At 38.6% G+C, this 142,773-nt stretch overlaps 11 protein-coding genes, 1 non-coding gene and 1 pseudogene across 52 annotated transcripts; 7 read left to right on the top strand and 6 right to left on the bottom strand.

Annotated features, from left to right (window-relative positions):
* The first annotated feature begins 998 nt into the window (after positions 1-998).
* On the top strand, positions 999-6,450 carry LOC114577811 (uncharacterized; annotated as a pseudogene).
* A 1,879-nt stretch (positions 6,451-8,329) lies between these two features.
* Positions 8,330-9,833, top strand: LOC107999974 (phosphatidylinositol-glycan biosynthesis class X protein-like). The gene is made up of 4 exons (XM_017060050.3): positions 8,330-8,538; positions 8,936-9,062; positions 9,201-9,509; positions 9,592-9,833. The coding sequence occupies exons 1-4, from the start codon at positions 8,411-8,413 to the stop codon at positions 9,742-9,744; spliced, it is 717 nt and encodes a 238-aa protein (XP_016915539.1). The 5' UTR covers positions 8,330-8,410; the 3' UTR covers positions 9,745-9,833.
* LOC108000017 (putative inorganic phosphate cotransporter) lies at positions 9,620-17,715 on the bottom strand. Of its 3 annotated transcripts, none has more exons than XM_017060140.3 (8): positions 16,150-17,715; positions 15,565-15,865; positions 12,766-12,899; positions 11,864-12,164; positions 11,405-11,643; positions 11,188-11,337; positions 10,621-10,998; positions 9,620-10,339 (listed from the first exon to the last, which is right to left on the bottom strand). In XM_017060140.3, the coding sequence occupies exons 2-8, from the start codon at positions 15,641-15,643 to the stop codon at positions 10,139-10,141; spliced, it is 1,482 nt and encodes a 493-aa protein (XP_016915629.2). In that variant the 5' UTR covers positions 15,644-15,865; positions 16,150-17,715; the 3' UTR covers positions 9,620-10,138. The 3 variants fall into 3 exon arrangements, with proteins under 3 accessions (XP_016915629.2, XP_016915628.2, XP_061935024.1); XM_017060139.3 differs by having other exon boundaries at positions 16,121-17,715; XM_062079040.1 differs by having other exon boundaries at positions 16,102-17,715.
* Positions 17,716-18,297: 582 nt separating this feature from the next.
* LOC108000018 (putative inorganic phosphate cotransporter) lies at positions 18,298-26,508 on the bottom strand. Its single transcript, XM_017060141.3, has 7 exons — positions 26,273-26,508; positions 24,899-25,032; positions 21,953-22,253; positions 20,230-20,486; positions 19,928-20,077; positions 18,751-19,125; positions 18,298-18,667 (listed from the first exon to the last, which is right to left on the bottom strand). The coding sequence occupies exons 1-7, from the start codon at positions 26,325-26,327 to the stop codon at positions 18,503-18,505; spliced, it is 1,437 nt and encodes a 478-aa protein (XP_016915630.1). The 5' UTR covers positions 26,328-26,508; the 3' UTR covers positions 18,298-18,502.
* Positions 26,509-26,784: 276 nt separating this feature from the next.
* On the bottom strand, positions 26,785-33,164 carry LOC107999928 (structural maintenance of chromosomes protein 4). 2 transcript variants are annotated; one of them, XM_062079037.1, is made up of 9 exons: positions 32,987-33,164; positions 32,480-32,768; positions 32,210-32,401; positions 31,941-32,117; positions 31,549-31,841; positions 31,199-31,478; positions 30,516-31,112; positions 28,060-30,185; positions 26,785-27,330 (listed from the first exon to the last, which is right to left on the bottom strand). In XM_062079037.1, the coding sequence occupies exons 2-9, from the start codon at positions 32,699-32,701 to the stop codon at positions 27,207-27,209; spliced, it is 4,011 nt and encodes a 1,336-aa protein (XP_061935021.1). In that variant the 5' UTR covers positions 32,702-32,768; positions 32,987-33,164; the 3' UTR covers positions 26,785-27,206. The 2 variants fall into 2 exon arrangements, with proteins under 2 accessions (XP_061935021.1, XP_061935022.1); XM_062079038.1 differs by having other exon boundaries at positions 32,480-32,759; positions 32,987-33,155.
* Positions 33,165-34,267: 1,103 nt separating this feature from the next.
* Positions 34,268-34,339, top strand: Trnaw-cca (transfer RNA tryptophan (anticodon CCA)). The gene has a single exon. It is a non-coding gene; the product is annotated as a tRNA-Trp (tRNA).
* Positions 34,286-38,770, top strand: LOC107999951 (THO complex subunit 5 homolog). Its single transcript, XM_017060022.3, has 11 exons — positions 34,286-34,842; positions 34,904-35,041; positions 35,125-35,339; positions 35,435-35,510; positions 35,579-35,764; positions 35,879-36,011; positions 36,100-36,339; positions 36,410-36,512; positions 36,589-36,790; positions 36,898-37,195; positions 37,283-38,770. Exons 1-11 carry the CDS (start codon positions 34,720-34,722, stop codon positions 37,597-37,599), a joined length of 2,031 nt encoding a protein of 676 aa, XP_016915511.1. The 5' UTR covers positions 34,286-34,719; the 3' UTR covers positions 37,600-38,770.
* LOC114577817 (dynein regulatory complex subunit 2) lies at positions 37,911-40,030 on the bottom strand. Its single transcript, XM_028667759.2, has 6 exons — positions 39,616-40,030; positions 39,274-39,526; positions 38,968-39,185; positions 38,506-38,898; positions 38,304-38,441; positions 37,911-38,214 (listed from the first exon to the last, which is right to left on the bottom strand). The coding sequence occupies exons 1-6, from the start codon at positions 39,754-39,756 to the stop codon at positions 38,023-38,025; spliced, it is 1,335 nt and encodes a 444-aa protein (XP_028523560.1). The 5' UTR covers positions 39,757-40,030; the 3' UTR covers positions 37,911-38,022.
* A 929-nt stretch (positions 40,031-40,959) lies between these two features.
* Positions 40,960-48,830, top strand: LOC108000009 (VPS35 endosomal protein-sorting factor-like). 2 transcript variants are annotated; one of them, XM_062079057.1, is made up of 19 exons: positions 40,966-41,120; positions 41,229-41,412; positions 41,493-41,580; positions 41,814-42,026; positions 42,108-42,267; positions 42,337-42,545; positions 42,624-42,754; positions 43,331-43,507; positions 43,592-43,936; positions 44,020-44,120; positions 44,209-44,390; positions 44,451-44,594; positions 44,663-44,826; positions 45,253-45,415; positions 45,503-45,695; positions 45,771-45,910; positions 46,010-46,171; positions 46,257-46,523; positions 46,605-48,830. In XM_062079057.1, exons 2-19 carry the CDS (start codon positions 41,396-41,398, stop codon positions 46,689-46,691), a joined length of 2,943 nt encoding a protein of 980 aa, XP_061935041.1. In that variant the 5' UTR covers positions 40,966-41,120; positions 41,229-41,395; the 3' UTR covers positions 46,692-48,830. The 2 variants fall into 2 exon arrangements, with proteins under 2 accessions (XP_016915618.1, XP_061935041.1); XM_017060129.3 differs by having other exon boundaries at positions 40,960-41,412.
* On the bottom strand, positions 46,785-52,902 carry LOC108000010 (4-aminobutyrate aminotransferase, mitochondrial). The gene is made up of 10 exons (XM_017060130.3): positions 52,761-52,902; positions 50,537-50,664; positions 50,059-50,226; positions 49,830-49,916; positions 48,595-48,790; positions 48,327-48,499; positions 48,041-48,181; positions 47,774-47,931; positions 47,413-47,681; positions 46,785-47,320 (listed from the first exon to the last, which is right to left on the bottom strand). The coding sequence occupies exons 1-10, from the start codon at positions 52,825-52,827 to the stop codon at positions 47,202-47,204; spliced, it is 1,506 nt and encodes a 501-aa protein (XP_016915619.2). The 5' UTR covers positions 52,828-52,902; the 3' UTR covers positions 46,785-47,201.
* LOC108000011 (uncharacterized) lies at positions 50,190-63,048 on the top strand. Of its 3 annotated transcripts, none has more exons than XM_062079076.1 (9): positions 50,190-50,280; positions 59,453-59,518; positions 59,668-59,800; positions 60,035-60,165; positions 60,675-60,784; positions 61,205-61,350; positions 61,579-61,777; positions 62,207-62,323; positions 62,499-63,048. In XM_062079076.1, exons 2-9 carry the CDS (start codon positions 59,459-59,461, stop codon positions 62,614-62,616), a joined length of 1,014 nt encoding a protein of 337 aa, XP_061935060.1. In that variant the 5' UTR covers positions 50,190-50,280; positions 59,453-59,458; the 3' UTR covers positions 62,617-63,048. The 3 variants fall into 3 exon arrangements, with proteins under 3 accessions (XP_061935060.1, XP_061935061.1, XP_016915620.1); XM_062079077.1 differs by lacking the exon at positions 50,190-50,280 and adding an exon at positions 53,415-53,717; XM_017060131.2 differs by lacking the exon at positions 50,190-50,280 and adding an exon at positions 54,637-54,980.
* A 529-nt stretch (positions 63,049-63,577) lies between these two features.
* Positions 63,578-87,097, bottom strand: LOC107999982 (regulator of G-protein signaling 11). Of its 21 annotated transcripts, none has more exons than XM_017060072.3 (17): positions 86,955-87,097; positions 83,827-84,044; positions 82,034-82,130; positions 81,896-81,946; positions 77,987-78,093; positions 76,416-76,532; positions 76,255-76,326; positions 75,474-75,668; positions 74,525-74,700; positions 74,320-74,393; positions 73,785-73,914; positions 73,457-73,678; positions 73,088-73,357; positions 72,433-72,489; positions 70,713-71,056; positions 69,844-70,480; positions 63,578-69,565 (listed from the first exon to the last, which is right to left on the bottom strand). In XM_017060072.3, exons 2-17 carry the CDS (start codon positions 83,893-83,895, stop codon positions 69,505-69,507), a joined length of 2,679 nt encoding a protein of 892 aa, XP_016915561.1. In that variant the 5' UTR covers positions 83,896-84,044; positions 86,955-87,097; the 3' UTR covers positions 63,578-69,504. The 21 variants fall into 21 exon arrangements, with proteins under 21 accessions (XP_016915561.1, XP_061935051.1, XP_016915559.1 ...); XM_062079067.1 differs by having other exon boundaries at positions 75,474-75,672; positions 76,253-76,326; XM_017060070.3 differs by having other exon boundaries at positions 77,987-78,096.
* Positions 87,098-89,298: 2,201 nt separating this feature from the next.
* On the top strand, positions 89,299-110,460 carry LOC107999927 (serine/threonine-protein kinase pakA). Of its 15 annotated transcripts, none has more exons than XM_062079043.1 (13): positions 92,080-92,208; positions 92,596-92,652; positions 95,566-95,724; positions 95,796-96,319; positions 97,043-97,221; positions 98,175-98,263; positions 102,168-103,792; positions 106,283-106,475; positions 106,934-107,263; positions 107,536-107,671; positions 108,121-108,349; positions 108,484-108,596; positions 108,669-110,460. In XM_062079043.1, the coding sequence occupies exons 4-13, from the start codon at positions 96,168-96,170 to the stop codon at positions 108,860-108,862; spliced, it is 3,240 nt and encodes a 1,079-aa protein (XP_061935027.1). In that variant the 5' UTR covers positions 92,080-92,208; positions 92,596-92,652; positions 95,566-95,724; positions 95,796-96,167; the 3' UTR covers positions 108,863-110,460. The 15 variants fall into 15 exon arrangements, with proteins under 15 accessions (XP_061935035.1, XP_061935028.1, XP_061935027.1 ...); XM_062079049.1 differs by having other exon boundaries at positions 96,063-96,319; XM_062079050.1 differs by having other exon boundaries at positions 95,569-95,724; positions 96,063-96,319.
* Positions 110,461-142,773: the final 32,313 nt, after the last annotated feature.

A 142,773-nucleotide genomic window follows, 5' to 3' on the forward strand; every position in this document is an offset into this window, starting at 1 on the left:
TTTAATCCATCTAATTCGTTTCCAATTTTCTCACTCGTATACGTTTAATTTTTTTTTATTGCAATTTTCAGCAGGATATCCATCGTTTCGTCTCCATAAATGATTGAATTTTTTTTAATATCTATAATTTCACAATTCCCAAATATCATTCGATTCGAATTTTTTATAAAATGCGATACCAAATATCACGACTCGTTAAGATACGATTAATTAGAATAGTTTCTAATTATAATAAAATAAAAATTAAAGTTTCGATATAAATATAACAAATATCGACGCAACGATATCTATGCGTGAAAATTAGAAGATTAAAACTGAAGATTATAATTAAAAAGTAATGTCTGTCAAAAGCTTATGATATTTGCAATAAAAGTTGAAAATACAAGAGCGTTTACGTAGCGTTTGATCGCGTATTTAGATATCTTGGAAAGGCTGGAACGTTCGGTTCAAGCTCATTCGTATTATTCCGATGGCGTATCACCGCTGGTTCGATCCACTGACGACACGATATGCCGACGTAGTAGTATATCCAATAATAGATCAGCCGTTTATCGTTTCGTTCGTATATCTATCCAACGATTAAAACTCGATCGATCTTATTTTCGATAATTACGATCGTTACGAGCCAATGCAAATTTCAAGGTAATCGACCTTTCTTCACCTTTCTCGCCTCTTACGTTTTTGAAAAAGCCATCCATCGTATCTTATTTCCTTTTCTTATTGCACGTCGAACGTTGAAACAGAAAATTAACAAGATAAGCTTGCCGCATATATACATTATTACACGAATACGACATTAAGACGTAACGAGTTGATGCATCGCATTCGATAACGCTTTAAAAGCGAATCGTTCGAATCGTTGGAAGGCGATTTGAAAGCGAGGAGAAACGTAATTGTTTTTCGATTAATCGAGAAACAATTTAAAAATATTATTTATATTTATATTTATATTTACACTCGTGAAGCGATTAATAACGGAACCTACAATTCTGATCGACATGGCAATCGAATATAGGAACGTGCGAACAGTCAGAAATATCCGTCTTTGCCTGTCTATTAATATATCCGCCGTGCACTGAAATCACTCGTCTCTTGTGACATGTAGGTTCGTAGGAAATGCAAATAGAGTTTCTAGGACAAATTTTTTATTTTTTCCTCCGATAAGCTATAAAGGGAAATGGTCTCGCTCGAAACGTCCAGTTAACCGGAAAAATAATAAACACGGTTTCAAGGATGAACGAAAAATAAGCGTTTTCTTCGCACTACCTACGTTTTTTCCATATGTGTATCCAATCAACCGAATCGAGAATATCTTTAATCAACCATTGCATTCTTATTTTTTAAAATTACATTAACAATCGATCAAGGAAATAACAAGATATTTCTTATTTATCTTCTCTTTATCGAAATAAACAACGATAAAAAGATTGAAGAAAAGAAAAAAGAAACTATTTCGCAAAATTTCTTCTTAAAAATTTCTGTTAAATCTAAATTAAATTTCTAATCGATAAGAAGAATCGTTCGGGTAACTCGCATCGAAAGGACAATGATAATTCTTCTTAATCGAATATCGAATCGTGGCGACTCGCGAAACTCGTACAGATACGAGATCTCAGTCATCGAGCACTTATTTCGAAATCGTAACGTAGCATTCACACGGACAATCCGCGTACTATCCACCATTGTTTCGGATCAATTAGGAAGTATACTACACGGATACGTAGACAGTATCGGAATTCGAAATGTACGGAAATAAATCGGTTGCGCAACACGCTTGGTAAATTAAGATTGTGACGCGGGCGGATGCCATACCGATGTTTATTGCAAGACTTTTAAAACAACGCGCGTGCATATCGCGCGAAACGAAACGATGAATCCAAATATAAGAGGTCGTTGGAAAATCGATGCGAATCGCCGACTCTCAATAACGAGTTTATTATAATTTCTCCTCAAATTTGTCTTGATCCTGCGTATTCATTCCGCGTTAAGCATTACCTTTTTCTTTTTTGGAAAAGAATCAGGTAAAAAAAGGTCATCGATTGTACACCTAGCACGTACGATACAATATATTTATATTACTTATGAGATAAAAGCAGAGACGCCTATCGAGTATAAGTATATACTCGAAAAGACCGATAAGCCTCGATCATGCAGGCGATCTTGTACAATAAGCAGAGACAAGGAATATCATCGAGAAGAGTCGTTCGTTTCCTGCTTTTCTTTACTTTTCTCGAAAAATATCATTTAACATTTGCGTCCTCGTTAATTATAAAATATAAATATAAAGATCAGTCTCAATTTCTTTCAATCCGAAATTGAATTGATCGACGTTGAATCTCTCGATCGTTCTCGAGCATACGAAAATTATTCATCATATTTCTTTGTTTCGTTTGATTCATATTAGGATATGGTGCTGAAAGAAGAAGGGAGAAGTGAGTGAAGTTGGTCAGTTTAGTCAATTAGTCGGCACGGCGCGTAACGGTGGAGAGAAAATAGTGGGGGGAGTCCGACCAGTGGCGCGGTCGACAACGAGATACGACAACTATATCGGGCTCCGTCGTGGCTTGATCGGCCCACGAGGAAGACGATCCCCGCGCATCGCTCTCGCTGACTCGCAAGGAATTTTGTTATCGAGCCACGAACCACGGTACAAAGGGAGAGAGAAAGATCCCATAATCTCTGTTTTAAGGTAATCGTCCATCGAGGTGAGTGAGAAACAAATTATTTTCCATCGCGAAGTTGATTGTCGATGACGAACCGAATCGAGAATGGGGCTTCGACTCGAGACGAACAGCTTGGAGCAAAACGAGAGGAAGAGAGAGGGGGAGAGAGAAAGAGAGAGAGAGAAGGGAAGAGAATGCGATTCCTGGATCGTGGTATGCGGTATCGCGTTAAAGTCGGTCGTGCGCGAATGCGAGCGACAAACGGCGTGGAACGAGACGGCGAAGAAAGAGGCAGCGAGGTTTTTTAGTTGGAAGACGGGCACACGGCAGAGCGAGAGAGAGCGGGAGAGGCCGAATCTAGGGATTATTTCGGGATTGGCCAGAGATAAACCGGGCCAACGTCGACCGAACGAAGTAAAACCACGAGTGAACGGAGCCTTGAGGTTTGACTCATCTTTCTCAACTCGAAATTGGCTCCTTCCCAAAATTACGCACAACATCGTCGTAACGATGATCGAGTATTTCTATATTTCCGTTGTCTTCCCGATCTGCCTCTCCCTCTCTCACCCCTTTCTTCTTCTCTCTTCGCTCGTTCGAAAACCTTTCGCTCTTCGCATTTTCTTTTCTTTTTTTTTTTCAACGTATTCCAACCACGCGTATCCCAACCACGTGTACGGATCAATCGATCGATCGATTTTTTCGAAACGAGAAGTCGTTGCTCGAACTCAAGCGAATGAAAATTTTATCTTTCGACCGTTTCCTTTTTGATTCGAGTTCAAAGTTCTTTGCTTTCTCTCTTTCTCGACTGTCGCTAAAATATTCGAATTTATCTCGAAAATAAGAAAGCCTCTCGTACGATCGAAAGAAAATACATTAACCTCGTTGTACGATTTTTTTGACTATGGATATTTTTTTTTCTAACTCTTCTCTTACTTAAGTTACTATGTAACTGGTACGAGTTGGTAAATCTAAAAAAAAAAAAAAGAAAAGAAACGACTTCGTCGCAAGAAATTTGACGCAAGGTCAGGCCGAGAGGCGAAATAGCGAAAGAATGCAGGTTCATAATCGTAGAATGGAAGTTGTTCGCGCGATAAACGGGAAACAATTTGGCTGCGAGACAAGAGGAACACCGGTGTTGCATTACGTCTGGTACGAAAAGGATGAACGCCAACCAGTGCCGACCCACTTGTTCCGATAGGCCTTACAGCCAATGCTCTATTCAATGCGCTATTTCGAAATAATTTTTTATAAATAAAAGAACATCCACCCCACTCGGAAGAAAATAATACGGCACATCTTTCTTCATCTTTGTCGTTCTATTTTTTTTTTCTTTTTCTTTTCTTTTTTAATACGGCGCCCGATTCTTTTCACCGCGATAAAATTCATCGCGAAAACAATTTAATAAACGATATTTATCTCTTGCAATAAAATAGCTTATTTATAAAGATAGATAAATATATTTCATTCGCATTAGCATTCGCTTCGTGTTAACCAAAAAAAAAATAATAATAATAATAAATAAATAAATAAATTAAAATACGATCATTCCTTTTATTTATTGGTACTATTATTATATATATATATATATATCATAATATGATCAGGAAATTGATCATAATATCGTCATCGTTCCAGATGTCCGCGAAGCAGCTTTGATCGCTAAAATACATTCTAAGATATTTCGGAATAATATTTATTTTTTTTTTATTCGGCATTTTCGTTCCTTTTAAATCGTGATATTAAATTTACGTAATGTTAGATTATATTTCTTCTATTATTTATTAATTAAATTATTAACATTATTAAAATATATTCCTTTTGATAAATATATAAAGTATCTTGGATCGAGAGAAAATAATAAAAAATAATAAAATTTTCCTTCTTTTGCAATTATAAAATATATATCTTCTCGTAACTTTTGGAAAAGCAAAGTATATTTCGAATAATATTTGCAGATATTATCTTTTTATCCATATAAAACACGTTTATAACGAAAAAGAACGATTTCGAAGAAATGAATCGTAAAACGCGAAAGATTTTTAAATATACGTATCTGTGAAAAAATTTTACATTCTTATTCGAACGTTACACCGAACGATCGAGATAATGCGGCGATATCGCGGATTATGGCGCCAAATATGTGACAATGGCCGATGTTAGATGCCAAATATGTGATAGAACGATAGGTTAGGCGCCAAATATGCGAGGATACGTAAGTTGGAGCGCCAAATATGCGGACACGCGTAACACACGCGAAGAAAGGAAATCAATTTGCTTCGAATCGAATTAATTATTCCGAACAGAGGGACTTACTCTATATAAACTCTCTCTCTCTCTCTTTTTCTCTCTCTCCATGAACCTTTAGCATCGATTTAATGCGTAAATACATCGGAAGAAAAAAATTGTTACATAATAAACTGATTTATAAGTGATCAATTTGATTCCAGGTTCCGGCACATCATCACCTTCGTTCATTTCATTTTGGCATTTCTTGTCCCACCTTCGTCATCTTGTACTTCGATTCTTGCTTAACCACCTCTTTCCGTAACGTTCTAGGGCTAACAGTAGCTATTTTCGTTTCTTAGCGACAATATACGTGTAGCGGATATGTACATTCCGCTTAAAACTACTCTATCCAAACGTTATATATGTATATCTCATCATAAACGAATTTATAATTTATAATATAACAAAGGTATCTTTTATCGTTTCTTTCCACTCCTTGTATTGTCTCTTGCTTTATCTTTTAATTATTATTTTTATTTTTCTATGCTATTATTTATATGTTAATGTTATAAGATGGAATATATATATATATTTAGAATATATGTAATATCGATTCGTTTATTTGAAATTGCATTTTCTTATTAAAAAAAATTATAAAAATTATGAAAAAAAGAAAAAAAGAATTCATCATTCATATAGGAAAAGAAAAAAATCGAATTAAATATATAAAATGTACATATTTTATAAATCATTTGTTCGTTAGTTTATTTATAAATTAATTCTTTTTTTATTACAGAATACGCGTGATATTTTATGGAATTTTGTGTCACGTGTTTTCTGAAATTATTAACTGAGGAAAGAGTGTTTGTTACGCCATCTAGCATTCTGCGATCGAAATACGTAAGCAAAATTAACCCTTCAAGGACGACATCGCTTGATACGTTGCTAATCTCTATTATTCCGTCTAATACAATACAATTGACTTTAAAACCTAGTTGCATCGTTCTAAAACGCTAACAGCTATGAAAGAAATTTTCAAATTTGATTTCTTAAAACAAATCGTTACACGAAAAAACGCCTATCAAAGACTATGACAATTCCTAGATACTTACAATACGATATTTGCACAAAGCTACTTATTTTATCTATTTATATATTTTAAAAAATAGTAAAATGAGAATATCGATAACCATCTATGATTCTCACACATAAAATCTATATTATTCTCATGTTCTAACTTTACGTGCCATTCTTTTGAAATCGACTGACAATGGTTGGAGATCATTATATAAAAAACAATAAAATTACATTAATATTTATATAATCGAAAAAATACCGTTATTATAATTTAAGAGCAATTAATAATTATTAATTTTATTATCCTTGATATATTCGTAATATATAAGAAATGTAATATCATTTTCACAAATTGTAATGGAATCAATCCTTGTCGATGAATTAAAACGTAATTCTAACACACACACAATATAAAAAATTCACTAATTCGTCGTCATCGATCACTGAGAAATTTTAATAAATATATAAACTATGGATTATTATATTCATCGTCTTTCTCTTATCCAAATAATACCTGAGCACATGAATGAGATCCTGGCAACGAACACGTAAGAGATTAAACCTGAAAATCCTGAGCTAAAAAGTTATAAATTAACATAAATATCTAACGAGATAATAAACTTTTGTAAAATTTCAAATTTTTATGAATCTATATTATCTATTTTGTATCTTGTACATAAATCTTTATATTCATAAAAAGAATCATTAATTGATAATTGACTCAAAATTAAATATTAATAAAAATATTATCTCTATCAAAGAATATTTCCAAGATACAAAAAAAACTAATAGGTTTAAATATACTATTCGCATCATCTAATACAAATATTTGAAAATATTTTTCCAAGTTATAAAAATCCACTAGAAATACAATAACCTAACCTATTTTAAAAATTCATAATACGAATTAATGGTAATTCTAATGATCAATTAGACGAATAAATAAGAGAATAAATTATTTCTGAAAGAATTATTAATTATATCTAATAATATTCAATAAATAATTGAACAAACGTATATTAATGAAATATTACATAAAAAATAAAAGAATAATCGTTAAATAAATATTACGAGATAGATAATTCTTACACCTGAAGTAAGTGTTTAACCGTCTCGTTTCAACAACAAAATGACACGCGAGCGATTTCGATGTCGAATTCCAAATTGGAAGGAGAGGGGAGATACATGCTCGACGAAAAGTGTTGAACATGACACGAACATAAATCATTAATTTCCCGGAAAGGCTGTATTATAAGAAATGTTTTCACACTTTGGGGCTTCGAACGTAAAATCAAAACAAATACAGAAATAACAATACAACGAGTTGAACGTACGGATGACGCATTTAGAAAAGAAATATATATATAAGAATATGTGTGAAATGTATGTATATGTGAATTGATTGTATTATATATGTAAAAAGAAAAATGAAGGAAATTTATAGTAATTACATTTTTGTTAAAAAAAATAAAAAACTTGCCACATCTGCATGAAAATTGTCGAATTATCTCTTAATTGTCATAGTATGTAAGAATTGTAAACACTTTCAAAATCATCCTGCTTTCGAATCAAGCTTTTACAATCTGCACAAAAAGATGTTTTGAATTCTGAAACAATAATGATTAAATAACTGATATTGATTAAATAAAACTTAATAATCTATAATCAAGATCAATGACCGGTAATAAAATTCCGAATCGATATAAATTTTATATAATTACTCACTTTTGCCGGTAAAATGTAACTTGTCACGATTTTCAACAATGGATCACCATGCGCACCATGATGCGCACTGCATTTGTTTTATCGCTAAGTCTTAGCAATTTTTTGATTGGCTGAAAGATTACTATTATTTATTTCATGCAAAAATTAAAGTATAATATTTATATTTTAATCATAAATTTTTATATTTTAAAGTTTATACTGACTAAAAATATAATAAGAATAAATTATTATAATTAATTTAATTTAAAAATTATCCAGATTAAAAAATTAAAACGTAAAATTGAACATTTAAAAAAATCAAATTTAAAAAAAATTTGTCAACGTAATCTACAATATATTCAAAACATAAAAAAAATACACAAACGTATATATAAATATATAAACATTTAATAAATTATAAAATAAATTTTCTATAGATTAGTCGATGATAATTAAAATTGCAAACATAATGTAATGTATTCTTTTTCAATATTAAAATAATATATAAGTACTCATTAAATGTATAAATATATATACATATACTTGAATAAGTTGTACTCGAATATTATACATGCATATTGAAATTACGATTTCTAAAATTTGATATATAAATCTTAAAAATGAATATAAAAATATTCACGTAATATTCAAAAAATTGCATATCAGTGACATCTATCAATTTGTTATAAAAGTAAAATGTATTATCTTGAAATGCATCAATTATATATTATATTTAAAAAATGACATTAAATTGTGCCAAACGATATTTTATACAAATTATTTTATTTTACACACTAATTTTATTGGTAAATTGTGATGAATTAGAAGCTCGTATTTCGTTAAATATAGAAGGAACAGGATTTCATAGGTTATGTATATCAAAATACATACATACATATATATATATATTTATATATATACATATATAGTAAAAATGCCTATTATTCAAATTAATTAATTAAATAATCTATAACGATTATTAATGTGAGAATTTAAGAATATAATTAATTTTTGTATATAATATCTATTAATGTATTATTAAATTTATAATTTTCGTATCATATTTAAACGAAGAAATTTAAAAATTTTAATTGTTAATTATATTTATATAAATATATTTTATCATAAATGGAAATATATTTGATACATAAAATTTACATATTAATAGAAAGTATATATTTAGAAGATATAGATTTAAATAGCGATAATTTATAAAAATTTGTTAAATATTTTACTTTATTTTTAACAACAAATTTCATTTATAGATATTTAATTTATCAAATATATATCGATCAATTTATAGAGGATTGTTACATTACTCTTTATTTACAACTTCCATCTGCTTTATACGTTGATGTTAATGAATTAAATCATTTAAGAAGACTTGGAATTGTAAGTAGAATAATTTAAGATATTATTACAATATACATATGAAATTATTTATTCAATCCAAGTTTTATATCTTATATTATTATTTTTTAATAAGCAATATAAAATATTTTTTATATTTTTTATATTTGATCATTCCAGAGCACAGCATGCTGTAGTGGAGAAACCAATGTCGAATTATTCACTGAAAAAGCACAAATACAAAATATAAGTATTTGTTCACGTTTAACAAACATAGAAAGTACCTTAAAAGTTCCAGTACATCAACGTTATCGATATGCTAGTGTAAATGATAAATACATAAATATTAGCTTACCAGATCCAAAGTTGTTATTGGGCTGTAGAAAAAGACTCAAAGAATACAGAATTTCTAAAATTGATTTATGTTCTCCATGCGTAGATGTCGTACCTAAATGGAGAGAGATTCCATATGTGATGCTAAATAATAAAGTATGTAAGAATATCAAAATTATATATTATTTATATAACTTTATAAATAGAAATTTGTTGGAATTTTTAATTTTTTTTACAGGATATGGAAAATGAATGGACAATTCCGATTGGTGAAACAACTATGTTACCTTTGGTAACTTATACAACATTGTTATTAACAATATTATGTACAATATTCCTTATACATACAATTTGGAAATCTATGCCTAAACAACATCTTAAGAAAGAGTAACATACCTTAATTAAATACGTTAATGTATTATGATCATTTGTACTTTAATAGTAACAAATTTTTAATAAACTTGCATAAATACGTTCATACGTATTGTTCTTTAATTTAATAAATATAATATTAAATACAATATTAAATATAATATTAAATATAATATTTATATATAACATAAATATTTATATACAATGCACATTTAAAAATCATATGCATTTACAGATAAAATAATGATATATTTTTCCTATGTATTCACAAATAAAATAATGAAAATGATGATATTTTAATTGTTCGATCACAGCATTTATAATACATTTTATTAATAGTTATGATAAATATTTATACTGTCTAGCATCATGATAACACCATCACAATTCTTTTTCTATAAAAAGCCATCTTTTCAATATTCTTTGGTTTTTTGTACATTTCCATTCTCCACCGATGATTCATTCGTAGAATTCATAGCGATATCTTTCTGTTTTTCTACAGGATCATTCCATGCTTGAATTTTAGATGTACCAAACATGATAAAAATTAAATTTCCAACGAAATATATTATACTTGTTAAAAAGAATACATTTTTCCATTCTTCAACATTAGTCTGGAAATTTAAAAATAATAAAAATTAATACACTTTATATTTTCACATTTATTATTTCGAATAATTATATTATTCAATTCTAACGTATTATATTATTCGTCAATATCGAGATATAATTCGCGTAATGTGTTTCTTTTTTCATTTGTTGTATAAACAATATATATTATTCGAGAAATCAATATTGAAAACATATCGTTTTATCAAATTTTCATATAATTTAAATACACAAATAATAAGACGTAAATTTTTTTAGATAATAATAAATAATATATTACACATACCTTGTCATGAACGATAACACCGACGATTAATGGAGCCAAAATACTAAAAATATTCGCTACGGTATTTATGATACCCATCAATGGTCCAGCAAAATTTGGACTGAGATCCATATGATTGACGTTGTGTCCACAATAAATAGCAACATTGCTAGTAACAGCAATTACCAAAATTGCCACTGCTATTTCAGAGTGTTCTTTGTCAACATATCCAAGACCTATTAATGCGAGCGCTGGTACCCATTCACCGAACGTATTGCAAATCTTTCTCGATGCTTGAATAGTGAGGATATTTCGCTTGATAAGTAAATCCGAAATAAAGCTAACGGGAAAACTAAATACCCATGCTGAGAAGTATGGTAATGCGCTCATAAGACCATTCTAAAACACGATAAAAAATATACGAATTAATTCGAAGATTTATAATATAAATAATTTCGTAATCCTTAATTATTATCAATAAAGCGAAAGATGTATAATTTAATTAATAATTTAATTATATATAGAAACGAGCCACAACGATAAATTCAAATTAAAAATTATATATCGAACAATTTATCTTTTACTTACTTCTTTAATGTTAACCTTAAATACCGCTTGAAAATACGATGGGATTTTCGTTAAAAGCATCCAGAAACCCCAAGTGTGAGCAGATTGAGTAGCCATTAATGCCCACATTGGACGACTACTAAGTATTTTGAGCCAAGGAGTCGATAATTTCTGGAAAAATATATCATTAAATGTATATGCCATGATATATTTTTTGAATATAATTAAATATTCTTACTTCTTCCGTTTCTATCATGCCAAGACTACTCTCGATATATTGTTTCTCATCTTGAGGTATATTTGGATGTTCGGCCGGTGACTCGTAACCGATGAAGAAGAACAAAATACTGGAAACGATAGTTATGCTGCCCCAAACGTAAAAACAACTGGGCCATCCCCAAGGAGAAGCAGCCAATAGACCCGTACTGAGTAAACAAGTTACATTTCCGATCCAACCTCCGGCATACACGAATGTCGCTGTAAATTATTAAAATATACAATAAAATATAACCAAACAAAAATTGTTATTTTATTTTTTCATTCTCTTGCATTTTACCCAAAATGAAATAGATTCGATCCAATAAATGATTCAATATTAAAAATGATAAAAATTTTAAGAATTGTAAATATTTACTTATTTCCGAATTGAAAGATCAATAATAACAATAACAATCAAAATTCCATACTCAATACTCACAGATTCTTCCTCTTTCTTCCATGGGCGCCCATTTTGAGAGTAACGCGTGAAGACACGGAAGAACAGTGCCTTGAAATATACCGGCGATCACTCTAGTAACGCAAAACGCCTCCCATCCCGCGTTTTCGGCGAGCACGGGAATTAAAAGCGTTACGAAACCGCACGCGAATTGTGCCAGTGAGAAAAGTTTATGAGCTCCCCAACGTTGCGCCACCATGCTGCCAATGATTTGCGTGCACACGTATCCCCAAAAAAAGGAACTTTGAATCACATCCTTGATCTTTTCGTCCCATGAAAATTGCTTGAAACATAAAGAAATAATCCAAAGTTGAGAAAAATAACTTTTAAAGATAAAAGATAAAAATTTACTTTTCATCAATGGCAATCGTACAATTTATTTCGTTTAAAAATCTATTCATAATTGATAAAGCGATCGAGATGAAAAATAATAAATGTTGAGCTATTACAAATACTTTATTTACGAACTAGTTTTTTTATATCGGACAGTAGATTGAAATAAAATGTACGCATACATCTTCTAGTAGTACGAATACGTATAATGGAGAAAAGATCACTTTTCGATACCGTAAGCATCGTTTTTAAGAAGAAATTTATCGAACACAAAAATGAGCATCGCGTCAATCGCGTTCGTATGCATTTGCAAACATATTTTACATTAGAAGTAAGAAGAGATAGACTATTAAAAATAATCTTATCGATCGATGATGCATTTTAAGATCTTTTATTTATTTAAGATACGATAAAAAATGATGCATTTAAATAGATATATAGATCGAAAAAGACTGTTAAAACTATACATGATATATATTATACAACGATTCTGGAATAATTAACGAACGAACAACGAATACGAATGGTAAGCAGATGAGAAAATATCATACTGGAAAAGCAGGATTTGCAGTGGAAGCATTAGTCATAGCTTCTAGTGTCACCGATGTGGTCACCCTAATGGCATAGCAACAGAAGAAGCCCAAAGCCATCAAAATGCCCTGCGTGTGTCTACATCCATACGATGCTGTAAATTATAAATTAAAACGTTTATTAAGACAGATAAAATTAGATATTATAAAATTAGAAAATCTTTTATTCCCTTAGACGTTAAATATATATGTAAAAAGTAGAATATTGTGATATTTATAACGTTTTATCAAAAAACAAATGACACATATATTGCCACGATTAATCATCGTATATTCGCATTGAACCGAGGATGATTAAGATTAACAACAAACAAGATTACATATATATAAGATTTGTGAGTTAGAAGCATTCCTAAAATTGAAAAAAACTTTAATATCTTTCGAATTTTTCTTCTCGATTTTTTCACCGATTCCTTCGTAATCGATATCGATTAAATTACTTTAAACACTTTAGTCACAAGTTTAACGTTTAAAATAATCTACGTAATCTATTTTTGTGCATTCAGGCACGTTAAAGTATTCGTTCAAAAAAAAAAGTTTATGAAAATACGAATAAATGTTTTATTCAAATTTTATAATAAATATCAAAATAATACGAATAAAACTATAGCGATTACCATCATAGATTATTCTAATACGTGAAATAAGATACAAATAAATCGCGGGAAAAAATCATTCCAAGAAATTGATCTTAAAGCAGATATGTGACAAGAATCGATTTTTATTTTAGACACACGTCAACAAGTGAATTGAACGCATCGTTACTCGAATAATAAAAACTTAGGAAACGTGGAAAATGATAGGAATTTCTGCAGATCATTCGTGGAATTCCCCTTGTTACGAAAAAATTCTAAAAATTCGTGATATAATATTTACATAATTCTAATTTAATCTAATCCGTTTATTTATTACTCTTAGACTCAAACAATAATACGAAAAATCGAAGAAATAAATTTTTTTTCTCTCATTAATATTTTGTTAATAACGGTTAGTTAGATTAATCTTGTGAATAGTGTGAATTATACATTAAATACGCAATATCTACGTGTATATATATATATATATATATATATATATATATATATATGATACAAAGTTTCTTTATAAAAAATAAAAAAATAAAAAACAATGTTGTTCTATATAAGAACGTATTAAATAAAGATAATTATTATATAAATCACGATAAATATCTTTGAAATAACTTTATAAAAATTTAGAAAGTTATAGTCTCGAAGGATAAAATGTTGAAACTTTTAAAGATATTCGCTTGCACGTGCTTTTCACGCGGTCTATCACACGCGCGATTACACTTATTGAAATCACAACATTTCGATGTCGCAACACGATTCTTTTTTAAATTCTTTTCTATTTTTTTTTTTTTTTCCTATTTATTTCGTCCTCTCGTAAGAAATCGAAATAAAAAACAGAACACGTGAAAAATATTTATCTGAGAAAAAGATATTATCTGTCTTTTAACAACACTTTTTAATAAAATCTTTGATTGATCGAAATTGAACTTTATTTACGAATTTAGAGATTTCGAGATAGAAAGGCTTCATTCGAATTATACGTGTAGATATAAATATATATATATAGGTATTTGTTTGCATGTTAGATACAAAGTATCTTATACATATTACATTCTCCTCTTTCAAAATTATTTGTATTAATCAATAGACAATTAATATCGTATCTAAATGATACATATTGCATACATGTTTTAAATCGCGATTTATATCTGTCGATGTTCAGTCGGTAGCTTATTCGATAATGTTATCGTGCGATCGAATCGCAACCGTTTTAAAAATGATGATACGATTTACAAGCTTGAAAGCTAAACACTCGAAACGAGACGGCGTTGCATTATATATTTCTCGCGCAACGCCGGGATCTCGAACAATGCGGAGAGAATGCGGACGAGTATTCGTTCATTCCACATTTCTAGGACATCGCGAGAAATCTGACATTGACGAGCATGTTGCCGTCATGTCTTGGAATTCGTAACGATTCGTCACGTATTTATGCCACGCACGTTGCACAAAACACACTGTGTTCTTAAACGTCCTCGTAATTAAACCAACATTTAATATCGTCGGCCAGAATTTATAAATGATCGTGAAACGATATTGATTCTTGAATGAAATGACTCTCCTCTGGCTTTTATGCGTGCGAAAAAGTGTGAAAAAATAGTTTGTGCATCACGAAAATTATTCCATCCATCGAAACGAATATCCACGAGGCGAGGCGAATCCGACAGTTTCCATCCGGTTAATTGATAAAAAGAAATATAAAAAATATAAAAAAGAAAAAAAAATATATTTAAGAAATTATGATGAACGAATGTTTGATCTTGAAAGACGAATCGCACGAAAGGGATGCGAGGAAAATGCGTTGATGGATAAAATAATTGCGCGGGGGAGGAGCAGGAGAGGAAACACGTGAGAAACGCGATTTTATAAACGAGGGCAAACGTCACCGATCTTTGCACAAGCCGCGACAAATCAAATTTATATTCGATCGATAATCCTGATTTATCGCAACTCGATTTGATTTTCGACCGGTTTTATCTCTTGATCGATCTTATTATTATCTCGTCTTGTACTTGTATCTCTATCTACCTGTTGTCTACCAACGTGTTGTTTCCAATCGTATCCGAAAATTACATACAATCGTATTTTTTCGACTCGACAACTCGATCACGTATCACGTGATATTTATAAATGAAACGAACGGATAAGTAAAGAGAATAAAAAAATGTACCTTTAGGCTTAGATACCGGTGTCTGTATCCGTTCCGAGATGGAAACGATGGACACCCTTTTCGTCATACGCGAAGTCATGTTTATTAAACAACCGATATCCGAACGTGTACACAAGTTGTCAGGTAGAGTCGTCACAAAGTAACAAAGTAAATCGCAAAAAAGACACTACGATCCTTCGATCGATCGATCGTGGTTTTATAGTCCATCACCGAAAAGAGTTTCTCCCACTCTTATTTTTCAACTTGCACGTTCTGCATGCGTATACACAGACAATAGTATATTATCACGTTTCTCCCTTATCTAATTGAAAAATTTTATATATATATATATATATATATATATATATATATATATATATATATATGTATGTATATATAAAATATATATGTATATATATAGAGAGCGTAGATGTTTCAAAACATTATTACATTATTATAATAGCTAAAAAATATCTCAGAAAAAGGAATGAATGTTACAAGGAAGAACAATTTATAGAGAGATTTCATAGATTGATAGAATGATAAAACGGTATTGACAAAGCAAATGTTACGATACGAGAGCCAATATTCTTGATTACGCATTACGTTTGACTAAGCACTTTCCGCTACTTTTTACTTTTCGACGCGCGCAACAATATGTCGATATTTCGAATCAATTTTAATTATCCACGTGCGAATAACACGCGTTTCGATGATATCTATATATAATTCGAATTTTCGGAGGATCGATTTTTCTCAAACCGTTTCGTAATGTTTCACAAATCGGACTAAACCCCTCCCTATACTTGTTGACTCGTTACGAGTTTTATTCCATTTCGTTGCTATAATTATTATCTTACCAATAATTATTTATCGCGAACAAGTGCAATGAACCATCGAATGTAACCGTTCTTTCACGATATAAATACAATAAATGGAAACAATGTATTTATTCATCGGAATGAGGATATAATATAAAAAAAAAAAAATCGAGGTGTTAAAACGAACGACAAAATTTTGTATCGCGAATATATCTATTTATATGTATATAAAATATACGCATCTTTATTTTTTTAGAAGATATATGTACATCGATTCGAACGTATTAATATCAAGCGTAAAAATTCCAGAAATTCTCGCACATGTATCAAATTGTAAATATCATACACATTACTCTATACATACATGTATACGTATATAGAATAAAATTGTCGATACAATAACATGCGTGATATCCACCATCTGATCGAACGATGGATATTCCGAGATGGGTACACAGTACCTATATTAAATGATATTAAATGAAAATTGAACGAATCTAGTCGTTATGTAGTACACATATATGTGTATGCATATACATATACATACATACATATATATATATATATATGTATATATTTGTAGATTTATTTATTTATATGGGAAGAAGACACGAAAAATCGCAAGAACATCGCTGGAACATTAAATTGTAACGTTATAATCGCATTTGCACGTGTCGTTATAATGTCGATCGCATTAAGTTCACGTATCGATCGAAATGAACGATATTTTGAACGATATTGACAATTACGATAAAATCGATAAAAATCGATCGTATCTCGCTAATTATTTTCGATTTTTCAAATCCCGTGATGTAATAATTTTTGATTAAGAATTCGTATCGTACGATCAAATGTTACGTGTTATAACGAAAAAACTCGAAGGGTTGTGCATCTCATTAAAATGCGAAACAACGAAAAATTAGTTATTGTAGTATTCATCGTCGTTCAAACTCCCCTTTACGTTAAAAAACTTTCGAATCGAAATATTTTTTCATACATCGACAGTTGAATAATCAACGACAACATAAAGTCAAAATATTATTCTAATATCTATGAGTGCAACGAGTATCATATCGATATATTATAATCGTATATTACAATATCTATTTATGATACGTTCTTGTTTTTTTCTTCTGTCCCTATATTTATTCCTCACACATCGAACAGAAAATATAAGAAAATAGTCATTTTACGCACAAGTCATAATTTACAACGAACAATATTACGATACGTTGCGTAAAAGTTTATTTATAAATTTTATAAATTTTATAAATAAACTTTTTATTTTATCAATTGTAATATATTTATTATATATATTGTAAACATTTAACAATAAGAGATAAAAAGAATTCTTGTCGCAAATTTTTTTTAACAATCTATGTTAAATATTGCTTCGAATTATTCGATGTTATAAATATATTACGATAAATCTTTTAGAATTTAATCAATAATTAAAATCGAAAATGAAAAAATTTTCCTAATTCGAATATATAAATTAACGTTAAAAAAAAATTTTATCAGTGCAACGTATGATTTATCGTATGATTTAATGTTCATTGCGATATAATGTATATACGTATATATTATATAATTATTATTATAAATTAATATAAATTTTTAAATATAAGAATAAGTATATATATAGTATATAGTAAGTATATACTATATACTAATAATATAAGTATTTAATCTAGTAGAAGAAAAGATATTTTATCGATATATTTACATCGAATGCGATAAAAGGATATTTTTATAAATGTTATTGCAAAATGCATCATATAAATATTCATATAATATAATTTTTTATTATTGTTTCGTAAAAATATTAAATTAAATTAAAATTGATCATAAATTTCTCGTAAAATATCATCACTTCACAAATAATTCTACCAATTCTTCTTCAAACTTCTGATTTAGATTAAATATAAAATAGTTTCTTTATTTTTTTTTTTTTTTTTTTTTACTTCAATTTCACTAACTTACGCGATACCTATTACATATATATATATATTATTTTTGAGCAATGCGACTAGTTAACTTTTAAGTACGGAAATTTATTATCATATTGTACTTATCGTTGGTTATTCGATTAATTTGTTAATTTGTACATATACTCACATATATATATCTTTAAATATTCATACAACCGTTAATTCTTTGTCAGTTTGTTTTTGAAGATTCGCAGTTTTTGGATTGTTCCATGGTTGAATCTCAGTGCTGCCAAAAATGATAAAAATTAAATTTCCTAAAATATAAATTGCGGCGGACAAGTAAAACACCATGTTCCATTGGGTAACGTTTTTCTGTAAAAATATATTACCGTTATATTAATGTGATTATCTAATTTGTTAATAATTAAATAAAATCAATTCGATTAACAATATACCTTTTGCGTTACGATGAGGCCGCAAACCATTGGTGCGATTATCGCGACCACGGATGCGATACAATTGGTGATAGACATCATTCTACCGGCGAAATTCGGACTTAGATCGATATGATTAATTTGAAATCCGCATAGAGAGCCAGCGTTTAATCCTACAGCTATCACAAGAATAATTACAGCCACTTTGTGATCTTGCACCGACATCGCTGCAAGACAAATCAACGCTAATGCTGGTCCCCAGTGTGCGATCGTGTTGCAAAATTTTCTAATTACTCCTGCCGAGATACCCTTTTTTAAAGCGTAATCGGCCAACCAGCATACCGGAAAACTTAAGATCCACATCACTAAATAGGGAAGCGCCGATATCATACCATTCTGAAAGAAAAAAGAAATAAAAAGATGCATATATGTATGTAAAAAATATGTATAAAAAATCTGATATAATTTTCCTTTTTTTTTTTTTTCCTATATTATATTATCTATACCATTTATTCCACCAATCAAGTCGATTTCCATTTGAAATTTGATGCTGCATTACCCGATGTAGGTAACTTGCTCGATGTATAGAGAGTGCTCGTCAGATCAATTACGAGTAACATTATACGAGTATATATGAGTAATATAAATACAATTTACAAATACGATTAATCCTTATATATAGATATTAAGTATACGATAATGTCTTTAATACAAAAGTAATCCGATGTAACTGTATATTTTTCTATCAATAATTATCAAATTATGCGAAAGAAAAAAATTGAAGAAAAAATGGTGTCAAGTTTAATCATAATATAATTATTTTTTTTTTTTGAAATTTTAAATTGTTCAATTTTATAAAAAAAATTCATATATTTTTGTTTCAAATTAAATTTTTTTCCATTCTTCTATTTTTCTAACTGATATAATCTTTCTATTGTTCCAATTGATATAAAATATATGAAATATGATACATGGATAAGATAAGGTAACAAATACGACGAATAAAGCTATACATTCACTTTTTTTCATCTCGTTTTTTCGATAAAACTATATTCGTTACATTCTACTACTAAAAACAATTCGATAAAAAAAAAGTACTGAAATAATTTTCATATCATAAGAATATAATCTTTTCGATGGTCGAATGTTTAAATTTAATAAAATTAATAAAATTAATCAAAAATAAATTCTAACTTACATCTACCAAATTATATTCCAAAACATCATTCATATAAGTTGGTAATTCCGTGATAAGAGTCCAATAGCCCCAATTTTGTCCGCAATGCACAATTATTAGAGCCCACATCGGCACTGATGTGAAAATAGCTTTCCACGGTGTTCTCATCGCCTTTAATAATAAATCATAATCGAAATATAAAACGATAAATAATTATACACAAAGTATAAACATATATATTGTTATATTATATTATATTTTATAGACGATTTCTTTCTTTTTTTCGATTATTAAAACGAGAGATAAAAGAAATAAATTCTTACCGTTTCGTTGCTCGGTTTTTCTTTTTCCTCGCTACTTTTTAAACTGTTTTCGATATATCGCCTTTCTTTTTCCGATATTCGCGAATGCTTAGAAGGACTATCCGAACCAAATACGAAGAATATAACGCCCCAAATCACGGCCAAAGCGCCAAATACGTAAAAAATAGATGGCCAGCCAGCACTCGATGATGCTAACAGTCCAGAAATTGGAAAACAAATCACGGTACCGAATTGTGCACCGGCGTAAGCAAGTGTTCCTAAAATTAAAAAAAAATATTAAGCAATAATTGGATTATGATTCATGTGTACAATCGGCGAATGTTTTAGCGAAATTTGATGCGAATAAATTCTAATAAAAAAAATTGATTATTCATCAAAATAACGTATATTCTATGTATATCTTATTCTTCGTACAACCAATATTCCAATATACAAACATTCGACAAATTCATTCATATTTTTTATAATATGTAAATGAAAATGATATTTATTCAATATCGATATTGTCTTAAAAATTAAAAATTCGATTTTACAACGAATATTTCAATATCTGTTGGAAAAACTTTCGAATATAATTTAAAATTAATTATTTCTCGATTAGAAATACGAATACGGATAAACTAACTATAGATGATTACTTTACGTGCGAAAAATAAGGAAAAAAAATATGAAATAAAATTTTATCGCTTAAGCATTTGTTTCCAGGAAAATTTCGAAAGGGATATGCGTAAGCGACGGATTCTCGAGTTCGTTTTTTTTTTTTTTTTTGCTCGAAAATGAATAAGCCTCGAATGAAAAAATTGCATATTCCATATTTTCCATTAAATTTTTTCTCACGGTATCATCCACTATCCGATCGTATCATCAAAACACGTATGGATGTATATATCCTGTATCTTATATAAATACAAAGAAGGTTAATATTCAAAATTCAAATTCTCGACATGTACGGTAAATTATAGATTTACCACACGTGTCGAAATAGAGGTTATGGAATCGCCGTTCATCCAAGGGTACGCGTATTCGATATTCAGGGATAATTCTTTATAGCTTCTTCCTCGCTTAATTCGAAGTACGAGTATGACATAATTGCGAAAGGAATGGTGGGGAGCAATAGGAAGGTCATAAACCAAGTAAAGTTATACTGTAAACTTAAGCGATACGATCGATTAGTGGAATAAAATTCAAGGTCGGAAAAAAATATATACTATATCACGTTAAAATCATGCTTGTACGATGACTATGAACGAATCTACATTTAAGTAGCTTGTGTTATCTCATTACACACGCGATAAATGAATTTTGCATGTCTTTTGGTAAAGACATGCAAATCGTCCCGATTTACATTTGCTTGCACAAACACGAATGCATCTCGAACGAATCGATCGATCGATATATCGTTTCTTCCTGATGAACGATATATCGAATAAATATCATATACATCGATAAATATTAAATATTAAAACTTGTTGGAGAAGCAAAGCAAAAAATTGACACGAAACGAAAAATTAACATATATACGTTACGTGATATTAAATTAATATTCGTGATATAAATTAATATATAATTGAATATTCAAATTGAATATTCAAATTAATGCAACGATGCTTAATAAATGGTCAATAAATGATTAATAAATGGTTAATTGGATTAAAGAAATATAAAAAATTTGAAAATATGTTAAATAAAATTAAGAGGTTATTATTAAGTAGGATATTCTCACCGAGTCGTGCCCGTTCAGTCGGTGGTGCCCACTTAGAAAGAAGGGTGTGTATGCTCGGTAACAGGCAACTCTGAGAAAGTCCCATGCCTACCCTACAAGCACAGACAGCCAAATAACCACCGTAATGGGCAAGAATTGGTGTCAAAATATTCAAGATTCCGCAAAGTAGCAGTCCGAAACTCAATAATTTTTGAGCACTCCAAAATGCCGCTATATAACCACTTGGTATTTGCATGATTGTATAGCCCCAAAAAAAAGAGGAGAGTATTGTTGCACTTTCGGTTGACGACCAATTGTAAACCTAATTACACACGATAAAACGATTTTTATTACAAATATTCGTAAATGTAAATCCCTAAAATAATCAGATCTCAAGATAATAGAAATAGACCGTTTTGTTTTTATTAAAATTTTTTCTCTCTATCACCACGTCACCACGTTCGTGTGCGTGCTCGTATAAATTATTTCGATTTAAGTATCGTAAAATCGTTTACAACGATGAATGATTCGAACTCATTCCTTCATACTTGATCTATCGTAAAAAAATTTGATACACGGAGATTTTGAAAATATTTTATTTTTAAATATCCATCGTTTTTTTTAACTTGCTTTTGAAAAGAAAAGGTAACGGATATAAACAAGAATATATAAGGTATAATGATAACTAATGATAATACATAAATAAGCTGTTTCATTATAAACATTGTTAAAAGTTTATCAATTTCATTGCATAATATACATATACAGTAATGTGATAATAAAACACACATATATTATATAATGTGGTAACTGAATGTGCTTCTATCATTCTATATTTCGTACGTTACTCGATAATTTATGTTATGTTACTAAAACGTATACGGAAATATGGAGTATTGAATATCCATTGTGTATGAATGGAAAATATGAGTATAGGAGGAAGATAGATTATAAACAAAGGATAGATTATACTGTAATTGTAAGTATATATATTTTGTTTAGAATTCTTTTCTTATCGGATTATATAAATGAGATAAGTACTAGGTAAGATCAAGTTACAATAATTCTCATCAATCATATCGTTTCAGATTCATTGTGTAAATTCATCATTGATTCATAAAAAATTGTATTAATATTTTTTCCATATATTTTTCATTAAGTCAATCCAGATATTGTTTGATCCGTATTTATCAAAAGAGATAATGTTGTTGCTTGTTATTGTTGAAAAATTTTACTTGCCACAATAATATTATTTTATTAGGTTTTATTTTGTTTTATTTAAAAAGATTATTTTTATATATCATTCGTACAAAATATATCATATATTATAATTAATATGCATATAATAATAATTATGTAATTTTTATTAAATTCACTATTTCACTGGTATATAAATAATTATTAAATTAAATATGAAGAATTCTTTTTTCGTATAAAATTCTCTTTTTATGGGAAATAAGTCGAATGATTCATTTTGTCCTATATCCACATATACCGCTTACATTCGTAACGTTATATAATATACGAGCAAATAATATTACTAAAGTCGTTAAATTTATCTAGATATTTTTTACAATACACTATTAAATGTATTGTTACAGAAGAATTCTTTGAAATTTTTATGGAAAATGATTATTTTCTTCAATATTTTGATATACCGTTATCGTTTATATATACATATATATAAACAAGTTTTTCCCTCTTTTATTACAAAAAACAACAATTCATCATCATTGATATATTTATATCAAATCATATAAACATGACGACGTATATTTCGACGATATATTTGATACCATCGTATCTATTTAAAAATCAAAATCTATAATATATTTAAAAAAAAAAAAATCCAAAATATTTATTTACCGTTTTCTCTTCTTTTTTCTTCTCTTTTTCTTTTTCTTTAATAGATATTATTCCATATATATATCTTTCTAAATTAATATTAATATAAATATGTCTGGTGGAAAATTTCTCTATCCAATTATTCAAGTATCCAAGTATCTATTTTTCCTTGGCAATAATTTTTATAATTCATTTCATAATTCAAAGATTGCGTATTCAATGGAAATATACTTCGTACAGACAAATATCTATGCAATATATATATACATAAACATTTTCATTTATTTATCACTCAAAGTTCATCACTTAATTCTAAAATAACGCAATTAAATACTAATAATATTCAACATCTATTATACAAATTTAAAGAAGATCAAGTGTTTCGTAAGACTTATTACACACATACCGATATCTAAATATACATCAAATTTATTCTTTAAACATTTATTTACGTAAAAGATCAATATTTTTATTTATTAAATTTATATAATTTATAAGAGAATATATATTTCAATTTTAATTTCATTTAAATTTCTTCATTTTTTTCTAAAATTCCATCTTAATGGCAATAAATAAAAAATACCGATTGTTTTAATAAAGTTATTATTATCATGTTGCCTACAAATTACAAATTTTCTATAGTAATTTTTAAAAAAATATATATACACAAATAAGATATATAAAAAAAAAGTTTTGTGACTATCTCTCTAAAAATATAATTACCTATGCCAGAAAAAAATAAATTTTAAATTAATGTTAATGCTAGTTTCGATAACAGTTATGCGATATATATAACGAAAAATGAATATGTCGTTTTTTTAAAAAGTACTTCCCATCTTCTAGAAATTCATTAATAATTTTATTGTTTTTATTCTTTAAAATAATTCAAAATATTTCATTATTATATTGTTCGATTGTTCTTTTTCATCGCATTTAAATATTAGAATATAAAATAGATTTAATAAGTTGTTAATTTTATCGTTAGTTACTTGTTGTTAGTCGGCAATGAAGAGATATTTAATGAAAATTTAAATCTTAGAGTTTTTATTTATGCCAAATATATACGAAAACTTAACTGAAATTTAAATCATAAATTATTATATGATTTAATATACAAGTTACCTCGAATTGATAACTGTTGGAGTCGTTCTGTGTCATTGGCACAATAGCTACCGACATGCTCACTCGAAGAGAATATCCAATCACCATCCCTAAGAAATGCAGAAAAACTTGCAAATGTCTGATTCCAAGTTTACCTGAAATAATACAATTGATATTTTTCTTTTTTAACATAGTTATATATCGTAAGCATTATAAAATAAAAATTAATATTAATATTATACATTCCGTCCTCTCTATAATCTCTATCAAGAATTTAAATTGAGGATAATTAATAGATAAAAAATTTATTTCAAAATTTAAAATAAAAAAAAAAAGAAACAAATTTTCAAAGATTCTTTAATAAATTATCTTTAATATTGCAACATAGAAAAAACACGATAAATAGATAATAGATAATTAGATAGTGCTAATAAAAACTTGAATAAAAATTCGACGATACATAATAAGATTCGATAATTGAATTCAATATCAAAAAAAATTTATTTAGTATAACAAGATTTGATAAATTTTCTTCTTTCTCTCCAGCAATTTTTATTTCTTTGATAATTTAAGAAATTTATACTGTAAAGCATTGATATATTTTTTTATTAAAAGCTCGATAACTAATTTTTAAATAATATAAATATAATGCGTATTGCTAATTTTTGTTATCTTTTAAATTATTTTGAAATTTTTATATCTTTCTATGGAATATAATATATTATAAACAAAATCATTATACCAGTTAAATATTTTTACGAGTTAAATATTGATATTAATAAGTTACATTTTATAAATTTCTTTTCAGTTTATTTGTATATAATATAGTTTCAAAAAGATATATAAAACACAATAATAATAAAACGAAAATTATATTTCTTAATTTAATCATAAAAAAATAAAGGATAAAATTAAATTTAAACAATCTTTTAGACAGATCCGTAAGAGATTAATAATAATAAATGTTTACGATTGTATAAGAATATTATTACAGATAAAATGGATGTTTAACATCGAGTACATCAATCATATAGTTATATTTTTAAAATTTCGTCGATAAAAAATATCATTCGATGTTACATTTTTATAATTACATATAATATAATATTTTTATTATAATTTGAATTGCTTTTGCAAAATAAAAATTATTAACTTTCTTCTTCTCTTTCAATTGTTACAATTATTAATTATCAATTATTCAAAACGACAAATCCAATTTTGAAAACATAAATAATTTATAAGCTTTGCTGAAAAATAAATTATAATTATTCAAATAACACTTGATACAAGTCAAATTTCACCGTTTTTGAAATTCATTATTTCAAAAATATTATTTACCAATAATTTCAAGAACATTAATTTTAAATAAAAAAAAAATTCAAAAACATTATTTACCAATAATATTTGTTGTCTCTTTTTGTGCATTCTGTGCAAGTTCCTCGTTCTTCATGGCTGTAATTTCCAATACTATCAAACACAGACTGTTCAAATTCTAATCTGTTACTCGATGATACTTATATCGTACATATCTGCTCCCCGCCTACTGTCTGCAACCTCTCTTTTTCCTTTACAAATCTATCCCACTTCTTCGCAATTAGTTTCGAATGTTTGCTTCGTCGGAGTTTGAAAGAAAACTGAAGTGACATGTCTCGTACAAACAAAAAAGATAATCAACAATTTTATTGAATTACACTTGACTTGTGATAACGATTATGGAATGTTTGGACAGAAATAGTATATTCGAAAATCTTCTTTTTTTTTCTTTGTTTTTTTTTTTTTTAAAGACAACTTAAATAAATTATCATTCAATTATTCTTTTCAATAATAATACACGAATCTATCTAAAATGATATTTATTGTATTATTATATTTTATGTACGTACATATAAAATTATATAGAAATAATATTGTTATTTACAATATTTATTAAAAATATTTAAAAATTTTCATTTACATGTCATTTACAGTATAAGTTTCAATTGATTTATATACAAAATTATCATTTTCTTTTTCGTGTAAAACATTTTATGAATTTCAATATGCTTTGTAACTAATGTCTCAAGATAATAATATTTTATAATATTTAATTATATTTTTATATTACAATTGCATATAGCGTAATTATCATGTTTATTAAATTATATACAAATATGTATATTTCTAAGTTATTTGTATATTATTTAAAATTATTTTAAAGTTAAACTTAAAACTTATATAAAATTTTATTTTATTCCAATTTACATTATATATTTTATATATCTACATAGAAATATATCTTTATATATATGAACTTTTAACAGAAATACGTTATCATCTTACATCTTGTGTTTTATATTTTAAGCTTTTTTTTTGAAGATCTATTGCAAGTATTGCCATTAGTCGTATTACTATTTGAACATTCATCTTTATCAAGTATTTTCTCCGGTGTTGGACACAAACCTAATTCAGGCAATCTGAAAGATATAAAAGAAAAATATAGATATTTAATTTTACATATAAGCATATATAAAATTACAATGTATTTATGAATTTTTTTCCTTAATAAGTAATTAAATTTTAAAAAATCAAATATTAAATATTATTTTTTTATTATATAATTTTAATTTTAATCTATATTTATAATTACCACATTATATTGATATTTATAATAATATAATTATATATAATAAAGTAATTAATATATTTAATTTATATTAAATTAAATTATATTATATTATATTAAATATTAATATATTTAATATAATATATTTATATTAATTAATATATTATATATAATATAAGTAATTAATATATTTAAGTAATTTAATATTATCATTGTAATAATTTTATCTTTTTTAAATTATAATAATTAAAGAAAAAAATATTTAAGTTCTTATACTTCTATAAAATTTTCTACTATTTGAAAAATATTTTTTGTAAATTAATGAAGAATACTGCTTGTATTATTTTTTATGAATAAATTATAAATATTATTAATCATATTTATAATTAAAAATTTCAGGAATCAGAAATCAGGAAATATGTTGACTAATCTTTTTTTTATCATAAATATTGATATATAAAATAATGATAATTATATTCTGGTAAATTAAATTTTTTAATAAATTTTTGAAATTTAAGTTTTAATCAATCTAACTTTTAAAATTAAGCAATTACATAATATTAAAATAATTTCTACTTACGTTACATTTTCATTTTGCTTTTGTGCTTTACAATTTTCTTTTTGTTGACTTGTTTGCATACTATTAAATTTTTGTATTTGTGTCCAATATCCACTTTTCAAAGTATTTTGTGTCGGAGGAGCAATTCCATTTTTTTCATAATACTTTTTCAAATCAACCGTAACACTTTTTGTACAATTATATGTTTTATATATTCCAACCAGATAATCCGCAAGTTCAAACATATTAGATCTTAAAGATATAATTATAAATTGTGCATTTTTTGTTCTTTCCTTGATATAATTTCCAACAATTGAAACATTTTTAAAATCTAAGGCAGCATCTATCTCATCCATAAAATATAAAGGGGTCGGTTTATAATGATGTAATGCAAATACAAGAGCTAAAGAACTCAATGTCTTTTCACCACCGCTAAGATTACAAATATTTTTCCAAGATTTTTTGGGAGGTCTTACGCTAAAAGCAATTCCTTCACTAAAAGGATCTAAGGAGTCGACCAATTCTAACTCAGCATCACCTCCTAATGTGATCATTTGATACATCTCTTTCAATTTGTCAGTAATGATAGTAAAACCTGCAAGAAATTCTTGTATTTTACGACGTCTTGTCGTTTCATAAATATCTCTTATTCTATTGCGTTCAATCGTTATCTTTTCTACATCGGTAACACGTTGTAAATATAATGCATCTTTTTCTTTATATTCTGCGATAAGTTGCATATTCGGAACTTCGGTAGGTAATCTTTTCTTAACTTTCTGCAAATTACCTACAAGAACATTTTCATCCAATTCATTAAGTTCCTCTTCCCTTAATTCTTTCAATTCTTCGATATTTTCACCGGGTATTACTTGAAGTTTTAAATCATTTATTCTTTTTGTATAATCTAGACATTTTTGTTTCAACTTTTTAATTAAACTTCTATATTCGTCTAATTTTTGATCAAGATCTATTTTAATTGTCTTCATTTTATTTTCTCTAGTCTGTAAATCATGTAATTCTTCTTTGAGAGATGACACAATTTCATCTCTTTCCGAAAGAGCTTCCGTAAGTTCATCGAGTTTTTTTAAATATTCTTTTCCTTGTACTTCTAAATCTTGTTTCTCCTTTTGAAAATTACGAAGCTTTTCTTCACTAGTATGTATATCATTTTCTAAACAAACTATTCGTTGTTCGATTTTTTTTACATTTCTCTCAGCTGTTTTAATAGCAACTTGGAATCTACATATCTCAGCTTTAGTCGCATCAATTAATTTACATAGTTCAGCCACTTTTTTCTGCTGACTTTTAATAGAATTTCCTGATAATGTTTCTATTTCTTTATTAATCCGAATTACTTGATCTTCGATATTTTTTGAATTTTCTTGCACTTTTTCCAGAGTATTTTTAGCAGTGTTCATTGTATCTTTTAATTGTTCAACTTTTTGCGGGTTCGATACTGAATTTAGAGTTTTTTTTTCTTGAACTTTAATTTGCCCCAACAATGAAGGTTTTTGTTCCTCCAATGTTCTCAATTCAATATTTAATTTTTCTTTATTAATTTTCATATTCCTTAAATCTACGTTTAAATTATGAATCTGATTTTCCAGAGATTGAGATTTAACTTTAAACTGATTGCACTCTTCGTAAGTTTTATTCAAATTTGATTGTAATATTTCAATATCTATCGAAAGTTCGTTTTTCAAAATTTGTTGTCCTATTCTCCCTCTTAACACTGTTCTCCCACCTCCACTCATTGTGCCTGATAGTTCGATTAATTCACCTTTTAATGTAACCACTCTGAAACGTTTATGACCATATGCGATTCGTGTTGCTTGATCTAAATTATCTGCTACTAATGTATCTTGTAATCCATAATAAAATGCCGGTAATACTCTTTCGTCTTCTACACGTATAAGATCAAAAAGTCTTGGAACGTTTTCAGGAGTTTGTATCTTTTGTTTACACCTCGATAAGAAACGCTGTTGTTTTTCTAGGGGTATAAACGTTGCACGCCCGATATCATTTTGTCGAAGAAATGTTATACACATTTGTGCAGTTGTTACGGTATCGACTACAATATTATCTAGAGGACCACATGCTGTTGAAACCGCAATGTCATATTTGACATCTATAGCACCAAGATCACCCTATACATATTAAAAAAATGAATTTTATGAAATTTTATGTAATAATACTTATATATATATATATATATATATATATATATATATATATTTCTATTATTATACGTATATTATAAAATATTATATATATTTATTAAAAAAAAAAAGAAATAATGTGTAAAAAAATAATAACTTATTAATTATATATTTAAAATAAATATTTTTATCAAATAACATTTACAATAACAAATAGTTTGATATAATATAATTGATTTATACAAAGTATAGAAATAATTTTATTAACAATTTTATTATATAAAAAACATTTAACAATTAATAAAAAAATTTACATACCAATCTTCCAAAAATACCAGGAATTCTACCTTCTACTTTCTCCCTCATTAAATTATCTATTATTTTGTTTCTTGATTTATTTGCTTGCATAGCGAGCTTTTGTTCCTCGAATGAAATTTTCATCTTTTTTAATTCCGAAGTTATTTCAATCTCCTTTGTTTTCACTATTTTCAATTCTTTTTCCGCCATTGTTAATTCTTGTTCATTATGAGAAATTTTATTTTTCAAAATTTGCAACTCTTCGTTTCGCGTCATTAAATTATCTGTTGTTAATTTTAAAGAATGTTTTAATTTTTCTAATTTTTCTTTTTCAGTTGATTCTATGGAAATATATAGTTCCAACTCGGATTGAGCAATATCGAACGCTGCTCGGGCTTCATCAACATCCTTTCTTAAAATTATCAATTCATTTTCAAGTACTGAACGTTGATCCAACAATGGTTTAGTCTTTTTACTTAATTCAATCATCAATTTTTCTAATACCATTTCTTCTTTCTCTTTATTTTTTATATGATCATCAACAAGTTTTTCATATTCTTGAATGTCTTTTGTATTTTTTTCTGGTACTTTATATAATTCTTCCAATTTAGATTTTTCCTATAAAGTATATTTAATTATTAACTTATTAGAATTAATAAAATATATCTTAACTTTTTTTTAAGAATAAATAAAATAAATTTTACTGTTTTTAAAGATGCAATATTAGCTTTTCGTCTTTTATTTGTTTCTACTAATTCTGCATGAAGTGATTCATCGTGTTTTCGTATTTTATCAAATTTTGTTGTAATTTCATCTTTTTCTTTTTGTAAGTTTTCCCATACTTTATTTTTCTGTGCGATCACTTTGTCCTTTTCTTCTTTATTATTATGAATTTCCTTCATTTTGTTTATGAGCTCTGACAAATCTTTATCCAATTCGATAATTTTATTTTCCTGTTGTGAAACTTCTTTTGTTGTTTCAAATCTAAAATAAAAATTTTTCTTAAAAACTCAAATAATAGAGTTTAATAAAATTTAAAAAATAAAAGGATTACCTTTGATAAGAATAAAGTTGGTGTTGCAATTTTGTAATTGTATTTTCCAATTGCAAATATCGAATAGCTTCTTGCATAGGTTCCTCTAAAGCTGCTCTTTCTTTTTCAACAATTTTAAGACGATTTAATTTTTCCATCCTATATTCCGATAAAAGTTCTATCTTATTTGATAATTTTTCTAATGGTTCTTTGTAACGAACTGTTCCAATTATATCTTCCAAAAATTCAAGCATACCAGTATCATTTTCATGTTGAGCCTTAGGCTTCATCATTGCTATTTGTTCGACTTCTCCCTAATATTATATATAATGTTGTATAATATTGATACAACATTTATAAAACAATATAAAATTATAAGGGATTAATATTATTAAATATAATAAAATGCATACCTGTAAAATTAAAAAACGATTATGGTCTAAATCTACACCGTAAAATCTCAAAATTTTTGCAATCTCTTTGAATTGCACTTTTTTCTTATTTAGTTCATAATATGATGAATTATCTTTAAATGCAGTTCGAGATATGACTATTTCACTATTTGGCACAATATCATACTCCATCTCTAACTGAAATATAATATTATCATTATTTTATATTATATTTATAATAAAAAATAATTTATATAAATCATTTATTTTTTAATTAAAATATATCATACTTTATCAATTATTTGTTGGAAATGTACAGATACTGTACAGCTATTAATATTTTGATGTTCACTTGAATTATGTATTAAAACTGATATCTTCTTAGATCGAATCTTAGAAGCTCTATAGCCAAATACAAATAACATTGAATCTATAACATTACTTTTACCACTACCATTTGGACCAACAATAGCTGAAAAACACTTTAAAAAAAAAACCATTAAATATAATTTATTAACAATTTTTATTAAAAATTTTATCAAAAATCATTTAATTTTTACCTGATGAAATGGACCAATAATTTGTGTACCTCCATAACTTTTAAAATTTTGATTAACAATCTTAGTGATCATTAATCTAGGACCATTGCTATCAACTTTATTATTTTCCTTAAGAGGCGGTGGTATATATATATCATCATCTATCTTTATTCCACCTTCTTCGTCCTCTAAATATAAATCATTTTCTTCATCAATCTCCATATTCGTATCAGGAATACTCATAATGATATAATTTTCTTCAACTGCTATTTCATCCACGATACAGAATCCATATAAAAATCTGTAAATTCTTATAGAATATAATCATTATTATATAAAGGTTATGTATACAAATCAATATTTTAAAAAACAAAAATATATATTATATGAGCAATCATATATTTCTCACAAATTACTAATATAATCAAAATAATTAAATATGAATCAAGAAAATAAAATGAAAAATAATTTATATATATTTATATATATATAAATATATATACATATTATTTTAATTCGGTAACTTACGTTTAATGTTTCCATAGAAATTACAAATACACTTATAAAATTTTAATTCATATTAAAATATATACATTTCACTATTTTCTTAAGTATGTATATATGTATATATATATATTTATTTAGAAAAAATAATAAATAAATTGCATATAAAAGAAACGAAATAAGAGGACGCTAATTTAAATTTAAATTCTAACGTATGCTAAATTACCAATAGTATCATGATAATTTTTATTCATAATAAAGAGAAAATATTTATATTTAAAACAATTAAAATTATAAAAAAATATTATAAATGTAAATATTGTATGTATATTGTAATTTAAATTAAATTTAAAATGTAACTTTTTGCAATATAAAATATTTGACTCTTGTTTTGTATTTACCTTAATACATTTCGAAAGTAATAATGAATCTATAATTTTTGTGAATATGAAATATAAAAAATTTATTATTATGCACATTATATATATATTATTGTATATTATTTTTAAAGAAATATCTTTTTTGTAAAAATCTATTTAATAATATTTATTATATTTTTTTTAGTGATATTATCATATAAGATAATAAATATAATAATGGATATTATTTATATAAATAATAATTACATATTTATATACAAATAGTTAAAATTAATAAAATTTCAATTCATAAATAGATTGGAATAAAAAGTATCTATATATCATTTTTGCATATAAAATATAATTTTTTTAAAAATTTTCTTAAAAATTATTATTATATTTTATCATGTATAAATTTAGTGAAATTTTTTTAAATTGATTTTATATTCTTTTTTCTTTTATTTATATTAAAAATAAAACTCTGTAATGTGCACATGTATCTACTTAATATTTCTTAATATATTTTTTCAAAATAGATTTTTATATCTAAATCTAATATAATATCTAATATATTTTAAATATAATATGTAATACATTAGAAATATTAATATTCAAATTATATATATTAGGATAATATTGAATTATATATCTGTATATATATATGTATATATATATATGTATATATATATATCTGTATATATATATATATATCTGTATATATATATCTGTATATTACAATGTAATTTTATTTGTATTATATTATAAAATTTTAGGTATAAAAACTATATATATTAACTTTATCGTTCGTACATATATATATATATATATAAATATAATTTATTAATAGTATATTAATAATAAATAATATTTTTACATCAATAATTATTTATTATATATAATATGATAAACAAGGTATTATATTATAGAAAAGATTCGTTTTGCAACAGACTCCGTGGCGCAACGGTAGCGCGTCTGACTCCAGATCAGAAGGTTGCGTGTTCAAATCACGTCGGGGTCATATTTTTACTAATGTTTTTTTATTTTTTATTTCCTTAAAAAATTCATTTTTTAAAATATTGAAATTAATATGTGTTTTAATTAAAAAAACAAATAAATAAATTAAATGTGATAAATAATAAAATAATTATGTATATAAATCTATGAATAAACATGATCAGTGTTTGTTTACATTTAATGCTGTGAATATATCATAAAATTCACTATAAATATTTTAAAATAAATTTAAATTAATAATTGACAATAAAGTTAATTATTCTTTTAGAATATTAAGCATATGAATTTGTATAAATAAATTTTATTTATTTTATACAAATAAGCACAAATAAAGTTAAAAAAAAACTAACTAGACATTTTTCTTTTTATCATATAATTAATCACATGTCAAATTTTACAAAATCAAAAGAAATGGGTAAAGAAATTGATTCCGATAATACTAAAAAGAGAAGAAAATCAGTTAGTGGAAATTCTGGTATATCTTTGAAAGATGGAGATACATATAAGGTAAAGAAATTATAAGTAATAATTTATCTAAGTATTAAAGTATCTATTTTTTTATATTTAGGTTATAATTAGTTATGAAGAGAAAGAAGCTATGGAACGTTTGCCAGAAAGTGATTCTGAAAGTTTTTTATCTACTTGCGATAATATACGTAGAGCTATGAATAAAATTGCGAAGTTAAAAACTAGTGGAGATACAAATGTTTGTATAATTAAAAAATGTAAATTCAGATATTGAATTTTTTTAGAAAATTAAATATAAAAATATAAAATTAAATATTTTAGGCTAAAGATGAAATACGTGAACTTCAAATTCAAACGTCATTAGCATTTATTGAACTTAAAAAATTAAATAGAATGGAAAAATTTCGTACAAAGTTTGCTAGAGATTCTCTTATATCTTCAAAAAGCAGTGTTGACAGTAGACATTTACATTTGCAAAACTTATTGTACGAAGTAATGCACTTAAAAAAGGAAGTTGTTAAATGTCTTCAGTTCAAGTAATTGTTATTTTGTTTCTTTAAAATTTTTCATATATGATTTTCATTTAATTTATATGATGTATTAATATGTATTAATATGTATTAATGTATAGATCTAAAGATGAATTAATACAACTTGTATCGGAAGAAGAATTTTATAAGGAAGCACCTGAAAATATTTCTAGACCGGTAAGAAAGTAAATTCTTAGGATAGATTAAAGCTAAGTTTGTTTAATATTATAAATTAAAATTTTTAGGAAATAACAAAACATAATCCTCATCAATTAAGATTGGCACGTCTTGAATGGGAATTGACACAAAGAAAACAATTAGCTGCATTATGTGATGAATTGACAGAAAATAAGAAGGCAGTAGCATCAAGTATTGCATTGAAACAGACTCGACTTGATAATCTTGCACCACAACTTCATTCAATATTAGAAGTATTTTTAATATTTTTAAAAGATTATATATATGATAATAATATATACATAAGATTATATATAATTTATATTATTCATAATTCATATTGTAATTAATCAATTTTTCTTTGCAAGGCAAGTAAGCCGTTGCAAGAGAGTCTTGGTTTGCTACTGGATAAAGTTAGACAAGAACATAATAAAGCAACATTACTTGCATCACCTTTATATGTTCTTTATGCAAAGGCATCTGCATACAGAGATGCATATGGTATGATTTTTTCTTATTTTAAATATAAAAGATTTATATATATTTTTTAATTAATTTTAACTTATTATCATATTATCTTTTTCTCTAGATAATTCTATAATAGTGAAAGTAGAAGGTGATGAAGAAGAAGCAAAACGTGCAAATAATCAAGATGGATTACAAGAATCTGATTCAGATGCTGAAACTATTTCTGAAAATATCATAGAAGAAACACCTGTGCACAAGAAGAGACATCATAGGTTATCTAGAGAAGCCAGACAGGAAGAGAAAAGAACAAAACTATTACAAAGACATCCTTTAAATGTGAAAATAATTATTAAATTAAAAAGTTAGTTATGAAAAAATTGATAACTATAAAGTAAAACTAAACAATATTTTAAAACATTAATTTTTTTTAGATGAAACAAAATTGACATTACAATTTTATTATATGATGTTTCTGAAAGTTGTAACCGTAGAATCAAAATTAAAAACGGATGGTGTTACAGGCATTACTACAGGGTATATCAATTTTTATATATTATTAATATAAATTTTGTTACTTTTAAAATTCTTTATTCAAATTTTATTTTAATAGAGATATGCTTGTGTCAGAATCAATTTTACGTGAATTATATCCAGGAGATTTAGGATTAGAAAGTCCAAATCCTGCTAATTATTATCAATTAAATCGGCATAATTTGGGTCAATTTTCTTCTCTTGGATTAGGAATACCATACAAATGGGCACAAAGAATGGCTGGATTGCACTTTATTTCGCCAGATGCTAAAGAACAAAAGGTATAAAATTTTTAATATGATATTATATGATATAGTGATAACAATGTAATACATTACAATAATTTATCAAATTATTTTAAAATAATTTATATATCATTATTATGTAGCTTACGAGTTGCGAAAAAACACAAGATAGCGTTGAATGTGTATTAAGAGAAATTAAAAGACGTGTAATAGCAAGATTAGAATTATGCACAGAAATTCGACAGTTAGAATGTGGAAATTTACCAATTTTCACCACTAATAATAATGATCTTCTACCACAAAAGCTTAATACCATTTTACAAAAATTCTCAACAATTTCATGGAGTAATTATTGCAATAGTGTAAATCCCATTTTTCAAGAACAGGGATTAGTATCTTCATTGGATATATTTTATGAAGCTATACTTCGTCGAGGAAATAGTAAGATGTTATCAAATCAAATCTTTATATATGTATATTTATTTTAGTAATTTATTTTAATTTATATATATTTCTTTTTTCTTCCAGATGAATTAATTGCTAGAATAGCTATAAAACCGGATTACCCAAAAATAGCACCAATATTTAATATAAGTATAAATCCTACAGTACCTGCATCTATAGATATTTTAAGAGATATTGAAAGAGAGGTAAATGTTACGTGGATAAAACCACCAACATTATCAGCACAACTTCAACGATTGCGAGCATGCTTCGATATTTATTTGGAATCAGAAACTATTGTACCAAAAGAAAAAATTTTTTTTCATCCTGTAAAAGGTCGTACTCGTGCTAGACCATATAAATATTTAGAATTAGGAGGTGGAATATTTATTCATCGTTAATTTAATACAATTCAAAATGATAATATGATTACATTTTAGTGAAATATATTTTAATATAAATATTCTCATTCTAATATAAATATTATTTATTTTTATTTATAATTATAAAAAATGCGCGAGAATCCAAAAAAAAAAAATAAGTGGATCGTGATATGTTCTTGAAATTATTTCCTAATCCGAAATTGTCAGAATTGAAAATTTCGAAGCTATTTTTTTTTTTTTTTTTTTAGATGTTAATCTCAAAATGTTATTCAATTTCTTAAAATTTTAAAGAATTTTAACTTTCAAGTGATTTTCACGAATTTTGAAATTCTCGAACTATGAGATATTTTCAGAATCTGATTTCTTTCGACTCATTCATAACATTTTTCGAATTCTCGCACATCTAATAATTATTTTAAAATAATTTTATTCAAAAATCATTTATAAAAATGAATTAATTGAACGTAATGCCAACATGCTAGAGTTTTTCAAAAGATATGTTTGTAATTTATATTTTAATTTTTTATTTTCTTTGTACAGTTTGTTACCTTCTTTCTGTAACAAAATATTATTCGCTTTTACATAATTGTAATATTTCCAAAAATTATCGATTTTTGCACATGATGTAGGAATCTGAAATAGATTATTTGAAATATCATTGCAAATATGCATGATATATGATATATGTATATGTACATAATATATATTATATTGATTCTTACATTAGTATCAGAAAATTCAATATGAACCGCGTCTTGTACGAAATATTTTTTTAAATTAAAAAGTACAGGTTCTAAAGAGGTACATATTTTAATTATTTCAAGAATTTTTGAACCTTGTTCTAATATTCTTTTTAAATGCTACAATAAAAAATGTAACGTTAAAAAAAGAAAAAATAATTATAGTAAGCAAATATTTTCTTACTTTTAAAACTTCATTACTTGTAACAGTAAGTTTTTTTAATTGCGAAGTATCTATCATTTGAGTCATATTGAATTCATATTTAATATTTTTGTACTTTTCTTTTATGTTTATATCTTTTATTTTAAGTTTTTCAATTTGTTCTTTTTTTTTTTCTGATAATGTTTGAATTTTAAATTTTAAACTTTCAATGGTATTTTGTAATTGCAAATATACTTTTGAATATTTTATTGTACATGTTTGATAAATATCATCTTGTTCTTTTAAATATTCATATTGTTTTTTTTTATTTTCAACTATTCTTTGATATTCATTTATCACTTTACACAATTGTTCCCAAAGATCTTCAATATTTAAAAAAGACTGGTGCACAAGATGTGATACCATATTTTCTTCCTAATATTTAATAAATTTATTTATAAAATTTTGATTAATCTTTTTTATACAATAAATTAATATTATTACCAAATATAAGATGTTAAAAATATTAACAGCATTATATGTTTTTCTTATAGATTGCATTTGATCAATATTTATAGATTTCTTAATCACATAATTAGATATTTCTTTATGATATTGTTCTATATAATTTTTCATTCGAATTAATTCCAACATATTATTCATTTTAATATCATTGAATTTATACATATCATGTAATTCTATCAATTTTTGTTTATATTTTCCTACATAATATTAAAATAATATTATATATATAAGTTTGTAAATAATAAAATTGAATTCACAATTTTATATAAATAATTTAAAAAGTACCAATTATATTATTAATTAATAAAGTATGAGTTTCTTGAAGTTTTCTATGATCTGCATCAGCTACTTTTAATTCATTATATAGATAGGAAATTGTGGAATCTTTTGATCTTACTGTTCTGTCAAAAGTTGTGGAAAGATACTCTATGTATACATGAAGTTCTTTACATTTTATTTGTCGCAAAAAGTATCTCCATTTTTCATTAATTTTGGCAATATTTAATTTTGAGAACACTTCTTCACGTTTTAATTTATTCTGTAATAATTCGTAATATTTAAATTATTAGTATTATTTAAAATATTATATTTAAAATATTATAAGAAAAATTATAATAAATGATTTACCTTAGTAAAGACAGCAATTAATTGTTGTTTACGTCTTTTAGCTTCTAATTCTAATTCGATACGATGTTGCATACAACGTATTCGTTCTTCTTCGGTCATTCGAACAAGTTTACTACGTTTATTTTTTTTTTTTCTTGTCATTTTTTTAAATAATAAAATAATAAATTTTGTATTACTTCATCAAAAAAATTATGAACTTAATGAGAAAAATAATTATATTAATAATATGAAATCGAATAAATACTTTAAATTACACAATTAATCATATATTTATTATATAATAAATAAACTAATTTAATATTATATAATAAATAAACTAATAATATTTACGTGTATTTATTGTAATTTATATATGTAGTTATATAATATAAATAAGGAAACGAATAACGTGCACATGATACTTTCTTTATATGAAAAGTGCATAATATGTTTAATCAATAAAGAGTTGATATTTAGAAAAAAAGATTTTATTACCGAATTCTTTTTATATATAATAAAGTGTATTACATTTTATTATATGGAAATCCCCATTTTTTATCAATAAAACAAATATTTCTTGTTTTTATCAATTTTTTTATCTGATTTTCTATTTTTAAGTTATTTGATGTAGAAATTAATAATCACGAAATAAGATAAACCGATATTTAAAAATTATACAGCTTTATTATTATTCCTTTAAAATGAAACAATAATGTTAAAATTTATTTTAATATTTGAATTAGACATTCATTATTTTATATTATATTTAAAATAAATTTATTTTCACAATACATATAATATATAAAGTATTTCTAATATAAAGTATATAAAGTAAATATATAAAGTTGGGAAAGATATAATAATGATTAAGGATATATAAAAATATATAAAAAATATTAATTTATTATTATTTTTATTCTATAATAACTAAAATCTAAAATAACATTGTTATTTTATTTATTCAAAATATTAATAATAAGACATGATATTATATAATATTATATAATATTATAAATTTAAATGAAATTTAAAAAAAAATTAAAAAATAAATATTAAAATTTGAAGAAATTAACAATTATTAAAAAAAAAAAGGACAAAACATCTTAATTTCGGAACTGTTCAAATTAAATTGAAATGATGGAATCAAATTACATATATTAATTACTATTATTGAAAATTAATATTTTTATTAATATATTTATACATCTAAGAACTAGTTTAATAAATATTACATACAAATAAAATTATACATAAATATATATATGCTTATAATTTTTATTAAATTGAAATAATAAAATAATAATTCTTACCGCCAAAAGAATTTCTTTTTATTAATTGACAAAAGCGACATCTCTATACTATATATATGTATTATGTTACTTATTAAACAAACATCGTAATCTTCAATTTTCATTTCTTAAAAGTATTTTTACAGGTGTGCGTTCGTACATTTTTGGCCAAGGAATAGAGGAATCCCTATTCCTTTGAAATGAAAAATATGCCTAATTATTACTGATTATCTGTTGGTGATTATCTATCAAGATTTCATCTTTAGAAACTATTACTATAGAGCATCTATAGTTTTTATGTACATTAATATGTTTCTTTAATATTGAATTAAAAAATTTTAACAGGAATTATGTTTTATAATTCATATATTAAATGACAAATTTAAATATGAAACGATAAATGTGTATGTTTTATTTATACATGGTAATATACAAATTATACATACATATATCTGTATATATTGTTCTTTATAATTGAATTGTAAAAAAAATATTTTGATGCATTTAAAAAAATGACAGAAATAAATTGGTATGCATACAATGATTTTAATGATATTTATAATTAATAGAAATATTGAAAATATTAAATATTTTGTATATTTATTGTAGGATTGCAAAACCTATGAATTATAAAACAATACGATTTATATCTTTAGAAGAAGTAACGGAACATCCTTTAAAACCTGTTACAATTATGGTAAATGTATAATTCAATACATACATATATGGGAATATAAATGTATTTTATTTCAAAATTTTTTTTTTTTTTAAATTTACTTTTTTATATAATTTTAGTAATATATAATATATTTATTTATAGTTCTAGTTGTTAATATAATTATTTTTTATGTAATATATATGCCTAATTATATATTTAATTTATAATATATTTATTAATATATTTATAAAATTTAAATTATGTTTTTTTAGTTAATTGATGGTCGTAGTGGGACAAAACGTAATGTGTTACGAAGTACAAGTACTGGTTCTTCAACTACTACACCAACACCAACTCATACTCCTATTCCTAAAAATTCTTTAACTGATCCATTATTGAGTCATTGTTCCTTTGATGGATCTGATCCTCTTTCACAATTTGCTAGAGAAGAATTAGATCCATTATCTAAAATGGCTGCAGATGAGGTTTTTAAATTTTGTTTTAATCAAAAAATGATTTATAATATTGAACATTATGTATCATTTATATTTTAAAATATAATGCAGTGGGATTACTCTTGTATAATAACTACTGGTAAAAAATCTGTGGATACTGCAGAAGAATTAGTAGAACCATGGTCAGCAAGACGTACTACAATATTGAATAAGTACACAACATCAGAGAAGTTATCAATAGCTACCAGTTTTTTACCAGGTGGTGAAAAAGGTATTTTTTATTAATAAATATTAAAAAAATAGATAAAAAGAATAAAACTTATAAATAAATTTATTATAGTTATTGTTAAAGTTCAACCAAGTGGTGGAGTTGTTGACAAAGTACGAACAAGATTAGAACAATTAGATGATTTTGAAGAAGGATCTCTTAGACAAATGTTAGATTTATCTCAACAACAATATACTGCAAGAGTTGAACAACTAAATAATGAACTTGTACAAGCTTGGCATTCAGACCAAAGAGTTAAAGCACTTAAAATAGCAATTCAGGTCTTCATTTTCATTCATTTATTGTTCTTATTTATATTTAAAAGAAAAAAAATAAATTAATTAATCAAATCGTTTCAGTGTGCCAAATTATTAGTAGATACATCTGTTATGGCTTTTTATCCTGGCAAGTTTGTTCTTATCACAGATATTTTAGATATTTTTGGAAAATTGGTTTATGAAAGATTAAAGATTAAAGCTGAATATTACAAGTTAGTATTGCATTATTTTAATATTATTTGAAATATTTTATTCAACAATATAATTTAAAAAAAAGAGATCTTATGTAAAAATTTATTTTGATATAAAAAATCTGTTGTATTATTATATTTTTTTCAAGTAGGAAATATGTATCTTTAATAAATATTTATAAAATTAAATTATAAAGTATATATAGTTGAAAAATTTATTTTAAATAATATCATTTAAATACTTTATATTGTTTTCTATAATTAAATCTTATTATTATAAACATAAATATGAATATTAATCATAATTATATCATAAATTATACAGAGAAAATATAATGTCATGTTATCTTTAAATTTTAGAAACATAAATTATATTTATAATAATTTATATAATAATATAATATATGTTTCATCAATGTGAATTAAGAGAATTGTATAAAATTATATATATACAATTATATTATAAATATTTAATTAAATATTATTAATATAATATTAATATAATATTAATTAAATATTATTAATATTGAATTTTTATCATTAGAAGCGATATTTGTCTTTTCCAACAATTAATACATTTATTTTGCATTTTTTTAGGCCAGGTAGTAAAGTGCCCACAAGTTTACCTGATAATTTTACACCCGATATGGTACCTGAAAATGCGAAAGAGACTTGCAGAAATTGGTTTTATAAAATAGCGTCAATAAGAGAATTAGTTCCACGTCTTTATGTAGAAATGGCAATAATAAAATCATATAGCTTTTTAACAACAAGGTAAGAATATAAGTATTTTATATTTAATTATATGTACTATTTCATAATATTTAGTATCAATTAAGAATTTTTTTTTGCTTTTAGTGAATTCAATACAGCTCTCTTGCGAATAACGCGGATGATAAGAGGTATTGGAAATCCTCTCATAGCTGTATATGCAAGATGTTATTTATGTCGGGTGGGATTAGCTTTAAATAAAACATCTGATTTTGAATTTGTAAGAGAAAACTTTTATGATTTTCTTTTTACATATCAACAATTGTTTGGCCAGTTTATAAAGAATGAATTAATCGAACAGAATATGACTTTATATTCTTATTTAAATCTTTATTCGCCAGCATTGGATTGGATTTTACAAGTATTGGTAGCTACGACTTCTGAAAATTTTTTAGAAGATGTACTTTCTCGATGTAAAAATCAAGCAAATAGGTAATTAATTCTTCGTATTTAATTCCTCCTCTATGTATCCATATTATTATAGATGATTTGTAAGATTAAAATATTTTTTTTAGTTCATTATTATTGAATAGTATTTTAACAGCATTTAAATCTTCATATGTTGCGGGACGTGCAATAGATTTTGTAAATTTAATAACTGCAATCGAAGATGATGGTAATATAATGGTGATGAAATAAATGATTAAATTATTATTTAAAATTTGTAAATTTTATAATTATATTATTATTATTTTTATTTTTAGGTTTCCCGCAATATTTTTTATATCGAAGTTTAGGTGAAAGTCTTATATTAGAATCACCACCAAAAGAAGACTGCCAATCAATTCTCAATATAATATGGAAATATATAATAGATTTAACAAATCCTAATAAATTCATGCATTGCATTGAAATTTGGATTCAATTCACTGCTATTCATTTTTCTGTAAGTTTAATTCATTTAAAAATAAAAAAATATTTATTGTTTACAATTTTAATGTTATAGGTAAATGAATTAAATCTATTTTTTGGAAAAATAATTGATCGACTTAATCCGAATAAAAGTTTTGAACACCATTATCCACAATTACAAAATATCATTGAAAAAGTAGTATCTCATACACAAGATTTTGAATCGTTACTTGCTATGGTAATTATTTCTTATCCATTATCTTTTCTTTTGATTTATTTCAACTGATATACATAAACGTTTTTCAGGATAATTTTTTACCTCTAATAGATTTATTTCATAAAGAAAGTATAAAGGTTGAAGTATGTAAAACTATAATAGAAGGTATAAGTACACAAACCAGCCCAATTACCGATCCTATTATTATAAATGCTCTTATGTTCATTGCAAGAATAATGCACGATTCTGTTAGGTAATTTTCTTATACATAAGTTTTATATATATATTTTTTCATCTTTTAATACTTTTTATAAATTATTTTTATACTTTTTTCATAAATAAAAAATATTCTTGCATTATATACGTATTCAGTCGCTCCTGGTAAATAATCGACGATGAAATAGATTTTAAAGTACTACTACCGCTTTATATTAATATTATTATTATTACTATTACTATTAATTCAGATTTCGTGAGGAATTATATTACACTATAATTAAGAATGAATAAAACAAAAATAATGAATGATGTTCAAATCTAGCATATCGAAGACATATTTTTTGATTTAACGAGCTTGTAATTGATTTAATAAAATTCTTATCACATCTGGGAACTATTGTAATATGTATATCAATGTATCGATATATATACTAGTGGTTTCACAATGAGATAATTGCAGTGCTCTAACTGTTGAAGATGAAAAACGACAAATTGGTCAACTTATATGTGGTATTGTTCAACGTGTTGATTATGGACGTGATTTTGAAAAACAGCTTAATTTTTATGCCGAAGCTAGAGCAGCTTTTCCTAATCTCGATAGTGTTCATATACAACTGGTACAGGTAATTAATTTTTGTTGCCGCATATTTAATATAAAATGTAAATTATATTTAAAAATTCTAATAATTAACATGTTTGTCAAAACATAGTGTGTAAATAGATTATCAGTTGATACTCGAAAGATCGTTCGTGGACATCACACAAGAAGAACTTCGGCATTTGTACGTGCTTGTGCCGCGTTTTGTTTTATTACCATTCCATCATTAACTTTGGTTTATACGCGGCTTCAATTATATTTACTTTCAGGCCAAGTTGCACTCTTAAATCAATGTTTAGGTCAAGGTAATTAATTAAAATTCAGTATATTATATTTTCTGCATATATATATATACAATTAACTGAAAGTTATTTTATTAGCTGATGCATGTTTCAAAGCTGCGTTAAGCTTAGTTCCGGAAATGCCGAAAACGATAGACATAGATGGAAGACAAAAAAGTTCGCAACCTTATTTACTTTCATATTTATCGAATTTTTTATCCACGTTGCTTGTTGTACCAGTATGTATTTGTATAACATAACATTGCACAAATTTTATTATTTATGTTTATTATTTTTTATGATGTAGAAAATGTTATAAAAATTAGAAAAATTTGTAGGATAGTCCAGAACATGGTGTTTTATATCTCATGCGAGGTTTACTTAATGCTGTTCAACGGTGTTTCGAAGAAAATACATCAATGAAAACATATTTATATTTACGCGTACTTGACTTATTGTCAACAATTGTTCAAGAAAATTATCCATATCACGTTGAAAAGGTTATTATTTTTAAAATAAGTGTGAAAGAAACATTGAAAAAAACTTGATAAATATCGTATTTTAATTTTTATTATATATTTTTAGGTCGATTCTAACGATAAATTGTATGGATCTGATCAAAAATTTATAAGCGAAGTGAACAAAATAAGTTCTAAAATCGTAGAAGAAATTTTATCTCATTTAAAATATCTTGGTTCTACCGATCAACTTGAGAAACAAGCAACTCTTGCATTGGAGCTTTTTAATTGCTTTATTATCAGAGCAGATTTACGTGACCCACAATTAGCGCATATGGCTGTAAATTTATGGAATTTATCCGTGCGACATGGTTCTATAGATTCGAAAATGAAGGTATACTTAGACATAGATGATATAACTTTTAAGTGATATTTTTAATAAATAACATTTTTTTTTTTTTTTTTTTGCTTTTAGATGAAAATGATAGCTTATATAGTACAAAAAAGTCATGACAAAGAGTATGAACATTTTGGTGACATTTTAAGAAAAATGTTAAAATAAATAAATATAGATTAAATGTAACAAATAACTGGAACAAATCAATGAAAGACTAGAATTATACGTTAAGACGATGGAAATGGGAAAAAACAACGATAGATTAAATAGCTTTTTAATAATTTTTCGGAAGACATATTGATTATATATTAAATATTCTTTAGCCATAGCAACATCCTGGTTGCATGTTGAAATATAACGTAAATATAAATTTGATGAAAAATATCAAAATTATATTATAAAGAATAATACTTATTATAATAATATCAAATTTCTTTTGATAAACAATAATAAAATATACATTAATCATTACATATATTATATAAAATGTTAAAATTATTATAAAAAAAGTAATATAATAACAGCGATGTAAATATATTCATAAACATTCTTTGACGTATGTATAAGTATATTAAAATTATCTAATCTCTTTAATTACGATTTTGGAAGACGATTTTGGAAGACACGTGGAATATGCATCTCGGCATATAATTCGATAGCATTATTTCTTTAAAATTATTGTCCTTTTAAAATAGATCGAAGACGATCCAGAAATATATCGGCATGTTTTTCCGTAAATGTCAAGGCAGGTCTTAATCTTATCGCTGCGGTTCCACAGCCACCGGTTTGAATACCTGTCCAACAAGTATTAAATTACTTTAGCGTTACATTTATCTAAATTAAATATCGATTACGATTGATACAATAATCGAATATCGAATATTACCTTTGCTTAAAAGTTTCTTAATTATCACATCTCGTAATTCAGGTGAAGCGCAATTAAACGCAATGAACGTTCCACGTCCACGTACGGAATTAATCATAGTAGAAAATTCATTTTGCAAATTCATCAATTTTTTTAGTATGTAATCCCCAACAGTTGTAACTCTATGTAAAAGATTTTCCTTTCTTATCGTCTCTAATACCGCTTCAAGTAATATTATTTTACTTGGATCTCCCATCCAAGTGTTAAAAACACGGAACGATTGTTTAGGTCTGTAAATCACATCGATCATATATATTTAGCGAAGATAGAGGCCATAAATTTTTTTTTTTAAACGATTAATAATAGGAAAGAAATTTTATACTTTAAAGATTCGATGTGATAATAACCACCCAATTGCATCTTTTTACTAAAGGTTACTAAATCTGGAGGAAATTCTAGATCAAAATGTTCGTGACACCACATTTTTCCTGTTGGACCGCCACCCGTTTGTACCTCATCGATTAACAATGCTGCACCATGCTGAAAATATTATAATTAACAATTAGAAACGTTACCTACATAACGTTACATTATAGATATTTTAAAATTTGTAAAAGATAATACGTATAACATTAATTAGAATCGTTACTTTCTTCGTTATACGTTGTAATTCTTGAAAAAATTCAGGAGATGCGTGATTATCACCCCCTTCTGCTTGAATCGGTTCAACTATCACACCAGCAACTGGAATTTTCTTCTCGGTTTTAAATTTTTCAAATAATTCCTCTACCTAAAGGATATTGCGAAAAATATATGAACTATATGAAATTAATTGAAATATGAAAACGAACTAATGAAAATTAGTATGGTTATATCAATTATATAATAATAACAATCGAATTATCGAATTTAATAAATAAGAGACAATTACATACATGGGCTAAACATCGTTTATCTTCCCGCTGATTTTCTCTAATATTTTCATCCAACGGATATTTGTATCTGGGAAACGATGCTGTAGGCCAATCAAAAGCTGGGATATCTATCTTGTGAATGTATTTACTGTGCGTCGTCGAAAGGGATCCCAATGTTCGTCCATGAAATGCGCCTATCGTCGATATTGTTATTGTTCTTTCGATTCATTTAAATGTCGTGTAAATTTTGTAATATTTTTTCTTATATTTATATTTAAAATATAAATACCTTTAAACGAAAGTATCGAAAATTGCGGTGTGCCAGGTAGTTGATTGATCATACAAGTTTCTATTTCTTCCTTCGTGAACGAACTACCCTTCCTTTGTTTCTCAGCATACCAAATAAATATAGTTTTAAACGCGTTTTCATTCGAGCAAGAACCACACATCATAGTTGTGACATGAGACAATCCTGGTGGAGCAATCTGTACATCATATAGTAAATAAATAAAAATATACACGCAAGGTGTTACATTATATTCTAATTCCATAAATATTCTCTCTTTATATGAATCATCAGAGTACATCGTGTGTGAAAGTATCAAATTTCTTTAACGAAGAAATGATAGATGAACAGCACTTAATATTGTTGTTTGGTCTTACTTGAAATAATAATGTTGCATTCGGTTATCCTTTTTGACTCTGAAACGTCGTAAAAATTTTGTTGCAGTGGGAATTTTTTTTCTAAAGTGAATATATCATTTCTAATATATTATAATATTTCGATGAGAAGATAAATAAAGTTAATACATTGCTGTAATAAACATTGCATACGGTGATTGTTTCAAACGTTATCACATATTAAACATGATATAAAATGTAAAATGATCTTGATCTTTCGTTCATAAATAAATCCTTCCATAAGATTAAATAACAAATATTATTCCAATAAAATAATTAGTTTCAAAATTATATAATTAAATTGGAAGTGTTTCGTTTTCTACAAAGAATTAAAATAAAATTTATATGCAAAGAGTTTTTTCATCACATATCTGATACTTTAATGATTCATACGTATTTACATATATATATACTTGAGATACTGAGAGGAAATATTTACAGTATTAAAATACAAGGTTCAACATCAGATATTAAATTTTGTTTGCAAATAGTTCAACTATTTCCATTTTTCGAAATAATTGTTTCGAATAATTGTTAAAATTTGGTATAATTAAAAAACGAGATGAAATAGGATATTTTTCATTACGTAGGATTCATCTTCGGAGCAATGATTTCGTTATACACAACATTATATGTATGTGATATTTCTTCTAAATCGATTCCTTTATTTAAGTATTTTTGAAATTATCGAAGAGAAAATTGTGTTTGGATAATTGAAAAATCGGAGAATCAATGATTAATAAATACGTATCGAAAATGTTTCTAATTTAATATTTTAAAATAAGTATTGCATAATAATTAAGACATATAATAACACATAATAATCGTGTTAATAAGACGTACCTCTTTATGCAGCAAAATTTTTTTCAGTTTATCTGGCCATTCTTTTCCAGGGAAGATACCTAATGCAGGTCTATTTGCTATAATTTTCTATAATTTAAAAAAAAAGATAATTTTAATAGATATAATTTTTTATCTATTACGTAATAAGTATGTTTATTTTAATAATTAAATAAAATATTCTATAAAAAAATAGATAAAAAGTAGAAAATTTGAAAGACATTTCGCATACCTGATTAACCGGATCAGCGAGAGTTTTTAACATAGCTGGATGATTGTAACCCAGAGGCATCGATGAAATTTGCATATAAACGTCGAGCAAAATATTCCCATCAACGTCCATTAAATAGTTACCTACTGATTTTTCGTAGTCTGCGAAAAATTGTACGGAAGAGGCTTGCTGCAATCACAGATTTCAACAGATTTCAATCCATTTCATCTCTCAACGTTACAAGTAACACAATTCATTTAATTAATCGAGCATAATAATTTTCTAAAAACGACGTAATTAACGATATATCGATATATTTATAATCTCTTTTATAACCAAATCATTACGTATTACGGATATTTAAACATTTATAACTTGTAAATTATTCTCTTGCCAACTGTTTCTTCTCAAATTATAAAGGATCGTGGGAGAGAAAGATATATATATATATATATATATTTCTAATATAATTATAAATGAAATTTGATTTTGAACGTACTTGTATCGCGTTAAGTTCTTGAAACAAACTACGTGATCGAGGTCCTGGTATTTCTGTCGCGATCACTGGCATATGTGGTTCTTCCGATAAAGCTACGGTTAGACATCTCTTCCAAACAGTCGCATGCCCTATACGAATTCACAAAAAAGACGTTTCTAAATTTAATAGTATAAACGATAGTTACAAATGTACACGATAAATAAATAAACGAACGTGATAATTTATCAACAAAGAAACGTTCTATTAACTAATAAATATCACGAATCTTCGTTTCCAACTTTTCTTTCTCGTACATTTCGCGTTTCATTACTTGTAATAAGTAAATATTTACATTTACGCGTGTATACCCAAGTTTTTTAATCGTGTGAAATTTTAACGAATAATAAAATACATTATTTTATATCGGATAAAAATATCTACTTCTATATTTATTACTTCTTTTATATGTATTTATATTTATATTTTTTGTATCAAATATAAAAAAATATCGTATTTGATTCGTAGTAGCACAATGTACATATAACGTTCAATCACGTCACTCAACTCTCAATTTATTAGACCGGGTGTTTAGTTTCATTGATGTCATTTGCGAGTAATTGGTTGTCGTATCGACGTACTACTTTTAGATAAGTTATATTTAAGTTATATTATAGTTTATCAACGATATATACATTTCGGAATGTTTCATTTCATGTTTATTATCCATCGTAATATAGATAGATATGTATTTATTAACAACGATCATTTTCGATCAATTTCTCTCATCTATCGTCAAAATTTATTTATTTAAAAGACTGATATCTCTTTTGAACGATATAATACGATTGTAAATAATACACATAGTTGGATTGTTTTTACCAATAGTTAGTAACATTAATTCTTTTGCGATCTTTATCATCGTAACAGATAACGATAAATTTGTGTTCTAAATAAAATTCATTATTATTTTTCCATCGAGTATAAATCTAGTAGATGATTTCAACGAATATCTCGCGTAATATTTAATTATTACATAAATATATATATGTTTTATCACATACGTATAAATATTATACAGATTTGTATCGATCATACAACATTATAAGAATTTATGTATTTTGCCGATTTATTTTCTCTTACACGTATAGTATGATAATATGATGTTGATATCGCATATCGAATAAACTCGACGTTTTCCATTAAATTATAATTTTCAATTATAATATATAAATAAATTTATTTACATAAATATGTATATGAAATGCATGGAATTAATTTCTCCAAGTATACAAGGTTGATGACACAAAAACGTTACGTATATATGTATATATATATATATACGTAAAGACGAACAATTGGTTCAGTTGTATGATATTTTCAATTTCGATAAGATAAGCGATAAAATGGATGGCGATAAACAGATTATAAATATTGTTTTAGATAAGAATAAAGTAACTGAATTTTAAAGATTTAAGGGATTCTTTGTTATAAAATGTGGATAATGAAAAAGCGATATCAAAATGCAATATACATATCAAATATACATATATTAAATTCGAATAGAAAATTAAATTTTCGTACGGAACGATATATAAACGATTCATACTTTATGATAATAAAATCGTACAAGTTGTTTTTTCATTAATATCTCTAAAAATATACACGTAACGCGTATCATATATTATAAAAGTAATTTTATATTTAATCATTGTATGATCGAATTTTTTTAAATTTTGTCAATCAAGTTATCTCGTACATACATAATGGATAGAAAAATAAATCGTTTAATTCGCTCATAAAAATTAATTATCTCATAAAAAACATTTGTTCAAAAATATTTTTGAACGGTATACGGTATATATGTCAATATATTTTATCGAAATATTACTACGCGTATATCTCCTAAGTCGAACGATAGTTAATAATATATGTTTATCGGCATACTTAGCCGAAATGTTGGTCAGGCGATAAGATTTTTGCGTTTACGCGTACTTGGGACTCGTATAATATTGCGAAACGAAGAGAAAATAAAACTGGGAATTTTTTAGAAGAGACAAAAAAGCGAGTTATCGATTCTTTGGGTGTATCGTGCGCGGACTGATTTACTCGTTGACACGCTGCTAACCAAATAACCTCTCGTCGTATATCTCGTTTCAATTTGATTCTTTAACGGAACATGGAACATGGAACACATCGAAAGCGAAAGAACGAGCGAAAGATATAACGAGATAGATGAAAAAAATACCTTGGAACAATTGCCAACGTGAAAACGTTCGAGCAGAAAGCGCAGTTTGACACTTGTTGGCGAGCATCTTCTACGTTCGTTCGTAACACTAGCCTAGAGTAATTGACTGATTTTCACGAGGAATCGACAATCGAATTTTGCCGATCGTGCGATTCGTGCGACGTAAAACGTCCTCGCGAAGGAATGGATTCGCACTGGTCATCGATATAACACAGTAGTGGGTGATCCTTGCGCAGGAAATATTTGATCGTTTCCGAGTCTATACGAACATTCACGAATCAGTTCCAGTTTTAACCGCGAATTTTTAACCAAACGTCGCGCGGTGTAACGACGGACCGTTTCGTTCGATTCGCAAATTTTTTACGAGTTCGAAGAAACTCGATTAATCGAAAAATATAACGAAGCATACGTGCGGATACGAACTCGACTGACTTCTCATCCGTGTGTGAATACGTTTAACTATCGATAAATATCCTTCGTACTCGCAACAACCCCGCGGAACATTTTCGGCCAAACACGAACGTGTACGAACATTCACGAATATTTAAATCTAATGGCGCGATTTACGCGCGAACGCGTCGCGTCGTTACAAATTATCGTAGATAGTCTATGATTTACGATCTGCGAGAATCGGAATATACGTATATACGTATCTCGTTCAGAAATAAGATAATTTCGTTTGATACGAGTTTTACGAGTTTATATAATCTGTAAATCGCAACATTTCTTTATCCAATTTTAACTTTATTATCGATATCGACACTTGGATTCTTCTGTAATCATATGAAAAAATACGAAGAAAGGGGGAGCGGAAGAATACTTTGAATAATTTTAATAAAGAAATTTTGGAAAATATTTTTGAAAAATAATCGGATGAATCATAATAGATAATCATTTCATAATATGTAATCATATTACGAGTCATGAAAAATGAAACGAAGATAGATCTTTACGAAAGTATATAGATATTATTATAATTTCTATTAAAGATAAAAAATTTTTTACATGTGTGTGTGTGTTTGTATGTATATGTGTCTACTATAAAGAAATAACCAAAAATAATATCTAGATAGATATTTAAATCCTAGAAACTGGCTTTCCCTTTGCATGTTTATGTCTGCGTGATTTTAAAATACTATGGAGTTTCGTGCCACGAATAAAAATGGGGCTATCGATTGTTGCGAATAACGACTAACCGAATAACGAAAGTGAAAGTAAAATTTCTGTGCTTTTTTTAATGTACATTATATGTTACTTACGAAACTGCCTTATTACGAGAGAGAGAAAAAGAGAGAGAGAAGAGGATAATTTGAATGCGGTTAATTTCATCTGTCATACACAAAAATCTTACACCAATATTTACATCGTTCGTGACCTCTTTACCACACAATTTACCGTATTATTACCTTATCTTTGGTCATTTCATTTTTTCATTAACGAAACAAAAGTTAAACATCTCATCCGTTTTGTTTATTATTTTACTCGTTCCACGCAATCTTATTTACGTAGTTCACGTATTTATATCGGGACAACAGCGCAACGTTAAAACGAGATCGAATCGAAATATTCTCAGCCGGCAAGATGGAATTCCACCTCCGCTCCGCGTTTCCAATTTCCAAATTGTTCGAACGAAATAGAAAATTCTTCGTGTAATTGAACAGTTAAATGAACTTTAGAAGAACGATGAAAACACGAGATAGAAAATAAATGGATCGATTAATTTGCCTCCAATTATTTTGATCCTAATTTCGATAGGTAAGAAAAGACGCCCCTCGTTGATTTATCCTTTGCTCTCGGATACTAGGCTGGTGATGGTAGTAGTTTCAAGTTTTTCGGGTGCGGAGAGTCCGGTGCGTCGCACGAACATTATTCGTTCGCGCCAACGCATTCGAGTCAGTTCGTTCGGCTGCACGACATCGCGACCACCGCGCGGTCGTCCATACGCTTCCTTCGATTTCAAATTGAAACACGGGTATCGTCACACGAATCGATCCATTTCTTTCATTTCATCCTCGAATCGATACGTTTCCAATTTCCCTTCTTTTTTATCTCATCTACTCCGGCAACGATATCGAAAAGTGTCATCGAACCGTGTCACATTCTCCCTAAAAAAAAAAAAAATCTCCCTTAATTTGGTAAACGAGTGACCTAGACAGTTTTCACCTACATCGATCGTAAGTCGTCGACCAACGTATTAAAACTCCGCTCACGCGCTCACCGGTAAGTATCCTGTCTTGCGGTACTGATTGCACGGTACTGATTATTTTATCATCTACTTGCCTAATTTTTTTTTTTTTTTAAATATCTTTTAAAACGATTCTTCGTTGTAGGATTTAAATATTATTTCGCCAATACCAAATTGATGATCTCGCTGACCAATTTGTTCACGTGAAACTATGGTGTAACGCGGGAAATACAAAAATTACGAGCAAAACGATATTTCTACGAAATACATGCATATATATGTATATATGCATACGTATAAATGCAACGTTAATGATATTTTTTGACGACCTACAGTTTTAACTACGTTTTAGCTTATGGTCGAAATCATTTTTCGGATTTCTATTTTATATTCCTGACCTTGGTTGAAACCTTGATCCGAAAGAGTCGACGTTCCTTTCTCTCATTTTTCCTATTTTCTATCTCGATATCGTTTTTCTTTTTCGAAACGATCAATCTTAAGAGAAAAAATATCGATTTAAATATATATTTATTATATATGTATATTAAAAAAAAAAATATACGATTCGTCATCGCAATGCGCGGATTTCGATCGCTCGATTATTCAAAGCCGTATTTGCACTTTTACGAAAGAATTATCGATCGAGTAATTGCAAATTCCCAAAGGATTGGCACATTGTTCGTCGGTATCTTTTATTCGTTCTCTATTGTTATCCGTAACACCTTTTCGAACGGAGTTACGTTCGATAAATATTCAAAAGTCGTCTAGAAACGATCTTTCGATCTTGAACATTTTTCGGGCAGCTTTATATCTACATTTTATTGCCAACGATCGTGCCGACAATTTTATCATCCTTTTAAAATTTCATGCGTTCAATTATATATATACGAAAATTATATCGAAAATTGTTGAAACAAATCGTGCTCGTGATCGCCTATATATCTACGATCGATCGATCGCTCGAAGCGTACTATTTCTACAAAAACGAAACACTAACAACAGTGTGAAAAAAAAGGAAAAATAATAAGAACAGAGGAAGAAATAAAAATAACGATAATAAAACGATAGAAAATAATCTCACGTGAATCACAATACGCGTATTCAGATTTTAGTCATCATCAACCTTCGATGCTATGTCTTCAATGCGAAAAGCCAATGCCCTCCTCTCCAAAAACCTTTTATGTCTCTTTTTATCTGTTTGTTATCTCGTACTACGCGAATACGAAGCTAACGAATGCCTATTCGAGATCGATATTTTATTCGTATTCTCCCCGACCGTTATTTTGAATTTTTTTTATCAGGGAAGAAATTATTTTCGCGCATATCTATCTTTCCTTCGCAAGTTCCAAAAATTTATCCGCGTAATGGAGTTTTAACGCGTCGCGTTAAAATAAGATAAAAGTTGTATCGAGTATAAATGGAAATCGTGTATCATCGTGTTAAATATTTCCAAGATTGAAATATATGCATTTCTACCTGTTGATCGCTGTTAACTAAAAACTGTCTTATATCTTTGCAAGTTTCTTCAATCTCGTTATACGAGATCGTTATTTAATATTATTATTTAAGTAGAACGTATCGTTCGATTCTAAACTTTGTACAAAAATAGGTACGCTACTGTATTCGTTATTTCGAATTCGTTTCTCGTCGAATTATCTTGTTTCTGCGAATTTTGAATTTTACCATTGACATTCATGGTAAGAAGCGATATGCTCGTATGCGATCTAAACGCGTTATCGTTTATAGAACCAAAACGTAAGAAAAAAGAACGAAATAATTATATTGAGATATTGGACCGAGATATACGTAAGATATATATAACTCGAATAGAAAAGAGTTTCTATTCTATCCTTTCTAGATTTTTATAAAATTCTCATTTTTAAACGATATCATCATTTTCGTAATAAATATTTGTTTAACTTTTCGATTTCGTTATAATTCGTTATAACCTATATAGAAGGTAATATTGGAATAAGACCAAATGGCAATTAATATATTTATATTTCAATTTTGATATAGATATAAATATGTTAATGTAGATAACGTTATCTTTATTCTTTGAACAAGATTTTAAATTTAGATTTTTGACATCGATGCTTAAATTGCTTTCGTTCGTCGTATTAGCACAGGATAACATCTCGTTATATATTATTCACCGTTTTAAATTCTCTCGTGATATAACGGTATCAACATCGATTATGATAATGAAGATGAATGAAAGACCTTCGATAGATGTTTATAGAAGTAGTAGCTTTTACAAAATTTCCTTATTCATATTTCTTTTTAATCATCGACGAAACATCGATAATATCGGTTGTTATATCTTCTATTGTAAAATAGATCGATCAAAAAATCAAAAAATATGGCTTATAATCGCTTTATCTTTTTTATACATTAATCGTATCGTTAATAATTAAGATTTCGTTTGTTTCCTTCTCCACATTTACTTTCGAAACCAAAAATAAAAAATCAAATTAAAAATCATTTTCATATCTTATACGTTCGTATTTTCTAAAAATTATACATAAGATATCTTTGATTCGTGAAAAAAAGAATTTTTTTTCTTCCAAATATCGTATAAATTAGAATGAAATATCAAGTCAAATTTTTCGACGGGACGAACAAAACGAAAAAACGTTCTTTTTTCTCTCTTTCTCTCGCCATGAAGCTTAAATTACCCAATGGAATTACGTATATATATGTGTATATGTGTATTCATGTGAATGTCGATTTTGGCTATCATTTTTTGTTCCATTTCATCGTCCTTTTATTTTTCCTTTTATTTTGTGATCCTTTATAATGTTGAAACAGTTAATCGATCTTTTGAGATATACACACATATACACGTACAGACAATAATTTTACTTTTATCGTAATTTAAGAGAAATTTTTTAATATTCCCCAACAATTAATACGATTGTATCGAGATATAGACGAGATACTATTAAAAAAAAAGTAAGAATCGATCGAAGAAAATAGATTTCGATATTAAACAGAATGTGGAAAATTATTACATTTATTTGTGGTTTATCTTTTTTTAACCTATTTATCATTTATCGAAATAATTTAAATCGTTATCTTTTATATATATATATATATATAAATTAAGAATAAATAAAAAGAAAAGAAAAAAAAAATACTACCGAAGTGCAAACAACTAGCGGATATTATAATTGCCACTCAACGACAATGACAAATGTCCATGATAGCTATAAGTTGGTTAAAAACGAGCGAAAAAGATCCGGTTAACCTTGATCATTTCGGAGAAAGGTGACAACAACGAAGATTTATTTCGAGCGATTGAATTCTCTTGATAAATAACTCAGCGACGATAAGAATAAAATAATTGCTAAGGAATAATTTGACGCAAGGATATCGCGATCGCGACACGGCGATACGTTTTTCTTTCGCGTGCGAAATCGAAACAAGAAACGAAGAAAAACAAAATTAGATTATATCCGAATCCGTTTAGAAAATTGGAACGAAAACACGACCAGTTGTAACGTTACAACGAAACGTCCAATAATAATTTTTAAATTGTTATTTCATCTCGCGTTACGTAGCGCGTTTTAAATCGTTACACATATCGTCTACGATATCTCATCGCAAAACGATCGAATTACACTCGAAACAAAAATAGGATGTCTCGAACTCGAATTTTAGATGTGTACATTACTAGTCGAGTTTTATAATTCGACTGTTAATTGTCTATACGACTCGACTCACGTGCAAAGATCGGATTGGATCGGGTTAATGTCAGCCTAAATTTATGCTAATTTCATTCGATGTTTCGATTTAACGATCTTTATGTACACGACAGTGAACGGAACTCCGATACAAGGAGTAAATCTTGTTTCTTTTATAAAGTATTAACAATTTAGATATACCGTATACCGTATATCGTATACCCGAGTTGTACGAAATTAGTCCTATTGCGTCGCGATAGAGACGTTAAACAAGCGGGTACGATAATATAAATTTTAATTAAATATCCGATTCGATGAAGCAAAATTTAAAAAAATATATATATATATATCGCGGAAAGGTGGTCAAAATATCTACGACACCATCGAAACAATGGTATCATAGATACCATTGTTTCAATCTCACTGCAATCGAAATCTTTCGCGTCGAATCGCAGTTCATTGTACCATTCCACCTCGATAAATATATCTTCGGATATATATGTTCAGGCTTCGATTCATTCATAATATTATTTCATTAATATTACCATCTATTACCATAATGTTTCAATTAATCGTATTAAATAATTAACTACTATCGTATTACTATCGTATCGTCGTCGTCGTCGTCGTCGTCGTCCTTACACGCTATTTAATATTAATGTCGTTAATCGTGAGATGTCGTATCAATATCGAGTAATTACAACTAATAGATAATATCATTTAAATTATATAGAAAGAAAATAAATCTTTCTCTGTAATATATACCTATATTTCAAACTTTTACAATTTACCAACCTTTTAAACGGTAAATCTTATTTTAGGTGGTCATGATTACCAGATATCGATGTTGCGATATATTTTTTTTAATATTCTGCCTCCTCCTTCGGGTAAGTATAAAAAAGCGATTCGTTGAAAAACAATCGTACAAATATTTTCTTTTCTTTTTTTTTTTTTTTTATATCTACTACATCATTTCACGCTCTACCAGATCCATCCATTATTTCGAATAACGCAGAGCGATTAAATAATTTTAAAGGGTCCCGATCACGTATACGTAAATGGGCATGGCCGCCTCATGGATCCGCCTGCAAGAAACAGCATGTGGCGCTTTGGATATCCGAATCCTGTAAATTATAACGACAATGAACTGTTCTGCGGCGGATATGCAGGTCCGTTATTTCACAGTAATCATTGCGAATCGACGATGTATAAAATCGACTCGAATCGTGCAATATAATTAAGCTTGAGAGAAACTTTATTCGTCGAATTTAAAAATCGTGCAACACGAAAATGCGTAATTATCGATCAATTTCGTAACATAAATATTCCCAGCTGTTTTCAAATTTCACTTTTAATTATATTATTATATTATTATTGTTGTTGTTGTTATTGTTGTTGTTCAGTTCAATGGGTGCAAAATAAGGGTCAGTGTGGCGTTTGCGGTGACGCATATCACTTGAAAGAGCCGAGACCCCACGAAGCGGGTGGCGAATATGCGAAAGGCACAATTGTTAGACATTACACGGTTGGACAGGTAATTTCACTTCTGGTTTCACCGCCTAATCGTAATTAAAATTAAATTAGCATTCGATATGTTCCCTCGTGTTGTGACAAATATTTGACACTATTCGATCGAAGATGGTATAATCGGATATGGTGAAAAAATAAATCGAAAATATGGAATAAAATTTTTCCATTCGAATTTTCGATACGTATAGACAGTTATTTCTATTATGAAATCTATTTATGAAAAAAAATGAACATTAATATAATCGAAATCGTATTCGATTCAAGTTTTATCGAATATCTACTTTTTAAGCTATCTTCTTCGTGATATCGTTCGAGAATTCGATTCGATTATCCATGATCGATAATTTCTTAGAGTTCTTTGCATTTTATCGAGCATTGAAATTATTCTTTTTCGACATATATTTTTTCCCCATAGTAGGCGAACACTTACGAAAAATAATTCTTTTCCCCAATTTATTTTCCCCCCAATTTTTCTTTCTCTTTTACGTGGATCGATATCGTTCGAATTTACAGGATATCGACGTCGAGGTTGAGCTTACGGCGAATCATTTAGGCAGATTCGAAATGTATCTTTGTCCGAATAACAATCCAAGAAACGTGGCGACTCAAGAATGCTTCGATAGGTAATTCTTTTATCCACGATACAACGAGAAATGTCGATTATTCGAATCTATTTAGGCAAATACGAATTTCTTTTTGCTTTTTCGATCAGATTCTGCAATTAAAATAATTTTAAAAAATGGATATTCGTTACAAGAAACGAATATAAATAGATAAATGATAATATAAAATAGATTTTTTCAACGTTGTCAAATTTCGAATCTAATATATATCTTAAAATCGTTAAATTTCATATATTTTACTATCATTTTGTACGTTCGTTCGATAATATCTGTTTATTCGCTATATATTAGAATACTCGACGTTTCATCGAATAACTTATTAAAAATTACTTATCAAAAAAAATAAATAATTAATGTAAATATAAAGTAGACGAGTCTATTTTCATAAATTATGAAATTATTGAATTTTTATTTGTCAAGGTATCCATTGTATATATCCGGAACCCGGGATGTTCGATTCGAGATACCCGAAGATAGCGAAAGAAAAGCTATATTTCGATACAAGGTAACTTTACCTGCCTACGTCACCTGTACACAATGTGTCATTCAATGGAATTATTACACTGGTTCGTATTATATTACAATCGTTTACGTTAACTTTGGTCGTATGTGTTCTCTACACATATACATTTCCATCATGGAGACAAAATATAAGAGAAATAATTATCGTAATTCAAATATTCAAACGCGATTTACTCTTACTTTACGTATTCTACGTTCAGGCGTACATATCTTTTCGAATAATTTTTCAATGTTATTTATTACAACGTACGATGTATATGATTTATCATCAGGTAATATGTGGGGTACTTGTGAAAATGGAACCGAAGCCAATGGATGTGGAAGACCAGAGACGTTTAGAAATTGCGCCGACGTGAGCATCATTACTAGTACAGCTGGGGTACCTCCCCTCTTCGTACAACAAGACAATCCCTTTTTGCTCTATTACAAAGATTATCGTTCTCCCAATAATATATTCCCACTTGTCGTCAGGTAAGTATCGATCATCTATTGTATCAGTTTCTCTGATTGATGATCATCTAAGGTATAACCGGGATAAAAGATAAAAAAAAGAGAAAAGAAAGAATAACGTTTCTTTTTTTCTAATATTACTTGTACGAAATATCGTATCGAAAAGAAAATTTAAGAATAAGTATCGCTACAAGAGAGAACGCTTTTTCAACGCCTCAAGAATTTTCTAGATTAAATACACGTTATCACGTACGATTTAAATTTTCTCGAAAACGCAAAAACTCGAGCGAAAATTATTTTACTTGACGTATATTATTACGTTATATTATCACGATTTTCAAGCGCGTTTATACTCGTTATTTATAATATAGATTTTTTGAAATAAACAACGTCAAGTTTTCACAACAAGTTTCTTTTTTCATCGTTAAAGTCTGATATTTTTCGTTTTAGATCTCAAGTGTGTGTGCCTACCTCTCTTTATCGGCGTATTCCAGGAATGAACGATTGGTGTCAAACCAATTGTCTTCGCTATCCACCAAATTGTCCACCGACTATATGTCAATGCCCGTAAGTGCTGTATCAATATTAATCGTATTATTTTATCATTTCCTAGGGAAACAATCTTTGTTCAATATATATATATTGAAAAAAATTATCGCGTATTTTTAATCGTTTTAATAATAATAAATAAAAAAGATCCATTTTCAACGAAAAATAAGAAATATTTGTTTGTTTCCAACAGGGAAGTGTGCGACGCGATCGGAGATATCGGTGGAAAAGACGGTGCGAGCGTCTATTGTATGGATAAGTGCCTGGTTTATCCACCCAATTGCCCGTCTCAACGTTGCCGTTGTTATTGAACAAATTTCAATAATTATATACGCGTCATCGCGTGATGATTCGATTTCGAATCATCGCATCTATCGATTGCGAGTAATTTATCGTGCATTCACATACAATGGATAACAAGATTTCCCTTTTTCGATAACAATAAGCGTAAACGAGAATAAAAATGAAAGAAGCGTCCTTAAACATTGTCGTTATTCAATGCGTGATTTGTCAAATTATTATCGGAAATAATATGTACGTATGTTCGATATATTCGTTGTCGATCAATTTTTCAGTTTTTTTCGATAAACACGCGACTGAGATCGTTTGAGATCGAACAACTTCCGTATAGTTGGGTATTAACCCGTTAAAAATATAACTAGTTAAAAATTTTCGTATAACCTCGGCCGTTTCACACTACAGTTATTCTATGTTTCGAACAATAAATTATTGAAGTAACTTTATTCCTAATTTTATTAAATTTTCTCCATCTATAGCTTTAAAATAAGTAGATATACGTATGTAACGACAAATCGATAAGTTGAAAGTGGAAAATGGAGCGAAAACGAATTCGAAAATTGAACGTATGAATTTTAGATAGGTAGGTATACCTGTTTGGAATGCGATGGTATAAAATATAGATATAGAATCGTATTAAACTGTTAACATACATACCGTATCGTGGAATCGTTCCAATAGCAGACGGTCGATTTATCCGAAAGCACAATAGACAATAGTTGATCTATGATATGACATCGAAATAAATAAATAAATAATTTCGTTGTATGCATCGCGACCGTACGTGTTGATATATTAATGTACAATATATTTCAAAAAAATAAAGCACGTGCGCGGATTTCTCTTTTCACTTCTTACGATCGTCGAACTTTCCACGTTGACGAGCACGTATCATTTTTAATTAATGATCGAATGGAATTAAAGAGGTAAGGAAAGATATATATATATATCGAAAGCATCAAAGAAAACACTCGATTTAATCTCGCTATAATATATTTAATATTGGGACATTCTATCGACAGCTTAAAATAATACGCATGTATCACATATTTTATAACATTCTTTCTGCTTTTACGTATACGTGTGCGTGTGCATGTGTACGCATACATACCTACATACGCGTAAATGCAGCTACATTTAACGATTCGGTTCAATTCAATTACGCATCGTAAAATACGTCCAATGCAACAATTCCCTCGATATACAAGCGCATTGTTTCGCGTCGCGTCGCATCGCGTCGCTTCGATTCAATTTCGATAGTTTATATCGGCCTTGACCAACGTGTCGGCACGGTTTAACACCGTGGTATGTCTTTTCTCCCTTCGTTTACTATTACTTCGTCTCTATACATCTTTATTACTTTACAAAACTATATACACCAAAGCCTTTTTATTTATATTTCTATAACACGTTTTCCAAATGTGGTAAGTGGTAACACGTTTTTTATCCGTTTCATTCTTTTGCATATATTTGTAATATACGTGGTAGTAATTAAATAATCAGTTTTTATTCGGTGAACGACAGTACGTTCAACGCGTTAATACAGTTTTAAAATATATAAGTTGCGATAGACGTATCGCGAGTCATTAGCGCAATTACAACTTATCTAATACAAAGATGATTACTTTGCTTTTTCCTTCAATTCGAATTTTTTACACTCTAATATCGTTTAAGCATCTATTTAACGTTCATAACTGATTTAGAATGTAACGAAGAGATCCATATATTTGGATTCTATTTTATACATTTTTTTTTCTTTTTTTTTTTCTTTTTTTTTTCTTTCTTCCTTCTTTCCTTCCTTCCTTCCTTTTCTTTCTTTCTTTCTTTCTTTCTTTTAAATAGTCCGATTCATCTCTTCGATTTAATCTCTTAAAACGCAGTTAATCGATTCAATTTTGCAATTCCTCGTACGTAAAATTGCTTTCGTATCGATACACGTACCTTCGCGTCTCTATCCCCCCCCCTCCCCCTCTCTTTTCTTCGTCGCTTTTCGTCGTACGAATCTTTGTGCCCATTATTGAAAACAATTTACGAAAGGATCTTTAATTTTTTTCTCGCGTATACGCGATAGTACAGCTTATCGATTCGTTATCAAATACCGATGTATCGGTACACTATGGTAAAAAAAGATAAAGAATTAGAAAACGCAAATAAGCGATGATTCAGGACACGTTTCGAACGAATTACGAATTTTTCCTTTTCGTTTCATTCTTACGAACGCAATCTCATCATTTCGTTTAATTAATTTTCATCTTTTATTTCATTCTTCCCCCCTCCTTTCCCCCTCCCCCCATTGATTGATCCGTGTAAAAACATTTATCTTCCAATTAAATCGAACGATCTTCTTTTGACGATAAAAAAAAAGCAGCAATGTTCTCGAATAAGACGATGTTGTCGGTGAGACGAGAACCTCTACGCTATCTCTTTCTCGATTACTAACAGTAATTCGCTAAATATACATATTTTTTTTAAACATATATACATATATATATGTATATATATATATATATACACATACACACATATATATATTATACTCTCGTTAAAACGACTTGGCGATAGATCGATCTAATACAAAATACAGATGAAACGTCTCGGGACACGTCAAGGATCGCTGAAATCTTGAATCGATCACCCCTTTTCTCATCCGTAGTAACGCTTAAAATTATCTTCGTCTTTCTCGAGATGTAGTAATATTCTTTTATCAGTTACATTTTCCCCCTTTTTATCGAAACGATGAGACAATACTAGTTATTCTAAAACGTTAGTCGTAGAATTTGTTACAACACGAGTTTTCGAAGGAGGGGTGAATTTCAGGTACGTTTTCAGTCTTTTCCCGATAAACATGGCTCGTTCTCGACTAGTTATTCGTACTATCGCGTAGATGGGAAACGACGGATAACGAGATACTCGGAAAATTACGTTAATTTCACTTCGCGTACAATTTCACTCGATAAATCGAACCGAAATCTTAATTATCTTATCAAAATGGTAAAATATTTTGTTCCGTTTTTAAAAATTTGATAAAAAAAAAACGTTCTCGAAAACGTTTGTACGATATTAATTGTACAACGATAGAACGAAGAAAAAGCGAGTAAAGGAATTAAGAAAGAGAGAAGAAAAGAAAAGGAAATACGATGGATGCGTTGGTACGATTATATATCTAGATCGTATCGGAGCCAGGCTTATCCGTAAATTACGCTATACTTTAAGTTACATTTGTACTATTGGCAAAGATCTAGAAATGGAGAATAAAAATAAAAAGGGAATACGTTCCGATTGTTTTCGTTTATGTACGCGATCAGCGAAATATATAAATAGATTTAGAGATCGACTTAAAAATACGATAAGCACTCGCGCCTCGATCAAATATTGCGAATCAAATATCTTTTAAAATTATTATTACTTTCCGTTATTCCGTTCCTACTCTCTCTCTCTCCCTCGTCTTCTACTCGGATCCGAAAACTCGACGAAAGATACCGATTCCAAAAAATTTCGCGTCACCGATGCGAAAACACACGTAATTTAACATTTATTTATCATTAGCTTCGAAATGAAAATATAAACGACCGCGAGTTACATCGAAATCTCGAATACGCGTTAACATTTAACGGATCGTTTCAAATAATTCTGTTCTCGTGTTATTCGTGTTAGATAGATTACGAATTCGATCGTACGATTAGCGCCTTTTGAAAAATAATAATAAATCGGAGAAAGAAAAATATTTATAATCGATACGTTCAACGAACCGGATAATTCTCGAAAAACGAATCGAATACATCGAAAAATAATTAGGAATCGTCGTCGTAACTTGTATGTCATTTACACGGTTCCTCTCCCCGTTTCTATTTACGATATCGATTACTCTCGGATCTCTGGCGATGCATTCTCCGTTGAACGAAAAAAATAATGGCCAACAGATACGTTACACGTCACTTTTCGTCGTCGATGAAACGTTCGTTTTACCAATTTACGTAACACGAAAAATACACCGATACACAAACGGAACGTGAAATCGAATAACGCTTAAAGATTCATGACGTACAACGATCCTTTCGATTGCCCCTTATATGTGTATTATATATGCAAGGGTGATGCGAGTCAGCGAGTAAACGATAGCGAATAAAATCTATTATTCACGATCGGTGATTGAAAAATTGTAATAATAACGACGGAACGGCATTATACGCACAATACATATAAAACGTTTCTGCAAAAAGAGAACAAAAATAGTTGTTTGATTCGTTTGTCGTAATTTATTTATTACCAACCTATTTATTCTCGTCGCATGCTTGATCGAACGAAATTTTATTCTTCAACGTGGCATATACTATATATATATATATATTATTATATAGGTAGGTGAATAGTCTGTATTCACGAGTCATCGTATTTCGTAAATAAGACTAATCGTCAGTCATACGTCGAAACTACGTACATTTGCTAATGCTGAGACTAACGGAAAAATCATCTCGATACCTATGCCGTATTTCATTATGATTCGTATATAATATATTATATTCGTTCCCATAAGAATCGCAATATCTCACTTTTATCTTATTAACCGACTATCTATTTTTCATAAGGATGTTTACAATAGTTAAATTGAGCTGTTGAATCGACGATACACAATCGTCGTGAATACGTCTCAGGATTTCTTAAACTCTAGCCTCGAGTGCCCGAACTTTTTGTACGAAACGTAAATATCGTATGTATCTCTGTCTCTGTAAATCAATTTCTTCTTCTTCTTCTTCTTCTTCTTCTTCTTCTTCTCCTTCTTCTTCTTCTTCTTCTGCTCGCGAGTTAGGGATATATATATATATCGGAGTCGGAGTATTTATCGTTACAAAACAGATATTCGTCGAAATATTGCAGAAAAAGAAACGAGGCGATAAAATATCTATTTCCCCGTCGTTCGTAATTTTTAGTTTCGATAATAACGATGTTTTATAATTTCGTTTAATAATCGAGTCCAGTTGTCGTATAGCGGACAAGTATTACCACTAATGTGTGTGTAATTCACGATCGAATCGATCCTTTCCCACTCCGATTAATATTACGATTTCATTTGATAAAATATTACGATTACCATGTACGTATAATGCTCTATAATAAGATTATCTTCCTAATTTCTTACGATACAACGACACGTTCCTACCATTTTTTTTTTTAACAAGCGATCGAATAAATTCTCTAAAGGGAGAGAATAAAGTTGAATTACATCGTCGAGCGGAACAAGTAGTAGTTTTTCTTAAATTTCTCTTAATTAATCGATTAACTTGAGAATTGAAATTTGTTTAGATCGCAGGGATCTTGGTACTGGGGCAGTGACAGTACCGAGAACCCGATAAACCCGATAAACACTCTACACCTCGAGGTAATATATATATACGTATAATATGTATGTATAACAAGATTCGATATCTTCTAAATAAGTGATAAACAAACGAATCGTTATCATTATTATTATATTACTTCACGCTTCTCGTACTTTTTTCTCTTTCCTCTTTTGAAATTGAACTCGATCTCGATCTCGATCTCGATAATAGGAACAGCGAGTAGAGCAACGATTTTAACAAGTAAATTACCGAGTTTCTCCGAAGAGATTAAAAGTGAAACAGGTTTTTTATTTGGTAATACTCGTTAAACGTTTAACCGTCAGCAGGCCGTTAGAGTATAGATATCAGGCCGCACGCAAGCGAGCTAAAATTTTTTACGCTCGTTGTTGTTTGACATTGTTATAACACTGTATCGACGCTTGGATTAAACGACAATCAAATATCACGACATTTAAGTTATTTTATTTAAGCGAAGCAAAGTGATCTAAATCACTTACGTTACGTTTAATTTAATTACGTTTTTAATTTTTAATCGTCATCTAATTCCAACGATTCATCCTTAAAATTCACAATCGTACAATCGTTCCGTTCCATTCCGAGAAATTTTTTCCGTTTCGAAACGATTTATTCGAATTAAGTGGAAAAGTTTTTTTCCACTTAATGCCACGCCAATCTTATCGTTCTTCTTTCCTCGTATCGAAGAAATTTGCGAGCTACGAGGGCGGTCAATGGGCTCATGGTTGACTAGCACTCGCAGAACGCGTCTTCTTTGCATTTAATTTCCTTTCGTCGAATAAATCGATTTCAAAATCTTGAAAAATAAATAACGACAATAACGAACTATACGTTTCATCACGTTCGGCCAACTAATTAAGTTTAATTTTGTGATTTCAGATTTCTTTAATTATCTGTTTAATTATCCGTATAACGTCAAAGCAGGCGTTTGCAGGCCTGCTTATTCACTTTCTTATTCACGTCGTCGTAACGAAACGATATAAATCGTCGGCAAAAAATCGAGAAAGAATAAATAAATAAATAAAATAAATAACATTCCTCTTATAGGCGCAAAAGATATCGATTACTTTAATCTTACTTTAAATCCATATCGATCGTATCACCACAAAGTATCTATTATACCTTGTACAAATAAGATTCTTTTTAATACTTATTTATTTATTTGTTTGTTTGTTTACTTAATTATTTACTTATTTACTTAGTTTTCTACTTACTTACTTGCTTGCTTGCTTGCTCGTTTACACCTGTTTACACGTGCTGGGGCAAATCTTCTTTTCATTTCTCTCCGTTTCGAATCATTTCGTATCTCGACAATTATCGATAAATATCTGTCTATTAGAACGGTGCGAAATAAGTAATAAGCAATAAATTTCGTTCAACGAAACGATCCATCTTTCGGAATGTAATATAAAATATAACGAGAAACGATGATCAATATGTTTGAAATGTTAGGTCGGGCACTCGGACTTGGCAAAAGTGAAGTAAAATGGGAATTGAAATTGCAAATGTTTATACGTGAAATGTATGTTTAGTACCGATATCTAAAGATTACAAATAACCTAAAGTCGCGTAGGTTTTCACATAGGGTGCATCCACTCTACAGTTTTCCCTGAAACAAACCGTAAACCCGTTAATCGATCTTAAACGATTTTGCCCTTTTCTTTTAACATCAGGAAGATGGCCGAACATCGAACATCGAACATCGAAACATCGAAAAAAATCCGAATTTAAATTTCAATCGAGAAGTTATCCCCGTAATTGTAATTCTCGAAACTCGAAAATTTCGAAGGAAAAAAGAAACGGAACGAAGAAAGTTCCCAAGATCCGATCAAAAAAAAATGTAAATTCTCTTTGGTAAAATGATTACTTATCTACTTATATACTTACTCGTCTTCCCACGGGCACACTTCGTTAACGTTATTGTCACGCTTTTGTTGAGGAGCTGGTTGGGTAACGGGTGCTATTTGGTCGTCCTGTCGGGTGTCCGGCTCCCAAACAGGAACGACTTGCGCCTCCTCCAGCGATTCCTCCGTCTCCGTTTCCACTCGAGTCGAAACCGCCAAATTTTCTTCCGCAACGGTAACCGCATCACCTTTATCACCCTCCACCTCCCCTTTCCTCTTCTCGATCTCCACTTCCCCTTCCTTCGCCGCCACACCCTTGCCGCAATCGTCCTCCTTTCGTTCCTCCGCTTGAGCCGCAAAGCTATCGCTCGCCAGGTCGCCCACAATCGCGCTAATACTTATCAGGGGGGCCTTGCTCAAAGTTTTCTTCGTATGTTCCTTTTCCAGCAACGTGAGTTTTGACCTCGTTTCGGTCTCCACCACCTCGGCGATATCCTTCCCCTCCGATCGGATCTCCGTCACCACGTGCGAATATTCGAGCGAATGCTGCGGCGATGGATAATTGAAGGACGAAGCCGACGGTCGACCGATCTCTCCAAGTTTCGCTCTTCCGCCAACCGAACCGATCGAATAATTTCGCGTTGTCATACCGACTCGTTCCGAGGTACTCGAACCACCACCTGTACTCGTCCAACAACCAGACAATCGTTGAGTCGCGCTCCCTCTCTCTCCTTTTCTTTCTCTCGATCATATAACCAACTATAATTTTATCTAACTTTTTTTTTCGTCGTCGATCTTTCAATTAATTTATTATTTATTTATAAATCGCTCGAAGCGAGCAACGATGGATAATTCTAAATATATCTCGGGCATTCTATTCAACGGAGAACGGATAAACGAAGAAAAATTTACCTGTGCTGCTACTTTGTTGCAAACTGCAAGACTTTCGAAGATGTTCCGATACCGCTTCTGTCACCGCCAAGCTCACGTCCGATGAAGAACTACAGGAGTCGAATTGCGATGAATTTTTGCGAGACGGGCGTGCCGCAACTTCGATAGAATGCGACTGGCTAATCAGGTTATTGTTTCCTTCTTCCGCTTGGCTTTCAACCGACGACGTCACTCCAGATGATATTGGATGCCGTAGCTGTGCGCCCGTATCTATATCGTGCTCTATACTCGGTCCCGGAACCACGTCCCACGGGCAAACGTCGTCCACAGGGCGAGCCATCGATGTTTCCGATGTGCCAGCATCCCTGACAACACCAACTTTATTATACGATTTAATTTTTACATTTCTCTCCTCGTTCGAGTCCGCCAAAGTCTCATCTTTTCGTATCGCGCCGCGTTTCGATACATCATGCACAAATAATCCTACTTTTCAACGTGTACAAAAAAAAAAACGTGTGATATTTTCTTAGAAACGTGCCAGAAAATGTCGGATCGGAAAATATTCTCTAGATTCGATGGCTCTAGACATTTTCGCCCATAATTTTTTACAAATTCTCAATTTTTACGCATTTTCCATTTATTTCTTTATTTTTTTTATTTATTTACATCATTTCAAACGAACAAAGGGATACCCGATACCGTTTTTCCCTTTTTTCCTCGTTTATTAAGCCGATAACGAGAGAAGCGAAAATAATTAATAATCGTAAATTTGAGAAAAAAAATGAAGCGATTCGCTCGATCCGCTTAAGATGGATTTAAAATAATATAATATAATTGATTGAGAATTATTATTATCGCGAAGAGATTAAATTGAAACATTAAAAATCCAAGCTATTGCTTTACACATACATACGTACATACATACATATATTTATATACATTTTACACACACGTATTACATATGTATCGAAAAATCGATCGATCGTTTGGATCTAAATTGCATAAAAAGTGACAAATTTTCGACAAATGTCGATGATAACGAAACGATCGTACGATGATACGAATATTGTACGAAATATTTCGAAATATTACGATACACATATATATATATACTATTATATGCAATATAATCTCCGATGCCGAATATGAAATTAAGATATATTATTTCGATTAAATCTTTTCAATCGACCAGAGTATCGTTTATTATCAGAAATGAGATTGAAATCATACGAAATATCTCGTAACTGGTTAAAATAATTCGATTATGTTTGGTGCATCGATAATGGAAAGTATATATTTAATTATACGACAACGATAAACCAAATTGGGAAATGGATATATACGTGTGTAAATAGGTGAATAACGTGGTGATGGTATCGCAATAACGATAAAGCGAAAAAAGTAGAAAAGTAGAAAGATCGTTAGAACGTAGATATATACAAAAGACGTCGAGATATCTCGAGATCCAAGTAATTGAAATAATCGATAAATAGAGAAGAAATTTTAGGAATAAGAAATAGATATAAACATTATCGTTCGTACGCTTTGTACATACATCGAGAATAATTATATAAAACATCGAGAATTTTTGCATACATAAAACGTTTTTCACAACAGTGCTCGACATTTTGGAAAGATACATCGAATGATACAGGATTTGTTAAAAACTGAAACGAGTCGAGAGATTCGTATTCGCATACTTATGCAAGGAAATTATCAGGAAGTTATTTCGACGACTTACTGAACGTTATGCGGGATAGGCCTTGTTGGAATCTTTACGAGTCGAGCCAGATCTCCCCTGAAAATACCGTACTGATATCTTTTTTTTTTTTTTTTCACTCTTTTATCTCGTAACGTAAACACGAATTCGTTATATTAGTATCGTTGACAATGTCGTATCTTTACGGAAACGATTCTTTTAATTTTTCGATTAATGTATCGATACCGAGACAAATAACGTACGAGACAAATAGTTTCAAAGATGAAATAAAAATATCATGTTTGTGTTGTACATCTACGACGTATAGAAAATCCATTTCCTTTAAAAAAAAAAAGAAAAAAGAAAAAAAAAGAATCAATAATTTCGTTTATCAATAATTTTTACGTTTACATAATTACATAGGCTAAGCCTACGTAATCTCCGATAAACTTAATTAATTAATTGAATAAATTCGTTGTTTCTCATACTTTCCAATATTTCCTTTCTTCTTCTTTCTTTAAACTTATAACGAATATTATAACGTGATTATACGTGTTGTTTATTTGTTAGAACAAAAAAAATGAAAAATAAAAATTCTACGATTCGACTTAACGAATTATATGATAAAATTTCATCAAACAATACTCGATGAGCATCATCGATTGATAATTTATCATTAATCAAAGCGATCGTTTACCTATATGGGATATCGGTGAGATTCGACTGACTGTGAGAATGCGGTACTCTAGGCATCGAACTCGTATCTCGAATACCACAAATGGCTAACTCGTGAGCAGATCCGGAAAGACTTCGATCGCTTCCTCTTCGTTTACTACCACCTCCACTCCCTCCTCCCCCGCCGGCGGTTACAGCATGATGTTGCAACGTGCTCGTTGTCGGAGTTGGGGCCGAGATCGAAGTCGAAGTCGAAGAAACTTTCTTTTTCGCTTGTCCCCCGAAAAAAAACCTATATAATTATACATCATATACTATAAGATTAAGTATTTGAAAAAATGAAGGGGAGGGGGAGAGGGAGAGAGGAGCGATAAAGCTGTTAGGAACGTACCATTTTTTTTGCGAAGGCTGCACACCAGAGGCTAATAAATTTCGATACTGATCGGAACGAATAAATCTAGGATAACAATCCTTTTTCAAAAGCAACGTATATACGTGTTCAGCGGCGGAATCAAACGTGAATCGATTCGGATTTTTCATCTCTTGATGAACTTTTTCCATCGTCTTCCCATCTATATTTATCTCGCAAGGTGCTCCGGGTGCTAAGAATTCTCTGGAAAAAGAAAAAAATTTCATCGGTTATATACGACGCGTGTATGCACGTACGCGTATATAATCGACTATTTACGGATCAATGGCAAAAAGAAACAATGGCATACCTGAAGATTTCATTAACTTTGTCGGGTATTTTTGCTTGAAAACTATGCCTCAAATCTTTAACCGCTAACCAAAATCGTATATTTTCATGACTGTATTCTTTTCTCAAATACTGCGTAAATTCTTGCAAACCTGAAACGAAACGAAACGAGACGAGACGAGATGAAATTATTTCACCCGCGTGAAATAAAATTTATCATAATATCAATCAAATTTTCTTTCCTTTCTCTTTTTTCAATTTTCATTTTCTATTTTCCTTGCTTCTCCATCAATTCCCTTTCGCTTTCACTCGTTAATTAAGATTAAAATACTCTTTATAGGGGAAAAAAAAAAAAATAAAAATAAAAAAGGGATAAAATAATCTAAAATGGGAAATAAATCTTAATAAGAAAAAAAAAAAAAGGAAAAATAAACCAACGTAGAAGGATATAAATAATAGCTATCTAAGTACAATGGATACACGTAATGAAAGAAATATCTCGAATAACGATAAGAATTTTATCATATATCTGATATAACGAAATAAAAACAACTTACCAGTAGGATCAGACATTAACTCTTCCATGGATAATGCCCACCGCTTAACACGTTTTTCCGTAGGAATTTCCACTCTGTGCACGGTAATTGTATGAAATTAAAGAAATTTTTTATTATAATATTTCTTAATATTGGACATATATACGTATACTTATACATATTTTTGTGAAAAATTTACGTTAAAAATTGCGGTCGAGATACTAACAGAGGACTGTTTAGCTGCCAAAATGTTTGATCATCGGTAATCCATGGATTGGAAGGTTGTGGCTGTACAAACATTGGATCGTATTCCATGTATGTTTCGAAGTATGAGTTGAAATTTTCGATAGCAGCAGAAACTTTTATCCTTGTACGCGTTAAGCTGTTCTTCAAAAGGGCCACCTAATAATATTTAAAAAGAAGTCGTAACGTTGTTAAAATATGTTACTACACATGTATCTATGTTTCAAGCATAATAATCTGTACTACACTGTTTCGTTGTAAACTTGGCCGAAAAAACTGCAGACAGGCAAAACTCGATTCATCTTTACGATCATAAAATTATGATCGTAAAAAATGACGGTTGGCGAAAGACCGAAAAGAAGAATCGAGAATTTGAAAAAATTTACCATCTACGATTTTGATATCTCTCGCTTCACTGGGCGATCAAGCAATATATAACGAATTAAACCGCGTCTTTTTATTGTTTTAAAAATACACGTATATGTATATACGTAACGTCGGTAAAAGCGAAAGATCGGAAAATTTCAATACGTTCGAAATTTATTTAACATTTTAAAATAAGAAGCTCGAAAACTTTAAAACTATATTGTATATACGTTTTTTCTATTAAATATATATATATATACATATACGTATAGGTATATGTATGTTAAAATCGATAATAAAAAATTTTGTTCGCAAGAGTACAATTCTAAATGCGACTGGATCCAATTCGCACGCATGAACGTAATCGTTTAACGTTTCAATTTACAACTATTGTTATATCGCTTCTACCGATTCCATTTTTATTAAAATGTAAAATATTTTCAATAGAACATGTGTATGTGTATATATATAGAGAGAATTCGAAATGAAATCATTATCATTAAAAAAAAAAGAACTAGAGATGCGCGAAATAGAACAAGAGTCGAAAGAAAAGAAAGTTTGTTTACCTCGCGTTGCAGATCGGTTATAGTGCGTTTACGCGATGGAGGACGTGAAAGTCCAGGATGAAAACGCGTAGGTACGGGTGTTACTTCGAGGCTACTTAGACAACCAGGTGGTGGCCTGTAAACTCTCCAAAATGCTCGCTCTTGAGAATCGCTTACTATTTTATCCCCTTTTTTTCGCTCCTTCGATAAGCGTACCTGAACCCACAAAATTGACAACATTTCAAGGAGTCACATGTTCAAATATGTAACGCTTCAATTACTCATAAAAGGAAAACTCCTAACTCCTAGACGACCATTTTTCTTTTTCCATGCGCGTATACATATTCTGTAGCAAATTCTTTCTACGTTTTTAAATACTAATATTTTTATTTTTACCTTATTTTTGCATTATTTTTACGTTAAATCTAAACATACAGCTGATCCATCCCAATACTTTTTTTTAATCGATCATTCGATCACGATATATACAATAGATGAGAGGGAAGAGGGAGTGTCTTCGCAATTGTATCGATTATGATGCAATTTTATCTCTACAGGAGATGACAATTTCACATTTCGTACGTGATTGTGAGATTGATTAAGTTCGCGCGTCGACGAATGACTAAATTTTTTGAAATTTTTCAAAAAAAAAAAAAGAAAAAATCGAAATATTTTCTGTTCGATTCGAAATAATTATTTTGCCATTAATGTTTCGACGCGATGCGATTTCGATCATCTAGGAATTAATGGATCGCTATGAAACGCGTTATATAAATTCTCTCAAAACTGATCGATCATTCACCTGTTCTTCAGCTTGAAGTTGTATCATATCCCACTTGTTCTGCAAGTTCCTACGTAGACTGTTTAAAGCTTCCTATGAGAATAAATCAAATATTTGCCGAAGCTATATAAAATACGTTCGATCGATTATCCATTAGAGTAAAATCATGAAAATTTACATACAATTTCGTAATCTTCAAGAGCATGTCGTTGCTTGTTTCTTAAAGTTCTCTTAGCCAGATAAATAGCATATTCCATGTTATCAGGGATTTTATGTTGCCATGGCCAATAACATGGTGTCTGTTCGTTAAATAAAAAAATATGGTATATTAATAATTTGGAAAATAATTATATACGAAACGTATTTCAACATTGTTCAACACCTAAGATAGATATACTATTTATAACGTTAATTTTTTAATGTTAATCAAAATATTTCGTTAATACTGATATTAATAACGTTCAACTGATAACGTTCGACGATTTGAAATTCGAGCATTGTACGACACGTAGTAACGGAATTTGGGTTCGTTACGCATCGTTGACCAATGACTGATGAAAAACCAAGAGGCAAAAGAAAAACGTCAAAGATCGAAATCCCACCGATAATTTTAATCGCGCAGAGCAACGAAATCAATATATCGAGGAGATTATCGTAATTAAGGGGAAAAAAGGAAAGGAAATATATCGTTAATCTTGAAATTTTCAAGACGCGTCAATTTTCAAAATAAATAAAAACGTGAAAAGACTCGTAAAATTCACATATATTTTACATTTTATATATTTTACATTTACATTCGCTCGATTCGAAACGTTCGTTCCTCGCGTCGCTGTAAGCTTATTCGATTTGCTTACAACCGATTCATAACAGGTTCATGATGCGTAACGGACCTTAATTTATTTTTCTTAATCCGATTACGAAAATAATTATCCAATAGATGGATGAATGGATGGATGGATGGATGGATGGATGGATGGATGGATGGATGGATGGATGGATGGATGGATGGATGGATGGATGGATGGATGGATGGATGGATGAATGGATGGATGGGTGGATGAATGAATGGATGGATGGATGGATAAATAAATAGATCGATAGATAGATAGATAGATAGATAGATGATAGATAGGTAGATAGATAACTAGGTAAATAGGTAGGTAAATAGATAGATAGATAGAAATTGAAACAATAATCGTTTAAGCAAACGAAATGTGGTGTTCGCGATGGTTCAAGATTATCTATTCGAACGCTACAATTCAATTTTCGGAATATACGCGTTGTTAACGCGTGCTACGAAACGCGATAAAATATCACATATGTATATATATGTATATATGTATATATAAGTATATATACATATATATATATATATATATAGAAAGTTCTTACTTATAGATATTTATATTAATTTTTCGATTAAAAAAAATTTTTCCGAATGTCTAATATTTATAATATTTCGAATATCGATCGGAAAAAATCGATTGAACATTGAAAAATTTGAAAAAGAATTTACGGGAAATATTTTCGATGCAGTGATATATTATACGTGAAAACATTATCCTAATTATATTATACGTATAATTCGGAATGAGTTTTCGATCAGATTGGAAAACTTTTTTCGTACTTCTTTTCGTAACATTTGGCAAAATAACATACATAATATATGTATATAGTATAGATGATGGTGGTAATAGATGCCAGTTTCGAATTTCGATTCGATTGTCAAGCGTAATAAGGACAAGTACGGTACCTGAAATCTATACAGAGAACTATCATCCCTTACGGTGAGTGTCTTGGAGTCATTCACCGGGAAGAAGTAGCCATACTGGCAGAGCTGATTGGCAATATGGACCGCCTCTACTGTCAACATAACAATTCACTTTCATACCTGAGAGAATCGTTCGATTATGCGGAAGGCAATTAAGTGATACCTATATAATCACGTGCAACTTATCTAGTCTTTGTCACATCGCGCGCACGTCGCGTATGTGGTGAATAGCAATTAACGGCCAGCTATTGATTCGGAATTCGGAGCGAATATTTAGAAACGGCGCATGCTGTTTAATCAAGTAAGAAAGCCACATCACTGAAAAAAAATGATTTCTTCTTCGTTTTATTAAAAAGTTAACAACTACCGTTGTTCTTTTCAACGATATCTATCGTAACTCGCAAGCATACTGCATACTACATACTACTACGAGTCAAAGCGAAGGATTTTACACGCAACTTTACAACTTGTTCTAACTTGTTTTTTCTTATCTCGTATTTGATTTCATTCTATCGCGTGTAATTCTCTCTATTCGATAAAATCAAAGTGAGAAACGAGAACGAGAATGTAATTGCATTCATAATGTACGATAATGAATAAAATTAAACTAATCAAAGATAATAGATTCAAAGATATTCGTTAGAATGAAAAAGAAAATACAAAATAGAAAGAAAATAAAAGAACAACGATATTTTCGCACGAGTTCGTTCGCAAATCGTCGCGACAGTTTTTTAAAGACATATGTCGACGATATATCACGATACGTATAATTTATACAAATATAATTTACGACAAAATCATACTAATTTCTATTTTTTCATTAAATAACTACGATGTTCGTAACGGTGAATGATGATATTTATTCGTCTCTTCTCTTTTTCTTACGGAAAAATTGCTCGGAAGACAACATTTTTCGTTTATACAACTTTGAACTTTTTCGAAAATGTTATTTGATCGAAACGCGAAATGTTGAAAAAATGTTGAAATATTTCGAAATATATTTTACGCGAGTAATAATAATATCTGTTATAATAACAATATTAACAATATAATATTAACAATATAAGAAAAGACGAAATATAATTACAAGTAAGAAATCAATACGAGAATCCAAAACGTTCTTGTCTCTTGTTTGATCGTCGATTGTTCGAATAGAAGTCAATACATACATTCACACGCACACGCACGCACGCACGCATGCACGCATGTATGTTCGCGCATATATATATATATATACATATATATATATATATACACATACATATATATATACACACACACATACAATATGATTAACAGTGAAAGAAAGAAGCGAAATTTTTGCTTTTGATTTCAAGCGTTCTACAAAATCAACTTAACTACATACAGAAAGCTAAAGAAACATCGAAAGAAGCCTGAAGAATAAATTTGAAGCGATTTTCGAGTAAAAATAAATTTTGCTGAGAAAAGCGACAAAGAATTATCGTGAATGGCGAAATAATCGGTCGCGACAATGATGTAGCTTGTCAACGAATTCGAATACAAAGCTAAACGATTGGAAGCGGACAGGCATTCAACTACTACATACGAGCATATATATATGCTACATATATATATATATATATATAGCATAAAGAACAAAGCTCTTATCTTACGGACGGGAAGATATTTCACAAAAAATCAACACAGTTTTTATGCCTTATGTGCTTTAATATTATATCAGATCAATTGCTCGATTATCAGATCTCTAAAAGAAAAAAAAAAGATAATAAAAAAATAAACTATGCAATAAAAACTTTTACGTGTAGTATATTTGCAATAGGTGAGTCAGGTTACGCGTTCATTACATTCCGGCATCACTCGTTTTTATCTATATAAATGCAATTATCTTCCAAATTGTTACACATTTGTTGTTACATTTAGAAAATATCGCATTTCCGTTTCTATAATCTAAATTGCTTTTCATGTGTGCTCGAACAAATTTAATAAATTTAATAAATTTTAATAAATTTTAATAAATTTAATCGTTATATACCATCCATTTTACATTTATAAAACTAGTTCCTCTTCGAATTAAAGCAAGTTAATTATAATTTAAAATCATAATATTTAAAATCACATTTATTTTTCGTATAACGAACAGTTTGGGGGACATAAATTACATTTATCAATTAAAAGATATCGTGCCTCGTTATACAACGATGCTAGTAAAATATCAATAGAAAGATGAAAGACAAAGAAAGTCAATCCAAACGATATATAAAATAGGTATAATGTAAACGTAAATAATAAGTTACGTTCAAATGTGTCAATTTATATAAATTGTAAATCAAGAATAATTGTAAATCAGATTCGGATCAGATCTATTTGATCCGACGATTGATGATCTCCGAAAATTATCGTCGATAATTTATCGCAAATATGTATGTATATATATATATTTGTCGAAATCCGACTCTACCGATTGTACCTTAAAAAAAATTGCTCGAAACGTGATACTCTTTTATTTGATTTATTTGATAAAATCGTTAGAAATCGATAACGAGGCTACTTTTCTACAAGTTTATCTAAAATTTTACACCGATTAAATCTTAAAGTATAATATATATATAATATTACGTACATATATATAAATTATATAATATTATATACATATATATACCGCAATATCATTACGATTAAATTTCTACTTGGAGATATAAAATCGAGACTTTATCTCATCGCATGCTTCAAAAAGGGAAATGCATATATATCGTAGGATACATCGACTAAACGGTTAACACGACATTTTCGATGAAACGCGAAATGCATACGTATTACCTGTATATATTTGTATTTTCAAAAGATTTTACTCGAGCATTATCGCATCCATATATCTGTACTCATGACGAATGCATTACACGTAGTGTAAATAGTGTACATACGTAAAAAATTTACAGATATAGGTAATGAAACTAATTTTTTGCATCCTGTCTCTTCGTTTTATTAATTTTAATTTCTTCCGACGATTAACTCCAACGTTGGAATTTTACGAAAAAAAATTTTTTAAATATAACGAATAATTATGCTCCTTTATCATATGATAAAAATAAAAAATCGATCGAAGCAAAAATATTTAATTTCGAATATATAATGTGAATATGTATTAAGCGTAAGACAATAGCGAATAATGACACAAAGTTAAAAATAATAAAAAATTAGAAACATTTGAATGTAAAAATTATCGAATATAAAAAAAAGATGTTTCTTCGAGATTCGATGTTATAAGAATGAAATGAACTAAAAAAAAAAGAGAGAAGAAAAAAAATGAAGAAGCGCAAAGAATGATTTCGATCGTAAAATGTCAAAATCAAAGTCAACAATGTTGAAATATTTATTATTTCTCATTTATATATATTTATAATTTCTCTGTTTTGTTGAAAATAGCTCGAGATATTATATATCGAAAAATCGGTAAAATTGTTCGACTAACAATAAACAAGCGTTGATAGCTATATTATACCACGATGCACTCGAATATCAAATTCGTATGTGATAAAAGCTGAATTAGCGCGATGCAAACGAAAAAGAAAGAAATCAGAGACGAAGGATAAAATAGAGAAAAAAGAGAAACGAAAAGTGAAGGGATAAAAAAAAAAAAAAAAAAGAAGGAGGGAAAACCGAATACCCGTATGAGAGACGTTCCAATATCATTCGAACAAATATTCGACTAACAGTTTTCGATTGAGCATAACACAGGCACGATGGTTAAATGTAAAAAAAAAAAAAAAAAAAATGCAATGAGAGAAGAAACACGTGATCCATTATCGATGGTCGGCGAGACGAAAAACGATGCGTAGGTCATCAAAGCACTGCGAAAACTCGGGCATATACGATATTATTTAGATATCTGTATATATACGAATTTCATACCTGATTCCTCGATGGAAAGCCGCTCCATCAGCCACTCGATGAGATCGTAACCTGCAACACGCAGGCAGCCTACTGTAGTGTCCTGGCCGTGATGGCCGCTTACGCTTACTCCACAACGCAGGTACCGATGGCACTCACCCATGAAAGCCGAAGGAATTGAGGTGAGAAATTGTTTTTGGCTGCGCACGGGTACCCCGTTCTCAGGGTCTTGCATCTCCCGCACCAGCCCCTCCATCTGTAATAAACATAATCAATCGATCGATCATCGTATGCTTCGATTATTTATTTCTTTTTAATTTTACCAAAAAAATCTTTTCCATTCTTTCCCGCTCTTCTTTACAAGCTAATAAAACACGCGTACATTTCATTTAAACTATTTCTAATCACTTGAATCATCGATACTTGCTCCATCGCAAGAAATAGAAATCCTTGATCATTGAAGAAATATTGCAAATTTCTAATCTCGCGACAAAATTTTTCCCTGAATATTCTTCCATAAATGTATAATAGATATCAATCGTATCGTGAATCTGATACGAATATATCCTATCGTTACTCGATTGCTCAGCCTTCGTCGAATATCGAAATTTGAGAAAAGATTACTCGATAGAGCCTCTTCTATGTCTTGTTCAAATATATAATATAGGAGCGGACGCTTGCCGTGTATCACGCGATTCTCGTAGCATTAAATAAAAAAAAACAAAATCAATTAGGAAAGAAAGAGTAAAGAAAAAAGGAAGATCGAAAAAAATAGAGATCGATGTCGAAATGAAATCAGCAACGATCATTATGGATGGAAAGGGACGAATTTCCTGATCTCTCTCCTAAGATCATCGTACAACTATATAAAATATGTATCGACGAATCTAACAGCAATCATTATGCCGAGTTCATTACGCCGATCACTAAGATTTCTTACAGTACGCACGCGCTCCGCAAACATGGAACAATCTAGGACATCAAAACTACATACGACTTTATCGATGCCAATCGACTCGAGCTTGATATACGCTCGCTACATCTTGAAAAGGAAGCTACAATCACACATGTTGCCACCTATGTACTATCTATCAAGATCAGTCAAGATCCATACATATCGACGAAAAATTCGAGATTGATTGACTCGCAAAGAAATATATATCTCGACATATTTATTTTTTATATTTCTTTCAATATTAAATTCATATCAAATTTATACAAAATTCTCTCGCGATTATTCAACTATCATTCTATTCTTTGTAAATATTTTAAATATATCCTCTTCCATTTTTTTATCATTTAAAAAAAGATATATCTTTTGGCTCGCGAAATAGAGCATTTTTTCATCTCGTTAAATTGATTTGATTTTTTTGATCGTAATAACAATAAATATACGATGTTTTTCTCGATTTCAATAAAATTGTTTCCCATTAAAATATACGTGTAATTTTATTAAGTTATTTCGTATTAATTCTTATATATCATAAAATAATTCCACTAACGATTCCAGGGAACGAAATATTTCTCTTTTTTCTCTTTCTCTCTTCTCACTTTTTTCATTACAACGACATTTGTACATCTTTGACTGAACAATTTTCTAAATATTGAAATTTTTTTTCATACCAGATATTTACATTTGATCCATCAAAAATTGAACGATCCATCTACGAGTACATACATAATACAATAACATAGAGTTTAGCCGATCTAGTACAGTTCGCGTTCACTTTTTACGATCTCATTAATTTATCACTTTTCACCATGACATTCAATGATTATCATACGATACAGATCGTTGAATTCTTCTTATTTTCGAATAAATAAATCGCATTATAATAAAAAAATAAAATGGGCCTCGAACACGTGGAATTGAACTAAACGTAAAGAAACGATTAATTTTTAGATCATTTGCGTCCACGTGTATTGGATGAAAAAAAAAAAAATTTATATACCTTGTCGAAGGCGCAAGGCCTGTGAACGCTTGGCTCCTTTTTCTGTTGTTGATTATTAGAGGCCTCCATCGCGATCGAGGCGGCCCTCTGCGACGCTGGCAGGAGCTGTGACGATATCGATGGCGGAGGGGGCTGGGGAGTTGGGCCGGAGACGGGTCTACCCGAACTCCATGGGGCTCTAGCCCCATCCCATCACTCCAGTCACCCCCGCACGCCCACTGAAATTTTTATAATAAATTAATCTTTTCATTTTTCGTTTTTTATCTATGAACTTGTTTAGAATTACAAATAGAAACAATAGAAGCAATAAAAACAATATGGATATTATAAATTTAAAGCTGACTCTATCTAAATCTTATTACGTATCGTCGTCTTTAAATATGCATTCTCGTCGTATCCAAACATACATTTCTATCATCGAAAAAATCAATTTCAAATCTTTTTTATATATCATCGGTTTATATTCCTCATTTTCATACATAATAATATAAAATAAAATTATTAAATTATAAATCGTTATAGCATATAATATACCATTTGACGACAATGTACCGAGACGAGAATACGTAATAATATATAAAATACGTATAATATAATAAATAATAAATCTAGTTTTAGAAAAAAGATCAATTAATACATAAATTAATTTATCGATAACGTCCGATATCTTTTATCATTTACTCAAATTTTTTGATTAAAAAAATTTCATCAAATTGATAATATATTACGAATCTAATGCATAGGATCGTTTTTAAAAATTCAATAAATAGTCACCACTTTTGTGTGTATGTGTGTGTGTGTATATCAATAATATTTATAGATAGATAGAATGAACGTTTATCATAATAATAAGTAAAGAATGATTCTAAAAATATAATATACGTCTGGATTGGGTACTATATAATAAAAATATATCATGAATGTAAATTATGATTTATAAGAATATGATTGAGAAGAGAGTCAAATTTTTATGTTTGTAAATAATAGAATGTTACTCTATTTTCAAGTTTTATTTTATTTTTATATTCTATTCTATTCTATCGATACAATTCGAGTCTTATGATCGAGAAAGATGTTTTTTTAATCTGAACTATTCAAATGAACTTTCTTGTACTTTAATGTATATACATAATTTCCTAACAATTTCCGAACATACTTATATATATATATATATATATATATATATATTCTTATAAAATTTTTTATTTATATTTATCTTAGTATTGTAATTGAAAAAAATATGCGAAAATATAATCGATTTACTTATTAAATTAAATTATCTTTAAGAACGTTTCGACAACATTTTATTCGTATTCTCCATAATAAATTTCAATTTTCTTATATAGTTATAATGATAATGTATAATCGAATATCGTTACGATCACTGTGATTATCCGACAAATTAAGCAATTTCCATTTCATAAATTATACGCATTATATGATCGATTTATTCAAAAATATTCGTGTTTTTGTATTTTTTGTTTAGAAAATATCTTTATATGAATCTTTTATGCATATAATTCATCATAATAATAAATATTTTGCTATTTGAATATTTTCTATTCAGTTTCTAACATATTTATTTATTTTTTCCATATTATTTCCTCACTATCACGTTATGACTATGAAATAAAAAATGTAAAACCAATTGGTAAATTAATAAATATTTATTATATAAATATTATAAAAATAAATGTAGAGTTGTCTTGTTTTTTGTTATACATTTATGTATATAAAAAATCCGTGGTTGGATATTTTCGTGATCAAAGATATAAATATATAATGATACATATACATATACATATATTTATTAATAAAAATCATCAGAACGAAATTAAAATATAGCATTTTTATTAATTGATGTGTTCATCAAATTCCTATTTATTATCTATAATCGTTAATCATTTACAGACATCGTCATTCATTTACATCACATATTTTAAATACAAAGAACTGAAGTGCAGATATAAAATCAAACTAACGATACAAATACAACTAATTTTGCCATACAAACTAATAATATTTTAATTACATGAAATCAATAATCTCTTCGATGTTTACATTTTATTATATTATTTGATAAAATTTTATAAATAATACGCACTAATAAAACGCGATAATTAAAAGATTTATATATTGGTATCGTTTCATTTTCATTGAATCGTTACTATAGCAATGGTGATACTATAAATACATACACGCCAACAATGATTCCGCTGAAAGCGAAATTGTATTCAATCTTAAAATCGTATTTATGAGAAACCTCGAGTATAAATTTATAACAGCATCAGGATTTTGAAATAATCATATATATGTATGTAATATATATAAATATATATACGTATACGTATATATTATATATATTCAAAAGAAAGATTAATACAAATTTAATAACAATTTAATTTTTGCTGTTAACAGTTTTCAATTAACACATTTAGTTAACACGTTTTCCCATGTTTTATCTATTTTGGAAATGCGCGTCGAGAAACTGCGTCGTGACCCGGTTCACTTTCTTTAAGCTTTCGTTCATCGTTGGAATACGTGGTCGATATTTATTGCAGCTTCTTCGTACAGCTTATTCATTTTTCACTTTTTCTCACAAAAGAAAAACTAACAGGAGAAAAGTTTATCACATTTATCTGATACCCGATACAGATCTGACACTTTTCGAAAATCACTTTTCTATTAATTTATCGTTTATTCGATTTCATAATTTCATTGATTAGTCAATATTCAACTAGTCAATCGATTTTATCGTAGAACAAAAGATACTAGAAAAAGAGAAATAAACGTTAAAAATATATATACAAATATCTATTATACCGATAATATTTCTTGGTAAGTATGAGAAAAAGAGTTGTTGAAAGAGGCGATGATATATGTCCTTGACATAGAACGCGTGATATACGTGTGAAAATTCAAGGAATTTTGTCACCAGTAATAAACGGATAATTTAATGTAACGGATAATATTCGCGTGCAATAAAATGAGTAAAAGATGAAAGAATAAACAGGCGGAAACAAAACAATAAAAAATTCTCTCGGATTAAGTTTGGTCGATGATCGCATTTGTAAATTGCACAACGATCCAATCAGAAATCCAATCATAATGTGATAATTATTACTCACTCGACGATTCAGGGCAGTGTAGCTTCATATACGCGTCTGGTAATGTGTATCAGGCCATTGGAACACGATCGAGCTCGCGGCCTTTCTTCCGCAGCTTCGAGTCTAAAGCCACCGTCCGCACTATATGCCGTCGAAACAGCACCGCGCGCGCACACCCGCGCTACACCATTCTCAACACCAAAACCAGCACCACCAGCAGCACCGATGCCAGAACCAATACCAACCACGACAGCGACGCCACTAACGCTTCTATACCAAGCATATTTTCAACGGCTATGATGACGGCCGCTACTACCGGCTAGACGAAGACGGAGATGTTAGCTAGCAAAGGTGGAAAGATAGATGCACGATAAAAGAGATTAGCGACGCTAAAGGAGAAAAAAGAAGAAAAAAGAAGAAAAAGAAACGGCTGAGACTAGTCAAGAAAATATTTTGTTGGGTTTCGTACCGCTCTGCTACGAAATTTTTAATATTGATATACTACATATATCCGTGTATGTAGAAATCTATGCTAAACACATGCATCGTATATTACACGTTTGCACATTTCTCTATAACTACATATATATTATGTATGTATACGAGTTGTCACGTTTCTCAAGATGTAGCACACTATTGCACATAAAACACAATCACACAATCATACTACCAACACATTGATCTTTTCGAATGAATCACTTCACATCTCATCACTTTTCATCATGTTTATCGCTGTCGACTGAGATAAAACACACCTTATTAATCACACTGTGATCTGTCAGTGATGATATCGTATTCAAATTTCGATATTACTTTCGCGGAGATCGAACTCTGCAGCAGACATTTCGTGATCGTTGTGTAGAAGCTGCTCAGTTCAACTTCGGATATTCTCGTGTTTGTTCGTCGACCGTTACCGCGCACTTTCGGCCGAGAATCGGAGTTGCTCGGCGCCACTTGAGACTTTCCACAGCCTCCCTATCCGTTCGATTCCGTCACCCCTTCAACGAACGAGCAGATCGTTTCTCACGGTTTCTCTCGACTTTATCGATGACAAATGCATATAAAGAGAATTCTATAGTTTATACTATATATTATATACGTGCGTGCGCGCTCTTGTATGTAAATATCTTATATATTAGCATGCATAATATATACATATATGTGTATATGTACGTATGTGTTTCTATGTAAATTATAGCAGAATAATAAATTTTGTTTTTGTATTATAGCTTTTATTATTTTTTTTAATGTTATGAATAGTATGCATATAATATTTTCTAGTAAATTTTTAAATAATATTTAAAATAAAATTATATATTATTCTTGCATTGTAAAAATCAAATAATTTTTTTTAACAAATTATACATATTCTTATAAAATATATTTCACTTATTTTACATTTGTCACGAAATGATTCAGAATATTTTATTAATCTTTTATCGATATTGATATTGATATTACTAATATCTCTATTTTATCCTCCTTAAATATTCTTTTGTTAATATTCAAAACAGAAAATAAAAGGTGGATAATAATAATAAGCAATAATAATTTTTTAAAAATATTTTTTTTATTGAATAAAAAATATAATGTGAAATAAAAAACATAATATGTATTTCATATCTATCTCACTTATGTTACAAATTTGTGTAATACAATATATTCGTGTGATATATTATATATATTTATTTATTCATTTATAAATGCCATTTTACACAATTAAGTTTTTAAATCCATAGTTCAATTTAAATTGAATTTATTCATCTATAGAATTATTATATAAATGATATATTTAAATATAATATTTAAATAAAAATATTCATATACGATATTATGAATATATTTCTTTTTATTTTTTTTTCTATAATTCGTACACACACGCACACGCACACACACGCGCGCGCGCGCACACACACACACACAGAGTACAAGATATAAGATAAATGCCGAACATGTAAAATCTAATAATTCATTGATAAACAAAAAATTGAACAATAATAATTTTATAAGATTTAAAAAACTAAAATCCAATTTGGTAGAATAAAAATTGATTATGTAAAAACGTACAATCTTGATAAAAAATTTCAAGAAATAGTTGAAATCAAATGTATAGGAAATATTATGATTAAATTACAATTGGTTTTCAGTTATCGTGCGATACTAGTACGATAAATATATACATATACATGTATAGATAATATCATATTAAGAGAGTTTTCAAACAACGAGTTATTGTCACGTTAAAAAAATATATTACAAGTATGACAAATATCGACTTCCGATGTTCAATCTACATATAATATTTGCTTATAACCTTGCAATATGTTCTTTACAGCAAAAATTTATTAATAGCACAATTTTCATTTACAGATTTATAGATATATAGTTTTTATATTTGAAAAAAAATTCTGTATAAAATATTTCAAAAATTAAAAAAATAAGATTTAACAAGGAATAATTTCTATCAGTTCTACCTGACCTTGACATCAATGGCGTCACAAAAACCAGTAAGCTATAACTACACTATCTTTTTTATACGTTCTGTTCATATGCAGTGTTTGTGAAATATCTTAAAATACTAATAATATAATAATTACCAATAATTCGTCTATATATTATGTATTGGTATTGGTTCTCGAATACTATATAAATATATATATATATATACATTTGTATGGAAAATGATTAAAAAAAAAGTTGGTATCTTTATAAAAATAAGATGTAATATATCACAAAAATTTATTTATCATTTTATTTCTATATTTTTAATTCAAACAAAAAATTATTTTTAATTATCTCTTATATTACAAAATATTTTATTTTATTTTATGCAATATTTATTATCGTCAATATATTTTTAATCGTATATCTAATATACGATTCAAATGTTAATTAATATTTCATTAAAAATGATTCGTAATTTGAAATAGTTCTTATATTTTACATTCATTTACAAATACACTTATTTATATAATTATTCTAATTAATAATATTAATTCTAAATAATATCAATAAACTTCGGCAATGAAAAAATTTTATTTCGCATAAATGATTTATTTGTAATTCAAAGAGGATAATAACTAAAAACATTGTATGTTGAAAATTTTTAGGTTAATACGTTATTGCTTCCAAAGATCAACAATTCAATAATGTAATTTAAAAAAAATATAGTAAAAGTAATACTAAAATTTTATGCATATTATTTCATGAAATATGTAACAATGTGATTATTGGTTAGTTACTCATAATATTCTATACTTCTCTTTTATTCTCATAAGCAAAAATTAAAACATTTTTTTATTTTTAATTTAATTAATAAACTGTACATATATATATATATATTTATTTTATTTTACTTTGATTTCTTATCCTTATCAATCAACATCAAATACATAATCAAATTAGATAAAGTTAACAATGATAAATTAAAGAAATTGCTGAAAGTTGCCCAAAATTAAAAAACTTTTTAAAGAATTTATTGAATATATATCTATTTATATTGGTTTATTTCATTTCTTTCTTTTTCTTTTATTATTAACATTTTTCTATTTTTTAATATCTTAACATACTTCAATAATGCATTGCATCTTTAAAATATAGAATTATAATAATATAATATAAAAGTATATAATTATAATAAAAAATTATAATTATAATAGTACAATATATCATTTATTTATACAAAGTAAAATTTAATTATTATTAAAGCTATAATAATTATATTTGTTTATTATTATTTGTATTGTATAATATTATATATTATATAATATTTAATAATGATATTATTGTTACACAGTATTGTAATTATATAATATTATCGAATATAATTATTTTATTTATTTGTTACATATAATGAAAGAAAAGAAAAAAATTGATTGATCTATATATAAAATATTTAAAATAATATAATCAATTGTGCAATTATATATATAAATAGTGTAATACAAAGTAATACAACTTTTTCCAATAGAATTAATTTCTTTTAAAATTTCTTTTCTATTTTATCTTTAAAAATATAAATATAAAAATATGCTATTTCATCAAAAGCAAATTTCATGATAATAATTATTATTCTATACACCGCAAAATATAGCAGAATAAATAATTCTTAATTGCTTATTGATAAAATAAATATATTATAATTTATTATATTTATTCGATGATATTGAACATTTTATAAAATAATTAACTCCTATTTTTTATTATATTATTTCAAACATGTTGTATATTTATTCTATTTCTTATATATATTAAAATTTTTTCATATATTTGTAAAAACAATTAATAATGTTACGTGAATTTATACTTGGCAATTAAATCATAAAATCATAAATACATATTCATTTCTAAGATTCTAAAATATAAATATTTAAATATTTGTTATATTAAATAACAATCTAATATATATAACATTGTATAATAATGATATTTAATGTAAAAATATTGTATAAAATTACTTTTAATATTAATTAATATATACAAGCACCATAGAATTCAAGAATTCAAATTCATTTCAAATTTCTATCTATTATAAAAGTATACATAATATAGACAATGCGAGAATTATATAAATTTTTTACAATAACTATATGTAATTATTAAATAAAGATTATAAGAAAATTAAAATATTAAAATATCTTAGTAGTGTAATACAAAAATATATATATATATATACAGATATACATACTAATGATTTTGAAATAAGATATATTTAAATTGTTATTACTATAATTATGTTATAATGATATAATATAGTATAAAATGATATAATAATTTTTGAAAATTTACAAAATACAATTTGTAAAGTAATATTTTCATCTATATTATTTAACATATGATCAATAACATATGATCATGATCAATATGAACTTTTATTTATAATTTGATTATGCATGACCATATATATATATATACATACCTAACCTAAAAAATAAGTTTAAAACTAATCATAGTATTACATTACTTATCCATGCGAAATGATAACATTTTTTTTTATTAAACGATGAGAAAAAATATAAAATAAAAAATGTATTGCTATAAAATCAAAAAAGAAAGGAAAATAAAATAAAGGTGGGGCGTATAATGTACGAGTAAGATAGGATAAGAAGGACGAAAGGATAAGAAAGAGAGAAAGAAGGGTGGTGGCATAAAATTAAGCGTATGATACTCGTGGCGTTTCAGTCATTGGATTGCACGTATGGTGTTAGTGATCTATCGAAATGTCTTTGACCGGTCTTGACTTGATCAGTATCATTCAATCCTTTTTTGCGTGAAAGTGAATATATATATATATATATATGTATATATATATATATATATACATATATAAATATAATATAAATATATAAATAAAGTTATCAAAATATCACAAGTTTATTTTTATTTTGAGAAATTCATATAATATAAAATATTATAATATAAAAATTTTTTTGATTTTCATATTTCCTTTGTGAATATTTGTTATACTTACATACGACATTAAGGTTAGAAAAATCACTAGATATATACATTATTCAATGTATCAAACTGTACACAAAATTGTTAAACAATAAATAGTTATAATAAATTATAATACGTTTATTATGTGAATGTAAGAAATAAAATGTGTTAGGAAAATATAATGTCATTAAGTTTTATCGAATGATTTAAACTGTAACTTTAGTGGCAAACAGAAGGATCGAAACTGTTGGTGGAAGCAGAAACAGGTCATGCGAATGACGTAAGTTAACGGATCTCCGTATGGATAAATAATTTATAAAAAAGAACAAATGAAGTGAATAAAAAAAAAAGAAAAAAATTTTTATTATATTTGAAAGAAAACTTGTTATAGTATGTTATTGTACACGTGCTATCACGTATGTTGTGTATTTAAAAAAAAAAAACATTAAAAACAAATTATGTTTAACAATATAGGTATGTACATGTTAATTATACAATTATATTAATTTCGCTTTTGCGAAGTTTTAAAAATTATTTTACTTTACGTTTAATATATATATATATATATATATATATATATATATATATATATGCATTTAGAAATAATTTAAAAATTGTTTATAAAATATATATGTAAATTTAAATATATTTAAATTTTTATGATTATTGTATTTATATATGTATATGATATAGAATATATTTATAACATTTATTTAAACATTAACTTATTATGAATCTTTTGAAAGGAAACTATAGTTACACGTTATTAATATTTCTTTTCTATTTTTTAATTAAGTTTAAAATTTAATTTTTTGAAATTATTCAATTTCCGTTATTAAATTATTTATTATTGGGTCATATTTATTTTATATTTATATTTTATAAATATTCATATTATTCTGAATTTGTATCAATGTAGGATATTCTTAAAATATTTATAAAATTTTATAAATTTATCATATCTTATCGATTAATCAATTATACCTTTTCCAACAATTATCTTTTCCAATAAATATCTTTATCAACAATTAAACAATACTAAAATTTTGTTATATATTACTTTTGAATAAAACGTATCAAAAATAATATACTTTATGAAATAATGATTTATCAAATTATTTTTTCTAATATATTTAAGAAAAAGAATTAAAAGTTGTTAAAATTAAAAGAATAAAATAAATAAGTTAAATCCAAATATATAATTCATTTATAATATTATTATTTTCATTTAAATATATATTTTTTATATCTTACTTTTTATAATTGGAAAGTATAATTATAATTTTTTTGCAGTTTAATTTGATTATGATAGTAAATTGGTTAAATCACTAATCAATTCGTTCAATTTTTTTTTCAATTATTTCTATTAAAATATCTTATATTTTTTAAAAATATAGATTATGATTAAACTATATATAAAAGTATACTGTGTAAAATATGCGAGAATAATATGTGTGTATAATGTATAAATATCTATAAATATCTATAATCTAACACAATATTTTATTTTATTTATTATAATTTAATACATCTATTATTATAATTTGACTAAATAATAATAATTATAATGGAATAAAATTTTTCATCATTATATAATATTAAAATGATGCGTACATATTTGGAAAGTATAAAGAGAGATTGATTCAAAAGAGATATAGGCTTTTTTTTGGCTCTATATTTTAATGTTATTGTTATTTTTTTTATATAAAAATTTTATATTTTACATCTTAGATTAATTGTTGTTTATAGTTATTAGTTATAATTGAATAATAATATTGGTTGCTATGGCTTTAGTAAATGTGTCATGAAGTATGCTTATAAATTCACAATGCAATAGTGAAAGGGAATATAAGGGTAATTCGGACTTGACCTAACGTGGGAGAGGGGCGTATATCCGTTCAAATAACTTTCATGTTTGACCAAAACTAAACTATTAGACAATACATATATATTTAAAACAAACATAATGACATGTAAGAATACGTGCTGTATGTATGTATATATCATACATAATATATTTTTTCTTGTATCGTTCGATACGAGATTGATACGAGAAACAACCATCAATCAAATTGAATAGTTGAAATTAATATATACGTGATGATTTAACTCATTTAGTTTAGCATTTTTTTTAAATACAATTTTATATGTTTTTTTACATAAGCTAATTTTATCCAAAAGATAAAAAAGCATTATTAATATATGCAAGATATTATGAAAAATATTAATTGTAGAATTTTTTATTAATATCGCTTTGACAATATTTCTCACTTTTATCAATCTCTCCTTAGAAATAATATCCGTAAAAATAAATAGCGAATCATTCGCATTCGCACCAAATTGTCATTAAAATTTTCCGTGGATGAAGCGATATCTTCGAATTATGAGTACATTAAATCTTATCTCTATTCAATTATCGAGCAAATCTATTTTATTCATCGTAAAGAATCTATATGTCATCACAAATAATAATTCGATTAAAAAATGGCTGGATTAGTAGATTAGTAGATTAATATTGATTTCATAGAAAAATACATGGGAAAAAAAAAAAAAAAGAAAAAAACAAAATATTCAGAACAAATTCTACTTTTCTTCACTCTTCACGATGTTTACGATATTATCTTGATTTATGTTGCGAATGATTATTATCAAGTTTATATTCAAGATAATTATAGATGTATAAGATAATTATACAAATATTATTCAAAATTTATACATATATAAAATTCAAAGTATAAAATATGTAATTTTAAAAGAATTTTCTTTTTTAAATTATTTCTCAAAATTTATCCTTATATCGTTAAAACAAAAATTATTCAAAAAATACCGTTTGATTAAATTGCAATAATTACTTACTGTTTAATTTTTGATTTTATAATTTGATTGAATTTCAATTATCAATTAATCATAAAGTATAATTATATCTTAGTCTTGTCATCTTTATAATATTTCTGACAGTTGATATTCTGATTGTTCATTATTTTCAATATATGAATATATATATATATATATATGTATATAAGTTTTCATAAATTAAGAAATCTATGAAAAATTTAACTATTTTTGCGAAAATTTAATAATTTTTTAAATCAAAATGTTTTTTTCCGTTTCTTTTTCTTACATAGTATCTTTTATTTCTCTTCACTACATAGAGTAAAATGTTACATATCAATTACATTTTTTTTTTGTATAGCAGGATATTGAAATGACTCTCAAAAGTTGTATTTACGATTAAATAAAGAAAATGATATCGAGATTACCTCATGGTCTCAAATGAATCCTGGTCTCGAATCATGTGGCGCAGCAATACTGAACGGTGGTCCGGAACGATTCCAAGGAACAAGTATGCAGGGTAAATATTGATATGAAATTAAGTATGTATATAAATTTGTACATGTATAAATTTTGTATAAATATTTCCAGTGTTTACATGCGCATGTATTGTACGCATATCTATATACACAAAATCTTTTAAGCGTTTGTAATTGAAAAACTGAAATGTAATTTTATAATCTTCAATTTTTATTTTATAATATCCCAGATCGCAGTAAAATTGCTTAACCGTTGAATTATTTTTTTCTCACGTCCTTTAAGATAAGACAACGCACAGTTTAGGAATTTCGAATGGTAACAAAAGTGTGACCTCACACCGCATGAAATCTATATACTTTTGTTTATATTTCATTGCAGAGTCGCTTTGTGAGACTCGAAAGACAAATTATTTTTCCATTGTTTATAAATTTATGAAACAAGATTTAAAAGATTTTGACGATAAATAAATTAAAAATATATAAAATGAGTGAAAAACGAGGCACAAAAGCATTAGAATTGTGGTGCCGTCGAATAACCGAAGGTTATCCTGATGTAAATGTACAAAATATGACAACTTCTTGGAAGGATGGCCTCGCATTTTGTGCGATGATTCACCATTTCCGGCCTGATCTCATGTAAGTAAAATAATAGTCAATAATAATCATAGATATTACAATGGAAATGGTCAATTTCTTAATATTTTCCAAATATCTTGTAATTTTTATTCGAATTATTCGTAATTTTATTGATATTATAATAAAATATCAAAAGTACCATGTTACGTACGTAACGTACGTAACGTACATTTTACGTACGTAAAAAGAGTTAATTATTTATAAAAAGATACATTTGATTAATTGTAAAGATCTTGATATATATGACATTGAAATATTACAAATATTTTAAATAATTTTCTTTATTTATATACATAACCGTCATTTGATATACGCAAAAATAGTTTCGATATTTTACGTGGTATTTATAAAATTTCAGATTTGAAATATGTTTAATGTAGTAACGTTTAATTTTAGTTAAATCTAAATTTTTTTTTACTCAAAGCTTGGAAGATAGATTTATGCATGATAGATAATTTAGCGCAATTTATTAGATTTAAAAACAAATTCGATTTCTTTTCTAAATTGAACTTATCACTTATATACAGAATATAAAGAAACCACGCCATTTTTATTCTTTGAAATAAATTACTATTATTTTCAATTACATATTTTGTTTCATTTTTGCAATTTTCGAAATTTATTTATTCGTTCATATTATATATTCGTACAATGTTTGGAATGATTTTGTTCGAGATATTGAAATAACCGATAAAAATAATTTACTTTTAATATCGATTGCAGTGACTTTGACAATTTAGACAAGAATGACGTGTATGGGAACAATGAATTGGCTTTTAGAGTCGCGGAACAACATCTTGGAATCCCAGCACTTTTAGACGCAGAAGACATGGCTTCCTGTGCTGTACCTGACCGATTATCAATTCTTACTTATCTTTCGCAATTTTATCAGACTTTTAGCGGTAAGTCTCACAGAAATAACAATAATTTGTTATTACTGTATTCAATTTTCGAAAAAGAATTTAAAATCTATTAAATTTGATAACGATGAGTATATGAATAAGTGATAACTCGATAGATAACATGTAACATTACAATCTGGAATTTTTTATTTTTTTAATTCTTCTATAACGTGTTATAATAATACGTAATATTTGAACATTGATACTTTTAAAGATTTTTTCGGGAGGAGCGGAGGAAGAAACAATTTTAAATAACGAAATATTATTTGGAAAAATAAAATCGGTTGGATCTTATTTTTTAAGTAAATAAACTTTTTTAATTTTTTAAATAATAAACAAGTAACTATCGTGCATGCTTAGCATTGTGATATCATTTGCCTAGCACAGCATCTCGATAAAAGTAACACATTGCGACATACTGGTATCATTTTGAATGATACATACTATTCATTACATCGAAAGATAGATATGTGATATATAAAGGAAAAGTATCGGCAAGGTTGAAAAAGAAAATTTTCAACACTTTTTTAGATTTAATTTGTATCAAAGAGAAAATCGAATCACGAACGAGCTGCAGAAAAAGTATGTAATTGAACAGAATTATTGCGTAGATCGGTAACACAACCGAATCAACCGAATCGATCAAATCAATATTTTTCTCTCGTTCAATTTTTATTATTCTTATGCGTACAAATGAAACCGCACGCCGCTTTTGTAAACGTTTAACCGTCTAACCTTTTTCTGCTATACTTGTGATAACGGATATTTATTTTTATTATTTTCAGTACTCACAATACCAATCGAAATTTAATTTTCATTTACTTATTTCGATATCTATCGATTCATTACATTTAAATCGCGTATATAAAATGCGATATTTTCATATATATATATATATATATATATATATAAATATTTGCACGAGATATATATTATTTTTTTTATCTTTATAGGTTCATCACCAACACGACATCCAGTGAGTAGAACGACTGAAACCACAGAGGAAAGAATCACGCAAGTGCCTGAATCTCCAAAAGAAAAGGTACAGAAGCCTTTGTTGTACGAAACGTAGAAAATTTTGGATCATTCCCAAGTTAATTAATTCCAATTAGTTTAAAAGTTGAATTATAGATTTATGAATCCTTGAATCTTTATGTTACACTTGAAATAATATTGTTTATATTTTTTAACAATTACGACTATACAACAAATACGACTATAGGGCATTTATCACATTCATTATACGTAGATGAAAGTAATATTTTATCGATATAAACATTCTCTTTCGAAAAAAGAGACAAACAAATTAAATTTACAAAAAGAAAAAAAAATCTTATTTATTCGAAAAGTCTATTCTTTTGCTCTCTTTTTTTTACGTTTCTTCTGTAAAATATGTTTGTACGTTACATGTAATAATCATTAAAATTTATCGCTAATTTATCATTTACTATTTTTAAGTTAAGTTTTATTTTATTCGCTTACCTATATTGTTATTTTAATAAAAAATTTGATATTTTTTTATATCATTTGATATCATTTGATATATTTATACATATTCAAACTAATTTTAATTCATATTTTTAAAATAATATTTACATATATTTTCAAATTCTCTACATATTTGAGCCCCATTTCTTTTTCAATAGCAAAAAGTAATGAATACAATTTTGCGACAGTAGTAAGTTTTCCATTGCACGTACAATTTATTAATATTTTCCTAAAATGAAAAAATAAATTTTCATAATAATAACAAATAATAGTAACAATGTATAAATATATAGAAAAGTAATTTGCATTTATTTAATTTATTTTTAAAATATCGATAATATTGAACTGTTGTATTATATTATCAAAACGAATATCATTAGAAACCGGAAGAATATGTTACATAGTTCATTCGTAATGTTAATAATATGTAATGATAAAATTGTATTTCCATAGAACTGAATTATATCACTTTATATTTATTTATGTCATTTCATCATTTATTTTTTTTTAAATTAACCAAGCAATGCACAAATTTTAAATTCGAAGTAATCGAATTTGACTTTATCATATCGATACGATATTCTATTTGTATTATGGAAAAATGTAACGAAAAATAAATTTTTTAAATTATTCGGAGAAAGAGAGAAAGAGAAAGAGCGAGAGCGAGCGAGCGAGCGAGCGAGCGAGCGAGAGAGAGAGAGAGAGAGAGAGAGAGAGAGCGAGAGAGCGAGAAAAAGCTTTCGCGCGATGAAAAATATTTCCAGTTTGTTTTTTTACTCGTGAATACATATCTTACGAAATACAAAATATAACGATTAATATTTTTCTTTTACGTTACGAATAATTACTAAATATGAAATATTAACTATTGCTGAAAATTTGGAAAAATATATATTTAAAAAATATACGCAAATTAAGTTTTTTAAATATATCATGATGAAGAACGTATTTATTTTCTCAATAATGTCTTTTCAATTTCAAGTTTTATAAAATATGCGAAACTATATTATGGAAAAAAAATTTATTTCTAAATAAAGGAAACTTTTCACCATTATTTCAACTACATATTTCAACTATGCTCAAAATTTTATGAAAACTTTTCTTAAAGGACTAGAGAACAATAATTTTCGAAGAAACGTTCTATATAAGAAGAAACTCGATAGTTATTTAAAATTATTTTTTAAATTGTAATTTATTTATATCATTACACATCATTTCAATATATTAATTGTTTAATATGTCAATTGTTATAAATTTTATTTATTTTTGCATAGCTTTTTCCATATAATTTTTCTTTGTTCTTTCACTCATTACTTTATGCGTGCACATATCGCATATTTATTTATTTATTTTGCTATAATTTCTATAGAAAATATACGATTAATGCAAAATATTTAACGATAGCATTGTAATAGGGATATCCATATTACTTTAAGTAAATACGGTCGACAAATATTTTTCCCGATCTCGAGATATTTTCTCGTTCTTCTCGATTTTTGACTCTTACAATGAATATTTTTCTTTTAACTCATGTTTATTTTCATATCGTACGTCGTATAAATTCGTTCGTGTATTTTGTAATATACAATATATAAATACAAAATGATTAATTGTTGAAAAATAGAAAAAAAAATTGATGGCAAATGTGAATTATTATAACTTTTTCACAATTCACAAGCAAGAAGAATAACGATTCGATATATATTTATCGATTATTTATCAAGACAAATTCAAGGACTGAGGAGACGATATTATTAATTCTCCATACATGGAATTTCTATTGCATGAACTTTGATACAAATTTCAATGATCAGACATAAAATTGAAGTTTCTATAACAGACTTTCTTTTTAAAATATATCGCATATCGCATTTCGTATGTTATAGTTTTCTTCGTTACAACTTGTCGAGATAATAACTTGTCATGTTTTCTACCTTTGATTCACATAAGACAAGATGATTTGAAGATCACCTTGTATCGTAATTTTATGCGGACAAAAGTTAGGATTAGATTTTGAATCTAAAAATATATATTTTATTTAATTTTTAACGTTTTATATATAACTAAAAATAAACGAAGCTTCCGATTCAATTTTTTCTGTAAATCCTCCATAAATAATTCTTGTTATTTTTTTTTTTCAAAAACATCGATATTTATTATTTTTACTTATCATATTTACTTATCATATTTATCATTATTTCGTATGTAATCAACGATGTTATATTGATAGCAAAAAATCGATCAATAACTTTAATAATGTACTTTATTTTTCATTAATATCCATTACCCATATTACACATCGAGTTCCTCCATGCGTGAAAAGATAGGAAGGTCGATGCGTGTGATCGAAACCAGACATTTCATCGTCTCTTTCACAAGTGATCATCTTTATCTCCATTTCATTGAAAACAATTTTCACCATCCAACGTCTAGGGCAAGGATTGTCAGTCGTAGCCCTACTGATGAGTCTGACTGACAATCCCCAGACAATCATTTGTACGTATATTTCATCTTCGATTGCTCCCCATTTGTCGCATAATCCGCTACATTGAACGAGATTAGGAATAAAAGACAAGAATCCAATTATATTTTTACGAGTCAATTATGATATTCGAACGTGAACTACGTAGTTAAAACTGCGTAGTGAGACTTTGCCAAAGATTTTCGCGATTTCTATGGGCGCACGTTTCACGCTATTTTTAGTCGTCGTTAGACATTTTGTTCCTCTTACAAGTTAATCCGTTTCTTTGAAAACGATTGAAAAACATTCACCACCCAACGTCTAGGGCAGGGATTGTCAGTCGCGTAACTCCAGAGGTGAGTTTGGCTGCCAATCCCGAGACGAAACGTATCCCTCTTTGCCCTATTATCTTTGTTATTCGTTCTTTATTCTATTATTTCTACCACCTATAATATACAAAAGTTAGGAAATTTTAACGATCAGTCCCATTCGATGTATCGGATTTTACATAATCGAGTCATTCCATCATAAGATATAATATAATATTTTATTTAAAAGTCAAGTTTCGATAAAAATAATAATACTCGTGTTCATTCTTTATCCATAATATATTCACTATTTTTAAACAAATTTTTTTTTGTTCTTCTTATTTGAAAAATGAAATATTTTCTTCTTTTTCGCGTTAAAATTGTCGTCAAAATAAGCGGTAAATTTTTTGACGAATCAAAAGCACGTAGCGAATGTGACGTATCGATATTAAATCTTTAAATCTTTAAATCTTTCGTTTTTTTTATATCGTTTCCTATCGTTGCTTTTATCCGGGCAAAATACAGTGAGAAATTGAAACTATATTTTTAAAAAACGATATTATTAATAAAATTACAAACGATATTATTACACTAAACACATTAACACATTCATCATTCTATTTCTATGTTATCAAAATATATAATAATAATACACGTAGAATATACTAAAATTGTTTCAAATTCTGCAGGAGGCGTCGTATCTGGGTATGCGGAAAGATCGCTGCGTTGTATGCGGACTCCCTATTTTCTTAGCGGAAAAATTGGTACTCGCTCGTGTCGCTTATCACCGTACCTGCTTTCGTTGCGCTCGATGTAACAATCAATTGACTATTGGTAATTATTACGAAACCGAAGAAGGACAATATTGCTGCGAAACATGTCCGGATGAAGAAATTCCGGTATCCATAACGCGAAATTGCGATGAATCTTCGCAATTTAGTAGAGTTGAAAAAAACAAGATTGATTCGAATTATCAACAATTTCTTAGCGATGAAAAACATATAGATAAAAGAATATTTAGTCTCGATCCCGTTAACAAATTGAATCATCAAGATCGTATCGTCCCTGATTTACTGGCACAAACTTCTCGATTACGTTTTAATTTCATATCGAATCAATTGTTGTTCGAAGAGGATGAACAAAAATTTCTCGTCAATAATACGAATACAACGAATGATAATCAAAGCAATTTCGATCGTAGCACAAATTTCACATCTTCGACTAACCATAAATCCGAAAGCGAAAATGATGAAAATAACGAACTCGATTCTTCGAAACTAGAATCGAGTTTGATTTCTTTGAAATTAGAATCCGTTGACAAGGAAAATATAACAAAGACGAACGACTACGACGATTACTACGTCGAATCAAGTACCAACGAACAAGATGAAAAAAAATCTGTCAATTCGTTTCAATTCGATTCAGTTACGGATAAATCATCTTGTGAATCTAAGGATAAAAAATTAATAGATCAATCCGTTGAACGTATTCAACGTGATAAGAATACCTCTTCTATAATCGAAAAAACAATCAGGATTTTTGACAAGACGAGGCAAGATGAAATTAAAATGTACAATAACGAAGATCGAGATATCGAAACGCTAAATAGGAAGATACAAATGGAGGAATACGACGTAATAGGGAAAAGTGAAAAAAATTCGAAGATAAATCCAGATGCAACCAAGACCATCATCGGTCAAAATACTGCTTTAAAAGATAACATCATAAACGTTGAAACAAACGGTTCCACGCAAATGGATACTTTCGAACAATCGTTACCACATGCGACCGAAATTAATGAAAATTTATCAATTCTTTCGGATTCATGCAGGGAATTTGAAACATGTACAACGATTGCTACAAACATAAATTCTAATCTAAACGAAGATTATCCTGAAGATTTGAATCCCTTTAAGAGCGACGAAGAAGAAGAAGAACAAGAAGAAGAAGAAGAAAAAGAAGAAGAAGAAATAGAAGAAGAAGAAGAAGAAGAAGAAGAAGAAGAAAATTCTGACAAATATATGACAATTATGAATACTATAGAAAATAGTAAAATTTTGACAAATCCATTCGAAAATGAAGAAGAAATAAAAAGAAAAGAAATTATTCCGCCGAGACCAGCGATCAGATCTAATTTTAACGGTAATACAGTTAACCGACAATTTTCCAAAGAAAGGCCAACAAAAAGACGTTTAGCCGCACCACAAATTAATTTAAATCCATTTTGGAGCGACGAAGATGATCATAATAGCGATTTGGAATCTAAAGAAAAAACATGTGAAACGATGCCTACACCTAAACCACGCACAATTAAGTACGTATAACGAATGAAATATTTTTTAAAGTAATATATTTTTGATCGATGGTGGTTAAATACCGATATAATGCTCTAAATTTAAAAAATGAAAATTTCCGGTAAATTTCCATGTATCGTGATGCTTTATATGCTGGCTAAAGAATTTTGCTTTGCAAATTGATTATCGCTATTCCCATCATTTCTCGAGAGCGTCTTCGTTATATTAAATATAGCTTTTCTAATAATCCTATTCATCGTAAACAAAGTATCGTCATTCATTTCGTATTTTCATTCCATTTTCCTTTTCATTCATCTCACCTCGAAAAAAATTTCTCGCGCAAACTCTATCAAGATATTTTTTTATTTATTTATTACCTTATGCAGCTGTTACAAAAGAATATCTTTTTTTCACAATGAAATCTATCTTTTCTAAAATCGAATATTTCGAAATTCGTTTTTATTCTCTAAACAATGCGATACAAAATGGGATACAAAATCGTTCAAACACTGCAACAATCGATAATACGAATACGACAATCATCTTCAACTTTTAAAAATTCGTCCATTTCAATCGATACGTTATAATTCAATTCGGTACCATTAATATATAAATATTATCGCTCATGTTTATCAAATCGTTAAGATAGAGATCGACGACGATCTTTGACAGTACATTAAAACGAAACAAAGAATTATCAAGTTTTAAAAAATGCTTAAATTTAGAAAATGCATTGCATATATTCATGCCAAAACGAAGCCTTAGATGCATTTTTATATCCTTACTTTTTATCTTTGTCTATTTTTAAACGTATTAAAATAATCTTTGAAAAAGTTTCTTTTCCCATCTATTTCCAAACACCTTGTAATATATTATATTATGTACGTACATGTATCTATACATATATGTGTACATAGAGTAGTTTTCCCGAGAGAATGATTCTCCGATCTTCCATTATAGAAGCATTATTATTCTTTCTCTTTTATTATTCTTCTCGTTTATTGTCTTTCTTACTTTTTTGTTCATATCATTTTCTTTTTCATTGTGAAAACATAAACGTAAATTAAAGTCATAAATGAGATCAGTTTAATTGATTAAAAATCACATCATTAAATTGAATTAAATCATTTTTGAATTGAATTAAACGATTGCATACTATAATAAATATATAAACCGTATAGAAAATTTACTACTTTTTTTGGAGAAAATTGTAGAAAAATATAATCTGTTTATAAGAATAAGAAAAGAATATTATACGTAAATTATAAATAAATATCGAACCGACAAATTGATTTTTCGACAATGCGAGTCAATCGGAATCGATCAATCAGAAAAGAACATGTTCGTCTTTTTCAAGAGTTTAAAAATTTCGAGCATATAAAGTATATAAATATTAATAAGATCCAGACGTGCGAGAAAATGTCGAGTCGGTTTTCTTCGAAAGGAATATCGGGATTTGTTCTTTTAACTTTGCAAACTATCAAATCTTAAAATTGTTATTCAATTTTTCGAGATTTTAAGAATTTTAAGAATTTATTGTGGGGTAAGTACAGTATCGAATTTTGTAATTCTTTGTACAGTACTTTGATGTTTTTACTTTTTTTGTTTTCTTATCCAACTTTCTTATTTGTTTATAATATAAACATATAATGATTAATAATTACCCGATAAACGGATATTTTACTACGGATAATTAAAACAGAATTCAATTTTTTTCTTACATCTGTTTTATATTTAACGTTTTTTATATCTAAATAAATGTCGTTTATCATTTTATCTTTTTTTCAATTATTAAAAAGAAATATTAAATAAAATATAAATATAAAATATAAAATAGGATCACGGTATATTTACCTGATTTTATTTTTTTTCTGTTTTGCATAATAGATTATGCAGCTAAGATCGAAGAGCATTGGATCAAATGTTCATCGATGGCTTTCGTGATAAAAAAATATTTTTCTTTAAGAATGATGGTTTACTTTTATCATAATAACCGCCAAGATTATTTATAAATATAAAGATTTTAAAGATTAAATAATTATTATTAAAGTTGCTTTAAAAAAAGAAAAATCACCAAGTATACAGCATGAGATTCTTGTATTGTGTAACATACGAAGAGAATAAGATAAACAATGATCAAACGCTCTCAAAATCGAGAACGAGGAATACATTTTGCGACATGCAGATCTACTGGAGGAAATTTTACGTTCAAATTTACGGTCTTTAAAAAATGAAAATAAACGTTCGATTTGATACGAATATGACAATATGATAATAAAAGAATAAACATTTAAATTACATAAACAACATTATTAATTTGATTTTACAAATCTTGAAGAAGGAGAAAATCTTGAAAAAAGATCAATTTTTGTGATATATGTATCTGTCGTCTATATATTCGTGAAAATGAATTTTTGAATAAATTTTTCTCCATTTCTCCATATTTTATTTATCGAATTTCAAAGAAAGAATTCAAATTTATTTTGTTTTTCGCTTGTTTTTTGTTATAGACACGATGAGGGGATAAATGTAACCGAACAACAAGAATCAAGCCAAAATCATCATCATTCGCGCATATCGAGTAATCTAAGAAGTCCAGAATCAAATATACGCATTGGAGGAACTTATAGAAAAAAGAAACCGGCTCCATTACCACCTACGAAAAAGGAATCGTGTCTTTCCGATCAACCTTCCATGTCCAAAGTAGAGTGCAATTTTAAATATATCTATAATATATATATATATCTATAATATATATATATATATATATGCATATAATTTTTGTACTATTCGATAGATATGTAAAAAATGATCGTTTCTCGTTTAAATCTTTTACTATGTTCTATCAACAGATCGAAACGAATAGTGTATTATCAGTTGCATTCATCAATTTCCTCGCTTTTATGTTTATACCATTATTCTTGAGATATATTATACGTACAATTCATATTATTTGTCGATGAATTAAGTTGTCACGTAAATTGAATTTAAAGTATGTACTATTTTATCCAATCGTATTCAAAACGCTATTTTTTTTTTCTCTTTTTTTTTTTCTTAACGTATCGATGGCCACGTTGAGAATCAATTATGCATCAACTATCGGAATTTTTACCATATATACGATCTAAAAAAATATATCGATATAATTTTTATTTTATTAGGAATCATGCGTACACGTAACACCTAAGATGCGTAAAACGAAGCCAGCTCCACCACCACCACCACCACCACTACCATCAGCAGCATCATCATCATCATCACCAACAGTTCTAGCAACATCTAATTACGAAGGATCTTCTATAAATCGATGTAACGCGTGGGAAGATCAAAAGACTAATAAAGATGAGACAAATAGAAATAGACAGAGTTTCACGCACATGTCATGCGAAGAAAATTTCCATTATATGTCATATTTAGATAAAAGTATGGAAGGAAAATGGAAAAGAAAGAAAGGACCTGCTCCACCATGTCCAATACCACATAAAAGAAAGGTAAATTTATATTTATTTTACATTAATTTTTTTTACAAAAATTTTGAAATAATAATAACAAATGTCGAACTCTATAACTTGCGTTTTTCTTTTCATTTTTTTTCTTCTTTTTTTTTTCGAAATATGTAACCACAAGCTTCAAATTAAACTTTTACAAATAATTCTATATCAATATTTTCTAATCTAATATTTTCATATTCACCATTCGTAACGTTCGTATCTTAAAGGAAAGTTTAAACGATTAAATTAATAAGTTTTATTTTGAATTTTAGATAAAGGTAATGTCCCTTAAGGATGTTAAATTGGAGTTGGATGAAATAGAAGTGCAACAGCAAGGATTGGAAAAGCAAGGTGTACGATTGGAACAATTGATAAGAAGTAAATGCGAATCCGGATCCAGAACCGATAGTAATTATCATAATACATATATATCTCTACTATATTTACACGTTGCTTTAATAAAAACTAGCGGTTATTCATTTGGTATATGCGGTTATTTTTCTATAGAGACGAATGTGCTTGTAATTGTACAAGGTGTACATTGTATTCAATCCATCAGAATGGAATAAAAATCGGAATAAAAAGGAAAATGATTGATATGATTGATATCGTTTTTCTATTGGCTGAAACTATTATACATTCGCTTGTATAAGATATTCTAAACGATTTTCAACAGATATATATTTTTTTAACGGATCGCCAATTCATTAATAATTAAAAAATTCATTTTCGTTTCATTTTCTCTTGTATCGCGGTCATATCGTAAATTTTCTATCTAACTAAAATATTTATCAAACGTTACATTTTAATATTTAATATATTCAACGTTTAATACATTAATAACATAAACATTACAGATATTTCTCTTGGAACCGACGTAGAAGAATTGGTTTTAGAGTTATTTACTTTGGTAAACGAGAAAAACGAGTTATTCAGGCGACAAGCTGAATTAATGTTGTTGCGAAGACAACAAAGATTAGAAGAAGAACATGCAGAGGTTGAATATCAAATTCGATGTTTAATGATGCAACACGATTCGACCAAAACGGATTTTGACAAACAAAGAGAAGAAGCATTGATACAAAGGTATCTCTATAACTTTTTTATTCTCTCTAATTAATATATACGTAGACTAATCGTAATTAAAATATAAATTAAACATAACGATGGATCATGAATAAGAAATAATTTTTTATCGCGTTTTCTTATATTTACAACAGGTTGGTAGAAATTGTAGAAAGACGCAACGAAATCGTCGATTGTTTAGAAATGGATCGTCGTAGAGAAATGGAAGAAGACTGGAGCATCCATCATCATATGGATTTGTTCGTTGGTAAATAAAAAAATGTTATCGTTACGAATCTTTTACGAATAAGATTATTAAATGAATATATTTATTTAACAGCCAAAAACAAGAACGAATCATCGTTGTGTAACGACACGGATACGATAACCGAGAAGAAGAAACGAAAACAAAATAAACAAAAGGAGAAGATAAAAGAGAAAAAGCTGAAAAAAATATCGAAGAAAGATATCGATAAGGACGTGGATGAGATCGAATTAACGCTTAAACGACACACAAAGCGAAAATGGTTTTAACTTGTATCGATGCGCGTAATCGATATATTTATAAATCGTATCGTATAAATTTATAGAAAATCGTTAACATAAATTAAGTTATTCGTAACATAAGTTATCTTTGAAGAGACGCGCCCGGAACTTTTCACAGTCGAAATCGGTCCGTCAAGCATGTCACGACGGAGAGACTCCGAAACTATCCGTGTTAATCTCGAAAGATCGACGATCGATCGTGAAATATGCCGTACACGGTGAGATTTGGAATCGCTTCGCGATTATTAATCTCGATATTATTGTTACTTCGTTATCGAATCTCCGCTCTGTACAAAGTATACTCACATAACAAGATTCGTCACTCGATCTCGAGACGAATCTCATCTCGTTTAAGTTTATTTACTTATCACGCTACTGATTTAGAAAGTGAAAGGATAACACGAAAATCGAGACGATCACCCCGAGGACTTATCGTATAAATTACCGATAAAAAAATATCACCTCGAGGATCATAGAGAAGAAGAGTTTACGTCATAAAACAAATACATGTCGTTCATTTACCGCAACAATGATATAAGATGAAAATTATTAGAAACGAGATGAGAAAATGAGTAAAAATGAGTTTCAATTCTTGTAAAAAATTCCGTTAGAACTCGAACTTGAAAATTATGAAAATCTTACCGATGAAATTCTACTACTAGTAATAAAAAGTACGGACAAAAAAGAATAGTACATTTTATATCGAAAATAACTAAAAATTGGCAAACGTTTTCAATTATGTTATCGTTGCAGCTATATAATAAGCGACATGATTTTTTTTTTACAAAGTTTATAACAATACACTTAAACGCTTCGTGTAATATTTCAGATGTACAATTTTAATTAAATGTAATTACATATTCTTTATGTATACCATTATATATAACGTTTGTGTCAAATTATTAATAATACGGTTACATATACGTATTAAAAAATAAATTTCTACTAAAAATTATATTTCGAGAGCAAAGATCACATCGAAGAATTAGAAAAACCGAATGAAATTTACATTCAAATTTATATCGTAATTATTTAAAAATTAATTCAATTATAATCGAAAAAATTTTGAAGACTTTAATACGATATACACGTAATAAATCCCGTCCATAAGTGGCCGGACACTTAAGATAGCGATTTTATACCATGAAACGATTCGTATCACGAAATAAAATTAATATTTATTACGCACATATATCATGCGGAGCTCAAGAGTTTATCGCCTAGAAGGAATGCGGATCTAATCGGTCGAAACCATTCTTTTATTTTAGCTTCGAAGGATATATCGCATAATTAAGTAAGTTATTTTTTTTTGGCAATAAAGATGAAGAAGAATCATATCCATTAATTCGATGCGTAAAGGAAAAAGAAGTAAAAGGAGTAAGAGCAAGTAAGATAGAGAAACATATTCGCCGATATTTCAAATATCGGCGAAAATATCAAAAGCAAGGATAAGCGAACCTCTTTTGTCCTTATGCCGTCCCAACGTCAAATTCCTGAGTTCCGCACAGTATTATAACGTTAAAAATATGTCAAATATGTCAAATTATACGTCAAAAATCTTAATAAAAATAAATATATATAATTAATTTTTTCATTCATATATTCGATCATCCTGCGCCCATGATCATTTCAGCTAATAGCGGTATTCTATTTTACAACGATGTTATTATTTTCTGAGTCATTCATCGTAATATTCGTAACAATATTAATTTTTATTTTATCATTTTATCAATCGATCTTTTCTTTTTTTTTTTTTTTCAAATTCGATTGATATCTTTTTTTATCGAATTTCTTATTTTATCGAATCCTCGTATTCGAAGAATATTTGATTCTCGATTTTTTTTATCGATTTACGTATTTATAATTATAATTATATTATATTATATATATTATACTTTTATACTTTATTTATTTAACGATTCGAATGAACTATTTAATCATAATCGAATGTTCTATTATATAGCGATAAAATTTATTCAGAGAGCAGAAAGGTACACGTTCGTTTCGTTCCGTGTTCGGAAATCGACTACGTTTAGTCGATAGGTATACAATAACAATCGAAGGAATAAATTCGTTTCGCTCCGTGTTTGGGAAACGATTACGTACACGAGTATATTTAATCGACTATATATACAATAACATCGCGCTGTAATATTCGCAAGAATATTAATATTTATTTCATTTTATTAATTTATTAATTATCACGATGCTTCTTTTTTTTTGTTTTCACGTTACGTTTACATAGATTTTTAATTTTAATATTTTTCGTTTTTCGAATTTTTTTATTCATGAGATTTATAAAAAGGTTCAACGATATTTTTTCTTTATCTTTTCTTTTATTTTAATTTTTTAATGATTCTTGTTGAATTATCGTTCGAGTTTTTGTAAAATTTAACCGTTAAAATTTAGTTACGCTTTTTTTTTTTATAAAAGTATCTTTTATATATTTTTGACGAATTTATCTTTTTTTTTTCTCTTATTATTTGCTGCGCTTTAATAGTTTTAATTTTATAATAATAATAAATAATTTCAATTACCATAATTCTTTTTTTTTCGATAATTTCGTTCATATTTTTGATTTTGTTTTATTATTATACAATTTCGAATGATTTTTTTTCTTTTTTTTCTTAATAGAAAAATTTTTATGTTATCGGAACACATACGAGACGAAAGAAAAAAAAATAGAAAATACGATGAAAATTAAATTTCTTAGAAGAGACATCAAACAAAAAAATAGATGGAATTCGAAATCCAAATGAAATAGTGAACAGATCAATGACAAACGATGCAAATTCTCGATTTCATTTACATACTATGGGATTTTTTTTTAAATAAAAATATTTTTTTTTTGGTGATCGAACGAAAATGGAAAATGGAAGGATGAAAGAAAATCGAAATTAAAAAAAAAATCGCGAAAAATACTCTTAAGTACGTTAAATAGCCGAAAATTAGAGCTCGTCGTCAGAGGGGCTGTGGCTAAGTCGGAACGCTGCTTCTTCCGCACGCAAAAGACTCGGGTTCGAGAACTCGTTTCTCGACTCGAGTTTTTTCGCGAGCGACGGACAACTTCTAAACTTGCCACGAGGGAATGACCCTCGGTGTCTTTCTCCCGCTACTACGGACTTGGGAAGGCACTCTCTCTGGTCTAGGGGGTTTTTCACCCAGGAGACCACTCTCTCCGGTCCGGGGGGTGTCCCCCGGGCCGGACACGAATTTTGGAGGAGGCACCGGCGGAGGTTAGACGGGGAGGACTATATCACGGGGTCTCTCACACCGGCTTTTGCTCCTGGGTACGGGAGCGAGCATGTGACCTCTTTCGTGGCAAGACATTAACTCAATGGCGCGTAAAGATATCGGATGTCGGCGTGTCGGCGCGCGATCAAAGAAGTAGAAGCGAAAAGGAGAAAAGAAAAAAGGATCGAAAGAAAAAACAGAGATAAGGATAAATTTATTTCTTCCGGAAGGAAGAAGAAGGAAGATACGTAATTTTAAAACGCAGCATAATTTCGATAATCATCGAAAATATATTTATTTATACGTGTATATATATAAATATGTAGAAATACTTTTTCGTCCCATAATATCTTTCGTTTTCGTTAATACCGTCTCAGGATATTGTTTTGGGAGAGTATCAGTTTAAAAAAGAAGGTACGTTCGACGCGGTAATAATAAAATAACGCGACAATTAAATATATTCGGCAATAATCGGACATATCTCGGAATAATTATCGAAATCGTAATCGAGATAACGGAGAGAACGGAAATGATCGAAATCGTGAAAGATACTGGAATCGAAGAGATGGAAGCAACCGAATTCGAACGGGGGAAACGGAGGAAATAATGAACGTGCGAATTACATCGATGGATATTTTTCGCAGGGAATTTGGATAAAATTGGATCGCAGTAGGATCGTTACCTATTTCGGGAGCGTGAAGATACGTCGGTTCGGACGGATATCGGCAATCGGGTGTCGGATGTCGAGCGCCGGACGGTAATAAAAGAGCATCCGTACGCGATCGAAGAAAGAAAGTAAACAGTAAAGATACATGGGAAATACATTCTCGTTTTTTTTTTCTTCCTTTTCATTTCCCTTTTATTCTCTATACTAAAATCAATAAATAATTCATATCGATATTTATTTTTGATATTTTAGTTAAGAAAAGTACAGATGGCGATCATGGTACATTCTCATTAATGTATCGATCACAGAATATCATAGCACGAATGAACAAATTTTGAGGAAACTTGAGAACGAAGAAAATTTAGATACGGTTTTTTTGCACATATTATCTATCTTTTTTTCTATTTTTAATAGAAACAATTAGCAGGAATACGAAGAATAATTTTTTTAGCGGATAGATGGCAAAAATAGTTTTTTCTTATTGAAGAATTTAAACATAGATGGCGATAACAGTTTTTTTATTTTAATATGTATTTATCTACAGATGGTTTTGTTAAACTTTTTTAATTAATTTATTTATTTTTTGTTACAGATTCGTTACACATTACAAAATATCGCCATTGTCATTGTAATTGTTATCGTTACAGCTACTGTCACAACCACTGTATTACAGCTACAGCTATTGTGACTGTCACTGGCACTGTTACAGCTATAGCAACTATCATAGTTAATGTCAGTGTCAATGCAATGTTACTATTTGCGTCAATGCGAGTGAAAGTTTAAGTGCAATTACCAACGTCATGACCAAAGGGGGGAGAGGGGGGGTGTGACAGTCCAGGCCAGGCCAGGCCAGGCCAGGCCAGGCCAGGCCAGGCCAGGCCAGGCCAGGCCAGGTTAGGCCAGGCCAGGCCAGGCCAGGCCAGGCCAGGCCAGGCCAGGCCAGGCCAGGCCAGGCCAGGCCAGGCCAGGCCAGGCCAGGCCAGGCCAGGCCAGGCCAGGCCAGGCCAGGCCAGGCCAGGCCAGGCCAGGCCAGGCCAGGCCAGGCCAGCCAGGCCAGGCCAGGCCAGGCCAGGCCAGGCCAGGCCAGGCCAGGCCAGGCCAGGCCAGGCCAGGCCAGGCCAGGCCAGGCCAGGCCAGGCCAGGCCAGGCCAGGCCAGGCCAGGCCAGGCCAGGCCAGGCCAGGCCAGGCCAGGCCAGGCCAGGCCAGGCCAGGCCAGGCCAGGCCAGGCCAGGCCAGGCCAGGCCAGGCCAGGCCAGGCCAGGCCAGGCCAGGCCAGGCCAGGCCAGGCCAGGCCAGGCCAGGCCAGGCCAGGCCAGGCCAGGCCAGGCCAGGCCAGGCCAGGCCAGGCCAGGCCAGGCCAGGCCAGGCCAGGCCAGGCCAGGCCAGGCCAGGCCAGGCCAGGCCAGGCCAGGCCAGGCCAGGCCAGGCCAGGCCAGGCCAGGCCAGGCCAGGCCAGGCCAGGCCAGGCCAGGCCAGGCCAGGCCAGGCCAGGCCAGGCCAGGCCAGGCCAGGCCAGGGCCAGGCCAGGCCAGGCCAGGCCAGGCCAGGCCAGGCCAGGCCAGGCCAGGCCAGGCCAGGCCAGGCCAGGCCAGGCCAGGCCAGGCCAGGCCAGGCCAGGCCAGGCCAGGCCAGGCCAGGCCAGGCCAGGCCAGGCCAGGCCAGGCCAGGCCAGGCCAGGCCAGGCCAGGCCAGGCCAGGCCAGGCCAGGCCAGGCCAGGCCAGGCCAGGCCAGGCCAGGCCAGGCCAGGCCAGGCCAGGCCAGGCCAGGCCAGGCCAGGCCAGGCCAGGCCAGGCCAGGCCAGGCCAGGCCAGGCCAGGCCAGGCCAGGCCAGGCCAGGCTCAGGCCAGGCCAGGCCAGGCCAGGCCAGGCCAGGCCAGGCCAGGCCAGGCCAGGCCAGGCCAGGCCAGGCCAGGCCAGGCCAGGCCAGGCCAGGCCAGGCCAGGCCAGGCCAGGCCAGGCCAGGCCAGGCCAGGCCAGGCCAGGCCAGGCCAGGCCAGGCCAGGCCAGGGGCCAGGCCAGGCCAGGCCAGGCCAGGCCAGGCCAGGCCAGGCCAGGCCAGGCCAGGCCAGGCCAGGCCAGGCCAGGCCAGGCCAGGCCAGGCCAGGCCAGGCCAGGCCAGGCCAGGCCAGGCCAGGCCAGGCCAGGCCAGGCCAGGCCAGGCCAGGCCAGGCCAGGGCCAGGCCAGGCCAGGCCAGGCCAGGCCAGGCCAGGCCAGGCCAGGCCAGGCCAGGCCAGGCCAGGCCAGGCCAGGCCAGGCCAGGCCAGGCCAGGCCAGGCCAGGCCAGGCCAGGCCAGGCCAGGCCAGGCCAGGCCAGGCCAGGCCAGGCCAGGCCAGGCCAGGCCAGGCCAGGCCAGGCCAGGCCAGGCCAGGCCAGGCCAGGCCAGGCCAGGCCAGGCCAGGCCAGGCCAGGCCAGGCCAGGCCAGGCCAGGCCAGGCCAGGCCAGGCCAGGCCAGGCCAGGCCAGGCCAGGCCAGGCCAGGCCAGGCCAGGCCAGGCCAGGCCAGGCCAGGCCAGGCCAGGCCAGGCCAGGCCAGGCCAGGCCAGGCCAGGCCAGGCCAGGCCAGGCCAGGCCAGGCCAGGCCAGGCCAGGCCAGGCCAGGCCAGGCCAGGCCAGGCCAGGCCAGGCCAGGCCAGGCCAGGCCAGGCCAGGCCAGGCCAGGCCAGGCCAGGCCAGGCCAGGCCAGGCCAGGCCAGGCCAGGCCAGGCCAGGCTCAGGCCAGGCCAGGCCAGGCAGGCCAGGCCAGGCCAGGCCAGGCCAGGCCAGGCCAGGCCAGGCCAGGCCAGGCCAGGCCAGGCCAGGCCAGGCCAGGCCAGGCCAGCCAGGCCAGGCCAGGCCAGGCCAGGCCAGGCCAGGCCAGGCCAGGCCAGGCCAGGCCAGGCCAGGCCAGGCCAGGCCAGGCCAGGCCAGGCCAGGCCAGGCCAGGCCAGGCCAGGCCAGGCCAGGCCAGGCCAGGCCAGGCCAGGCCAGGCCAGGCCAGGCCAGGCCAGGCCAGGCCAGGCCAGGCCAGGCCAGGCCAGGCCAGGCCAGGCCAGGCCAGGCCAGGCCAGGCCAGGCCAGGCCAGGCCAGGCCAGGCCAGGCCAGGCCAGGCCAGGCCAGGCCAGGCCAGGCCAGGCCAGGCCAGGCCAGGCCAGGCCAGGCCAGGCCAGGCCAGGCCAGGCCAGGCCAGGCCAGGCCAGGCCAGGCCAGGCCAGGCCAGGCCAGGCCAGGCCAGGCCAGGCCAGGCCAGGCCAGGCCAGGCCAGGCCAGGCCAGGCCAGGCCAGGCCAGGCCAGGCCAGGCCAGGCCAGGCCAGGCCAGGCCAGGCCAGGCCAGGCCAGGCCAGGCCAGGCCAGGCCAGGCCAGGCCAGGCCAGGCCAGGCCAGGCCAGGCCAGGCCAGGCCAGGCCAGGCCAGGCCAGGCCAGGCCAGGCCAGGCCAGGCCAGGCCAGGCCAGGCCAGGCCAGGCCAGGCCAGGCCAGGCCAGGCCAGGCCAGGCCAGGCCAGGCCAGGCCAGGCCAGGCCAGGCCAGGCCAGGCCAGGCCAGGCCAGGCCAGGCCAGGCCAGGCCAGGCCAGGCCAGGCCAGGCCAGGCCAGGCCAGGCCAGGCCAGGCCAGGCCAGGCCAGGCCAGGCCAGGCCAGGCCAGGCCAGGCCAGGCCAGGCCAGGCCAGGCCAGGCCAGGCCAGGCCAGGCCAGGCCAGGCCAGGCCAGGCCAGGCCAGGCCAGGCCAGGCCAGGCCAGGCCAGGCCAGGCCAGGCCAGGCCAGGCCAGGCCAGGCCAGGCCAGGCCAGGCCAGGCCAGGCCAGGCCAGGCCAGGCCAGGCCAGGCCAGGCCAGGCCAGGCCAGGCCAGGCCAGGCCAGGCCAGGCCAGGCCAGGCCAGGCCAGGCCAGGCCAGGCCAGGCCAGGCCAGGCCAGGCCAGGCCAGGCCAGGCCAGGCCAGGCCAGGCCAGGCCAGGCCAGGCCAGGGCCAGGCCAGGCCAGGCCAGGCCAGGCCAGGCCAGGCCAGGCCAGGCCAGGCCAGGCCAGGCCAGGCCAGGCCAGGCCAGGCCAGGCCAGGCCAGGCCAGGCCAGGCCAGGCCAGGCCAGGCCAGGCCAGGCCAGGCCAGGCCAGGCCAGGCCAGGCCAGGCCAGGCCAGGCCAGGCCAGGCCAGGCCAGGCCAGGCCAGGCCAGGCCAGGCCAGGCCAGGCCAGGCCAGGCCAGGCCAGGCCAGGCCAGGCCAGGCCAGGCCAGGCCAGGCCAGGCCAGGCCAGGCCAGGCCAGGCCAGGCCAGGCCAGGCCAGGCCAGGCCAGGCCAGGCCAGGCCAGGCCAGGCCAGGCCAGGCCAGGCCAGGCCAGGCCAGGCGGCCAGGCCAGGGCCAGGCCAGGCCAGGCCAGGCCAGGCCAGGCCAGGCCAGGCCAGGCCAGGCCAGGCCAGGCCAGGCCAGGCCAGGCCAGGCCAGGCCAGGCCAGGCCAGGCCAGGCCAGGCCAGGCCAGGCCAGGCCAGGCCAGGCCAGGCCAGGCCAGGCCAGGCCAGGCCAGGCCAGGCCAGGCCAGGCCAGGCCAGGCCAGGCCAGGCCAGGCCAGGCCAGGCCAGGCCAGGCCAGGCCAGGCCAGGCCAGGCCAGGCCAGGCCAGGCCAGGCCAGGCCAGGCCAGGCCAGGCCAGGCCAGGCCAGGCCAGGCCAGGCCAGGCCAGGCCAGGCCAGGCCAGGCCAGGCCAGGCCAGGCCAGGCCAGGCCAGGCCAGGCCAGGCCAGGCCAGGCCAGGCCAGGCCAGGCCAGGCCAGGCCAGGCCAGGCCAGGCCAGGCCAGGCCAGGCCAGGCCAGGCCAGGCCAGGCCAGGCCAGGCCAGGCCAGGCCAGGCCAGGCCAGGCCAGGCCAGGCCAGGCCAGGCCAGGCCAGGCCAGGCCAGGCCAGGCCAGGCCAGGCCAGGCCAGGCCAGGCCAGGCCAGGCCAGGCCAGGCCAGGCCAGGCCAGGCCAGGCCAGGCCAGGCCAGGCCAGGCCAGGCCAGGCCAGGCCAGGCCAGGCCAGGCCAGGCCAGGCCAGGCTCAGGCCAGGCCAGGCCAGGCCAGGCCAGGCCAGGCCAGGCCAGGCCAGGCCAGGCCAGGCCAGGCCAGGCCAGGCCAGGCCAGGCCAGGCCAGGCCAGGCCAGGCCAGGCCAGGCCAGGCCAGGAGGCCAGGCCAGGCCAGGCCAGGCCAGGCCAGGCCAGGCCAGGCCAGGCCAGGCCAGGCCAGGCCAGGCCAGGCCAGGCCAGGCCAGGCCAGGCCAGGCCAGGCCAGGCCAGGCCAGGCCAGGCCAGGCCAGGCCAGGCCAGGCCAGGCCAGGCCAGGCCAGGCCAGGCCAGGCCAGGCCAGGCCAGGCCAGGCCAGGCCAGGCCAGGCCAGGCCAGGCCAGGCCAGGCCAGGCCAGGCCAGGCCAGGCCAGGCCAGGCCAGGCCAGGCCAGGCCAGGCCAGGCCAGGCCAGGCCAGGCCAGGCCAGGCCAGGCCAGGCCAGGCCAGGCCAGGCCAGGCCAGGCCAGGCCAGGCCAGGCCAGGCCAGGCCAGGCCAGGCCAGGCCAGGCCAGGCCAGGCCAGGCCAGGCCAGGCCAGGCCAGGCCAGGCCAGGCCAGGCCAGGCCAGGCCAGGCCAGGCCAGGCCAGGCCAGGCCAGGCCAGGCCAGGCCAGGCCAGGCCAGGCCAGGCCAGGCCAGGCCAGGCCAGGCCAGGCCAGGCCAGGCCAGGCCAGGCCAGGCCAGGCCAGGCCAGGCCAGGCCAGGCCAGGCCAGGCCAGGCCAGGGCCAGGCCAGGCCAGGCCAGGCCAGGCCAGGCCAGGCCAGGCCAGGCCAGGCCAGGCCAGGCCAGGCCAGGCCAGGCCAGGCCAGGCCAGGCCAGGCCAGGCCAGGCCAGGCCAGGCCAGGCCAGGCCAGGCCAGGCCAGGCCAGGCCAGGCCAGGCCAGGCCAGGCCAGGCCAGGCCAGGCCAGGCCAGGCCAGGCCAGGCCAGGCCAGGCCAGGCCAGGCCAGGCCAGGCCAGGCCAGGCCAGGCCAGGCCAGGCCAGGCCAGGCCAGGCCAGGCCAGGCCAGGCCAGGCCAGGCCAGGCCAGGCCAGGCCAGGCCAGGCCAGGCCAGGCCAGGCCAGGCCAGGCCAGGCCAGGCCAGGCCAGGCCAGGCCAGGCCAGGCCAGGCCAGGCCAGGCCAGGCCAGGCCAGGCCAGGCCAGGCCAGGGGCCAGGCCAGGCCAGGCCAGGCCAGGCCAGGCCAGGCCAGGCCAGGCCAGGCCAGGCCAGGCCAGGCCAGGCCAGGCCAGGCCAGGCCAGGCCAGGCCAGGCCAGGCCAGGCCAGGCCAGGCCAGGCCAGGCCAGGCCAGGCCAGGCCAGGCCAGGCCAGGCCAGGCCAGGCCAGGCCAGGCCAGGCCAGGCCAGGCCAGGCCAGGCCAGGCCAGGCCAGGCCAGGCCAGGCCAGGCCAGGCCAGGCCAGGCCAGGCCAGGCCAGGCCAGGCCAGGCCAGGCCAGGCCAGGCCAGGCCAGGCCAGGCCAGGCCAGGCCAGGCCAGGCCAGGCCAGGCCAGGCCAGGCCAGGCCAGGCCAGGCCAGGCCAGGCCAGGCCAGGCCAGGCCAGGCCAGGCCAGGCCAGGCCAGGCCAGGCCAGGCCAGGCCAGGCCAGGCCAGGCCAGGCCAGGCCAGGCCAGGCCAGGCCAGGCCAGGCCAGGCCAGGCCAGGCCAGGCCAGGCCAGGCCAGGCCAGGCCAGGCCAGGCCAGGCCAGGCCAGGCCAGGCCAGGCCAGGCCAGGCCAGGCCAGGCCAGGCCAGGCCAGGCCAGGCCAGGCCAGGCCAGGCCAGGCCAGGCCAGGCCAGGCCAGGCCAGGCCAGGCCAGGCCAGGCCAGGCCAGGCCAGGCCAGGCCAGGCCAGGCCAGGCCAGGCCAGGCCAGGCCAGGCCAGGCCAGGCCAGGCCAGGCCAGGCCAGGCCAGGCCAGGCCAGGCCAGGCCAGGCCAGGCCAGGCCAGGCCAGGCCAGGCCAGGCCAGGCCAGGCCAGGCCAGGCCAGGCCAGGCCAGGCCAGGCCAGGCCAGGCCAGGCCAGGCCAGGTGGGCCAGGCCAGGCCAGGCCAGGCCAGGCCAGGCCAGGCCAGGCCAGGCCAGGCCAGGCCAGGCCAGGCCAGGCCAGGCCAGGCCAGGCCAGGCCAGGCCAGGCCAGGCCAGGCCAGGCCAGGCCAGGCCAGGCCAGGCCAGGCCAGGCCAGGCCAGGCCAGGCCAGGCCAGGCCAGGCCAGGCCAGGCCAGGCCAGGCCAGGCCAGGCCAGGCCAGGCCAGGCCAGGCCAGGCCAGGCCAGGCCAGGCCAGGCCAGGCCAGGCCAGGCCAGGCCAGGCCAGGCCAGGCCAGGCCAGGCCAGGCCAGGCCAGGCCAGGCCAGGCCAGGCCAGGCCAGGCCAGGCCAGGCCAGGCCAGGCCAGGCCAGGCCAGGCCAGGCCAGGCCAGGCCAGGCCAGGCCAGGCCAGGCCAGGCCAGGCCAGGCCAGGCCAGGCCAGGCCAGGCCAGGCCAGGCCAGGCCAGGCCAGGCCAGGCCAGGCCAGGCCAGGCCAGGCCAGGCCAGGCCAGGCCAGGCCAGGCCAGGCCAGGCCAGGCCAGGCCAGGCCAGGCCAGGCCAGGCCAGGCCAGGCCAGGCCAGGCCAGGCCAGGCCAGGCCAGGCCAGGCCAGGCCAGGCCAGGCCAGGCCAGGCCAGGCCAGGCCAGGCCAGGCCAGGCCAGGCCAGGCCAGGCCAGGCCAGGCCAGGCCAGGCCAGGCCAGGCCAGGCCAGGCCAGGCCAGGCCAGGCCAGGCCAGGCCAGGCCAGGCCAGGCCAGGCCAGGCCAGGCCAGGCCAGGCCAGGCCAGGCCAGGCCAGGCCAGGCCAGGCCAGGCCAGGCCAGGCCAGGCCAGGCCAGGCCAGGCCAGGCCAGGCCAGGCCAGGCCAGGCCAGGCCAGGCCAGGCCAGGCCAGGCCAGGCCAGGCCAGGCCAGGCCAGGCCAGGCCAGGCCAGGCCAGGCCAGGCCAGGCCAGGCCAGGCCAGGCCAGGCCAGGCCAGGCCAGGCCAGGCCAGGCCAGGCCAGGCCAGGCCAGGCCAGGCCAGGCCAGGCCAGGCCAGGCCAGGCCAGGCCAGGCCAGGCCAGGCCAGGCCAGGCCAGGCCAGGCCAGGCCAGGCCAGGCCAGGCCAGGCCAGGCCAGGCCAGGCCAGGCCAGGCCAGGCCAGGCCAGGCCAGGCCAGGCCAGGCCAGGCCAGGCCAGGCCAGGCCAGGCCAGGCCAGGCCAGGCCAGGCCAGGCCAGGCCAGGCCAGGCCAGGCCAGGCCAGGCCAGGCCAGGCCAGGCCAGGCCAGGCCAGGCCAGGCCAGGCCAGGCCAGGCCAGGCCAGGCCAGGCCAGGCCAGGCCAGGCCAGGCCAGGCCAGGCCAGGCCAGGCCAGGCCAGGCCAGGCCAGGCCAGGCCAGGCCAGGCCAGGCCAGGCCAGGCCAGGCCAGGCCAGGCCAGGCCAGGCCAGGCCAGGCCAGGCCAGGCCAGGCCAGGCCAGGCCAGGCCAGGCCAGGCCAGGCCAGGCCAGGCCAGGCCAGGCCAGGCCAGGCCAGGCCAGGCCAGGCCAGGCCAGGCCAGGCCAGGCCAGGCCAGGCCAGGCCAGGCCAGGCCAGGCCAGGCCAGGCCAGGCCAGGCCAGGCCAGGCCAGGCCAGGCCAGGCCAGGCCAGGCCAGGCCAGGCCAGGCCAGGCCAGGCCAGGCCAGGCCAGGCCAGGCCAGGCCAGGCCAGGCCAGGCCAGGCCAGGCCAGGCCAGGCCAGGCCAGGCCAGGCCAGGCCAGGCCAGGCCAGGCCAGGCCAGGCCAGGCCAGGCCAGGCCAGGCCAGGCCAGGCCAGGCCAGGCCAGGCCAGGCCAGGCCAGGCCAGGCCAGGCCAGGCCAGGCCAGGCCAGGCCAGGCCAGGCCAGGCCAGGCCAGGCCAGGCCAGGCCAGGCCAGGCCAGGCCAGGCCAGGCCAGGCCAGGCCAGGCCAGGCCAGGCCAGGCCAGGCCAGGCCAGGCCAGGCCAGGCCAGGCCAGGCCAGGCCAGGCCAGGCCAGGCCAGGCCAGGCCAGGCCAGGCCAGGCCAGGCCAGGCCAGGCCAGGCCAGGCCAGGCCAGGCCAGGCCAGGCCAGGCCAGGCCAGGCCAGGCCAGGCCAGGCCAGGCCAGGCCAGGCCAGGCCAGGCCAGGCCAGGCCAGGCCAGGCCAGGCCAGGCCAGGCCAGGCCAGGCCAGGCCAGGCCAGGCCAGGCCAGGCCAGGCCAGGCCAGGCCAGGCCAGGCCAGGCCAGGCCAGGCCAGGCCAGGCCAGGCCAGGCCAGGCCAGGCCAGGCCAGGCCAGGCCAGGCCAGGCCAGGCCAGGCCAGGCCAGGCCAGGCCAGGCCAGGCCAGGCCAGGCCAGGCCAGGCCAGGCCAGGCCAGGCCAGGCCAGGCCAGGCCAGGCCAGGCCAGGCCAGGCCAGGCCAGGCCAGGCCAGGCCAGGCCAGGCCAGGCCAGGCCAGGCCAGGCCAGGCCAGGCCAGGCCAGGCCAGGCCAGGCCAGGCCAGGCCAGGCCAGGCCAGGCCAGGCCAGGCCAGGCCAGGCCAGGCCAGGCCAGGCCAGGCCAGGCCAGGCCAGGCCAGGCCAGGCCAGGCCAGGCCAGGCCAGGCCAGGCCAGGCCAGGCCAGGCCAGGCCAGGCCAGGCCAGGCCAGGCCAGGCCAGGCCAGGCCAGGCCAGGCCAGGCCAGGCCAGGCCAGGCCAGGCCAGGCCAGGCCAGGCCAGGCCAGGCCAGGCCAGGCCAGGCCAGGCCAGGCCAGGCCAGGCCAGGCCAGGCCAGGCCAGGCCAGGCCAGGCCAGGCCAGGCCAGGCCAGGCCAGGCCAGGCCAGGCCAGGCCAGGCCAGGCCAGGCCAGGCCAGGCCAGGCCAGGCCAGGCCAGGCCAGGCCAGGCCAGGCCAGGCCAGGCCAGGCCAGGCCAGGCCAGGCCAGGCCAGGCCAGGCCAGGCCAGGCCAGGCCAGGCCAGGCCAGGCCAGGCCAGGCCAGGCCAGGCCAGGCCAGGCCAGGCCAGGCCAGGCCAGGCCAGGCCAGGCCAGGCCAGGCCAGGCCAGGCCAGGCCAGGCCAGGCCAGGCCAGGCCAGGCCAGGCCAGGCCAGGCCAGGCCAGGCCAGGCCAGGCCAGGCCAGGCCAGGCCAGGCCAGGCCAGAGGCCAGGCCAGGCCAGGCCAGGCCAGGGCCAGGCCAGGCCAGGCCAGGCCAGGCCAGGCCAGGCCAGGCCAGGCCAGGCCAGGCCAGGCCAGGCCAGGCCAGGCCAGGCCAGGCCAGGCCAGGCCAGGCCAGGCCAGGCCAGGCCAGGCCAGGCCAGGCCAGGCCAGGCCAGGCCAGGCCAGGCCAGGCCAGGCCAGGCCAGGCCAGGCCAGGCCAGGCCAGGCCAGGCCAGGCCAGGCCAGGCCAGGCCAGGCCAGGCCAGGCCAGGCCAGGCCAGGCCAGGCCAGGCCAGGCCAGGCCAGGCCAGGCCAGGCCAGGCCAGGCCAGGCCAGGCCAGGCCAGGCCAGGCCAGGCCAGGCCAGGCCAGGCCAGGCCAGGCCAGGCCAGGCCAGGCCAGGCCAGGCCAGGCCAGGCCAGGCCAGGCCAGGCCAGGCCAGGCCAGGCCAGGCCAGGCCAGGCCAGGCCAGGCCAGGCCAGGCCAGGCCAGGCCAGGCCAGGCCAGGCCAGGCCAGGCCAGGCCAGGCCAGGCCAGGCCAGGCCAGGCCAGGCCAGGCCAGGCCAGGCCAGGCCAGGCCAGGCCAGGCCAGGCCAGGCCAGGCCAGGCCAGGCCAGGCCAGGCCAGGCCAGGCCAGGCCAGGCCAGGCCAGGCCAGGCCAGGCCAGGCCAGGCCAGGCCAGGCCAGGCCAGGCCAGGCCAGGCCAGGCCAGGCCAGGCCAGGCCAGGCCAGGCCAGGCCAGGCCAGGCCAGGCCAGGCCAGGCCAGGCCAGGCCAGGCCAGGCCAGGCCAGGCCAGGCCAGGCCAGGAGGCCAGGCCAGGCCAGGCCAGGCCAGGCCAGGCCAGGCCAGGCCAGGCCAGGCCAGGCCAGGCCAGGCCAGGCCAGGCCAGGCCAGGCCAGGCCAGGCCAGGCCAGGCCAGGCCAGGCCAGGCCAGGCCAGGCCAGGCCAGGCCAGGCCAGGCCAGGCCAGGCCAGGCCAGGGGCCAGGCCAGGCCAGGCCAGGCCAGGCCAGGCCAGGCCAGGCCAGGCCAGGCCAGGCCAGGCCAGGCCAGGCCAGGCCAGGCCAGGCCAGGCCAGGCCAGGCCAGGCCAGGCCAGGCCAGGCCAGGCCAGGCCAGGCCAGGCCAGGCCAGGCCAGGCCAGGCCAGGCCAGGCCAGGCCAGGCCAGGCCAGGCCAGGGGGCCAGGCCAGGCCAGGCCAGGCCAGGCCAGGCCAGGCCAGGCCAGGCCAGGCCAGGCCAGGCCAGGCCAGGCCAGGCCAGGCCAGGCCAGGCCAGGCCAGGCCAGGCCAGGCCAGGCCAGGCCAGGCCAGGCCAGGCCAGGCCAGGCCAGGCCAGGCCAGGCCAGGCCAGGCCAGGCCAGGCCAGGCCAGGCCAGGCCAGGCCAGGCCAGGCCAGGCCAGGCCAGGCCAGGCCAGGCCAGGCCAGGCCAGGCCAGGCCAGGCCAGGCCAGGCCAGGCCAGGCCAGGCCAGGCCAGGCCAGGCCAGGCCAGGCCAGGCCAGGCCAGGCCAGGCCAGGCCAGGCCAGGCCAGGCCAGGCCAGGCCAGGCCAGGCCAGGCCAGGCCAGGCCAGGCCAGGCCAGGCCAGGCCAGGCCAGGCCAGGCCAGGCCAGGCCAGGCCAGGCCAGGCCAGGCCAGGCCAGGCCAGGCCAGGCCAGGCCAGGCCAGGCCAGGCCAGGCCAGGCCAGGCCAGGCCAGGCCAGGCCAGGCCAGGCCAGGCCAGGCCAGGCCAGGCCAGGCCAGGCCAGGCCAGGCCAGGCCAGGCCAGGCCAGGAGGCCAGGCCAGGCCAGGCCAGGCCAGGCCAGGCCAGGCCAGGCCAGGCCAGGCCAGGCCAGGCCAGGCCAGGCCAGGCCAGGCCAGGCCAGGCCAGGCCAGGCCAGGCCAGGCCAGGCCAGGCCAGGCCAGGCCAGGCCAGGCCAGGCCAGGCCAGGCCAGGCCAGGCCAGGCCAGGCCAGGCCAGGCCAGGCCAGGCCAGGCCAGGCCAGGCCAGGCCAGGCCAGGCCAGGCCAGGCCAGGTCAGGCCAGGCCAGGCCAGGCCAGGCCAGGCCAGGCCAGGCCAGGCCAGGCCAGGCCAGGCCAGGCCAGGCCAGGCCAGGCCAGGCCAGGCCAGGCCAGGCCAGGCCAGGCCAGGCCAGGCCAGGCCAGGCCAGGCCAGGCCAGGCCAGGCCAGGCCAGGCCAGGCCAGGCCAGGCCAGGCCAGGCCAGGCCAGGCCAGGCCAGGCCAGGCCAGGCCAGGCCAGGCCAGGCCAGGCCAGGCCAGGCCAGGCCAGGCCAGGCCAGGCCAGGCCAGGCCAGGCCAGGCCAGGCCAGGCCAGGCCAGGCCAGGCCAGGCCAGGCCAGGCCAGGCCAGGCCAGGCCAGGCCAGGCCAGGCCAGGCCAGGCCAGGCCAGGCCAGGCCAGGCCAGGCCAGGCCAGGCCAGGCCAGGCCAGGCCAGGCCAGGCCAGGCCAGGCCAGGCCAGGCCAGGCCAGGCCAGGCCAGGCCAGGCCAGGCCAGGCCAGGCCAGGCCAGGCCAGGCCAGGCCAGGCCAGGCCAGGCCAGGCCAGGCCAGGCCAGGCCAGGCCAGGCCAGGCCAGGCCAGGCCAGGCCAGGCCAGGCCAGGCCAGGCCAGGCCAGGCCAGGCCAGGCCAGGCCAGGCCAGGCCAGGCCAGGCCAGGCCAGGCCAGGCCAGGCCAGGCCAGGCCAGGCCAGGCCAGGCCAGGCCAGGCCAGGCCAGGCCAGGCCAGGCCAGGCCAGGCCAGGCCAGGCCAGGCCAGGCCAGGCCAGGCCAGGCCAGGCCAGGCCAGGCCAGGCCAGGCCAGGCCAGGCCAGGCCAGGCCAGGCCAGGCCAGGCCAGGCCAGGCCAGGCCAGGCCAGGCCAGGCCAGGCCAGGCCAGGCCAGGCCAGGCCAGGCCAGGCCAGGCCAGGCCAGGCCAGGCCAGGCCAGGCCAGGCCAGGCCAGGCCAGGCCAGGCCAGGCCAGGCCAGGCCAGGCCAGGCCAGGCCAGGCCAGGCCAGGCCAGGCCAGGCCAGGCCAGGCCAGGCCAGGCCAGGCCAGGCCAGGCCAGGCCAGGCCAGGCCAGGCCAGGCCAGGCCAGGCCAGGCCAGGCCAGGCCAGGCCAGGCCAGGCCAGGCCAGGCCAGGCCAGGCCAGGCCAGGCCAGGCCAGGCCAGGCCAGGCCAGGCCAGGCCAGGCCAGGCCAGGCCAGGCCAGGCCAGGCCAGGCCAGGCCAGGCCAGGCCAGGCCAGGCCAGGCCAGGCCAGGCCAGGCCAGGCCAGGCCAGGCCAGGCCAGGCCAGGCCAGGCCAGGCCAGGCCAGGCCAGGCCAGGCCAGGCCAGGCCAGGCCAGGCCAGGCCAGGCCAGGCCAGGCCAGGCCAGGCCAGGCCAGGCCAGGCCAGGCCAGGCCAGGCCAGGCCAGGCCAGGCCAGGCCAGGCCAGGCCAGGCCAGGGCCAGGCCAGGCCAGGCCAGGCCAGGCCAGGCCAGGCCAGGCCAGGCCAGGCCAGGCCAGGCCAGGCCAGGCCAGGCCAGGCCAGGCCAGGCCAGGCCAGGCCAGGCCAGGCCAGGCCAGGCCAGGCCAGGCCAGGCCAGGCCAGGCCAGGCCAGGCCAGGCCAGGCCAGGCCAGGCCAGGCCAGGCCAGGCCAGGCCAGGCCAGGCCAGGCCAGGCCAGGCCAGGCCAGGCCAGGCCAGGCCAGGCCAGGCCAGGCCAGGCCAGGCCAGGCCAGGCCAGGCCAGGCCAGGCCAGGCCAGGCCAGGCCAGGCCAGGGCCAGGCCAGGCCAGGCCAGGCCAGGCCAGGCCAGGCCAGGCCAGGCCAGGCCAGGCCAGGCCAGGCCAGGCCAGGCCAGGGCCAGGCCAGGCCAGGCCAGGCCAGGCCAGGCCAGGCCAGGCCAGGCCAGGCCAGGGCCAGGCCAGGCCAGGCCAGGCCAGGCCAGGCCAGGCCAGGCCAGGCCAGGCCAGGCCAGGCCAGGCCAGGCCAGGGCCAGGCCAGGCCAGGCCAGGCCAGGCCAGGCCAGGCCAGGCCAGGCCAGGCCAGGCCAGGCCAGGCCAGGCCAGGCCAGGGCCAGGCCAGGCCAGGCCAGGCCAGGCCAGGCCAGGCCAGGCCAGGCCAGGCCAGGCCAGGCCAGGCCAGGCCAGGCCAGGCCAGGCCAGGCCAGGCCAGGCCAGGCCAGGCCAGGCCAGGCCAGGCCAGGCCAGGCCAGGCCAGGCCAGGCCAGGCCAGGCCAGGCCAGGCCAGGCCAGGCCAGGCCAGGCCAGGCCAGGCCAGGCCAGGCCAGGCCAGGCCAGGCCAGGCCAGGCCAGGCCAGGCCAGGCCAGGCCAGGCCAGGCCAGGCCAGGCCAGGCCAGGCCAGGCCAGGCCAGGCCAGGCCAGGCCAGGCCAGGCCAGGCCAGGCCAGGCCAGGCCAGGCCAGGCCAGGCCAGGCCAGGCCAGGCCAGGCCAGGCCAGGCCAGGCCAGGCCAGGCCAGGCCAGGCCAGGCCAGGCCAGGCCAGGCCAGGCCAGGCCAGGCCAGGCCAGGCCAGGCCAGGCCAGGCCAGGCCAGGCCAGGCCAGGCCAGGCCAGGCCAGGCCAGGCCAGGCCAGGCCAGGCCAGGCCAGGCCAGGCCAGGCCAGGCCAGGCCAGGCCAGGCCAGGCCAGGCCAGGCCAGGCCAGGCCAGGCCAGGCCAGGCCAGGCCAGGCCAGGCCAGGCCAGGCCAGGCCAGGCCAGGCCAGGCCAGGCCAGGCCAGGCCAGGCCAGGCCAGGCCAGGCCAGGCCAGGCCAGGCCAGGCCAGGCCAGGCCAGGCCAGGCCAGGCCAGGCCAGGCCAGGCCAGGCCAGGCCAGGCCAGCCAGGCCAGGCCAGGCCAGGCCAGGCCAGGCCAGGCCAGGCCAGGCCAGGCCAGGGCCAGGCCAGGCCAGGCCAGGCCAGGCCAGGCCAGGCCAGGCCAGGCCAGGCCAGGCCAGGCCAGGCCAGGCCAGGCCAGGCCAGGCCAGGCCAGGCCAGGCCAGGCCAGGCCAGGCCAGGCCAGGCCAGGCCAGGCCAGGCCAGGCCAGGCCAGGCCAGGCCAGGCCAGGCCAGGCCAGGCCAGGCCAGGCCAGGCCAGGCCAGGCCAGGCCAGGCCAGGCCAGGCCAGGCCAGGCCAGGCCAGGCCAGGCCAGGCCAGGCCAGGCCAGGCCAGGCCAGGCCAGGCCAGGCCAGGCCAGGCCAGGCCAGGCCAGGCCAGGCCAGGCCAGGCCAGGCCAGGCCAGGCCAGGCCAGGCCAGGGCCAGGCCAGGCCAGGCCAGGCCAGGCCAGGCCAGGCCAGGCCAGGCCAGGCCAGGCCAGGCCAGGCCAGGCCAGGCCAGGCCAGGCCAGGCCAGGCCAGGCCAGGCCAGGCCAGGCCAGGCCAGGCCAGGCCAGGCCAGGCCAGGCCAGGCCAGGCCAGGCCAGGCCAGGCCAGGCCAGGCCAGGCCAGGCCAGGCCAGGCCAGGCCAGGCCAGGCCAGGCCAGGCCAGGCCAGGCCAGGCCAGGCCAGGCCAGGCCAGGCCAGGCCAGGCCAGGCCAGGCCAGGCCAGGCCAGGCCAGGCCAGGCCAGGCCAGGCCAGGCCAGGCCAGGCCAGGCCAGGCCAGGCCAGGCCAGGCCAGGCCAGGCCAGGGCCAGGCCAGGCCAGGCCAGGCCAGGCCAGGCCAGGCCAGGCCAGGCCAGGCCAGGCCAGGCCAGGCCAGGCCAGGCCAGCCAGGCCAGGCCAGGCCAGGCCAGGCCAGGCCAGGCCAGGCCAGGCCAGGCCAGGCCAGGCCAGGCCAGGCCAGGCCAGGCCAGGCCAGGCCAGGCCAGGCCAGGCCAGGCCAGGCCAGGCCAGGCCAGGCCAGGCCAGGCCAGGCCAGGCCAGGGCCAGGCCAGGCCAGGCCAGGCCAGGCCAGGCCAGGCCAGGCCAGGCCAGGCCAGGCCAGGCCAGGCCAGGCCAGGCCAGGCCAGGCCAGGCCAGGCCAGGCCAGGCCAGGCCAGGCCAGGCCAGGCCAGGCCAGGCCAGGCCAGGCCAGGCCAGGCCAGGCCAGGCCAGGCCAGGCCAGGCCAGGCCAGGCCAGGCCAGGCCAGGCCAGGCCAGGCCAGGCCAGGCCAGGCCAGGCCAGGCCAGGCCAGGCCAGGCCAGGCCAGGCCAGGCCAGGCCAGGCCAGGCCAGGCCAGGCCAGGCCAGGCCAGGCCAGGCCAGGCCAGGCCAGGCCAGGCCAGGCCAGGCCAGGCCAGGCCAGGCCAGGCCAGGCCAGGCCAGGCCAGGCCAGGCCAGGCCAGGCCAGGCCAGGCCAGGCCAGGCCAGGCCAGGCCAGGCCAGGCCAGGCCAGGCCAGGCCAGGCCAGGCCAGGCCAGGCCAGGCCAGGCCAGGCCAGGCCAGGCCAGGCCAGGCCAGGCCAGGCCAGGCCAGGCCAGGCCAGGCCAGGCCAGGCCAGCCAGGCCAGGCCAGGCCAGGCCAGGCCAGGCCAGCCAGGCCAGGCCAGGCCAGGCCAGGCCAGGCCAGGCCAGGCCAGGCCAGCCAGGCCAGGCCAGGCCAGGCCAGGCCAGGCCAGGCCAGGCCAGGCCAGGCCAGGCCAGGCCAGGCCAGGCCAGGCCAGGCCAGGCCAGGCCAGGCCAGGCCAGGCCAGGCCAGGCCAGGCCAGGCCAGGCCAGGCCAGGCCAGGCCAGGCCAGGCCAGGCCAGGCCAGGCCAGGCCAGGCCAGGCCAGGCCAGGCCAGGCCAGGCCAGGCCAGGCCAGGCCAGGCCAGGCCAGGCCAGGCCAGGCCAGGCCAGGCCAGGCCAGGCCAGGCCAGGCCAGGCCAGGCCAGGCCAGGCCAGGGCCAGGCCAGGCCAGGCCAGGCCAGGCCAGGCCAGGCCAGGCCAGGCCAGGCCAGGCCAGGCCAGGCCAGGCCAGGCCAGGCCAGGCCAGGCCAGGCCAGGCCAGGCCAGGCCAGGCCAGGCCAGGCCAGGCCAGGCCAGGCCAGGCCAGGCCAGGCCAGGCCAGGCCAGGCCAGGCCAGGCCAGGCCAGGGCCAGGCCAGGCCAGGCCAGGCCAGGCCAGGCCAGGCCAGGCCAGGCCAGGCCAGGCCAGGCCAGGCCAGGCCAGGCCAGGCCAGGCCAGGCCAGGCCAGGCCAGGCCAGGCCAGGCCAGGCCAGGCCAGGCCAGGCCAGGCCAGGCCAGGCCAGGCCAGGCCAGGCCAGGCCAGGCCAGGCCAGGCCAGGCCAGGCCAGGCCAGGCCAGGCCAGGCCAGGCCAGGCCAGGCCAGGCCAGGCCAGGCCAGGCCAGGCCAGGCCAGGCCAGGCCAGGCCAGGCCAGGCCAGGCCAGGCCAGGCCAGGCCAGGCCAGGCCAGGCCAGGCCAGGCCAGGCCAGGCCAGGCCAGGCCAGGCCAGGCCAGGCCAGGCCAGGCCAGGCCAGGCCAGGCCAGGCCAGGCCAGGCCAGGCCAGGCCAGGCCAGGCCAGGCCAGGCCAGGCCAGGCCAGGCCAGGCCAGGCCAGGCCAGGCCAGGCCAGGCCAGGCCAGGCCAGGCCAGGCCAGGCCAGGCCAGGCCAGGCCAGGCCAGGCCAGGCCAGGCCAGGCCAGGCCAGGCCAGGCCAGGCCAGGCCAGGCCAGGCCAGGCCAGGCCAGGCCAGGCCAGGCCAGGCCAGGCCAGGCCAGGCCAGGCCAGGCCAGGCCAGGCCAGGCCAGGCCAGGCCAGGCCAGGCCAGGCCAGGCCAGGCCAGGCCAGGCCAGGCCAGGCCAGGCCAGGCCAGGCCAGGCCAGGCCAGGCCAGGCCAGGCCAGGCCAGGCCAGGCCAGGCCAGGCCAGGCCAGGCCAGGCCAGGCCAGGCCAGGCCAGGCCAGGCCAGGCCAGGCCAGGCCAGGCCAGGCCAGGCCAGGCCAGGCCAGGCCAGGCCAGGCCAGGCCAGGCCAGGGCCAGGCCAGGCCAGGCCAGGCCAGGCCAGGCCAGGCCAGGCCAGGCCAGGCCAGGCCAGGCCAGGCCAGGCCAGGCCAGGCCAGGCCAGGCCAGGCCAGGCCAGGGCCAGGCCAGGCCAGGCCAGGCCAGGCCAGGCCAGGCCAGGCCAGGCCAGGCCAGGCCAGGCCAGGCCAGGCCAGGCCAGGCCAGGCCAGGCCAGGCCAGGCCAGGCCAGGCCAGGCCAGGCCAGGGCCAGGCCAGGCCAGGCCAGGCCAGGCCAGGCCAGGCCAGGCCAGGCCAGGCCAGGCCAGGCCAGGCCAGGCCAGGCCAGGGCCAGGCCAGGCCAGGCCAGGCCAGGCCAGGCCAGGCCAGGCCAGGCCAGGCCAGGCCAGGCCAGGCCAGGCCAGGCCAGGCCAGGCCAGGCCAGGCCAGGCCAGGCCAGGCCAGGCCAGGCCAGGCCAGGCCAGGCCAGGCCAGGCCAGGCCAGGCCAGGCCAGGCCAGGCCAGGCCAGGCCAGGCCAGGCCAGGCCAGGCCAGGCCAGGCCAGCCAGGCCAGGCCAGGCCAGCCAGGCCAGGCCAGGCCAGGCCAGGCCAGGCCAGGCCAGGCCAGGCCAGGCCAGGCCAGGCCAGGCCAGGCCAGGCCAGGCCAGGCCAGGCCAGGCCAGGCCAGGCCAGGCCAGGCCAGGCCAGGCCAGGCCAGGCCAGGCCAGGCCAGGCCAGGCCAGGCCAGGCCAGGCCAGGCCAGGCCAGGCCAGGCCAGGCCAGGCCAGGCCAGGCCAGGCCAGGCCAGGCCAGGCCAGGCCAGGCCAGGCCAGGCCAGGCCAGGCCAGGCCAGGCCAGGCCAGGCCAGGCCAGGCCAGGCCAGGCCAGGCCAGGCCAGGCCAGGCCAGGCCAGGCCAGGCCAGGCCAGGCCAGGCCAGGCCAGGCCAGGCCAGGCCAGGCCAGGCCAGGCCAGGCCAGGCCAGGCCAGGCCAGGCCAGGCCAGGCCAGGCCAGGCCAGGCCAGGCCAGGCCAGGCCAGGCCAGGCCAGGCCAGGCCAGGCCAGGCCAGGCCAGGCCAGGCCAGGCCAGGCCAGGCCAGGCCAGGCCAGGCCAGGCCAGGCCAGGCCAGGCTCAGGCCAGGCCAGGCCAGGCCAGGCCAGGCCAGGCCAGGCCAGGCCAGGCCAGGCCAGGCCAGGCCAGGCCAGGCCAGGCCAGGCCAGGCCAGGCCAGGCCAGGCCAGGCCAGGCCAGGCCAGGCCAGGCCAGGCCAGGCCAGGCCAGGCCAGGCCAGGCCAGGCCAGGCCAGGCCAGGCCAGGCCAGGCCAGGCCAGGCCAGGCCAGGCCAGGCCAGGCCAGCCAGGCCAGGCCAGGCCAGGCCAGGCCAGGCCAGGCCAGGCCAGGCCAGGCCAGGCCAGGCCAGGCCAGGCCAGGCCAGGCCAGGCCAGGCCAGGCCAGGCCAGGCCAGGCCAGGCCAGGCCAGGCCAGGCCAGGCCAGGCCAGGCCAGGCCAGGCCAGGCCAGGCCAGGCCAGGCCAGGCCAGGCCAGGCCAGGCCAGGCCAGGCCAGGCCAGGCCAGGCCAGGCCAGGCCAGGCCAGGCCAGCCAGGCCAGGCCAGGCCAGGCCAGGCCAGGCCAGGCCAGGCCAGGCCAGGCCAGGCCAGGCCAGGCCAGGCCAGGCCAGGCCAGGCCAGGCCAGGCCAGGCCAGGCCAGGCCAGGCCAGGCCAGGCCAGGCCAGGCCAGGCCAGGCCAGGCCAGGCCAGGCCAGGCCAGGCCAGGCCAGGCCAGGCCAGGCCAGGCCAGGGCCAGGCCAGGCCAGGCCAGGCCAGGCCAGGCCAGGCCAGGCCAGGCCAGGCCAGGCCAGGCCAGGCCAGGCCAGGCCAGGCCAGGCCAGGCCAGGCCAGGCCAGGCCAGGCCAGGCCAGGCCAGGCCAGGCCAGGCCAGGCCAGGCCAGGCCAGGCCAGGCCAGGCCAGGCCAGGCCAGGCCAGGCCAGGCCAGGCCAGGCCAGGCCAGGCCAGGCCAGGCCAGGCCAGGCCAGGCCAGGCCAGGCCAGGCCAGGCCAGGCCAGGCCAGGCCAGGCCAGGCCAGGCCAGGCCAGGCCAGGCCAGGCCAGGCCAGGCCAGGCCAGGCCAGGCCAGGCCAGGCCAGGCCAGGCCAGGCCAGGCCAGGCCAGGCCAGGCCAGGCCAGGCCAGGCCAGGCCAGGCCAGGCCAGGCCAGGCCAGGCCAGGCCAGGCCAGGCCAGGCCAGGCCAGGCCAGGCCAGGCCAGGCCAGGCCAGGCCAGGCCAGGCCAGGCCAGGCCAGGCCAGGCCAGGCCAGGCCAGGCCAGGCCAGGCCAGGCCAGGCCAGGCCAGGCCAGGCCAGGCCAGGCCAGGCCAGGCCAGGCCAGGCCAGGCCAGGCCAGGCCAGGCCAGGCCAGGCCAGGCCAGGCCAGGCCAGGCCAGGCCAGGCCAGGCCAGGCCAGGCCAGGCCAGGCCAGGCCAGGCCAGGCCAGGCCAGGCCAGGCCAGGCCAGGCCAGGCCAGGCCAGGCCAGGCCAGGCCAGGCCAGGCCAGGCCAGGCCAGGCCAGGCCAGGCCAGGCCAGGCCAGGCCAGGCCAGGCCAGGCCAGGCCAGCCAGGCCAGGCCAGGCCAGGCCAGGCCAGGCCAGGCCAGGCCAGGCCAGGCCAGGCCAGGCCAGGCCAGGCCAGGCCAGGCCAGGCCAGGCCAGGCCAGGCCAGGCCAGGCCAGGCCAGGCCAGGCCAGGCCAGGCCAGGCCAGGCCAGGCCAGGCCAGGCCAGGCCAGGCCAGGCCAGGCCAGGCCAGGCCAGGCCAGGCCAGGCCAGGCCAGGCCAGGCCAGGCCAGGCCAGGCCAGGCCAGGCCAGGCCAGGCCAGGCCAGGCCAGGCCAGGCCAGGCCAGGCCAGGCCAGGCCAGGCCAGGCCAGGCCAGGCCAGGCCAGGCCAGGCCAGGCCAGGCCAGGCCAGGCCAGGCCAGGCCAGGCCAGGCCAGGCCAGGCCAGGCCAGGCCAGGCCAGGCCAGGCCAGGCCAGGCCAGGCCAGGCCAGGCCAGGCCAGGCCAGGCCAGGCCAGGCCAGGCCAGGCCAGGCCAGGCCAGGCCAGGCCAGGCCAGGCCAGGCCAGGCCAGGCCAGGCCAGGCCAGGCCAGGCCAGGCCAGGCCAGGCCAGGCCAGGCCAGGCCAGGCCAGGCCAGGCCAGGCCAGGCCAGGCCAGGCCAGGCCAGGCCAGGCCAGGCCAGGCCAGGCCAGGCCAGGCCAGGCCAGGCCAGGCCAGGCCAGGCCAGGCCAGGCCAGGCCAGGCCAGGCCAGGCCAGGCCAGGCCAGGCCAGGCCAGGCCAGGCCAGGCCAGGCCAGGCCAGGCCAGGCCAGGCCAGGCCAGGCCAGGCCAGGCCAGGCCAGGCCAGGCCAGGCCAGGCCAGGCCAGGCCAGGCCAGGCCAGGCCAGGCCAGGCCAGGCCAGGCCAGGCCAGGCCAGCCAGGCCAGGCCAGGCCAGGCCAGGCCAGGCCAGGCCAGGCCAGGCCAGGCCAGGCCAGGCCAGGCCAGGCCAGGCCAGGCCAGGCCAGGCCAGGCCAGGCCAGGCCAGGCCAGGCCAGGCCAGGCCAGGCCAGGCCAGGCCAGGCCAGCCAGGCCAGGCCAGGCCAGGCCAGGCCAGGCCAGGCCAGGCCAGGCCAGGCCAGGCCAGGCCAGGCCAGGCCAGGCCAGGCCAGGCCAGGCCAGGCCAGGCCAGGCCAGGCCAGGCCAGGCCAGGCCAGGCCAGGCCAGGCCAGGCCAGGCCAGGCCAGGCCAGGCCAGGCCAGGCCAGGCCAGGCCAGGCCAGGCCAGGCCAGGCCAGGCCAGGCCAGGCCAGGCCAGGCCAGGCCAGGCCAGGCCAGGCCAGGCCAGGCCAGGCCAGGCCAGGCCAGGCCAGGCCAGGCCAGGCCAGGCCAGGCCAGGCCAGGCCAGGCCAGGCCAGGCCAGGCCAGGCCAGGCCAGGCCAGGCCAGGCCAGGCCAGGCCAGGCTCAGGCCAGGCCAGGCCAGGCCAGGCCAGGCCAGGCCAGGCCAGGCCAGGCCAGGCCAGGCCAGGCCAGGCCAGGCCAGGCCAGGCCAGGCCAGGCCAGGCCAGGCCAGGCCAGGCCAGGCCAGGCCAGGCCAGGCCAGGCCAGGCCAGGCCAGGCCAGGCCAGGCCAGGCCAGGCCAGGCCAGGCCAGGCCAGGCCAGGCCAGGCCAGGCCAGGGCCAGGCCAGGCCAGGCCAGGCCAGGCCAGGCCAGGCCAGGCCAGGCCAGGCCAGGCCAGGCCAGGCCAGGCCAGGCCAGGCCAGGCCAGGCCAGGCCAGGCCAGGGCCAGGCCAGGCCAGGCCAGGCCAGGCCAGGCCAGGCCAGGCCAGGCCAGGCCAGGCCAGGCCAGGCCAGGCCAGGCCAGGCCAGGCCAGGCCAGGCCAGGCCAGGCCAGGCCAGGCCAGGCCAGGCCAGGCCAGGCCAGGCCAGGCCAGGCCAGGCCAGGCCAGGCCAGGCCAGGCCAGGCCAGGCCAGGCCAGGCCAGGCCAGGCCAGGCCAGGCCAGGCCAGGCCAGGCCAGGCCAGGCCAGGCCAGGCCAGGCCAGGCCAGGCCAGGCCAGGCCAGGCCAGGCCAGGCCAGGCCAGGCCAGGCCAGGCCAGGCCAGGCCAGGCCAGGCCAGGCCAGGCCAGGCCAGGCCAGGCCAGGCCAGGCCAGGCCAGGCCAGGCCAGGCCAGGCCAGGCCAGGCCAGGCCAGGCCAGGCCAGGCCAGGCCAGGCCAGGCCAGGCCAGGCCAGGCCAGGCCAGGCCAGGCCAGGCCAGGCCAGGCCAGGCCAGGCCAGGCCAGGCCAGGCCAGGCCAGGCCAGGCCAGGCCAGGCCAGGCCAGGCCAGGCCAGGCCAGGCCAGGCCAGGCCAGGCCAGGCCAGGCCAGGCCAGGCCAGGCCAGGCCAGGCCAGGCCAGGCCAGGCCAGGCCAGGCCAGGCCAGGCCAGGCCAGGCCAGGCCAGGCCAGGCCAGGCCAGGCCAGGCCAGGCCAGGCCAGGCCAGGCCAGGCCAGGCCAGGCCAGGCCAGGCCAGGCCAGGCCAGGCCAGGCCAGGCCAGGCCAGGCCAGGCCAGGCCAGGCCAGGCCAGGCCAGGCCAGGCCAGGCCAGGCCAGGCCAGGCCAGGCCAGGCCAGGCCAGGCCAGGCCAGGCCAGGCCAGGCCAGGCCAGGCCAGGCCAGGCCAGGCCAGGCCAGGCCAGGCCAGGCCAGGCCAGGCCAGGCCAGGCCAGGCCAGGCCAGGCCAGGCCAGGCCAGGCCAGGCCAGGCCAGGCCAGGCCAGGCCAGGCCAGGCCAGGCCAGGCCAGGCCAGGCCAGGCCAGGCCAGGCCAGGCCAGGCCAGGCCAGGCCAGGCCAGGCCAGGCCAGGCCAGGCCAGGCCAGGCCAGGCCAGGCCAGGCCAGGCCAGGCCAGGCCAGGCCAGGCCAGGCCAGGGCCAGGCCAGGCCAGGCCAGGCCAGGCCAGGCCAGGCCAGGCCAGGCCAGGCCAGGCCAGGCCAGGCCAGGCCAGGCCAGGCCAGGCCAGGCCAGGCCAGGCCAGGCCAGGCCAGGCCAGGCCAGGCCAGGCCAGGCCAGGCCAGGCCAGGCCAGCCAGGCCAGGCCAGGCCAGGCCAGGCCAGGCCAGGCCAGGCCAGGCCAGGCCAGGCCAGGCCAGGCCAGGCCAGGCCAGGCCAGGCCAGCCAGGCCAGGCCAGGCCAGGCCAGGCCAGGCCAGGCCAGGCCAGGCCAGGCCAGGCCAGGCCAGGCCAGGCCAGGCCAGGCCAGGCCAGGCCAGGCCAGGCCAGGCCAGGCCAGGCCAGGCCAGGCCAGGCCAGGCCAGGCCAGGCCAGGCCAGGCCAGGCCAGGCCAGGCCAGGCCAGGCCAGGCCAGGCCAGGCCAGGCCAGGCCAGGCCAGGCCAGGCCAGGCCAGGCCAGGCCAGGCCAGGCCAGGCCAGGCCAGGCCAGGCCAGGCCAGCCAGGCCAGGCCAGGCCAGGCCAGGCCAGGCCAGGCCAGGCCAGGCCAGGCCAGGCCAGGCCAGGCCAGGCCAGGCCAGGCCAGGCCAGGCCAGGCCAGGCCAGGCCAGGCCAGGCCAGGCCAGGCCAGGCCAGGCCAGGCCAGGCCAGGCCAGGCCAGGCCAGGCCAGGCCAGGCCAGGCCAGGCCAGGCCAGGCCAGGCCAGGCCAGGCCAGGCCAGGCCAGGCCAGGCCAGGCCAGGCCAGGCCAGGCCAGGCCAGGCCAGGCCAGGCCAGGCCAGGCCAGGCCAGGCCAGGCCAGGCCAGGCCAGGCCAGGCCAGGCCAGGCCAGGCCAGGCCAGGCCAGGCCAGGCCAGGCCAGGCCAGGCCAGGCCAGGCCAGGCCAGGCCAGGCCAGGCCAGGCCAGGCCAGGCCAGGCCAGGCCAGGCCAGGCCAGGCCAGGCCAGGCCAGGCCAGGCCAGGCCAGGCCAGGCCAGGCCAGGCCAGGCCAGGCCAGGCCAGGCCAGGCCAGGCCAGGCCAGGCCAGGCCAGGCCAGGCCAGGCCAGGCCAGGCCAGGCCAGGCCAGGCCAGGCCAGCCAGGCCAGGCCAGGCCAGGCCAGGCCAGGCCAGGCCAGGCCAGGCCAGGCCAGGCCAGGCCAGCCAGGCCAGGCCAGGCCAGGCCAGGCCAGGCCAGGCCAGGCCAGGCCAGGCCAGGCCAGGCCAGGCCAGGCCAGGCCAGGCCAGGCCAGGCCAGGCCAGGCCAGGCCAGGCCAGGCCAGGCCAGGCCAGGCCAGGCCAGGCCAGGCCAGGCCAGGCCAGGCCAGGCCAGGCCAGGCCAGGCCAGGCCAGGCCAGGCCAGGCCAGGCCAGGCCAGGCCAGGCCAGGCTCAGGCCAGGCCAGGCCAGGCCAGGCCAGGCCAGGCCAGGCCAGGCCAGGCCAGGCCAGGCCAGGCCAGGCCAGGCCAGGCCAGGCCAGGCCAGGCCAGGCCAGGCCAGGCCAGGCCAGGCCAGGCCAGGCCAGGCCAGGCCAGGCCAGGCCAGGCCAGGCCAGGCCAGGCCAGGCCAGGCCAGGCCAGGCCAGGCCAGGCCAGCCAGGCCAGGCCAGGCCAGGCCAGGCCAGGCCAGGCCAGGCCAGGCCAGGCCAGGCCAGGCCAGGCCAGGCCAGGCCAGGCCAGGCCAGGCCAGGCCAGGCCAGGCCAGGCCAGGCCAGGCCAGGCCAGGCCAGGCCAGGCCAGGCCAGGCCAGGCCAGGCCAGGCCAGGCCAGGCCAGGCCAGGCCAGGCCAGGCCAGGCCAGGCCAGGCCAGGCCAGGCCAGGCCAGGCCAGGCCAGGCCAGGCCAGGCCAGGCCAGGCCAGGCCAGGCCAGGCCAGGCCAGGCCAGGCCAGGCCAGGCCAGGCCAGGCCAGGCCAGGCCAGGCCAGGCCAGCCAGGCCAGGCCAGGCCAGGCCAGGCCAGGGCCAGGCCAGGCCAGGCCAGGCCAGGCCAGGCCAGGCCAGGCCAGGCCAGGCCAGGCCAGGCCAGGCCAGGCCAGGCCAGGCCAGGCCAGGCCAGGCCAGGCCAGGCCAGGCCAGGCCAGGCCAGGCCAGGCCAGGCCAGGCCAGGCCAGGCCAGGCCAGGCCAGGCCAGGCCAGGCCAGGCCAGGCCAGGCCAGGCCAGGCCAGGCCAGGCCAGGCCAGGCCAGGCCAGGCCAGGCCAGGCCAGGCCAGGCCAGGCCAGGCCAGGCCAGGCCAGGCCAGGCCAGGCCAGGCCAGGCCAGGCCAGGCCAGGCCAGGCCAGGCCAGGCCAGGCCAGGCCAGGCCAGGCCAGGCCAGGCCAGGCCAGGCCAGGCCAGGCTCAGGCCAGGCCAGGCCAGGCCAGGCCAGGCCAGGCCAGGCCAGGCCAGGCCAGGCCAGGCCAGGCCAGGCCAGGCCAGGCCAGGCCAGGCCAGGCCAGGCCAGGCCAGGCCAGGCCAGGCCAGGCCAGGCCAGGCCAGGCCAGGCCAGGCCAGGCCAGGCCAGGCCAGGCCAGGCCAGGCCAGGCCAGGCCAGGCCAGGCCAGGCCAGGCCAGGCCAGGCCAGGCCAGGCCAGGCCAGGCCAGGCCAGGCCAGGCCAGGCCAGGCCAGGCCAGGCCAGGCCAGGCCAGGCCAGGCCAGGCCAGGCCAGGCCAGGCCAGGCCAGGCCAGGCCAGGCCAGGCCAGGCCAGGCCAGGCCAGGCCAGGCCAGGCCAGGCCAGGCCAGGCCAGGCCAGGCCAGGCCAGGCCAGGCCAGGCCAGGCCAGGCCAGGCCAGGCCAGGCCAGGCCAGGCCAGGCCAGGCCAGGCCAGGCCAGGCCAGGCCAGGCCAGGCCAGGCCAGGCCAGGCCAGGCCAGGCCAGGCCAGGCCAGGCCAGGCCAGGCCAGGCCAGGCCAGGCCAGGCCAGGCCAGGCCAGGCCAGGCCAGGCCAGGCCAGGCCAGGCCAGGCCAGGCCAGGCCAGGCCAGGCCAGGCCAGGCCAGGCCAGGCCAGGCCAGGCCAGGCCAGGCCAGGCCAGGCCAGGCCAGGCCAGGCCAGGCCAGGCCAGGCCAGGCCAGGCCAGGCCAGGCCAGGCCAGGCCAGGCCAGGCCAGGCCAGGCCAGGCCAGGCCAGGCCAGGCCAGGCCAGGCCAGGCCAGGCCAGGCCAGGCCAGGCCAGGCCAGGCCAGGCCAGGCCAGGCCAGGCCAGGCCAGGCCAGGCCAGGCCAGGCCAGGCCAGGCCAGGCCAGGCCAGGCCAGGCCAGGCCAGGCCAGGCCAGGCCAGGCCAGGCCAGGCCAGGCCAGGCCAGGCCAGGCCAGGCCAGGCCAGGCCAGGCCAGGCCAGGCCAGGCCAGGCCAGGCCAGGCCAGGCCAGGCCAGGCCAGGCCAGGCCAGGCCAGGCCAGGCCAGGCCAGGCCAGGCCAGGCCAGGCCAGGCCAGGCCAGGCCAGGCCAGGCCAGGCCAGGCCAGGCCAGGCCAGGCCAGGCCAGGCCAGGCCAGGCCAGGCCAGGCCAGGCCAGGCCAGGCCAGGCCAGGCCAGGCCAGGCCAGGCCAGGCCAGGCCAGGCCAGGCCAGGCCAGGCCAGGCCAGGCCAGGCCAGGCCAGGCCAGGCCAGGCCAGGCCAGGCCAGGCCAGGCCAGGCCAGGCCAGGCCAGGCCAGGCCAGGCCAGGCCAGGCCAGGCCAGGCCAGGCCAGGCCAGGCCAGGCCAGGCCAGGCCAGGCCAGGCCAGGCCAGGCCAGGCCAGGCCAGGCCAGGCCAGGCCAGGCCAGGCCAGGCCAGGCCAGGCCAGGCCAGGCCAGGCCAGGCCAGGCCAGGCCAGGCCAGGCCAGGCCAGGCCAGGCCAGGCCAGGCCAGGCCAGGCCAGGCCAGGCCAGGCCAGGCCAGGCCAGGCCAGGCCAGGCCAGGCCAGGCCAGGCCAGGCCAGGCCAGGCCAGGCCAGGCCAGGCCAGGCCAGGCCAGGCCAGGCCAGGCCAGGCCAGGCCAGGCCAGGCCAGGCCAGGCCAGGCCAGGCCAGGCCAGGCCAGGCCAGGCCAGGCCAGGCCAGGCCAGGCCAGGCCAGGCCAGGCCAGGCCAGGCCAGGCCAGGCCAGGCCAGGCCAGGCCAGGCCAGGCCAGGCCAGGCCAGGCCAGGCCAGGCCAGGCCAGGCCAGGCCAGGCCAGGCCAGGCCAGGCCAGGCCAGGCCAGGCCAGGCCAGGCCAGGCCAGGCCAGGCCAGGCCAGGCCAGGCCAGGCCAGGCCAGGCCAGGCCAGGCCAGGCCAGGCCAGGCCAGGCCAGGCCAGGCCAGGCCAGGCCAGGCCAGGCCAGGCCAGGCCAGGCCAGGCCAGGCCAGGCCAGGCCAGGCCAGGCCAGGCCAGGCCAGGCCAGGCCAGGCCAGGCCAGGCCAGGCCAGGCCAGGCCAGGCCAGGCCAGGCCAGGCCAGGCCAGGCCAGCCAGGCCAGGCCAGGCCAGGCCAGGCCAGGCCAGGCCAGGCCAGGCCAGGCCAGGCCAGGCCAGGCCAGGCCAGGCCAGGCCAGGCCAGGCCAGGCCAGGCCAGGCCAGGGCCAGGCCAGGCCAGGCCAGGCCAGGCCAGGCCAGGCCAGGCCAGGCCAGGCCAGGCCAGGCCAGGCCAGGCCAGGCCAGGCCAGGCCAGGCCAGGCCAGGCCAGGCCAGGCCAGGCCAGGCCAGGCCAGGCCAGGCCAGGCCAGGCCAGGCCAGGCCAGGCCAGGCCAGGCCAGGCCAGGCCAGGCCAGGCCAGGCCAGGCCAGGCCAGGCCAGGCCAGGCCAGCCAGGCCAGGCCAGGCCAGGCCAGGCCAGGCCAGGCCAGGCCAGGCCAGGCCAGGCCAGGCCAGGCCAGGCCAGGCCAGGCCAGGCCAGGCCAGGCCAGGCCAGGCCAGGCCAGGCCAGGCCAGGCCAGGCCAGGCCAGGCCAGGCCAGGCCAGGCCAGGCCAGGCCAGGCCAGGCCAGGCCAGGCCAGGCCAGGCCAGGCCAGGCCAGGCCAGGCCAGGCCAGGCCAGGCCAGGCCAGGCCAGGCCAGGCCAGGCCAGGCCAGGCCAGGCCAGGCCAGGCCAGGCCAGGCCAGGCCAGGCCAGGCCAGGCCAGGCCAGGCCAGGCCAGGCCAGGCCAGGCCAGGCCAGGCCAGGCCAGGCCAGGCCAGGCCAGGCCAGGCCAGGCCAGGCCAGGCCAGGCCAGGCCAGGCCAGGCCAGGCCAGGCCAGGCCAGGCCAGGCCAGGCCAGGCCAGGCCAGGCCAGGCCAGGCCAGGCCAGGCCAGGCCAGGCCAGGCCAGGCCAGGCCAGGCCAGGCCAGGCCAGGCCAGGCCAGGCCAGGCCAGGCCAGGCCAGGCCAGGCCAGGCCAGGCCAGGCCAGGCCAGGCCAGGCCAGGCCAGGCCAGGCCAGGCCAGGCCAGGCCAGGCCAGGCCAGGCCAGGCCAGGCCAGGCCAGGCCAGGCCAGGCCAGGCCAGGCCAGGCCAGGCCAGGCCAGGCCAGGCCAGGCCAGGCCAGGCCAGGCCAGGCCAGGCCAGGCCAGGCCAGGCCAGGCCAGGCCAGGCCAGGCCAGGCCAGGCCAGGCCAGGCCAGGCCAGGCCAGGCCAGGCCAGGCCAGGCCAGGCCAGGCCAGGCCAGGCCAGGCCAGGCCAGGCCAGGCCAGGCCAGGCCAGGCCAGGCCAGGCCAGGCCAGGCCAGGCCAGGCCAGGCCAGGCCAGGCCAGGCCAGGCCAGGCCAGGCCAGGCCAGGCCAGGCCAGGCCAGGCCAGGCCAGGCCAGGCCAGGCCAGGCCAGGCCAGGCCAGGCCAGGCCAGGCCAGGCCAGGCCAGGCCAGGCCAGGCCAGGCCAGGCCAGGCCAGGCCAGGCCAGGCCAGGCCAGGCCAGGCCAGGCCAGGCCAGGCCAGGCCAGGCCAGGCCAGGCCAGGCCAGGCCAGGCCAGGCCAGGCCAGGCCAGGCCAGGCCAGGCCAGGCCAGGCCAGGCCAGGCCAGGCCAGGCCAGGCCAGGCCAGGCCAGGCCAGGCCAGGCCAGGCCAGGCCAGGCCAGGCCAGGCCAGGCCAGGCCAGGCCAGGCCAGGCCAGGCCAGGCCAGGCCAGGCCAGGCCAGGCCAGGCCAGGCCAGGCCAGGCCAGGCCAGGCCAGGCCAGGCCAGGCCAGGCCAGGCCAGGCCAGGCCAGGCAGGCCAGGCCAGGCCAGGCCAGGCCAGGCCAGGCCAGGCCAGGCCAGGCCAGGCCAGGCCAGGCCAGGCCAGGCCAGGCCAGGCCAGGCCAGGCCAGGCCAGGCCAGGCCAGGCCAGGCCAGGCCAGGCCAGGCCAGGCCAGGCCAGGCCAGGCCAGGCCAGGCCAGGCCAGGCCAGGCCAGGCCAGGCCAGGCCAGGCCAGGCCAGGCCAGGCCAGGCCAGGCCAGGCCAGGCCAGGCCAGGCCAGGCCAGGCCAGGCCAGGCCAGGCCAGGCCAGGCCAGGCCAGGCCAGGCCAGGCCAGGCCAGGCCAGGCCAGGCCAGGCCAGGCCAGGCCAGGCCAGGCCAGGCCAGGCCAGGCCAGGCCAGGCCAGGCCAGGCCAGGCCAGGCCAGGCCAGGCCAGGCCAGGCCAGGCCAGGCCAGGCCAGGCCAGGCCAGGCCAGGCCAGGCCAGGCCAGGCCAGGCCAGGCCAGGCCAGGCCAGGCCAGGCCAGGCCAGGCCAGGCCAGGCCAGGCCAGGCCAGGCCAGGCCAGGCCAGGCCAGGCCAGGCC

This window comes from Apis cerana, linkage group LG8 (genome assembly GCF_029169275.1).
Source record: "Apis cerana isolate GH-2021 linkage group LG8, AcerK_1.0, whole genome shotgun sequence".
Classification (NCBI taxonomy): Eukaryota; Metazoa; Arthropoda; class Insecta; order Hymenoptera; family Apidae; genus Apis; species Apis cerana.

Coding starts and splice junctions, on each gene's coding strand:
- LOC107999974 (XM_017060050.3), top strand. CDS start 8,411: ATGACATTAAATTGTGCCAAACGATATTTTATACAAATTATTTTATTT. Junction 9,063..9,200: donor ATTTAAGAAGACTTGGAATT/GTAAGTAGAATA, acceptor TGATCATTCCAG/AGCACAGCATGCTGTAGTGG. Junction 9,510..9,591: donor ATGTGATGCTAAATAATAAA/GTATGTAAGAAT, acceptor TTTTTTTTACAG/GATATGGAAAATGAATGGAC.
- LOC108000017 (XM_017060140.3), bottom strand. CDS start 15,643: ATGACTTCGCGTATGACGAAAAGGGTGTCCATCGTTTCCATCTCGGAA. Junction 11,338..11,404: donor GCATGATAGAAACGGAAGAA/GTAAGAATATTT, acceptor ATATTTTTCCAG/AAATTATCGACTCCTTGGCT. Junction 10,999..11,187: donor TTAAGGTTAACATTAAAGAA/GTAAGTAAAAGA, acceptor ATCGTGTTTTAG/AATGGTCTTATGAGCGCATT.
- LOC108000018 (XM_017060141.3), bottom strand. CDS start 26,327: ATGAAGAACGAGGAACTTGCACAGAATGCACAAAAAGAGACAACAAAT. Junction 22,254..24,898: donor CCAACAGTTATCAATTCGAG/GTAACTTGTATA, acceptor GTGTGTAATTAG/GTTTACAATTGGTCGTCAAC. Junction 20,078..20,229: donor AAAAACCGAGCAACGAAACG/GTAAGAATTTAT, acceptor TTATTATTAAAG/GCGATGAGAACACCGTGGAA.
- LOC107999928 (XM_062079037.1), bottom strand. CDS start 32,701: ATGAGTATTCCTGATACGAATATGGAGATTGATGAAGAAAATGATTTA. Junction 31,842..31,940: donor ATCGTTTTTTAATTTTACAG/GTATGCATTTTA, acceptor ATATAATATTAG/GGAGAAGTCGAACAAATAGC. Junction 27,331..28,059: donor AAGCAAAATGAAAATGTAAC/GTAAGTAGAAAT, acceptor TATATCTTTCAG/ATTGCCTGAATTAGGTTTGT.
- LOC107999951 (XM_017060022.3), top strand. CDS start 34,720: ATGTCAAATTTTACAAAATCAAAAGAAATGGGTAAAGAAATTGATTCC. Junction 35,042..35,124: donor AAACTAGTGGAGATACAAAT/GTTTGTATAATT, acceptor TAAATATTTTAG/GCTAAAGATGAAATACGTGA. Junction 36,791..36,897: donor CAGATGCTAAAGAACAAAAG/GTATAAAATTTT, acceptor ATTATTATGTAG/CTTACGAGTTGCGAAAAAAC.
- LOC114577817 (XM_028667759.2), bottom strand. CDS start 39,756: ATGACAAGAAAAAAAAAAAATAAACGTAGTAAACTTGTTCGAATGACC. Junction 39,186..39,273: donor ATTAATTAATAATATAATTG/GTACTTTTTAAA, acceptor AATATTATGTAG/GAAAATATAAACAAAAATTG. Junction 38,442..38,505: donor CAAGTAATGAAGTTTTAAAA/GTAAGAAAATAT, acceptor TTTTTATTGTAG/CATTTAAAAAGAATATTAGA.
- LOC108000009 (XM_017060129.3), top strand. Junction 42,546..42,623: donor CACTTAAAATAGCAATTCAG/GTCTTCATTTTC, acceptor AAATCGTTTCAG/TGTGCCAAATTATTAGTAGA. Junction 44,595..44,662: donor TTGAATCGTTACTTGCTATG/GTAATTATTTCT, acceptor AACGTTTTTCAG/GATAATTTTTTACCTCTAAT.
- LOC108000010 (XM_017060130.3), bottom strand. CDS start 52,827: ATGCTCGCCAACAAGTGTCAAACTGCGCTTTCTGCTCGAACGTTTTCA. Junction 50,665..52,760: donor ACGTTGGCAATTGTTCCAAG/GTATTTTTTTCA, acceptor GAATTCGTATAG/GGCATGCGACTGTTTGGAAG. Junction 49,917..50,058: donor TCGCTGATCCGGTTAATCAG/GTATGCGAAATG, acceptor TTTAAATTATAG/AAAATTATAGCAAATAGACC.
- LOC108000011 (XM_062079076.1), top strand. CDS start 59,459: ATGATTACCAGATATCGATGTTGCGATATATTTTTTTTAATATTCTGC. Junction 59,801..60,034: donor GTTCTGCGGCGGATATGCAG/GTCCGTTATTTC, acceptor GTTGTTGTTCAG/TTCAATGGGTGCAAAATAAG. Junction 60,785..61,204: donor ACTCAAGAATGCTTCGATAG/GTAATTCTTTTA, acceptor TTATTTGTCAAG/GTATCCATTGTATATATCCG.
- LOC107999982 (XM_062079058.1), bottom strand. CDS start 83,895: ATGGAGGCCTCTAATAATCAACAACAGAAAAAGGAGCCAAGCGTTCAC. Junction 78,097..81,895: donor GCTTTCCATCGAGGAATCAG/GTATGAAATTCG, acceptor TTATGTTGACAG/TAGAGGCGGTCCATATTGCC. Junction 73,915..74,319: donor GTTAATGTCTGATCCTACTG/GTAAGTTGTTTT, acceptor GTTTCGTTTCAG/GTTTGCAAGAATTTACGCAG.
- LOC107999927 (XM_062079051.1), top strand. CDS start 96,168: ATGAGTGAAAAACGAGGCACAAAAGCATTAGAATTGTGGTGCCGTCGA. Junction 98,264..102,167: donor CTGAATCTCCAAAAGAAAAG/GTACAGAAGCCT, acceptor CAAATTCTGCAG/GAGGCGTCGTATCTGGGTAT. Junction 103,793..106,282: donor CCTAAACCACGCACAATTAA/GTACGTATAACG, acceptor TTTTTGTTATAG/ACACGATGAGGGGATAAATG.